Source organism: Aquarana catesbeiana, linkage group LG13 (genome assembly GCF_042186555.1).
Source record: "Aquarana catesbeiana isolate 2022-GZ linkage group LG13, ASM4218655v1, whole genome shotgun sequence".
Classification (NCBI taxonomy): Eukaryota; Metazoa; Chordata; class Amphibia; order Anura; family Ranidae; genus Aquarana; species Aquarana catesbeiana.
Genome location: NC_133336.1, coordinates 190689511 through 190828073, shown reverse-complemented (window position 1 = coordinate 190828073; position 138563 = coordinate 190689511). Strand labels below are relative to the sequence as shown.

Sequence of the window (138563 nt, the reverse complement as noted above, 5' to 3'; positions counted from 1 at the left end):
TCCCAGTCTTAAGGCTCGTACACACGATCGGGAATTGTGCGATGACAGGCTGTTGGTGGAAAATCCGACCGTGTGTACGCTCCATCGGACTTTTGTTGTCGGATTTTCCGCGGACAAATGTTGGATAGCAGGCTTTAAAATTTTCCCTGGACAAATACCTGTTGTCGGATTTTCCGATCGTGTGTACACAAGTCCGTCGGACAAAAGTCCAAAGTACAAACACGCATGCTCGGAAGCAAGGACGAGCCGGAAGCGGTCGGTCTTGTAAACTAGCGTTCGTAATGGAGAATTAACATTCGTGACGTGGCAAACTATGAAATCTCGATATGCAGCGCACAATTCTCTTCTTCTTTAAGGGGATAATAATGAAGCTGCTTTGCTGGTGATACTGATGGAGTTCTGCCAAACGTATTTTCAAAGGCTTTTTTTTCTAGTGATATCAAGAATTATATTACGGTATATTTTTTTTTTGGGCAAGTTACCACAACACCATTATCCCGTCATTTTTAAGAACAAAGATATAACTATGTTGGTGTCCCTTGTCAATTTTACATTGTATTTTTTAAAATGTAACTGCCAAGTATTATTCTACACAATTTTTTTATTGGGAAAACTAATAAAATTAGACATGCTATCTGCCAATAGAACATGACCAAAAACTGCATTCTATGCATCCAAAAATATAGAAAATATACCAAATCAAATCATTATTTAACCAAAAAATAAAATAAAAGCCTCATGCATGTGTCCTGCTTCTTAATATAAGGGGTCAACAATGCCAAGAGTTGGTGAAAGCAGGGGTCCGAAATAATTCCGAAAATCATCCGGATTATTCTCCTGGAGCTCCCGCAGCAAAGGCATATGACATAATTGATCATGATTAATAAAGCAACCAATTTTTGGTCCAAGAAATCCTCCTTCTCCTGTTCCTGGACTGGACTTGGGTCAAAGCAATAACTTCAAGGCCAATAATAAATAACACGTTATCTCTTCCCATTCCGCAAGATGTCTGGTTGATGAATGGCCGTTCAGAAACTAACTGAAAAGCGCAAAATGAAAAGCACGAAATGAAAAGCGCGAATCAACACTCACCAAACTTCTACTAACACAAGATTAGCAGAAGGAGCCCAAGGGGTGGCGCATGACAATTGAACTTGCTCTTTGTAGTCCCATAGTACATCTAATACGTCACTACGTTCGTGTTTGTTGGCCGACAATTCCTTGCCATTTGTATGCAAGACAAGTTCCTGGCCAATGCCCTTCAGGCAAAAGTCTGATGTTTTGTCTGTGGAAAGTCCGATCGTGTGTACGAAGCATTAGTCTGTAGGGTTCAATATTGAGTCTGCGCTCTAATTCATCCCAAATGTGTTCTTTAGGGTTGAGGTCAGGACTCTGTGCAGTCAAGTTCCTCCATCCCAAACTCACTTATCCATGTCTTTATGGACCTTGCTTTTAGCACTGGTCCAAATCATTTGGTGGAGGGGGGATTATGGTGTGGGGTTGTTTTTAGGGGTTGGGCATGGCTCCTTAGTTCCAGTGAAAGGAACTCTTAAGCCCCGTACACATGATCAGACATTCTGGCAACAAAACCATGGAATTTTGGCCGAAGGGTGTTGGCTCAAACTTGTCTTGCATAAACATGGTCACACAAATGTTGGCCAACAATTACGAACGTAGTGACGTACTATGTGGTTTTTCAGCTCTTTAGCGCCACCCTTTGGGCTCCTTCTGCTAATTTTGTGTTAGTAGAAGTTTGGTGTTGATTCGCACTTTTCTTTTCGCATTTTTCATTTAGCGCTTTTCATTTCGTGCTTTTCAGTTCGCTTCTGAACGGCCGTTCGTCAACCAGACTTGTTGGGGAATCGGAGGAAATGTTATTTATTATTGGGCTTGGAGTTATTGCTTTTACAATTTTTTTTTGGTTGAATAATGATTTGATTTGGTATTTGTTCTTTATTTTTGGATGCATAGAATGCACTTTTTGGTTAAGTTGTATTGGCAGATAGCATGTCTATTTTTTTTTTTTTAATGCACAATAAAAAAATTGTGTAGAATAATACTTGGCTATGTGTTTTACTTCAAATGGCAGTTTGGGAGTAGGCAGTTACATTAAAAAAAATACAATGTAAAATTGACAAGGGAAACCAACATAGTTGTATCTTTGATCTTAAAAACTACGGGATAATGGTATTGTGGTAACTTGCACAAATTAAAAAAACAAAACATAATATTATTCTTGATATCACTAGAAGAAAAAAGCCTTTGGAAATTCGTTATTTGAAAACTTCATCACTATCACCAGCAAAGCAGCTTCATTATTATCCCATTAAAGAAGAAGAGAATTGTGCGCTGCTTTTGGAGACTTCATAATTTGCTACGTCACGAATGTTAATTCTCCATTACGAACGCTAGAGTGCAGTTGCGGCCTACAGTATATAGGCCGCACCAAAAGACCCCTCAGGGTAAGGATCAAGGAACATGTGAAAAACATCCTGAATGGGTACGATAAACACAGTGTATCCAAGCATTTCTTGTTGTGTCACAACAAAGACCCCACACAGTTAAGATTCTGGGGAATAGAACCGTATGTTAGGCACTGGCGAGGGGGCCACAAAGTTAGGACCCTCAGCCAGTTGGAATCCAAATGGATATTCACATTAGACACATTCTCGCCCAGAGGTTTGAATATAGAATTTGATTTGAACTGCTTTTTTAGCGATTTCTAATCCGAGTATAAGCGTATATGTCGACCTTTCCCACTTTTTTATCATCTACCCCTATCACAATTCCCCCCCCCCCCTTGTGTGAAGGGATATTGATTTATTTAAGGAAAAGAGATAAACTGTTGTAACAGAGATGCGTGGACATCCACATGGTTTGTTGGCAGTGGATATACACGCATCATACCCACTGATTTTATGTATTTAGATGATCACTTCCAGTATGTAACATCCCCCCTCTCTGTATTCATTTATGTTTTTATTCGTGTATAATGCCAGGTGTGATATTTATGTGAGTGTATATGCACAGACCAGTGTTGAGGCCCATTCTGTCCCATCTACACTGAGAATGCTTTTAATGACATAGTTTCAATTATTATTTTTATTATAAACATAGATCAATTAAAGTTTTGAATTTTTTATATATATATTTTTTTATATTTTTAATTTTTAATTATATATTTTCCTTTTGTAGTTTTTATCATATTCAGACATCTGTTCTGATGCTAATTCTTCTAAAACGGTTTGTCTGTCTGGAGCAGATTGATCAATCTCAAAGCATGTATGTTGTGCCGACAGACCAGTTTCTTCCGTACACTTAGGCTGGGCCTCCGTTTGCTGTGCACTGTAGGCACGGAGATGCGCAGTGAGCCTTTTTTCTACTTGTCGTCATGTAAACAGAGAATTTACTGACCAAAAAAATGGCCGCGCACACGGTCTTTCAAAAAATGGCGGGCGCGGCTACAAGAAAATGGCCGCCCATTAGAAACAATGGTTTAGACTATTTAAAGACAGCAAAGTGCCTTTTCGCTTATCCCCTGATGAAGTCACGTGATTGGTGACGTCACGCGTAGGGACGGAATGGGCACTTTATACTGACTGAGGCTAACGAGCTCGCCGCTCGTAGGAGATAGGTATCGCTCTTTTACATCTAATGTGAGTACATCTTGATGATTTTGAATAAAGCTCTATTCTGCTTAAAAACATACTACACTATCTGGTACCCCCTTGTCCTTTATTATCGGTTTGAGCCACATTGAGGCATGGAGGCAGAGACAGGACTCGTGCTGGTCCAGGACCCCAAGTAAAGACCACAGCCACCTGTATTTACTTCTTTGCGGTTTACCTAATACCGCTAGGTAAGGGGCCACTGCTTACTTTAGTGTGATTTATGCACGAAGAGGACACAGATTTATTTTATTCCAGGCACTTCACTTCATTTGGTTTGAGCACATTGGACTTTTTGTATTGCATTTTAGTGGACATTATCACATTGCATTTTGTGCTTTTTCACGTATGCACACAGTTGCATGTTATCCGGACCTTCCCTGCTACTAGACCATATTGGATCATTTACTGTTGTGACACTGTGTGATTTTATTGGAGTATTTATGTCACAAATCACTATGCACTTTCTATGCGTTTTTTGCACGTCCACACAGGAAGCTTTTTACAAAATTGTGGTTGCACACTGATTCTGTGTTTTTGCATATTTTAAATCCATTGCTAAATTTCTTTGCAATATTTATTTTAGTTTTGCTAAATGTTTTTGTTGGATTTGGCACATGCATCTATTTATATTTATATTTGCACAAGATTACACCTATTGAATTTTTCATTGTATATTTATTGTAAGATTTTGCACATAATATATGCGTTCACTTCTTAATTGGGTATTAGCATGTTATTAAGTTGAGATCTACCTAGTGGCTTGCACCACTTTTTAGCAGCCCTCTATTTATATTATTTGTAGCAGCCATTTTTGTGGATAGCGCACCCCCCCTGTCTCATTACGAGCGCTAGTTTACAAGACCGACCGCTTCTGCTTCCGAGCATTTGTACTTTGGACTTTTGTCCGACAGACTTGTGTACACACGATCGGAAAGTCTGACAACATACATTTGTTGGCGGAAAATTTGAGAACATGCTAGCCAACATTTGTTGGCGGAAAGTCCGACAACAATTGTCCGATGGAGCATACACACGGTCAGACCTACCACCAAAAAACCTCACATCCAACATTTCCCATCGGAAAATCCGATCGTGTGTACGTGGCATTCGGGCGTCTGCATACCAAGACATGTTGGACAATTTCATGCTCCTAACTTTGTATGAACAGTTTGGGGATGGCCCCTTCCTGTACCAACATGACTGCGCACCTGTCAGGAGAGTTAGTAGACCAGACTATGTGGACTGCATAGAGATAACCAAAAACGCATGAAAGGTGAATAGTAATATTTATTAAAGATAGGTGACAAATAAGAAATACAAACAGTGCACAACCAACCCAACAAACCCACCAACAACAGTATATACAGCAAGGGGCAGTACCAAAATCACAGATGTCAGCCAGGCCAGGGTCATACACAGCAGATCAGCAGGAAGACAAAGGATGTTCCAGAAACGTAAACATTAGCCAGGCCAAGGTCATACACGGGAGATCAGTAGATGAGGGACTGGGAACCAACAGGACAGGGAGGGGATGGATTGGGCTGAAGGGTAAAGGAAAGGGTACAGGAACACAGGAGGGACCGGGTCAGGATAAGCACGGAACAAGGTCAGATGCAGGCTCAGAATCGGGTAACAGGCGAACAAGGTCAGGGCTCAAGGGGAGAGATACCAAGGCAAGCATGTGAGGACCTGCCGGGTATTTATGGGACTGACAATAATTGTCTTCATGTAACACCTGAGCGCAGGGAGTGTTGTCTGCTCCATACTGCCAGGATCCATCCACTGGTGGACATCAGTACTGCGGCCAAAAGATGAAATAACACCAGCAGGGAAAGATTCCCCTGACAGTTCCAAACTGCCAGGAGACACCTGCTGGTGGACCCCAGTACTGCACGCCAAATGATATATCTTACCAGCGGACGGACCCTTTCCTGACAGTACCCCCCCTAAAGGAGCGGCCTCCGGACGCTCCAACTAGTCTTAATTGTCCATAGTCTATGGCATCAGGCAGAACGGTGGAAGAGAGTATTTCAGGCTGGTCGTCAGGCACATCCGGGCAGACAGCTGGCACATCCAGGTCATTGAGCTGGGCAGCGGGCATCAAGACATCAGGCTGAATGGCAGGCATCGAGACATCAGGCTGAAAGGCAGGCATTGAGACAACAGGCTGGAAAACTGGCAAATCAGGCTGGAAAGCTGGCACATCAGGCTGGAAAGCAGGCACCAAGACATCAGGCTGGAAGGCAGACACTGAGACATCAGGCTGGAAGGCAGACACTGAGATATCAGGCTGGAAGGCAGACACTGAGATATCAGGCTGGAAGGCAGACACCAAGACATCAGGCTGGAAGGCAGACACCGAGACATAAGGCTGAAAGGCAAGCTTCAAGGCAACAGGCTGGAAGGCGGGCACTTCAGACTGGAAAGCGAGCACATCAGACTGGAAAGCGGGCACCGAGACTTCAGGCTGGAAGGCAGGCATCAAGACATCCGACTGGAAAGCGGACACATCAGACTGGAAGGTAGGCACATCAGGCTGCAAGGCAGCCACTGAGACAACAGGTTGGAAGGCAGGCACCGAGACATCAGGCTGGAAAGCTGGCACATCAGGCTGGAAAGTGGAGACATCAGACTGGAAGGCAGGCACCAAGACATCAGGCTGGAAGGCAGGCACCAAGACATCAGGCTAAAAGGCAAGCTTCGAGACATCAGGCTGAAAGGCAAGCTTTGTGACATCAGGCTGAAAGGCAAGCTTCGAGACATCAGGCTGAAAGGCAAGCTTCGAGACATCAGGCCAAAAGGCAAGCTTCGAGACATCAGGCCGAAAGGCAAGCTTCGAGACATCAGGCTGGAAGGCAGGCACTGAGACAACAGGCTGGAAAGGGGGCACATCAGACTGGGAAGCTGGCACATCAGACTGGGAAGCTGGCACATCAGGCTGGGATGCTGGCACATCAGGCTGGGAGGCAGAGACATCAAGCTGGAAGGCAGGCACTGAGACAACAGGCTGGAAAGGGGGCACATCAGACTGGGAAGCTGGCACATCAGACTGGGAAGCTGGCACATCAGGCTGGGATGCTGGCACATCAGGCTGGGAGGCAGAGACATCAAGCTGGAAGGCAGGCACTGAGAAAACAGGCTGGAAAGGGGGCACATCAGACTGGGAAGAGGGCACATCAGACTGGAAAGCGGGCACATCAGACTGGAAGGCAGGCACATCAGGCTGGAAGGCAGGCATGAAGACATCAGACTGAAAAGCGGGCACAGAGACTTCAGGCTGGAAGGCAGACATCAGGACATCAGACTGGAAAGCAGGCACATTAGACTGGAAAGTGGGCACATCAGACTGGAAGGCGGGCACATCAGACTGGAAGGCAGAGACATCAAGCTGGAAGACAGGCACAGAGACATCCAGCTGGAAGGCAGGCATCAAGACATCAGACTGGGAAGCGGGCACATCGGGACTGAAAAGTGGGCTCCGAGACTTCAGGCTGGAAGGCAGGCATCAGGACATCAGACTGGAAAGCAGGCACATTAGCCTGGGAAGCGGGCACATCAGACTGGAAGGCGGGCACATCAGACTGGAAGGCAGGCACCGAAACATCCGGCTGGAAGGCAAGCATCGAGACATCTGGCTGGAAGGCGGGCACCGAGACATCAGGCTGGAAGGTAGGCATCAGGACATCAGACTGGGAGGCAGGCACATCAGACTGGATAGCAGGCACATCAGACTGGAAGGCAGAGACATCAGACTGGAAGGCAGGCACCAAGACATCCGGCTGGAAGGCTGGACTTCCGGCTGGAAGGCGGGCCCCGAGACATCAGGCTGGAAGGTAGGCATCAGGACATCAGACTGGGAGGCAGGCACATCAAACTGGATAGTAGGCACATCAGACTGGAGTGAGTTGGTTGGTGTGGAAGCAAGTTGGGTTACTGGCAGGATCGTGTGGGTAGGAAAGAACTTTTGTTTCTTTTTTGGTTTAGCAGCGCAGCCTTGTAGGTAATTGCAGGGCTGTAAGGAAGGAATGTAACTGGGCAAAAGGAAGACCAGGGAACAGTGGCTGGAGGAGGGGTCTGTGGGATTGTTACAGGTGGAAGAGAAGAGGCAGGTGGATTGAAAGCAGGATAGGTGCAGTGAGTAGAGACTGGGTAATAGTACTTAGTGGGAAGCTGTGTATACTGGACTGTAGCTGAGGTTGCCATGGGCGACTGAGAGAAAGATTCTTGGGAAGGTAGATGACTAATGGCGGGGCTGGATTACTGTGGCTTAGCTAAATGCAGGAGATCTGACCATGCTTGTAACACAGGTTGAACAAAAGTTGGTTCACATACAGCCTGTCTAATCAGAGATGGTACTGAACAAATGCAATCAGATAACACCTGCTGGGAACAAGAGGAATCATTTTCTTAAAAAAAAAGCCGGATCATCCTCTAACAACCATACCAGGGATTCAACCTGGTCACAACTGAAAGGAGGGGAGAAATCGTCACTTCCTTCGGGAAAGCATGAAAAGGCTGGCTTTGCACATAATTGGATCAAAGGCTGAACATCCTCAAATAACATATGATCTACTAGAAAATGGGCTGATCGGATCGTTTCCAGCAGTTGGTCACTGGTCCAATCTTTAAGAGTCTGGCGGCAATATTCATTATCCTCTGCCACCAACAGAGAATAATAGATAATTTCATTAAAGTCCATCTTTTGCGCGCCCACCGTACCAGGATGGTTTCTCAGTACAGCCACGTCTGGTCAGGGATGGCCTTGGTATACTGTCAGGAGAGTTAGTAGACAAGACTATGTGGACTGCATAGAGATAATCAAAAACGCATGAAAGGTGAATAGTAATGATCTTTATTAAAGATAGGTGATAAATAAGAAATACAAACAGTGCACAACCAACCCAACAAACCCACCAACAACAACAGTATATACAGCAAGGGGCAGTACCAAAATCTTGGATGTCAGCCAGGCCAGGGTCATACACAGCAGATCAGCAGAAAGACAAAGGATGTTCCAGAAACGTAAACATGAGCCAGGCCAAGGTCATACACAGGAGATCAGTAGATGAGGAACTGGGAACCAACAGGACAGGGATGGATCGGGCTGAAGGGTAAAGGAAAGGGTACAGGAACACAGGAGAGACCGGTCAGGATAAGCATGGAACAAGGTCAGATGCAGGCTCAGGATCGGGTAACAGGCGAACAAGGTCAGGGCTCAAGGAGAGAGATACCAAGGCAAGCATGTGGGGGCCTGCCGGGTATTTATGGGACGGACAATAATTGTCTTCATGTAACACCTGAGCGCAGGGAGTGTTGTCTGCTCCATACTGCCAGGATCCATCCGCTGGTGGACATCAGTACTGCACGCCAAATGATATATCTTACCAGCAGACGGACCCTTTCCTGACAGCACCAGTGCACAAACAAGGTCCATAAAGAAATTGATGAGCGGGTTTGGGATGGAGGTATTTGACTTGAGTCCTGACCTCAACCTGATAGAACACCTTTGGGATGAATTAGAGCAGAGACTGTGATCCAGGCCTTCTCGTCCAACATCAGTGCCTGACCTCGCAAATGCACTTCTGGAAGAATAGTCAAACATTCCCATAGACACACTTCTAAAACTTGTGGACAGCCTTCCCAGAAGAGTTGAAGCTGTTACAGCTGCAAAGGGTGGGCCAACTCAATATTGAACCCTACGGACTAAGACTGGGATGCCATTAAAATTCATGTGCGTGTAAAGGCAGACGTCCCAATACTTTTTGTAATATAGTGTATATATTGGTCTTTTTTCTCTTTTGACTCAAAATACTGCACTTTGAAACGCAACGTCTCTTCCTAGTCACTCCAAGGCATTATATAATTCAGTATTCCCTTCTTGCCCTTTCCCAGAATTCTGTGCAGTCTTATGCCCCGTACACACGGTCGGATTTTCCGATGGAAAATGTCCGATGGGAGCGTGTTGTCGGAAATTCCGACCGTGTGTGGGCTCCATCGGACATTTTCTATCGGATTTTCCGACACACAAAGTTGGAGAGCAGGAGATAAAATTTTCCGACAACAAAATCTGTTGTCGGAAATTCCGATCGTGTGTACGCAAATCCGACGGACAAAGTGCCACGCATGCTCAGAATAAATAAAGAGATGAAAGCTATTGGCCACTGCCCCGTTTATAGTCCCGACGTACATGTTTTACGTCACCGCGTTTAAAAAGATCGGATTTTCCAACAACTTTGTGTGACCGTGTGTATGCAAGACAAGTTTGAGCCAACATCAGTCGGAAAAAATCCTAGGATTTTGTTGTCGGAATGTCCGAACAAAGTCCGACCGTGTGTACGCCCTATTATTCTTCTCCTTTTATAGTGACAGTGTACAAAGCTGTGCAGCCAATTCCACCCTGTAACCAAGTACTTTCTCTATCTTGTAGAGCAAACACTCCACAATATGCTTGAGTAACCTCAGAGCCTCTTCGTAGTTCCTATTTTTGTCCTCCTTTGTGGCTTTGGTCAGTAGATAAATGGTATTCTACAAGACACAAAGGAAATTCTGCAAGTTTATTATTTTTTTTGGTTTGCTGCTTGGAAGAAAAATATTGTAGCGCCAATTGTTCCATACCGTAAGAAACTAGATCCCTGGATAGTTACCCTGGATAGCTAAGAAATGTTAAGTATTAGTGGTCCATATTTTTAAAGCCTCTACACTGGGGGTCAGCAAACAGTAGATATCGATCTACCAGTAGATTGTGGACAGGTGACTGGTAGATCACGGTCTGGGCTTGCTGACCTGTCATTCCAGAGCATCAAACAGAGTGCAATGCAGAGGGACTACTTGTAAAGTTGGAGTTGTAGTAGCAAGAGCCACGTAAGCCCATGCCTCCTCTGTAGTGCTGGCTCCTGTCCCATGTGGAAGAGATCTTCAGGTCAGTGTGAAGCAGTACACTGGGCATAATAGTATAGGGCTGCTTTCACATTGATGTGCTGCGGTTTACTCAGATCGCAGGTGCAATGCAGTGTACCTGAAGCTTTCCCATTTAGGAGATTTGCCTTCACTTTCTGTCCTGGAGACACACCAGAATGTAGAGGAGGTCTCTTCAAATTGAGGGAATAAACTCTCTTAGGTGGCTGCCATCAGTGTACCCATTGGCAGACTTCCTATTACCTCCTGTTCTCGTGGCAAATGTTGGATTTCCCTCCCTTTTTGGAACAAAGTCAATGGTCACCAGGCCAAAAAGATGAAGATGAATCTCCCCCAGTGGGCATAAAGACAAGAAAAAGTCCAACAGAAGAGCTAACCCTTTCTACACTCCATCCAAAACTAAGAAGAAACATTTTGGCTTTACATATGTAGCAAGGTTTCCGGCTTCCTTCAGTCTAATGAGAACCTCCAGGGCCAGAGATAGCTGACATCCTTCTTTATATGGTGGGTTGTGAGGTATAATGGGTGCAAGGTGGATAAAGTGATTGGGCACCAGCCACTTCTTGAATGCAAAAGAGAGGTTTATTTCTCTTACAAACTTTTGTGGGGGAAAGAGGGTTAGGGCCAGGACACCCTTAAGTAGTTGCAATTTCAATTGGCAGACTCAGAGACTTCAATAGGAGGACAGCCATGCAGGGAAAGGCTTCCAGCAAGACACCACATCTGCATGTGCAGGAATGCTGTCTCCTATGGCAACAGTCTTTAACACTTCCTAACACAAAGTGTAACAGTTCCTTCCCCTTCACTACAACTACTCCTTGTAGTTCTTCAATACACTGAGCTCCCGGTCTCTCACTAGACCCTCTGATTCACTGCCCCTGAATCCCTTGAGCTCCTCCAATCTTCACAGTGGTATCTTCCTCAAGCGTCACCCCCGCCTCTCTGCTGGGTCCCTAGATTGGCACTCCAGATACCTCTCAAGCTTCACCCCACTGGCCTGTTCGGTCCCTAGCTTGACACACAAGGCTGCTCTGCAAGCGTCACCTCCACTGGCTGGATCCCTGACTTGATCACCGCCTGAAGTTTCATGATTCTCCACTGTGCCCGTTCGGTGAGAATACTGCTCCTGGACTTGCTTCAGTTACTCACTGTGGTCCCCTGGTGATAAGGCGGATAGTCCCTTACTGGCGACAGCTACCCCTCTACCTCCGACCACAACAGGTTCTCTTGCTGACAGAACCGTCACTTTTGATTAGACTGTAAGCTGCAGTTCCAACCCTGTGCTGCTCTCTTGCTTCTGGATCGGCCCTCAGACAGCCTAGCATCCAGATGCCCCCAGGATAGGCCCCATCACCAGCCTAGATCCCGGGGCAATACGAAACACGTCCACCCAGACAGCCGTCCAGGTGGCACAGAACATAGATCACCTGACGTCACCCAAATATATAGGCTCTCCCAGCAGGCAAACGGATCCAAGAAAACCCCTGCCCATTGGCCAAGACACCCCACATACCCATAACCTGACCTTGATTTGCCCTTCCCATACCTAGTACCACCAAATTACCCGGCCACCTAGTGGTTGAAGAAAAAAGTGCAACAAGGCTAGACTTAGGGAGAAATAGATCTCTAGCAATCAACCAGGATAACTACTCCTGGAAAGTAAATTTGTGAGGAGCAACCCTGACCAAACTCCAGGGTGCTACACGTACACTTTAAGCCAACTGATAGCTACCACCTTGTAGTAGATCTTTAAAGCCTCTGGTGGATCAATTTTTATGAGTTCATACAGTAGATGATATCAAAATGTGGTATGTACTGATTTATAAGAAGCATCACTTCCCCATGATCCGAAAAACCACCAGAGAGTTTATTATAAAACAGAAAGCTAATTGGGGTATTGTCACATAGAGCTTTAGGATCGTCTACTGTAAAAAAAAAGCTGTTCCTTGGACTAAAAAGGATCCAGTAATTACCAATATTTATACATCTCAATGACAAGAAGAGCTGAAGGATATTCCCAACATTTTATTACATCAAGAGGTATGATGATATGCATTGCAATAGTAGAATTTTGATTGCTTAGATGAGTAAGTTGTGTATACTGTATATAGTCACAGATTATTTTTTGAAAGTCCTGAGTAAGCAGTACTATCTGTATTTTAGAATTATATACAGTATAAATACACAATATATATATATATATATATATATATATATATATATATATATATATATATATATATATACTACTGTATATATTCTATAGTTATTGCAAATTTTAGTTCCTCTCTTAGTTTGAGCATGAGAGTATAATGGTCAAAATAATAATAAAGTAAATGCATTACATTGTTAACTTGTTTACATGTAGAGAAAACTTGTGGCCGATAAAGTCAAAATTCTTACTTACAGAAGCAATTTTTTAAAAATGTTTACCACCTAACCAACCTCTTTTTCTGGGTTCTGTAGCAATGTCAGGCAGCAGTCACAACAAAGCTATCCTTAGGAATGCACCCATATCTCCGACTGTTGATGGCTAATGTTGTTAATTTGTATCTTTTTTAAGCAATCATTATTTTGGAACCCAATTTTATCATTTCTGGTCTCCAGCTCCAGAATTAATTTAGTGATCTGATTGTAATTAGCTTGGTAAAAAGCAGAGATGCCTGAAACATTGCTGTATGCTTTTGCTTCTTAATGAGCAATACTATACCATATGTTTTCGCACACACAACAGTCCAAAAAGTTGCAGCTGATGACATTTTACTGTCATAGTGGGGGATAGTAAAAAGCACTTCATTAGAGGGGTGCCATGGGTGTTTCCCAAGCAGGATGGGGTGAAAGTCAACCCCATCGCCGTCCCTCTGTACTGCATGTAAGATAAAAACTTCAAAAGGAAATAGTTATATACTAAGGTAAACCCCAGCATATATATTTTAATTTTGATGTAAAAAAAAGATATTAAAACTTCAAAGTGTTTAAAGTGAGAGTAACTTCAAACGGTAGGGCTGTGCTTAACTGATAAACACCTACTTATTATACATGTGTTATAGTATCAAAGTCCAATAAATAAAAATTATACTGTTTAGATTCCAGCGAAAAAATATATATTGCTCAGATTCCAGGGAAAAAATAAAACAGAAAACAGAAAAAAGAAAATGTGTGTATCTCCATATGAAAGTCCACCAACAAAGTGAAAGAAAGTGTCCAAATCTTCCAATAAGTGATTCAATTCAGTCACACATCTCTTCACATCTGTCTAGTGATTCCACTCCCCAATGGAGTATGCACTCACCAAAAACAATTGCTTTCCACTCTCATGGTTGGCACAACTAGCATGAACCAATATCCTGCTGTTAGGTTCAGAGATGTTCAATAGTGGCTCCATATTATTGCATGACAGCAAATAGCATATGAAAAAGAAAGCACAGATAGACTCCCAGGCCCCCTGTGACGAAGTTGGAAGTGACATAACGCATCCGGGCGTGGTTACGCGGCAACAGCTGAGTGCATCGGGAAGTAGGGAAGGAGAACGGATGCAAACACAGAGACGTCTAAGCACAGATTTTCGTTCTTGGAGGTGGTGAGATATCCAACCTAGTACCATACACCTGATGCCACAGCGTGAATTTTAATACATGCAAGTTTTTTATTATGTATCATGGGAGTAGCTTGGAGTCGGGGATTTAATAGAATTGTGGACTTTGTTTAGTTATTGCACCATTAGAGTCTATCTGTGTTTCCTTTTCATATGCCATTTTTTTCTGTCATGCAATAATATGGAGCCATTATTGAACATCTTCTGAACCTAACAGTAGGAAATTAGTTCATGCTAGTCATGCCAACTACAAGAGTGGAAGGCAATTGTTTTTGGTGAGTGCGTACTCTGTTGGGGAGTGAAATCACTAGACACATGTGAAGAGATGTGTGACGGAATTTAATCACTTATTGGAAGATTTGGATACTTTCTTTCACTTCATCTGTGGACTTTCATATGGAGATATACACATTTTCTCTTTTCTGTTTCCTATTTTATTTTTTCACTGGAATCTGAGCAATATATATTTTTTCACTGGAATCTGAGCAGTATAATTTTTGTTTATTGGACTTTGATACTATAACAAATGTATAATAAGTAGGTGTTTACTAGTTAAGCACAGCGCTACCGTTTCAAGTCACTCTCACTTTAAACACTTTGAAGTTTTAATATATTTTGTTTTTAGGTGGCAGCAATTTTGATAGCTTTTTATGCCCATAGCGCTGGGATTTTTCACTGTAATAAAAAAAGGTATTGATCTATATCTTATCTAGTAAAAACTGTTTTACTTATTTTCTGCACAACTATGGTTATTATCAATGTGACTTCTCAATTTTGCTTCTTAAATTGATAACAAATACACTCTGCACACTTAAAGCTGGAGGAAATGCATGTGCAATTCGTTTTGTTCCGAATTCGTTCTTTAACAAATTTTTAGAAATTTGGTAATTCGTAAATATCAGAATAATTGAAAACATGTTTAACGAATATTTCCGAATATTCGTAAATTTGTAAATTCGAAAATTTGTAAATTTGTAAATTTGAAAAATCCGAAAATCAGAAAATTTGAAAATCTGAAATAATAACTAACTAATAATAACTTAACTATTAATAACTATTACATTATAGGTATTGGAATTTCCTTTCACATTTGTCTGTTAGTGAAGGTAACAAATACGAATTTATCCAAAGTTACGAATTTGTCAGAAACCGTGAATCAGACTAAGACAGAAGTACAGTTAAATCACACTTGTTTAATAAAAATAAAAAAGGTAAACAGAGTAAACATAGTCAAAACATAGCCAGAGTTCAGGAACCGGAACGGATCAAGCAGGATCTGGAGCCAGAAGGAATGTCAGCCAAGCAAGTCTTTAGCAAGAACACAGGAGAGCGTCTCTAGAGATGTGACCAAGGCGAAGGCATAGATCATCTGGACTGGACAGCTTAAGTAGGCAGGACTGACGAGCAGGATATCATCAACAGGTGAGTCACTGTGGAGAGATAGGAGCTGGCAATTAGCTGACAGCTGAGTGGCCAGCTTTGAGAAGGAAGGGCTGAGCCCAGCAATGACAGTACCCCCTCCTCAATGACCCCTCCCCCTCCCCCTCGGAGGACCACAAGGCGATGAAGGGAAAACGTCTATGAAAATTATGGAGGAGGACAGGGGCATGTACGTCTGAGGATGAGATCCAAGAGTGTTCCTCTGGACTGTACCTTTTCCAATGCACCAGGTACTGTATGCGCCCATGGAACCTACGGGAGTCAACAATGGACTGTACTTCATACTCCTCATGGTTCTCAACCTGTACAGGCTAAGGACGAGGCACCGAGGTGGTAAAGCGGTTGCAGACCAAAGGTTTTAATAAGGCGACATGAAATACATTTGAAAATCACATATTAGAAGGAAGGTCTAATGTGTAAGCCACTGGGTTAATCCTGCGAAGAATATGGAAAGGCCCAATAAACCGAGGTGGGAACTTCAGAGAGGGAACACGAAGTCGGAGGTTGCAGGATGACAGCCAGACCCTGTCCCCAACCTGGTAGGAAGGTGCAGGCAGGAGTCTGTGGTCAGCATGGAGTCTGTACCTATCATTAGCATGTCGCAAAGCCTCCTGGACAAGTGGAACGAAGACCATGGAGATGCTCCTCTAACGCAGGAATACTCGGCGGTACAAATGAGTCAGGCAACATTTCTCGTACTCTGTTTGATGGACATGAGGCAATCGGGCAGAGAAGCGGAGTGTGCGGGAACGTCTAATACCCTTTTTAAAAGAAGTCACAAACTCAAGAGTAACTCAAGACAACAGGTTTTTGCGTCTCCCATAGAGGGTTTGCCCAGGCCCAGGCTCTCTCAGAAAGCAAAGATATCATGAAACCTACTTTGCTTCTGTCTGTGGGAAAAGCCTGGGGCAGCATCTCAAAGTAATTTCAACCTGGTTGAGAAACCCTCTGCATTGGACTGGATCGCCCCCAAATCACTGGGGAAGCGGATGCCCGATGTGGAAACGCATCAGGTAGCACATACAAAACATCAAAAAAGGATTTCCTAAGCACAGTGTTTCATACCATTTTTCTCTATGCCATGACAAAAACCCAACGTTTCTGAAATTTTGGGCTATAGAAGAATACAATCATTGGCGGTGTAGCAACAGGGTGAAAGAATTAAGTAAAAAAGAATCTAAATGGGTATATAACATGTGTACTCTCACGCCGATGGGCCTAAACATAGACTTTGATCTTAATTGCTTTATATCGGATTTTTAACCTCTTATAATTTTAAATTTTAATCTTAAGCTTTTAATTTCTATATATAAATTTTTTTATATATATTTTTTAATTTCTTCCATAATTTTATATTTATCCATGTTTAATTGTTTCTGTCCAATTGGGCATGGTAGGATGTAATTTCAATTATCACCTTCTGAGGGAGCTCTCTGTTCTGTTTGTATTTTATAATATAGGTGTTTAGTTTATAATTAATGACTCAGGACATTATCGTTGTTTTTCATTCCAATTTTTAAACCTTTTATTATATATATATCTAGTGTCAGGTTTTATATGGATTGAAATGATTTCATGTATGCTATTTTAAAAGTAAATAAAGATTGTTTAAATGATATGATGATGCATTGACTTCTGGGTTACTGTGGCAACCATTACACACACTATAAGTATCGTTCAGGTCTGTCACATGGGCACCCTTGAAAAAGTCACGTGTCTGGTGACGCAATGCATTGGGAGGAGGAGCCTGTGACGTTTCCAGCAATGTGTGTTTGTGCACTGGTGGTGGATGAGGAGTCTCCAGCGTTACGCTGTATGCAGCTGATCATTGTATATGCGATCTTACCTACGGGAAAATGTGAGTGAAGTTACCCTAATCACATAAGGATCATTCTGCCACGTTACCTGCACAATGGTTTTTGTTTCCCTTTTTGTTTTATATGTCTTTATATGTCTTGGAAGTCCGCTGATAGCTGGAAATTTCATCTATAACAAGCAGCAGTGGAATGGCTTAATAGGAACAGTTGTCACGCATTTAAGCTCGATTATCTGGTCCCGCAAATCTATTGTTGAATTTTTTCTGGTGTGTGCTAAGTGGATGATTTATTTGTGGGCACTAATTCAATCAGCAATTTTTTCACTGGAGGACTTTTTTTCACAATTTTTATTTTGTTGAAAAAATTTTTTTTCAGTTCACTTATTTATGTATTTGATGGCACCCGGTGCAATATTATTAGATTAATATCAGCGCAATTATCCATTTATATATTAGTGTATTTGATATATATATATATATATATATATATATATATATATATACATACATATATATATATATATAAAATAAGTCTAATATATATACAGATATATATATCAGTCTAATATATATATATATATATATATATATATATATATATATATATATATATTCTGCATCCAGATCCAGTGTACCCTATATCTACAGTGCATTTGGTGGTGTACTGTTTCTAATACACTTCAGGCGGTGTACACAGTATCTAATACAGTGTGTACAGTTTCTACTACACTTCTGGTGGTGTACACAGTATACAATACAGTGCAGCCATTGTACAATTGCTAATACAGTGCAGGAGGTGTACACAGTATCCAATACAGTGTGTACAGTTTTGAATACACTTCAGGCGGTGTACACAGTATCTAATACAGTGTGTACAGTTTCTACTACACTTCTGGTGGTGTACACAGTATGCAATACAGTGCAGCCATTGTACAGTTGCTAATACGGTGCAGGAGGTTTACACAGTATCTAATACAGTGTGTACAGTTTCTAATAGACGTCAGGCAGTGTATTAATATATATATGCAGTCTAGTATATGTAGCACTAACTCACGGTGGAGCTGCTGATTTAAGCGGGTCTGTTACCTTCACCCTGCTTCCCTTGGTTTTACCGGCACAGAGTCTAGGGGTTCCGTTGAGTTTACCTCTGGACGACACACGCACCAAGACTGGAGTACGTTTTCAATGCTTTATTGAACAAACAAACTTTAGGAAGTAGCAGGATAGAGGCGGAAAAGGAAACTTTCAGGAGAAACTCAAATATCTTCTTATAGAATCTTAGTAACTAATGTCCCGGTAGAATTCAGATAATTAGGTGGAATGCGCTCCCCTCGTGGGACACACTCCTTGCTCGTCTGGATAGGCCTCTCTCACCGGTCTAGCATCCAGTACGCAGCACAAATCAAAAGTCTCTGCCACAGACTTGTTTGGGGGGTAAATCCGTACGATCCTCTGCCACAAGATGTATCAGATTTTCTCTGCAGTGAAAGTCAGTCACAGTGCTTGAACCTTTAAGCCGAACCGGCAACACTATGCTGTATGGTTACTTCTTTTGGATACGTCCTTCGACCGAGTCACCAGGCCCCTCTATAGACCAGCACGCTGCGTGATCCCTCCAAGACGGGTCCTCCCCTGGGCTCTCCCCGGTCATCTAGCTTCGTCACACAGGACCGACAGCTCAGGACCATTCCTCAGCCGCGGTGGTAGGCCCCAGACAAGCCTCTGGGCCCACCCCTGCACCGCAGCATTGTGGGCCTCCCGATCGGTGGACCTCGAGGTAGCTCCTTAACGCATACCTGTCGGCCAGGAGGCCCAGCAGGTGGCTGTAAAACGAACCCTAGAACATGGCGTCTGTCCCATAAATACCCTCTTCCCAGAATGCAACTCGAAGGACCACCTCCACCGAGCTTGTCTCCGAGACAGAGGAGCATCTATACGCTTCGACACGTTGCCTTTCCAACACCAACCAGGGATAACAGCGACACCCACCGGTCAGCACGGAAGCACACACAACGTCAGCCAAGCTGGAACAGAGGCAAACTTTTAACCTTCCTATCACACAATTTACAATTTGTGGTAGATTGTAAATCTACCAGTGCTGCATATATATATATATATATATATATATATATATATATATATATATATATATATATATATATATAGATTCTGCATTCAGTGTAACCTATATATACAGTGAATTTGGTGGTGTATACTTTCTAATACACTTCAGGCGGTGTACACAGTATCTAATACAGTGTGTACAGTTTCTACTACACGTCTGGTGGTGAACACAGTATGCAATACAGTGCAACCGTAGTACAGTTTCTAATACAGTGCAGGCAGTGTACACAGTATCTAATACAGTGTGTACAGTTTCTACTTTACTTCCAGTGGTGTACACAGTATACAATACAGTGCAGCCATTGTACACTTTCTAATACACTTCAGGTGGTGTACACAGTATCTAATACAATAAAGTGTGGTGTTGCAAAACAAAAAATACATCATGTCCGGAAGGCCACCAAGGAGAGGCAGATGCTCACAGGCCACTAAAAGAGGACAACCAGCCTCTTTGTCTACAGTCAACAGTGGTGGTCGTGGACATGGTGCAAACTCTGCAGGTGGCCATGGGGCACGCTTGTCCTTTTATTCTGCTGCTGGCTGTGTTATTGAGCCACAACATGCAGAAGAGTTGGTGGAGTGGATAACAAAGCCGTCCTCATCCTCCTCTGTCACCCAGGCTCAGAGTAGTTTGCCTTCAAACACAGCTGCCAAAGCGGCCGATTCCACCGGCTCCTTATCCACAGTCACTTCTTCCGTAGCCCCACCATCATGCACGGAGGAGTCCCCAGAATTATTCGACCACAGTGTCGGTTATATGCTGCTGGAGGATGCACAGCGATTTAAAGGCTCCGATGTTGGTTCCAAGGTTGAGGAAGGGGGTAATGTTAGCCTAGAGAGAGGGGGTGCCACAGAAGGACAAGAAACTGGCACCCACGTTCCCCCAGCTGCAGCATACTGCCAAGTTTCCTCCAGTGACGGGGATGGAGGAGATGATGTCACTGACTGTACTTGGGTGCCTTAGAGAAGAGAGGAGGAAACTGAGGAGGAGGAGGCACAACTCCAACGGGGCAGGATGTCCTCTAGGAGGCAGCTCCTATTGCATCACACTGCAGAGCTCCACAAGGGCAGGGCGCTGCTGACTGCTGACTCCCCCAAGTTCCTTGGTGTGGGCCTTTTTCAACACATGTGCAGCAGATCGCACCATTGCTGTTTGCAATCTATGTCTGAAGCAGATGAAGTGTGGTCAGAACAGCAGCCACTTGGGCACCACATGCTTGACCAGACATACAGTATGATGACCTGTCATGCAGTCCGTTGGCAACAGCACTTGAAATACCCACATCAAAGAAAAAGGTGGACTTCTTCTTCCTCCTCATCTGGGACCTCCAACCCTACTATACCTCCAGTCCGCTCAAAAACCTGCACTGAGAGGAATTAAGGGGTAGCAATAGGTGTCCCAAGTACTTGCAGACAATCTGCTAGCAGTACACCACCAATTGATTTTAGCAGGCAAATTTCCCTACCCTAGTTGCTGAACCGTTAAGAAGAAATTTGGTCCCAGCCATCCACATGCTCAGCATCTAAATGCTAGCTTGGCCAAATTGCTAGCACTGCAACTGCTGCCTTTTTAGCTGGTAGACTCTGCCCCCTTTCGTGAATTTGTGGAATGTGCTGTACCTCAGTGGCAGGTTTCAAAAGACCATTTCTTTTCAGGGAAGGCCATTCCAGCTCTCTACTGGCATGTTGAAGGCAATGTTTTGGCCTCGTTGGACAGGGTGGTCAGCAGTAAGGTTCATCTTACCGCTGACTCATGGTCCAGCAGGCATGGACAGGGATGTTACTTTTCCTTTATGGTGCACTGGGTAACTCTGCTGGCAGCTGGGAAGGATGCAGGACAGGGTTCAGTGTTGTTGGAGCTTGTTCTACCACCACGCCTTGCCAAAATGCTAGTGGTGATTCTGCCACAGCTCTCTCCTCCACCTCTTCTTCTTCCTCTATGGCCTCTTCTGCAGATTTGTCCTCTGAACCAGTGGTGATCCGTAAGCGATCAAGGGGCTACACAAGCAGTCAGGCTAAAAGATGCCATGTGGTGCTTGATTTGGTCTGCCTGGGGGATAGGAGCCACACTGGAGCAGAGATTCTGTCAGCTCTAGAGGGACATGCTCAGTGGTGGCTGACACCATGCCAGCTTCAGCCAGGAATGGTTGTATGCGACAATGGCACCAACCTTCTCTCCGCCCTCCAACAGGGATACTTGACCCATGTTCCATGTTTGGCACACATCCTGAATTTGGTGGTGCAGCGGTTCTTGAGCAAGTACCCAGGCTTACAAGATTTCCTGAGGCAAGCCAGAAAAGTCTGTGGTCATTTCATACAATGCCAGTGCTCGACTGGCTGACATTCAAAGGGAAAGCAACCTGCCCACAAACCGCCTCATTTGTGACATACCCACCAGGTGGAACTCAACGTTGGCAATGCTGCAGTGCCTGCACACACAGCAGAGGGCCATCAATGAGTACCTGTGCGAGTATGGCACCAGGACAGGGTCAGGGGAGCTTGGCTTCTTTTCGTCACGCCTGTGGCTACTGATCAAGGATGCATGCACTGTCCTGTCACCATTTGAGGAGGCCACAAGGATGGTGAGGAGCGACAATGCATGCATCAGTGACACTGTCCCACTAGTCTTCCTGCTGGAGCACACGCTTTGTGGAATCATGAACAGGGCACTGGAGGCAGAACAGCGGGAGGAAGAGGAGGACTTCCTTTCCTCTCAAGGCCCCCTTTATCCAGATAGCATTCCTGCGGGTCCGTCAAACACACAGGAGGAAGAGGAGGAGGATTGTGTCAGCATGGATGTAGAGGATAACACTCAGCAGCAATCTTCAAGGGATAGTTTTTCAGTCCCCAGAATCCCAAGGAGTTGTACGTGGCTGGGAGGAGGTAGTTACAGATAATGTGATCCTTAGTGACCCAGATCCATGTTACAAGGTTAAGGTTGCAGAATTCATCCTGCCTTCACAGAGGGAGCAGAGGATGAAACTTCTTCAGGAGGCCCTGAAGAAACATTTGTGCAACGCATTTCCAGACCCTTTGAGGTTACCATTTCCTGGTGCTGGACAACATGTTGCTGAGGCTTCGTTCAGTCAGAGGAAGAGCGGTGGAGAAGGTGGCCGGCATGAACAATTTTTCAGTCTTCAGCACCAAGGTCTGATTGGTTCAAGCAACCATCGCCAGCATCTGCATTATATGGTGCAGGAATATCTAGGGGCAAGAGCAGACTTGGAGACCTTTCCAACAGAGCATCCACTGGTTTACTGGGTCTTGAGGATGGACCACTGGCCAGAACTTGCTCAATATGCAATTGAGCTACTGGTCTGTCCTGCATCCAGCTGCTTTCTGAATGCACATTCAGTGCTGCTGGAGGGTTTTTAACGGATCAAAGAGTGCACCTGTCCACAGACTCTGTTGATAGGCTCACATTCCTAAAAATAATTCAGTCTTGTATCAGCAGCTATCAAGCACCTGATGCTGATGTAACTGATTGAATTTGCTGTGCATCTGGGATCCCTTGAAGACTGCCTATGCTGACTATCCTGTTCCTCCTCAATCTTGATGATGCTAGCTTTCAACAATATTTTTGGTTTAGGGCACCACCACCACCACCCAAGGCCCAATTTTTCTGCCCCTATTTAACAGGGGCATGTACCGTATTTATCGGCGTATAACACGCACTTTTTTCCCTTAAAAATCAGGGGGAAATCGCGGGTGCGTGTTATACGCCGATCCCTTACGATCCCCCCACTGATTGTGAGCGGAGTGATCGCCGGCCTCTGACATACATTGATAGCCGAGTGTACTCGGCTAGGTTCGGCTAGCTCCGCTCACAGTCACGCCCAGTCCCGCCCTATGATGTACACAGGGACTGGGCGTGACTGTGAGCGGAGCTAGCCGAACCTAGCTGAGTACACTCGGCTATCTGTATATGGGCGGCGCTCGGCTCTGCTCACAGTCACGCCCATTCCGGGCGGGACTACGAGAGGAGCCAAAAGTGGCCGAGAGCCCTCTGAGAAGAACCGAGGACCGGCTCTGTGTGTCTCGGCGCCGGCGGCGCCATTTTCAAAGTGCAGTGACACTGACAAGTCACTGCAGTTTAACTGCAGCCTGGGCAAGGCTGCAAATGGACACTTACAAAGCTGCAAATGGACACTGAAAACAGGAGATGGGCACTGACAAGGCTGCAAGGCTGCAAACGGACACTAATAAGGCTGTAAGGCTGCAAATGACTGCAAGGCTGCAAATCACACCAAGGCTGCAAATCATACCAAGGCTGCAAATCACACTGGACAAGCATGCAGATGGACGCTGTGCAAGGCTGCAGATGGACACTGATAAGGCTGCATTGATGGGCATTTAAATGTAAGTTTTTTCTTTAAAACATTTTTTCCCTAAAATTCCTCCTAAACTTGGGGTGCGTGTTATACGCCAGCGCGTGTTATACGCCAATAAATACGGTAATTACAATTTTTGATGTAACATTTCACAGCAGGGCCCGTTCCTGCGCTCAACAAGAGTATCTGTGAGCGGTTAGAGTGTTGTGGCACCACCACCACCCAAGGCCCAATTTTTCTGCCCCTGTTTAACAGGGGCGTGTAATTACAATTTTTGATATAATATTTCAATGCAGGGCCCCTTCCTGCGCCCAACAAGAGCAACTGCGAGGGCTTACAGTGTTCTTGTGCCACCAAGACCAAAAGCCCAATTTTTCTGCCCCTGTTTAACAGGGGCATGTAGGTACAATTTTTAATATATTTCAACGCAGGGCCCTGTTTAAGAGGTGCATGTAATTACAATTTTTGATACAATATTTCAACGCAGGGCCCTTTCCTGCACCCAACAAGAGTAACTGTGAGGGCTTACAGTGTTCTGACGCCACCAAAACCAAAGGCCCAATTTTTTTGCCCATTTAACAGTGCCATGTAATTAAAATTTTTGATATAATATTTCACAGCAGGGCCCATTCCTGCCCCCAACAAGAGTAACTGTGAGGGCTTACAGTTTTCTGGTACCACCAACGCCTAAGGCCCAGTTTTTCTGCAGATTATATAGGGAAGGCCATATAGTATATGTAGCGCTGAGAGATTTTTTATCAGACGCTTATATGTAAATTTAGTGGGTCATTTGTTCTGTACATAGTTCAGATTTAATCTATGGCTAAATTAGCCTCTGTTCCAGCATTGGCTGTGTTGTGTGCAGTTCCACACTGTCGTCTGTAGGTGTCATTGTCACCATAGGTCAGTGTTGGAAAGCAACAAGCTGAAGTATATTGAGTGCTCTTCTTTCCCAGAGGTAACTCGGCGGAGGTGGTCCACTGCTATGCATTCTGGGGGAGAGTATTTATGGGACAGATGCCATGTGCTAAGAGTCAGTTCTACCTTGTGGCCCTCCAGGCCGGAGGGCTGCGTTGCTGCAGCCGTGCAAGTAGGCCCAGAAGCCTGTCCGGGGCCTGCTATTACAGAGATGGTCCTGTGCTGCGGGAAGAAGCCAAACAATTGAAAAGACTCAGGGGAGGACCCATCTTGGAGAGGACCGTACGGAATGCTGGTGTCTCGAGAGGGGCCTGGTGACTCAATTGGAGGATGCATCCTAATCTAATCTACTGCACAAGTACGGCTTAAAGGTTCTGGTACTATGTTGCTGTTCATATAAAACTACTACGTCCTGTGGCAGAGGATCGTACAGTTATATTGTTCTCCTCAAGTCTGTGGCAGAGACTTTTTGTTCGTGCTACGCTCCGTCTGCTAGGTCAGTGAGAGAGATCTATCCGGGCAGGCAAAAATTCAATCCTGGACTGAAGGTATATTCGTCCCCAAGATTTCAATTCCTTAATGATCTAAAGAAAAGGTATTTGAACTTTCCTGCAACTCCTCTTCTACCTCTTTCCTGCTACTTCTTCAAGTTATTTCTCATTAAAGCATTGGAAAAGTACAAAAGTGACTGGTGCTTACATTGTCGGATACAAAGCACAACATGGACTCTAAGTTCTGGTATTGGTGAAACTACGGGTAAAGGGGTGACGGTAACAATCCAATATAAATCAGCAGCTCCTTCGGGGTAAGTGCTACATATACATACTGCTGTTCAGAGTATATAGTGCCTGGGGGACCCCCACGCCATTTAAAAAAAAAATGGTGCGGGGTTCCCCTTAATATCCATACCAGACCTGAAGGGCCTGGTTTGGATTTTGGGGGGACATCCACGATATTTTTTTTTTGGTATTTTTATCTAAATTGCCGGGATCCGGACAATACATTACAGCCGTGAGCAGTTTTAAATGCCATTTTTTCCTTTAGAAATGTCATTTTGCTGTGGCACTGTTATAAATATGAGAAAGATGCGCTACTTTACAGGCATAATAAGAACACCCCACAGGCATGATATTTAAAAGAATATTTTTATTGTTTAATTTTAAGCATTATTAAAATCATTGCTCCCGAAAAAACACAGTTTTTAAAACTTTTTTTGCATTGGTACATGTTCCCTGGGGCAGAACCCGGGTCCCCAAACACTTTTTACCACAATACCAAGCCAATAATAAGCATTTAAAATGAGCACTTTTGATTTTTCATGTTCGCGTCCCATAGACTTTAACGATGTTTGCACAAATTTTTTGCCCGTTCACATGTTCTGCTGCGAACTGAACCGGGGGGTGTTCGGCTCATCCCTCATCCAATCACAACAAAACAAACTGAATGAACCATTTTCATTCAGAAAATGCTTGCATATAGCAATGAAATTCATTGCTATATGCAAACATAATGTGTAAAGAAAAAAAATAGAGATTACTTCCCCAGAGTAGTAGATTGTTACCATAGTAACATTATATTGCTCTGGTCAAAGTGTGTTTAACCACCTCAATACAGGGCACTTACACCCCCATCCTGCCCAGGCCATTTTTCAGCTTTTAGCGCTGTCACATTTTGAATGACAATTGCGCAGTCATGTTACACTGTAACCATGTGAAATTTTTTATCATTTTCTTCACACAAATATAGCTTTCTTTTGGTGGTATTTAATCACTGCTGTTTTTTTTTATTTTTTACAAAAAAAGACCAAAATTTTGAAAAAAAAATAGTTTTTCTTAGTTTCTGTCAGTAAGTTTTGTAAATAAGTAATTTTTCTCCTTCACTGATGTGTGCTGATAAAGCAGCACTGATAGGCTGCAGTGATGAGGTGACACTTATGGGCACTGATGAGGCGGCACTTATGGGTACTGATTAGGTGGTACTGATGAGGAGGGACTAATATGCCGCACTTATGGACACTGATATGTGGCACTGATGAGCACTGATATATGGCACTGATGGGCACTGATAGGTGGCACTGGTGGGTATAGAAAAGTGGCACTGGTGGGCACTGATAGGCGGCACTGGTGGGCACTGATAGGTGGCACTAATAGGCGGAACTGATGGCCACGGATAGATGCCACTGATGGGCATTGATGGGTGGCACTGATGAGTGACAATGATGGGCATTGATGGGCAGCAGTAATGGGCATTGATGGGCAGCACTGATAGGCAGCACTGATGGCCAGCACTGACTGGCATCACTAATGGGCACTGATTGGTGGCACTTGTGGGCACTGGTTGTTGGCACTGGTGGGCACTGATTGCTGGCACTGGTGGGTACTGGTGGGCACTGATTGCTGGTACTGAAAGCTGGCACTTTTGGCGCTATATTGTAATCAGCGCACTGATGATCAGTGCCCCGATTACATGTGTACATGTCCCACTGCGAGCTGAACTCCCTCTGTCAGTGAGAGGAGAGGTGAGCAATTACCAGCATCTCCGTGTTTACATGTGACCAGCTGTGATTGGACACAGCCAATCACATGGTTAAAGAGCTCTTTACAGAGATCGGTGTCGCACCGTGTCGGGCGGCGCTCAAGAGCGTCATCCCAGAACGAGAGCCGCACCGCCTCTCCGTCATTTGATGGTGGGCCGGCGGCATGTGGTTAAAAAAAAAAATCTGAAAAAAATAAAAAATATATATTATTAAAAAAAATAATTGTATTCTTTTTTTTGTACTGTGACCAGTCAGTGTCCCTGATCACTGCTACGCCAATTATATGATGACACTATACTGCACTGGTGACAGTATGTAAAAAAAAAAAAAAAAAAATTTTCTTAATTTCTCAAAAAAAATGACAAAAAATGACAACTTCAAAAAACTCGTCATACCTCTTACTAAATATTAAGAAAAAAGGATAGAGGATGGGATTTTAACCACTTCAGCCTTGGAAGGATTTGCCCCCTTCCTTACCAGAGCACTTTTTGCGATTCGACACTGCGTCGATTTAACTGACAATTGTGCGGTCATGCGATGTTGTACCCAAACTAAGTTGACGTCATTTTTTTTCCCACAAATAGAAATTTCTTTTGGTGGTATTTGATCACCTCTACGGTTTTTATTTTTTGCGTTATAAACAAAAATAGAGCGACAAATTTTGAAAAAAAAGCAATATTTTTTACTTTTTGTTATAATAAATATCCCCCAAAAATATATAAAAACAATTTCTTTCCTCAGTTTAAGCTGATATGACTGTTTTATTTAAATACTGCATAGATAATAGCTAAAAATGTAAAGAACAATGTGTTAGTACAAATTTACAAAGAACATATTGTATATGAAAAGAAGAGAAAACTAAAATGGTAGTTTAAGCAATGCATTAGGGTACATAATAATCACACGTGAAGGAAAATACCTTGGACTGTCTACATTACAAAAAAGGTTCATTTGGGGGATATCTGTACTGTCCTGACATTTCTGGGCCTCAGGAAATGATCAGGATTTATCAATTTTCACATATATATCCCATAGTTTGTGGAATTGTATACATTTCCTACAGACTAAATAATATATACACTGATTTGGGTTATTTTCACCAAAGCAATGTGGCAGAATACATTTTGACCTAAATTCACGAAGAACGATTATTTATTTGCAAAACTTTATAACAGAAACAAAGAAAAACATTTGCGGACTTTTTTTCGTTTATTTATCAAAAAATAAAAACCCCACTGGTGATTAAATACCACCAAAACAAAGCTCTAGTTGTGTGAACAAAATGACAAAAATTTAGTTTGGGTACAGTGTTGCATGACCGCGATTGTCATTCAAAGTGTGACAGCGATGAAAGCTGAAAATTGGCCTGGGCAGGAAGGGGGTGAAAGTGGCCAGTATTGAAGTGGTTAAGAAATTCAGTATATAAACTTGTGGATTTAAAATTAAAATAAAAAATTAAAATAAAATTGACCAGAAATCGTTATTTATTTTTTTTTTTTTTCTTTAAGTCAATATGTACATGGTCACCATGTGGAAGATCTGTAAACTCACTAGAAGATCAGTACTGTAGATAACGTCAGAATGTGGTTTATTTTACCTAAGAATCATCACTTCCCCATTAGTGCAAAAAACCCCCACATGATAATGTATCATAAAATGGGAAGGCTATAGGTCATTGGCACATAGTCTCTCATCTCACTCGGTTTTGCTGAGATGCTGTTACTCGGGATAACAGGTTTCAGTCTCTATTAATATTTATTCATCTTTAAAGGAGATCAACATTAAGAAGATCTGTAGGATTTCCAGACATCTTATTACATGACCAGGTATGATATTTGTATATGATATTTGTATGATATTTGTATGTGCATTGTTTACTCTGCTCACCCTAGATTCTGAGTATTTTGAGAATGGTATAGGATAGTATAGTATAGAATAGTATTAGTACAGTGTAGTAGTGCCGTAAACTTCTAATAAATCCTGCAGGTGTGGCATACTTTCTGAAGGCGCAACAAACCCGCAGGTAATAACAGAAGTCTGTGGCTCAATGCAGGTAACCTGCAGCTGCACTGCATCTGCGGATCAGTTTAAAAGCAGCCAAGTAACCACTGCAAAACAGATATATCCATATATACTGTGAATTTAGTAGTAAACTTACCTTTAATAACCGTCTTCCATTCTGGTATCGCTGGCTGTTGCTGTCCCAGGCGGAGTGCATTTGGTATCACTCCGCCTGTGACAGGAGCGGGCACTATACAGGAAGCATTGGCTTATGTAGCTCTGCTTCGCAGCCACTTGCTTCTACTACCAGCAGCTTCATTCACAAAACTGCTGCTCTGGGATAGTGGGTCAGCAAACCGTGATCTGGGCTTGCCAACCTGCCATCTTAGAGCAGGAGGTCGAGGGCCACATCAGAGTGCTCCGTGGGCCACTGGTTGGGCACCCCTGATCTAGCCCATGCTTAGGTACTACCAAAACGAACAATCACATGATTTGGGAATGGGTGGGAAAATATTGCCCAACTACTCGGCCATCATCAGTGCCTGACCTCACAAATGTGCTTTTAGAAGAATGGTCAAACATTCCCATAGACACACTCCTAATCCTTGTGGAAAGTCTTCCCAGAAGAGATGAAGCTGTTATAGCTGCAAAGGGTGGGCCAACTCAATATTGAACCCTATGGACTAAGACTGGGATGTCATTAAAGTTTATGTGCTTGGGGGCGTGGCCAAGACCGGCATGTGAGAGGACGCACTTCTCACAGCTCCTGCCTGATCCGTGCATTGATCCTTCCCCGGCATCGTTGATCCTGCTTTCTTCGGCCCCCCAGCTGTCTACCGAGTCCCAGTACCCTCCGGACCCACCGCCGGCCCTCTGTATGAGGGGGAAAACCTGCCGAGGCCTGTTGGAGATGGCGGGGCCGGATTCCCAAGATGGCACCGCCGCGCCTGCAGCCCTGGCTCAACGCGTTCCCCGGACGGTGGACAAGCTGAAAGACAGCAGCAGCAAGAAAGCTCTGAAGCCTCCGGGTAAGGAACAGTACAGGGATATCCTTTATTATGCCCAAAAAATACAGGGCCCCGGGACAGCGGATGAGGGGGGGGTCAGCTTACAAGGGGGGAGAGGCTGACAAGACATTACAAGCAGACTGGGATATGGACACAGTGAGCACACCTAACCTCTTCATGGAGGAAGACACTCGCCCTCCCTCCCCCGCCTTCAGAAGACACCCCAGAGACTCTGGAGCAACCTACATTGGCTGAAATTCTGAAAGCAGTCCATATGTGTACAGCTGCAGTTAATGTCATGAAAGACCAGTTGGGGGGTGTCAGAGAGGAGATGTCATTTCTCAGACAGGACCTGCAAAAGGTCAGGGAACGAGCTACAGCAGTGGAAAGCAGAGTGAGTGACATAGAGGACAGAATCCCTCCACTTGCACAAGAAGCCAGAGCAGCACACCGCATGGCCCAAGACACATATAACAGGGCTGAGGACACAGAAAACTGTTTATGCAGGAACAACGTTCGCATAGTGGGGCTCCCCGAAAAATCTGAGGGTAAGGACCCCACTACCTTTGTGGAGAACTGGTTTATTGATATCTTTGGCCTGGGATGCTTTTTCCCCTTTCTTCACAGTGGAGAGAGCTCATCGAGTCCCAGGCCGACCCCCCCCACAGGGAGCCCCTCCCAGGTCCATGCTGGCAAAGTTATTACACTACCGGGACAGGGAAGCTATATTACGTTGTGCACGTGAGAAGGCAAATATAAAATTCAATGGTGTCAGAGTGTCCTTTTACCCAGATTTCTCGGCTGAGGTGCAGAGAAGTAGAGCGAAGGAAGAAGTAAAGATACGTCTGAGAGCCCTGCAACTACCATACGCTATGCTCTACCCGGCTAAACTGCGGGTGACGGCGGACGGGCATGCACAGTTTTTCGAGTCACCCAGAGATGCAATGATATGGTTAGATCACAATGAACAAGCCCTGCGACACCATCGGGCAGAGGCAGAAGATGACTGACCCTGACACTCAGCTAAGGATATTTAATAAAACGGATTATGCTGCTGCTGTAGTTTTTCTTATGGCCAGGTAGATGTTCATACCTACACCTTTATGGCCATCCCTCAGTTTATTTAGCTGTTCTTCTCCTTGTCTAGATGCCGGGGACACATTTCATGAAATGCTGGAGATAAAAGAACTGTGACTTTTCTATTTTTTCTTTGTCTACGTGAACCTGTTCTGATCTGTTGGCAATGCGAGTTCTCACAGGCGGCCAGTTTTTAGGCTGTACTGCCAGGCTATGTTTGGCCTGGCTGACAAAGTTGTTTTGGTTGATCCTACTATCTTGCTCCACACTGGCGGGCATTGACTTCAGTGAGGGGTACCGGTCGTGGATCCACCATACTACAGTAGAAATAAAGTTTGTTGGCACAGTTGTGCCTGGTTGTGGTTTACAGTATGCACTACCTTATAGTCCAGAGACTTACCCGAACCCGCTTACTAGCCTCTTTGACAACTCGACATTCATATGCAAATATGCTTATCAATGCTTCCATAGACTCACCGTACAGATGAACACTGATAGTACTTGCCCGTTGATGTCTACACTTCTAATATGGCGGGATCTTCATCGTTGATTTCTTGGAATGTTAGGGGCATGAACTCCCCCCTTAAGCGTACTATGATATTCACCTGTCTAAAAAAGTTTTTTCCTGCTATTATATGCCTACAGGAAACGCATTTGACTGCAGAGACCAGGAGTTGCTTGAAGTACATATGGATAGGATGGGCCTATCACTCCACTCACACCTCTTTTTCTCGGGGTGTGAGCGTAGTGATACACAGATCCCTGGATTATCAGGAATATGCTTCTAAAATAGATTCAGAGGGGAGATTTGTATTTTTGCATTGTCGCATTGGTATCCTGCATTGTGTTTTGGCCTGTGTGTATATACCCCCCCCATTTGATGCACGGGTGCTTCGGCCTCTCCTGGAATTTTTGACAGATAAGCCGAACCTCCCTATGCTCATTGTAGGGGATTTCAATAGCTGGCTAGACCCAGTTTTGGACAAACACCCACCCCCGGGAATACAAGCCCCATGCAGGGCAACACCACTTGCTAGGCTGTTACAGGAACTGGGATGGTTAGACCTATGGAGACACAGAAACCCGGCAATTAAGCAATTCTCTTGCTTTTCCAAAACACATGGGTCGCTATCCAGGATAGATCTAGCTGTGGGAAACTCGCTTATGCTTCCCTCGGTTTCTGACGTTTCTTACAAACCCAGGTGTGTATCAGATCATTCCTATATGGTACTAAACCTTGTTATAACACAGGGGTCCACGCTCCCTAAAGCACCCTGGAAATTCAATGCCTTTTGGCTTCAGCTGTTCACATCTCCCGAGAGACTAGAGGGAAGCATCCGTAAGTTTTTCAAAAACCAGTCTAATCCAGCCGCTGTTCTGGCAGAGTGGGAGAAATTTAAACTGTATTTACGAAGATTGCTAAGCAATGAGGTTACCAAGGTTAAACAGCGCTCTGAAGCTCTCAGAGAGACACTAGAGGTACAGGTTCACTCCCTGGAGGAGAAGTATGTGCAGGATCCCACTGATTCCGCAAGGGAGGCCTGGCAGGCGGCTCAATCTGCTTATGGGCACCTCCTGGCCTCCTCGGCGGAAAAGAAGAGATTTTTTTCTAAAACTGCTTTCTTTGAGGAGGGGGAAACAACGGGCCGCCTTCTGGCTAGAATTGCTAATTCAGAAATCTCCAGTAATTGGAACCATAAAAACCAAAGGGGGACAGTTGGTACACTCTCCTGATTTAATATTAAAAGCACTAGCTGAGTTCTACGTAACACTATATCGCCCGACCTCGACACATGATTCGGGGGAGTTGGGTAATTATTTAGATGACATTGTTTTCCCACAGCTCTCTGCGTCGCAATGCCAGGAGTTAGACTCCCCGTTGTCTCTGGAGGAGCTGCAGGTGGCTGTGGCTGCGTTTCCCAATTGTAAGGCTCCAGGGGGGGATGGTATCCCTATGGAGATATACAAAAGCTACTCTGAAGTATTGTTACCCAAGTTATTGACAATGTTTAACGCAGCCAGAGACCAGTCTGCCCTTCCACCATCTATGTCTCAAGCCCATATTGTGTTGATTTTAAAACAGGGGAAGGATCCCGTAGATCCAGCATCCTATAGGCCGATATCGTTACTCCAGTCAGATATTAAAATCTTGGCCAAAGTACTAGCCCTTAGATTAAATAAGGTAATCACCTCAGTTATACACCCAGATCAAGCGGGATTTATTCCAAATAAATCCACGGCGATAAACCTAAGAAGGCTATTCCTTAACATGCAGACACAGGCTGACAATATGGGAACCAGGGCTCTCCTGTCATTAGATACCATGAAAGCCTTTGATAGCGTGGAATGGCCCTATCTTTGGGAGGTGCTGAGGCGATTTGGCTTCGGGGCTGCATACACTACCTGGGTGCGCTTGTTATATCACTCCCCACGGGCTTTTATTAGAGAAGCTGGCAGATTGTCACTTTTATTTACCTTAGGCCGGGGCACGCGGCAGCGGTGCCCTTTGTCCCCCCTGTTGTTTGCCCTGGCAATAGAACCTTTGGCAATTAAGATTAGAGATCATGGGGGTATCACAGGCTTCTGCTACAGAGATAGACAGGAGAAGGTGATGCTCTATGCAGATGACACAATGATACTATTGGGGGATATGGAGCAATCCCTGAGGAACACGATGGACACGGTGATTCGGTTTGGAGAATTTTCAGGCCTGAAAATAAATTGGGCCAAGTCTGCTTTGATGCCCCTAGATGATGCCACACTACAAGACGGTGAGCGGGTAGGAGATATTCCTGTTGCCACTTCCTTTAAATATCTGGGGATATGGGTATCACCCCGAATTAGGGAATACGGCCAACTAAACATTTCCCCACTTCTGGCCAGGTTTCGACAACGGGTCAAGACATGGAACACCCTGTGTATGTCAGTTGCGGGCAGAGTGAATCTAATTAAAATGATTCTGATGCCCCAAATGTTATACATGTTACACAATTCTCCAGTAGTGATCCCACTAAAGACCTTTAGGATAGTTAATACCATATTCCGTGAACTAATCTGGAAAAATAAACCCCCTAGGATAAAATTAGAGCACCTGCAGTGCCCTAAAGATGACGGTGGATTTATCTCCCAGTGTTACAGTACACTATCTAGCAAGTACCTCTCAAAACACCCTCTTACAGTTAAAAGAAAATGGGAAACAGACATAGGGCCCTTGGATGAAGATCAGTGGGAGGAAGCCCTACAATCAGTGGCTATTTGCTCCCTGAATGTGACGCAAAGGTTGACTCAACTATATACACTTCTGAGAGTATATTACACGGACCATAGATTGCATGCCATGGGACTGACACCTACCCCGTTGTGTACTAGATGCAAAAGGGATCATGGTGAGTTGATACATATGCTTTGGCGCTGCCCCAAACTGCATGTCTATTGGAGGGGAGTGATAGAAGTCCTGTCTGCCGTGTTTGGGGTGCAGATTCCTCTGGACCCTAGACAGTGCATTCTGAACTTGCTGGACGAATTAGAATGGGAACCACACACTAGAGAGGCTCTTACTAGGGCCCTGTTCATGGCCCGCAAGTTGATTATGTTACATTGGAAATCTGAATCGCCCCCTTTGGTTAAAGAGTGGATTACAGCAGTAGGTAACACGCTAAGGATGGAGAAAATCATATACCAACATAGAGGCTGTGCGGCTAAGTTTGAAAAATTGTTGGAGCCGTGGCTAGGTACTCCGGGATTGGCCCCGGAGGAACTAGTCGTGGATAGACTTCTAAGACTAAACGCGGGCTGAGGGATCCCGCGCCCATACAATCTGTTAGAGCAAGTATTTAAGTACAGAAGCAATGGATTTTGTGTAGGGTACTTTATCTGTAAGGTGTTAAAATGTGAAATGAGTGCCATATTATCTTATATATTTGAGGCATGGTTCTCAGGGAACTGGGGATGGTATGCCTTGATGTAAATGCCTGGTTTATGGATCTCTGGACTGTATGCTTGTAATTTTCAATAAAAAAATTTTCTGGATAAAAAAAAAAGTTTATGTGCTTATAAAGGCAGGTATCCCAATACTTTTGGTAATATAGTGTGAATTTCCTGGATATGGTCAAATCTAAATTTCCCTTTTGTGGGTCGGATTTCTGAGAGGCTTCTGGGGGAAAATTATTAAATTCTTTTTTTTTCCCATACATCTGCTTCTGCTTTTGCCTGAGTCCAGTAAGCTTAAATGCCAGTGTCGTCAGGTCCCAGTAGTCTATCTTAACGTCCCTCCCTGGTTGAATGTTCAAAGGGAATTGTTTTGGCCGTTCTCTTTTTGACCTTTCATCTCATCTGGTTGCCAGGAGCTTCCCAAACCATTCTGCACAACTTTGTATCATTTGCTGCTTTGTAATACAGAGTTTTTTGGCTATGCGATGTGGAAGCATACCTGCCAACTTTTTGAGATATGAACGGGGGACACTTATTAGCAAAAGTATTACCACTACTATTCTACTATTATTTTATATTGGCTCTTGGAATTTACAAATGCAGCAATTTAGAAATTGGATGAAAGGTTTTGCACTGGGAGAACACATTTTTAAAGATAAAAAGTGCATTTTCATACCTCCCAACTTTCTGAGATGGTAACGAGGCACACCTATTAGCAAAAGTATATAAGCATAAGATACACCCCTTGCCACGCCTCCTTTAAAAGGAGAATTATACAAAAAAATGATTGGTTAAACCCACAAGTGCCATTTTTTTTACCACTACTATTCCTTTATACTGGCTTTTAAAATGAGCAATTTAGAAGTTGATGAAAGGTTTAGCACAATAAAACACCTTTTGATAGATAAATAGTGCATTTTATATACAACTATATAGATCATTCCAAAATGAGGGACAAATGAGGAGGAATGAGGGACAGAGGGACTTTGTTCAAAATCTGCGACAGTCCCTCAAAATCAGGGACAGTTAGGAGCTGTGGAAGGACTGTCATGAGTTGCAGTTGGTTTTTTAAATGTTGCAATTCTTCTTTATGAGTTAAAGATTGTAAAAACTGATCAGAATGATCTCAGCCCTTTTCTGAAGCCATTTTTACTTCCTTCCTCTTTTAAGTTGGCTGCAGCTGAGCTCTCCATGCAACCTGCTTCATCATATCTATGACAGGGAGTACGCCCTGAAGTCGGAGCGACTTCAGTAGTGTCTATTAAGACGCTAGCGTTCACTCCCATTGAATCTATTTCTGGGGCGACTTGAGGGCGTACAAGTCGGATCCCAAGTCGTCCCAGTGTGAACCGACCCTTAGGACCTGGTGGGCTCTGGCATTTATTCACCTCAAAACTGCTTTTCTTAGTCCTTGTAAATACAAAACAGCTCAATACAGCTTGACTTAATGTAAAGGTAGGTAGGTCAGGTTCAGAAGGTGATCAGATGTGAAGGACCTCAGGAGCATCTGAAAATTATTTTAAATGCAAACTGAAAGCACCCGAATGCATAATACATTTGTCTATATACAAAAACACTGGTGGTATTTTTTTTCAGCACAGAACCAGCATTGTGTAATATGGGTGGAACGATGTATGGACTGCAACTTCCATTTCAGATCATCCTCATCTGTAAGTATACAATTTCTCAATGCTCTCTCTGTAGTTTCCTACGTAGGTATTTTAATATATATTAATTGTATACGCTAAAGTATAATTGTTTAGAATCATTAGAATATTTTTTTCATTATGAATTAAAGTATACATTTTTTCCCCAAAGTAGCATTAACTTTAAAAATGATCTTCAGTCTATTGACAACTTGAGAACACTCTTTTATTACTTGAACTCTTCAGGTCATTGGACTTTACATTAATAAAATAAAATAAAAAATTAATTCTCAGTAATTACAGATTTGCTGATATGGGGACATTCCAAACCACATGTCCTGTAGTTCTTCCTAGGGTTTCTATTTTCTTTGACCTTATGGTAAAGCTCTTCTCATAAGAGGTAGATAGAGTTGGGTTCTGGCAGTTGTGCCGGCCAGTCCATCAAAGGCCATACTCCGTCTTCCTTCACTCATAGTTTGTCATAGCTGAGAAGTATATTTAACCACTTCATTCCTGGCGTATAGTCAAATGACATCCGCAGGTGGGATCTCCCATCCTGGGCGGGCATCATATGATGTCCACCGCTTCCCGCCGGTATAGGGGGTGCGCAGGCCCGGGGCATCACTGAGGAGCCAATGCACGTGCCCGGCGGCCACGGTGTCTGCTGGGCACCCGCAATCGCTCCTGCCTGAGCAGGAACGTGGATCTGTGTGTGCAAACACACAAATCCACATTCTGTCAGGGGAGAGGAGACAGATTGTGTGTTCCTAGTATATAGGAACACCGATTAGTCCCATCCCCCCACAGTTAGAACACACAGTGAGGGAACACATTTAACCCCTTGATCGCCCCCTGGTGTTAACCCCTTCCCTGCCAGTGACATTTATACAGTGATCAGTGGCTATTTATAGCTCTGATCCCTGTATAAATGTCAATGGTTTTCAAAAAAGTGTCAAAAGTGTGCAATCTGTCCGCCGCAATGTTGCAGTCCTGATAAAAATCGCAGATCGCCGCTATTACTAGTAAAAATAAAAATAATAAAATTGCCATAAATCAATAACCTATTTTGTAGGCGCTATAACTTTTGCACAAATCAATCAATATATGCTTATTACGATTTTTTTTTACCAAAGAAGATTACATATCGGCCTAAACTTAGTTTAGAAAAAAAAATTGGGATATTTATTATAGCAAAAAGTAAAAAATATTGTATTTTTTTCAAAATTTTCGCTCTTTTTATGTTTATAGCGCAAAAAAGGTTACCAGTTTTGAGTAACAAAATAGGTCTTTTACTAGAATTATTGCTCTTGCGCCAACGATCGTGGGGAAACCTCACATGTGTGGTTGAACACCGTTTTCAAATGCGGGCATGACTTACGTATGCGTTCACTTCTGCGGGCGAGCTCGGCGGGACGTGGCGCTTTTAATTATTATTTTTTTTTTCTTATTTATTTTACTTTTTATTTTTACACTGTCCTTTTAAAAAAAAATTAGGGTTAAAAAAAAAAGACCTCAGATCTCACATGTACACTTACATGCAATAAATAAATAAATAAATGTGTTTAAAAACAAAAAAAAAAGATTAAAAAAAAAATGTTAAGATCATTGGGCGGAAGTGACGTTTGAGGTCACTTCCACCATCCAATATTATGGAGCCAAGTGGGGGCCATCTTTCCCTCACTCGGGTGAGGACCCGATCGGCTCCGCCCCTAACAACAGCTCTGGTAAGCGGCGGAAACGAGCAGAGCGAGGCGGGGGGGGGGCCCTCCCCGGCCCCCCCTGATAAAAGTGATCTTGCAGTGAATCCGCCATGGAAACCACTTTTATCAGAAAGAGGACCGTCCGCCGTTTAAGAATATACCACGGTTATGACAGCTATCTGCTGCCATAACCCTGATATTCTACACCAAAGTATCGACATATATCGACGGCGGGCAGTCTGCAAGTTGATATAAAAAAAATTGGATGAATAATTTTTATCTGTAAAATAAGAGAAATGCATTTTTGAAACCATTTTTGTCAATTTGTAAGCTTCCCCATTAGATAAAGAGGCAATTTATCATATAAGGATTGAGATGAAGACAAGGGAGGCAGGTTTGGGGAATTTGGATCTTTTTTTATCATATGCTCAGTTTTGAATTGGCCAGGTTTGTGAAACATTTATTTTAAATAAACCACAGGCCTCATTTATAACACTTTTTTCCCTGTTCCCTTTAACAGCTCTGATCGGACAGCTAGGTAAGTTCACATCTTTCATACATATATTGTTAGAAAATGATGTATAACAACCTTATGTTTTTTCAGTGTTGGGGCGATACAATTGTATACATACAAAAGTTTTATAAAACAAAATTCTTAATGATTTCCATTAGCCTTGCCTATCCACCTCTCGGTGGATGTCTTTCTATGTGCAGGTGGCCATCTTGTAGACAGGTGCAGTTAGCTACTTTGCCACTAGGTGACTCTGTACCAAAATAGTGTCTGGTACAGCAGGCAGTGAAAGTAGGTGTTAGGACCCTTTTAAGCAGAGATCTCCCATAAGTGATGTCAGGGGTGAGTTAGCACCCTCATATAGGCTAGGTGGGGAGGAGACACAGATGCATGGGAGCTAAACACCCCATACCTGTGAGCATGTAACTAACACACATAGGCCCTGTACTGGGCAGGAGGCTGGGTGGAGTGGACCTATACGCAGGAGGAGTTGGCTGTAGACATTCTGATCCTTAAAGTGGTGGGGGCTAGGGCAGATTCCAAAAGACCTTTTGGGCCAGGTTGGAGATCCATGTATGAGGCTGCTTCCATGGAAGGTTCCTGGGAGAGGTGTATCCAGCTAGGAGATGTAAAGAATAAAAAGCTGCTCTTACCCCGAAATAAGTCAATGCAATCCCCGTGTTAGAAATCAACACACTAATTCATAAAGCTTATACAAACAATTGATACATATTAACAATACTTAGAAGTGTAAATGTCCATAAAGTGCAGTACTCAGTATTAAAGTGCAATGGTGCAAATAAATGTGCAATACACTTGTGTTGCAATTCCTTTAAAATAATGCGACTTGCGCTCTGTGTGTGCTCCACAAACCCACTGTGCCGATTATGCCGTCAACCAGGGCAACTCCATACGTTCATCCCATGCACCAATAGGAAAGAATTCTCATAGCATAAAACTGTTTATTAAAATCTCTCAAAATAAAACATAAAATGCACTCACAAATAAAGTGCCTCTCCTGGCAACTGAAAAGATCCACCAAATGCTTTTACTAGGATGCCACCCAACCGCTCCGCATAGAGCTAAAGTGCGTTCCAAATAGCAGAAATTACATAACAGGAAGATCCCACCGCTACGTGTTTCATCATTTGATGTCATCAGGAGGCGTGGCTATGGCCATCCATTCCACTCAATATATATACCACCAATTAAATTAAGCAAAATTATTCAGAATGTAACCCCTCTTGTTGCTTTATATATATGCTATCAGCAGATGGTTCTTCTTACACAGTAAAAAACATTAGAAAGAAAACATCTTCATTGTAATTTACTGGTGTTTATCCCATTACCCCATCTTGTGGTAAAACGCCATATTGCATATATTCATAATATACACCAGGGGCGTTGCTAGGTCTACAAAAGATCTGGGGCTAGAGCCCATAGCAGCGTAGTAAAGAAAGTCATATGCTTGGGTGGGCATACACATGTATATACAGTAATATACGTGTGTGTGTATATATCCCCAGAGAAATGTTTCATATTCCCATCGCACACGTTCCTGGTATAAGCTCTTAAAGGTCGGGTGCTGCAGCAACAACCAGCTGGATACTGGTTCAAGTCACAATGTAGATACTTGCCAGCACACCAAGGATCAGCACACGGTGGCGTCCAAACGGTTTAATTTATTGCGTGATCACAATACAAAAGGTGCAACGTTTCGGAGTCGCGCAGGACCCCTTCGTCAGGCATGTGATAAATGTGAAGATTTCAGTGAAGAGAATTTAAATAACCATCAACCAATCAGAAATCAAGGAAAAGTAAAGAAACAATAAAACCTATATCGACCACTGTTCATCCACACATTCAACCGCGAATCCGATAATATCAGATAAGCCATTAGGAAAAATCTACGTATTCTACAGGCCGACAACTCATTGGCATATGAACTGAAAATGGGACCCATAATTGCACATAGACGGAATAAGACACTCCGTGACGTTCTTGTACAAGCTGACCCTAGACATAAATATGCTAAGATTATACCTAAAATTTCACAGAAGACTGGCTGCTACAAATGCCACAATTGCAATGTATGTAATTCCCTCATATGTGGTGAACACTTCAATCACCCACACAGGGGTAACCAATACCGCATAAAAGAGTACCTGAACTGCAACACTGACTACTGTGTTTACATTTTAAAATGCCCATGCGCACTCACCTATGTCGGCAAAACAACCGGCCCCTTCAAAAGGAGGTTTCAGAAACACAGAAGCGACATTAGACTCGCTCTATCAAAAACAGAAGAGGACAAACAGATTGACCTCAATAAACCAGTGGCGGTGCATTTTGCCAAACACAGACATCAAACACACGAACTAAGGGGTATGGTTATTGAGCATGTCCAACAACCCATTAGAGGAGGTGACCATGACCGTCGACTACTACAACGTGAAGCCTATTGGATCCACACCCTGGGCACGGTCCACCCTGGAGGACTTAACGCCAACCTATCATTTACTTGCTTTTTGGATGAGAGATAGCTGACCTGTGTCCTTTATTTGAATGATGATTGGACCAATTCCCTTTGACCTTGGAGTTTTCTTTCTTTCTTTTTTCTGTGTTTATTCCCCTCTCTCTTCTCATGACGGTTACTCAGATCCCCAGAGAGCCCCCCTACTTACATCAGGGTCCCCAGAGAGACCCCTACTTACATCAGGGTCCCCAGAGAGCCCCCCTTTACATCAGGGTCCCCAGAGAGCCCTCCCTTTACATCAGGGTCTCCAGAGAGCCCCCCTTTAATCAGGGTCCCCAGACAGCCCCCCTTACATCAGGGTCCCCAGAGAGCCCCCCCTTACATCAGGGTCCCTAGAGAGCCCCCCTTTATATCAGGGTCCCCAGAGAGCCTCCCCCTTACATCAGGGTCCCCAGAGAGCCTCCCCCTTACATCAGGGTCCCCAGAGAGCCTCCCCCTTACATCAGGGTCCCCAGTGAGCCTCCCCCTTAAAATCAGGGTCCCCAGAGAGCCTCCTCCTTAGCATCAGGGTCCCCAGAGAGCCTCCGCCCCCTTGGGGACCCCTGCAGAGACTCGGGGCTATGGGCCCCAGATTTGGGGCTATAGCCCCAAAAGCCACCCCCTAGCAACGCCACTGATATACACCATCTTCTCTTTATCTGATACTAATTTTCAATGAAAAATTATATTTAAAAAATCTAAACAAAAATTTAAATAAAATAGATTCTGTAGGGTCTTAATTTTGTCAGAAACCATGAATCAGACTGAGGCAGAAGTACAGTTAAATCACACTTTATTAATAATAATAAAAAAAGGTAAACAGAGTAAACATAGTCAAAACATAGCCAGAGTTCAGGAACCGGAACGGATAGTCAGACAAGGCAAATGTCAGGGAGCCGGAGATGAGCGTAGTAGAACAGCAAGCAGGATCTGGAGCCAGAAGGAATGTCAGCCAAGCAAGTCTTTAACAGGAACACAAGAGAGCGTCTCTAGAGATGTGACCAAGGCAAAGGCAGAGATCATCTGGACTGGACGGCTTATGTAGGCAGGACCGACGAGCAGGATATCATCAACAGGTGAGTCACTGTGGAGAGATAGGAGCTGGCAATTAGCCAACAGCTGAGCGGCCAGCTCAGAGAAGGAAGGGCTGGGCCCAGCTCTGACAAATTTATAAGATTACAAATCTGTGATGAAACAATTTAGATTGATATCTACATTTATTCCATGACGAGTAAATGTATCCAATTAGTAAATCCAGTGCATCTCATTTTGTGAGACTGCTTTCTTCAAACTGGACCCCCTCCAGTGGTTTTTAACCCTATCTATACCATAAAAGGTAAGTAGGCTAGAAACTTTATTAGAGAATGAACATACAGTCTCTCATCAGAATAGGTCAATGCCTTTTGAAAATTCTTTTTACTTCCTTATGCTGTCTATTAAACCCAGTATCAAAAGTTAATTCTGGGATTTTAATTTCCCCACCCCCAGTATTTGTCCTCTATCCATTTCCCTCACTATTTTTCTAGTATTTTCCAGATCTTTTTGGTCATATCCTTTAACTAGGAACCTTTGGGTTAATATTGTGATGGACCATCTGGCACCCTGCTTGGGTGCCTAGGCCAAACAGTGCCTCCTGCCCTCCAAACCCTTCCAACAGCCTAATAGCTAATACTAGTCCTTTCCCCCAAGTGTCTTACACAGACAGATATTGAGGAAAAAAAACAAAGGAACCACACTTTATTAAATCACACAAGCTTTAATACCCCGCAGGAGGACATTCCCCTTTTGGGGATGTATTAGCATAGATTAGATAAGATGTACAACTAGTAAAAACATGGCAATGCAAACTTCAAATAGCAATCCAATTAACAGTGATCTAATTAAACAGTAATCTAATTAACAGCTAACTACTTCACCATTAAGCTAATTAACAGCTAGGCACCTAGAGAAGCCTTGGTTAGTCAAGGAGTGCCAACCGCAGACAGTCCAGTATTCAAGAAGACACAGGGCTGTCCAAATCTTATTAAATTAACCAGCTTTCTTTTCCTATCCATCTTCTCACTGAGTTTCAAGTTGGCAGAGACCATCATGGCTTCCTTGACTGTTAATGTCATCTTGCATTATATAGCAGGACATCTTCCTGAATGCTTGTAGCTCCCTCACATGCCAGGGCCCATAGTCAGTAGGCAGAAGGCTACCATGGGGGTCCATATGGGGGGGCAAGGCCCCCCTCCGGAGCAAGGTGTCCACACACGGACTCTCTGGGCTGATCCATGTCCAGGCGCCGCAAACTGCTAATTGCTAATCAGTCAATGGCAGCTTGATCCTTCTATTAAGCTTTTGCATCAGGTTTCTCAAACCTTTGCATGCCTGCGCTTTATGTGATAATGACTAAGCCCCTCCCTTTATGATATTGTCGAAAAGGAGCAGAGCTTGGGTGACCTTAAAATGCTGCCCCTCCCCCTGAAAAAAAAAAAGTTCTGCAGACGCCCATGGAAGATACCCTCCAAAAGCCCCTGTCCGAGGTGGGTCTGTGTCAGTTACACCTAATTCTCATATACTGTCCTTTTGGTATGCCCTTCACCCATTTTATGTTTTATTTTGCGGGGTTTTACGCTATAAGAATTGTTTCTTGGCTCCTTTCCTATTGGTGCATGGGATGAACATTTGGAGTTTCCCTGGGTGGCCGTAGCTGCGACTCTTGATGATGTCCTATGATGAAACGCGTAGGGGTGGGATCTTCCTGTTACATCATTTCTGCTGTTTGGAATGTACTTTAGCTCCTGTGCGGATCAGGATGGGTGGCGTCTCGGTGAAAGCATTTGGTGGATCGTTTGCAGGTGCCAGGAGAGGCACTTTATTTGTTAGTGCATTTTATGATTTATTTTGGGAGATTTTAATAAACAGTTTTACGCTGTGAGAATTGTTTCTCGGCTTCTTTCCTATTGGTGCATGGGATGAACATATGGAGTTTCCCTGGTTGACAGCATAATCGGCACAGTGGGTCTGTGACAAAAAGCCTGTATTCACCTTCCTAAGCATATGTTCAGGGGTCAACAACCATCGGTGAGTTCAGTCCCTGGAGGGGATACTGGTGATGACACAAGTGGATCAGTTGGAGTGAAGCACACACAGAGCGCAAATCATGTTATTTTAAAGGAATTAATTTCAGGGTAAGCGCAGCTTTTTATTCTTTACATCAATTCATAGTGGTAAAGTGGCAGCCACCCCATTTTTATTATTAACTTTTTCACTGTAATCTCCACAGAGGATATACACTCACCGGGCACTTTATTAGGTACACCTTGCTAGTACCGGGTTGGACCGCCTTTTGCCTTCAGAACTGCTTTAATTCTTCATGTCAGAGATTCAACAAGGTGTTGGAAACGTTCCTCAGAGATTTTGGTCCATAGTGACAAAATAGCATCACGCAGTTGCTGCAGATTTGTTGGCTGCACATTCATGATACGAATCTTCCGTTCCACCACATCCCAAAGGTGCTCTATTGGCTTGAAATTTGGTGACTGTGGAGGCCATTGGAGTACAGTGACCTCATTGTCATGTTCAAGAAACCAGTGGTGAGATGATTTGAGCTTTGTGACATGGTGCATTATCCTGCTGGAAAGAGCAATCAGAAGATGGGTACACTGTAGTCATAAAGGGATGGACATGGTCAGCAACAATACTCAGGTAGGCTGTGGTGTATAAACGATGCTCAATTGGTACTAAGGGGCCCAAAGTGTGCCAAGAAAATACCCCCCCACACCATTACACCACCACCACCAGCCAGCACCGTTGATATATGGCAGGATGGATCCATGTTTTCATGTTGTTTACGCCGAATTCTGACCCTACCATCTGAATGTCGCAGCTGAAATCGAGACTCATCAGACAAGGCAATGTTTTTTCAATCTTCTATTGTCCAATTTTGGTGAGCTTGTGAGAATTGTAGCCTCCGTTTCCTGTTCTTAGCTGACATAAGTGGCACCCAATGTGGTCTTTTGCTGCTGTAGCCCACCTTCTTCGAGGTCCAATGTGTTGTGAGTTCAGAGATGGTATTCCTTGGTTGTAACGAGTGGTTATTTGACTTACTGTTGCCTTTCTATCATCTCCAACCAGTCTGTCCATTCTCCTCTGACCTCAACAAGGCATTTTCCTGCACACCACTGCCGCTCACTGGATATTTTCTCTTTTTCAGACCATTCTCTGTAAACCCGAGAGATAGCTGTGTGTGAAAATCCCAGGAGATCAGCAGTTTTTGAAATACTCAGACAAGCCCATCTGGCACCAACAACCATGCAAACGTTCAAATCACTTAAATCCTCTTTCTTCCCCATTCTGATGCTAAGCAAGTCATCTTCACCTCGTCTAGATGCCTAAATACATTGAGTTGCTGCCATGTGATTGGCTGATTAGCAATTTGTGTTACCAAGCCATTGAACAGGTGTATCTAATAAAGTGGTCAGTGAGTGTAAACCACTGTTGCGTGGAGTATTTAGACATATAATGTATCCAGCTAAGAGGTGTCTACAGAGAACACAGTCCTGTGAGTACTAATCACCCTGGGCAGGGCAGAGACTGCAGGAGATGGCTGTTGAGGTGCTTGCCATGCTTTCACCTGTGACTACTGCAGAGTGTCTACTTTACGTGAGTATCGCAGTAGTAATATCACCAAATCTCACTCCAGCTCTCTAAGTCTAGCAGTCAGAGGCAGCAGTGCCTTAGATCTCACCTTGTAGCTATAATAAGAGTGTAGGCACAGGAGTGCCTAGGCACCCTCACATACCAGTAAATGTACTGTTATTTTCCAGGAGCGATTCAAGATACAAATAAAATTTTCATTGCAATTTTTAGGAACGATTAACATTTCTAATTATTCCTTAGAATACAACACAGTTTAAATTTTTGAGTTCAGGCCCACTTAAAGTGTCTGAAAGCAAAGAGATACCCATGCCCATTTTATTCACCCTGAAGTAGTGGGTGAGCACTGGACTCCCAATGCATTCACTATATATTCCTGTGGTTAATCCTGCTATATTTGACAAAAAATTGCAGGTAGTCACAGAAACAATGGATGAATGTAATTGTGTTGAGATGACTGATATGGGGGTGAGATAATATATTTACCTGTCATGGTTACAGAGACTTTTCATGAGTCCGTAAGTCGAATTACTTGTAAATATCTGGCTTTGAGCAGCTTACAATTTCAAGATCTAGAATATAAAGGATTATGCCTTGTACACACGACCGGTTTTCCCGTCGGAATAAACTCTGAAGGTTTTTCCGACGGAGTTCTTGCGTACACACCATCACAACAAAGTCCGACCATCAAGAACACGGTGACGTACACCACGTACGATGGGACTAGAACAAGGAGGTGCAATAGCCAGTAGCCAAAAGCTTCCGTCTTGTACTTGCTTCAGAACATACGTTGTTTTTGGTCCATCGGAACAGCATACAGACGAGCAGTTTTCCCGATAGGAATTGGTTCTGTCGGAAATATTTAGAACATGTTCTATTTCTAGGTCCGTCAGAATTTTCAAAAAAAAAAGTCAGATGAAGCATACACATGATCAGAATAGACAATGAAAAGCTTCCATCTGACTTTTTCTGTCGGACATTCTGCTCAGGTGTGCTTAAGTCCATAAAAAACATTGGAATAAATATCCTCTCTCTTGCCTTCTGTACCTTTTTGAATTAAAAAAAAAAAAAAAATGTGTACCTTACTCTGCAAAAGCCAGTACATGCCATTCTGGAAATCAGCAAACAGGTTTCCATAGAAAAATGTCTACTGTAGACCAGGGGTAGGCAACCTTAGAGAGATAGAGGTCTACTTGAACAACACTTATGAAGTCAAAGATCATCGTGCACAGTGTCCTGTTGTTAGGGTCGGTTCACATCACAACGCAATGCCAGAAAGGCAGGTGATGATACATTGTTAACCCCATATAGATCACAAACTCAGTGAACATAAAAAAAGGATTAAAGAGAGTGCAGGGTTTGGGAGTGCATTACGCTTAGAATGCAGGGTTCAAGAGTGCACTACTCCTTAACCCTCAGAATGTAGGGTTAAGGAGTGGGTTATGCTCAGAATGCGGGAATAAAGAGTGCGTTATGATCAGAATGCAGGGATAAGCAGTGCATTATGCTCAGAATGCAGGGATCAGGAGTGCGTTATGCTCAGAATGCAGGAATCAGGAGTGTGTTATCCTCAGAATGTAGGGTGAAGGAGTGGGTTACGCTCAGAATGCAGGATTTAGAGGTGCAATACGCCCAGAATGCAGGGTTTAGGAGTGCATTGCGCTCAGAATGCAGGGTTCAGAAGCGCGTTACTGTGCGATGCAGCACAATGTACAGATGTAAATACTGTGCGATGCAGCACAATGTACTGATGTAAATACTGTGTGCTGCAGCCAACGCTGTATCCTGGCCTAGGCCAAAAAGGCCCAGGCCTAGGGCAGCACGGAAAGAGTCCCCGTCGGCTTGCGCTACACTGTTAGTGTAGCGCCAGTCTAATGGGGTGGACTGGGCTGAGAGGCAAATTAGTCTAGCACCCCCATAAAGCGGCCGCATTGCTTCCGGTATGCGGGTGGCTGGCATTCGGCAACTGTGGGGGGGGGGCACTGCTTCTAATTTTGACTGTCCTCTCATCCTGGACCACAAACCTTCCTCACTGTGCTATATGTTTTCTGCTGCACCATTGGCATGGTTTTATCTTCTTAGCCCTCTCCATAAAATTACCAGAAATTTGTGCTTAAAGTAGAACTATAGGCAACACTTTTTGTTCCCGTTTTGGATAGAGTAAGGGAGGGTTATAACCCCTGTCAGTTTATTTTTTACCATCCCTGTCCCATTGCAGAGATTTCCCTTCACTTCCTGCCCCATAGCCAAACAGGAAATGAGAGGAAATCTATGCAAATTAAGGGAATCCATTGCCCCCCCAGGCCCTCAGAACAGGGTCTTAAACAGCAAGGGGTGTGGTCTTAACAGGAAGGGGTGGGTCATATTTAAATTAGGGGGTGCACGAGATTAGTCAGGCCTAGGGCAGCACAAAACCTAAATACACTACTGGATGCAATGTACAATGTACAGATGTAAATACTGTGCAATGCAGCACAATGTACAGATGTAAATACTGTGCGATGCAGCACAATGTACAGATGTAAATACTGTGCGATGCAGCACAATGTACTGATGTAAATACTGTGCGATGCAGCACAATGTACAGAGGTAAATACTGTGCGATGCAGCACAATGTACTGAGGTAAATACTGTGCGATGCAGCACAATGTACTGATGTAAATACTGTGCAATGCAGAACAATGTACTGATGTAAATACTGTGCGATGCAGCACAATGTACTGATGTAAAAACTGTGCGATGCAGCACAATGCACAGAGGTAAATACTGTGCAATGCAGCACAATGTACAGATGTAAATACTGTGCGATGCAGCACAATGTACTGATGTAAATAGTGTATGATGCAGCAAAATGTACAGATGCAAATACTGTGCGATGCAGCACAATGTACTGATGTAAATACTGTGCGATGCAGCACAATGCACAGAGGTAAATACTGTGCAATGCAACACAATGTACAGATGTAAATACTGTGCGATGCAGCACAATGTACTGATGTAAATAGTGTATGATGCAGCAAAATGTACAGATGCAAATACTGTTTGATGCAGCACAACGTACAGATGTAAATACTGTGCGATGCAGCACAATGAACTGATGTAAATACTGTGCGATGCAGCACAATGTACTGATGTAAATACTGTGCGATGCAGCACAATGTACTGATGTAAATACTGTGCGATGCAGCACAATGTACTGATGTAAATACTGTGGGATGCAGCACAATGTACAGATGTAAATAGTGTGCGATGCAGCACAATGTACTGATGTAAATACTGTGCGATGTAGCACAAGGTACTGATGTAAATACTGTGCGATGCAGCACAATGTACAGATGTAAATAGTGTGCGATGCAGTACGGTGCATAGGTATGAGTACTTTGTGAAGGGGCACTCTGTGCTGTGAAAATTCACACAGATGCGCTGCAGTGCATTGTAAGCACACTCACAATACATGGAGTGGCTGTCTGCAAAAAAACACCTACAATACCACACACAGCTGTGCACATGGCTTGTGAACTCCTATAGAGAACTTGTAATGAGAGGCAGAAGATGAGTAAACTTCATAGAGCAATCCATGGAGATGTCTGCAGAGATCCAGGCTGTGACCTCTTACAGCCCCCCATATGACAGGTCACAGATCAGACCATACCAAGGACAAGTCTGGGCAGAGGAGACCTGGATGGTGACATTAGAGGACAGCCCAGAGCCCCCTACCCCTGAGCAGGACACATGTCCACACTACTCCTGACACCTGGAGAGCATGAAATAAAGAGGAGCCCCTCCTCCACCCCAGGCACACTACTACGGACAACTGTCCGATTCATTGACGCACCGAGCCACACACTACGCTGATCCACTATCAGATGCAATTAGTAACACCCTCTGACCTCTCCCCTACCTCCAGAGCTGATGCTTTTCCAGGCAGCACAACCGCCTGTGTCCGGTGTTCTGCCGAATAAGTTCCGCTCGGCGGATAAGGACCCCCCTCTACTGCGCAGACGCTGCGCCTGCGCAGTAGGAACCGGCGGAAATAGCCGAAGGGGAATAGGTCCAAATCAGCTGTAGACGGCGCCTGTAAGAGGGCCCCTCGCGGGCTCGCTCTGCTCGCCACGCTTCGGGCACGGCCTCGCTGCGCTCGGCTCTTTTAGATTCCCCCTCTAGGTCCACTTGAATGGTAGGGAAGGAACCTGGACCCAGAGTGCAGGCGCCGTGTACAGCTGATTGTGGATTTTGAGCTTCGGCTATCTCCGGCGGCTGTTAGTAGTTCGTACTGTGCAGGCGCTGCGCCTGCGCAGTACAGGGGGGGAACTTATCCGCCGAGGGAACTTATTCGGCAAGACACCGGCTGCATTCACACCTCAGCGTTTTGAGTTGCGCGCAGATTTGCGACGATTCTGCCCACAATTTGAAAGCGCCGATGTGAGAACGACAAATCGCGGGACTCACATTTGAAATGCCATTTATTTGAATGACACCTGAAATCGTGGTGCGGGTCTGCCGAGATATATGGCGCTGCAATCACGGCAACCCGCATCCCTGGAAGCATGTCGCTCAGAAGTAGCTCACAAACTTTTTTTGGAGCAACATACTTCCCGTAATGCAGGTCACGGCGATTGCAGTGCGATTTTTTTTCGCGGCAGAACCGCACCGCGAGTTCAGGTGTCATTCAAATAAATGGCATCTCAATTCTGCGATTTATCGTTCGCACATTAACACTTTCAAATCGTGGGCAGAATTGCGGCAAATATGCCCGCAATTCAAAACACGGAAGTGTGAATGCAGCCTGATTAAGGAAGCAGAGTGTATTCTGAACCGGACAGCCCTAGGGGTGTCCTCTGTTATCAGACTCTGTCCTCACTGGAGCCCAGGCGTCCATCCTATCAGAGACACAGCCCTGTCTCCGCTCTCAACTGGGGGCGCCACATCCTCTACTCCTCATTATGATGAGAGCTGCAATCCAGTTTTAATGTATCCTGACTGAAAACCAGACACATGATTCAAAACTCTACTTGGAAGGTGAACATTTTTTTTTTTCTTATTAAAAGTCACAGTCAGCTGTCAGGGACGATATTTATTGTCCATCGGTAAACATCTTTCTGGATATTAAAGCGGAGTTCCACCCAAAAGTGGAACTTCCGATTGTTCATCTCCTCCCCACTCTGGTGCCACATTTGGCACCTTTCAGGGGGGTGGGGGGTACCGGGACCTATTTTTGACATATCCCCTTCCGCCCCGTCTCTCGGACGTTAGGCCCCCCTCCTTCTTCCTCCGCCACCAGGCCAATTAAAAAGCGCAGCGTGCTTCGCGCATGCGCAGTAGGGAACCGTCTGTAAAGCCAAAAGGCTTCCCTGCCGGGTTCCCTTACCGGCAATGGCGGCGGCAGCCCTCGAAAGTCGATCGGAAGATCGGCTGTGGTGCCGACATCGCAAGCTCCCTGGACAGGTAAGTGTCCATAAATTAAAAGTCAGCAGCTACAGGATTTGTAGGTGCTGACTTTTAATTTATCTTTATCTAGGTGTGGGCAGACCTCCACTTTAACCATTTCAACTCCAGAAGATTTACCCCCCTTCATAACCAGGCCATTGTTTGTGATACGGCACTGCTTTACTTTAACTGACAATTGTGCGGTCGTGCAATGTTGCACCCAAATATTATTGACGTCCTTTTTTCCCACAAATAGAGCTTTCTTTTGGTGGTATTTGATCACTTCTGCGGTTTTTATTTTTTTCGCTATGAACAAAGAAAGACCGACAATTTCGAAAAAAAAAACAATATTTTTTACTTTCTGCTTTTATACAAATCTAATAAAAGAATTGAAAAAAAAATGTCTTCATCAGTTTAGGCCAATAGGTATTCTACTACATTTTTGCGGCCAAAAAACAAACAATAGGCGTATATTGATTGGTTATAACGTCTACAAGCTATGGGATATATTTATGGAATTTTTATCAATTTATTATTTTTTTTTATTAGTAATGGCGGCGATTGGCAACTTATAGCGGGACTGCGATATTGCCACAAATCAGTTACTAAGTGACACTTTTGACACTTTTTTTGGGAACCAGTGACACTAATACAGTGATCAGTGCTAAAAATATGCACTGTCACTGTACTAATGACACTGGCTGGGAAGGGGTTAACATCAAAGGGGATTAAAGGGTTAAATGTGTGCCTAAAATGTGCATAGTTACTGTGAGAGGTGTTTGTACTGTGGGAAAGCAGAGATCCCTGATTTTGGTTTTCAGGATCACTACCTTCCCTACTGACAGAACGGCAATCTGCTTTGTTTACATAGGCAGTTCGCCCTTCTGCTTGTGTCCCGAATGATCGGTGGGTCCCGGTGGACTTTGAGTCCGCCAGACACCGCTGATTGGCTCCCGCTGTGTCCAATCACGTGCGCGCCCCAGACCTGGAAGTGGAGGATCGTGTACTAGGTACGTGATCCTGCACAGGAGAGCTGCCTTGCCTTATGTACAGTATAAGCTTTCATTTTTGCACATGTATAATAACTACAGTTCCTTTTGCCTAACCGGCAGGTAGATGTTTCCATTTTTTATAGTTACTATTATTATCTTACAGGATCTGCAGCAAGACCAGTGGTGACCTTCACTCCAAACTGGAAAAAGATCCACATAGGACAAACTATAACAATGACCTGTAATGTGGAGCCTCCTGCATCTTTCTATCACTGGTACCGTAATAACAAGGAGATATCTACAGGGAAGAACTATGTGACTTTTTTTGCTGGGTCAGGAGACAGTGGGGATTATAAGTGTCGGACCAGCACTGGCGGTACAAGTGAGATCGTCACACTGACCGTTATCTCTGGTAAGATAATATGAACATTCATTATGTTCTCTTCATTTGTCACTATCATTAACATATTGTAGCCATTAGCATTCACACTTTCTGCATGGAGTTTGTATTTTTCTGTGTGCTCTAGTAGGTTTAACTCTTGCTTGTCAAGTGAATTTCATGGTGTTACCCCTGGAGGAGCCCCTGGATTGTTTGGCTCCTTCTGCCCTGTACCTGTGAAGTCCGGCTCTGGATTTGATTGACACCAAAACACCTGTACATTTTAGAATGGACTTCATTAAACAGGAAAGCCCTGGAAGGAAAGGGTGCAGTTCTATGGTAACAGCGCTATTAGAAATGATGTACATACACTGAAGCTCTACAGAACAGACGGTGCACAATCCACATGTGCTTTTGCTGCTTAATTGCAGACAGGAAAAGGAACTTTATTCAGGGGAAAAGACATATAGCACACTATAGATGCAGCTACAAACGTATAAACACTGCCATCTACTGGTTGAACAATATAATGTATATACACTAAATACTAATGTACAGTAGCTGTTGCACACAATACAATTCTGTATTCCAACAGGCACAAATACAGTTCATCAGTTCATACCCCTCATTCATACGTCGGCACCTTTCAGGACACCGGATGCAGGAATTCCAATGCGGGATGGATGTTTTTTTTGAAGAACGCCAGAGGCTCTAATCGGCTTCAAAATAGGGTGGGCTTGGGGCGAAGAGAATGCGAATGGAGCCCATCCAGGTGTGTGAGAATAGCGAATTAATATTCACTATTCTCACACTGAATCTCCCTCTGCCAATCAGGAAGTCTGATACCCGTTTCCTGATTGGCTGAAAGAAAAAGAGTTCTGATTGGCCACCGAGGAGGAGGGAGGAGACGGAAGCTGCCAAGCAGGGAAAGGGGAAGCTGCTTGTGATGCCTGCTGCCCTGATGCCTAGGGAGGAGAGCAGGGGAAGCCGCCCGTGATGCCTGCCATGGATGGGGTAAGGGCACCAACTGATCGGCCGACCGACCAACCAGCCCCACTGCAGTTCATTTTCCACTTCCGCAAAATCACATACTTGTATGTCATTCTGCTTCATTTTTTAGAGTGGACGGTCAGCTTTCTTTTGATAACAACCGTTGCGGCTAAGAAGCCGCTCGATTGTTATCACAAGCGGCAAGAGGGGATCCTTCCGCGGCTCCACCCGGGCTCTCCAGTCTCACTGGGAGGACTGAGCGACCAGCCGGCACGTCCGCTGGCTGGCCGGAGACCTGAAAAAAGCCAAAATCGACTTAGCTTGGCTCTCGGATCTAGTAACCCAGAAGCGATGTCATGACATTACTTCCGGATTACTGGAGCCGTAAAGATGCCAGATTTTAAAAAAAATGGCACTTGGCGTTTTGAATGCTTTTTAGTGCAAAGGAGGGATTTGGGGTCTTATTTACACCAGATCCCTCCATAAAGAGTACCTGACACATAACTATTGCTGTCACAAAGGATGTTTACATTGTGACAGCAATAAAAGTATATAAGCTTTTAAAAAATTGTTTTTAAAAGGACAGTGTAAAAATGAAATAATTAAGAAAAAAAAAATTGAAAGGACCCCATCCCTCCGTGTTTACGCACAGAAATGAATGCATACCTAAGTCGTTCCCGCAAATGTAAACAGTGTTCAAACCACACATGTGAGGTATTTGCTGTGATCGTTAGAGTGAGAGAAATAATTCTAGCGCTAGACCTCCTCTGTAACTCTAAACTGATAAACGTTAAGACATTTTTAAGTGTGGCCTATGGAGATTTTTAAGTACCGTAGTTGGTTGCCCTTCCACAAGTGTACGCAATTTTAAAGCATGACATGTTAGGTATCTATTTACTCAGCGTAACATCATCTGTTATCTGTGCAAATACGGTGTGATATAAAATATTGCAACGACCGACATTTTATTCTCTAGGGTCTCTGCTAAAAATATAGATATACATACATATATATATATATATATATATATATATATATATATATATATATATATATATATATATATATATATATATATATATATATATATTATATAATGTTTGGGAGTTCTAAGTCATTTTCTAGCAAAAAATACTGATTTTAACTTGTAAGCAGCAAGTGTCTGAAAAAAAGGCCTGGTCTTCAAGTGGTTATGCAAAACAGTTTAACATGGTAACACTTGTTTCTTCCCCATGTGTGGAAATAACTGGTCCAGAAAACACTAGACCTAAAGAATGACGCTGACCCATTAAGCATAACACAATTAAAGGGGTTGTAAACCTTTGTGTTTTTTCACTTTAATGCATCCTATGCTTTCATTTTTCACCTTAATGCTAGTATGCATCGCAAACTAGCACATTATGACAGACTTACCTGAAAAACAAACCCTCCTGGGTGCGCTGTTACCGCTGAAGATGCGTCCATCTTCACCTGGACTTCCTCCCGGATTTGTGGGCTTTGGCGGTATGAATGGATGAGCCGCGGTGACATCACTCCTGCAAATGCGCTCAGAAGTCACTGTTTACAGCACAGGGCCCTGAAGAAACGGCACAGGTATGCGGCTCCTTCAGGACACTTGTGTCAGTCATGTCACCGGCTGTTTCTAAACTAAACATCTCCTAAAAGGCACATGTTTAGAAAATATTTACTTGTCCTATAGGTAAGCTTTATAGACTTACCTATAGGTAAAAATCAACTATGGGAGTTTACTCCTACTTTAAAAGCTGTTTACTATTATACAGTATACACTAAGGGTCGGTTCACACTAGGGGCGGCACGACTTGCAGGTCACCTCACCGAGGCGACCTGCACACGACATGCACGGCGACTTGCAAAACGACTTCTGTATAGAAGTCTATGCAAGTCACCTCAAGTCGCCCCAAAAGAAGTACAGGAACCTTTTTCTAAGTCGGAGCGACTTGCGTCGCTCCTATTAGAAAGGTTCCATTGTACAGAACGGGAGGCGACTTGTCAGGCGACTAGGTTGCCTGACAAGTCGTCCCTGTGTGAACCGGGGCTAAATGTAATCATTTTATTAAACCAAATGTATAAAAGGTAACACTTTAATATAATCAATTATTTCAACAGAGCTGCCCCCAAAGCAATGTGTGTTTAAACAAATCAAGGTAAACTAAAATGCCAAATTGCAACTTCGAAGCACCAAAGACTAGGAGTACAGATACATACAGACTATAAGGTATAAATACGACTTCTCTGGATTGTCAGATTACTGTGCACATCCTTCTGAAAATCAAATGCACATTACAGTTGTATTTTCAGATTTGTTATATTGGAGATCATACACTATTGTTATTAATGTCTTGACAGGCGCATCCAATTCAATAGAAGTTGTAGTTTTTCCCAACACAAAATTATATGTTTCCATCAATGGTGGATCATCACATCCTCAGATATAACAAATCTCATGTTGTGTTTCAGGTCCGGTCATCCTTCAGGCTCCTCTCTATGTCTATGAAGGTGACAACATATCTCTCCGATGTTCCAGTCCTTCTGGCTCAGTGGCAACACAGACAATATTCTACAGGAACAATCAGACAATCTCGAAATCCACCACCAATGATACTTTACAATTAAAATATACAGACCTGAAAGATACCTACAGTTGCTCGAGACAAGTCCTGACTCCTATCACTCATACTTACAGTGCTGAAACCACAATTTCCTATACAGGTAAATCCTGCTGAGTGAATTTAGATTTGTAATTTGCAAAATGCTAATCAGTACATGAAAATGATCTGATTACAAATCAAATGTAAAGCCGGCCATAGATAGAGCGATTGTCTTTCCTGCAACCACGATTTGCAGAAAATTGCTTGATTCCCTATTGTGCTCTCCCTGCGGATGGTGACACATGGGAAGCATCCAGCTGAGAGAACACATAGTGATGCTATCGATAATTGCATGAAAAATCCAACATGCTGATTGTACCCAAGTTGATTGATCGATCAACTAGGGCACAATCAGCCTGCCAATACATGGTTCAAATCTCGGCCAGCCCCTGCTGAACCAGCCAAGATTCAAACGGTCTATGGCGGGCTTAAAGGTGAAGTTCACCCTTTTTAATTTTTTTTCTGAAACCCAGCTCTCCTATGTACCAATATACCATTAATGTAGCTCTGTTGCACAAAAATACATTAAAGAAGAAGTCCGCATTGAAGAGGGGTCCTGTGTGTCTTTTGCTCCAAATCAGGTGTGAATTCAGGCAGAAATTCTGACCTGATTTTCACCTGAATCGGTGTACAAGGACGCATCGAACCCCCTGCTGTAAACCACGGCCGCAGCAAGTGTGAACCCAGCCTTAGAGGGGATGTTCTGAGAAGGGAGGAGATGAAAGTAGAACTATAGAATTGTACTTGTGAAGATGGAGGAGGTTAGGGAATTGGGCTCTGATTATCTCCAATATATAACTTTAGCAAAAATAACCTTACCTTACCACTGAATGACTTAGCTTGTTTCGGCAACTTATGTTGTAGAAATTTCTTGTATTATCAGGTTAACATTAATCAATAATTCATAAATTGGTATTGTTTGTTTATATTTCTGTATAACTCTTGCAGAAAATGCTGGGACTATTCCAGTGACCTTCACACCAGACTGGAACAAGTTACTTACCGGAGACAATATAACAATGACCTGCAATGGAGGAAATGACTGGACTTATCAGTGGTTTCAGAATGATATGTTTGTGGCAGAAGGACAGATCTACACAATCACATCTGCCCAGGTTGGGCACAGCGGGATCTATCAGTGCCGGACAAGTCACGGTCTTAGTTTACCATTCAGGCTGGAAGTCAGCAATGGTGAGCCGATCAGTTCATTTCCTTAGAGCGCTTTATTTCATTAAAAGAAATGTATTAGGGCCAGTTCACACCACATGCATTCCAGTGTGTTTTTTCTCTGCATCAAAAACGCATGGAAAGTAGGTTCTATGGTTTTCAATGGCATAGTTCACACCAGTGCTTGCAGTTCCAGTTCCAGAAAAAAAAATAGAACATGCTGCATTTTTTCTGCACTGGACTGTACTGGAACGCTGTAAAACGCATCAAAAACACACTGGCACGCACCGGAACGCACCTAAATGCACCAAAAATGCACTGCAACACACTTGTCCTTATTTAAGGTTAAGAAAAAAGAGGAGGGGGAAGCACTGGCCTGCCTCAAAAATACACCAAAAAACGCACTGGAACGCATCAAAAACGTGCATGCAGAAAAGCACCTGGAACGCATCCGGACTGCGTTTCTATGGTGTGAACTGGCCCTTGCACATTCATTCTATACTGTAGCAAAAAAATAGTAAAAACAATCATTATTATACAAAGCATTTTATTTAATGTTCTATAAGTTACATTGTAAGTAGAGAACATTATAAGCATTTACAGAAAGGTAAAAAGCTTACAATATACCAGTCTGTGGGGCAGGGTCGGTGTGATAGGCTTGTCGTTACGTCCTCCATGTTTCTATCCTCGGTGGGCACCAAGCAATGGTCACACCTACCACAGGGGTGGGTTCTTCTGGGCTATACTAGGCACCATAAAAAGGTCGCTTGCCTTGTTTATTGGGTACCTTTACTTCTGTGCCATTTTCACCAATGCCCTGAGACAAGACTGAGCCTGATGTGGGGGAATATTTGACCGTAAGGCAGGCCTCTACTTTTAGAGATGAACATGCACTGTGTACACTTGCACCATAACTGTTCTCCATTTAAATCTTGGGTCCCCCTGTAAATGTACACCTTAGGAGGGACACGCTGAGCCTTGTCCATATGTACCTGTCCAGCATAGAAAAGCTATTTCACTCCCTGTAACAGTATGGGGTCCCGCTATGCAGTTAGAGCAGAATCCATGCGTGCAATTTATATAACTCTTCCGTACTTGTGTACAGGTTGAGGGCTCAAATAGCAAATAAAGTACCCCCAAAAATAGTGAGACTTTAGGGGCAACTAAGGAGTCATCATGTTAGGATAAATTAATTCCAATACTTTATTACAACATATAAAAACCATAGACAAAAGTTACAACAATTGCGAAAAAATGTGATCAACAATGACTGAGTACTCTATACAAAGACAGAATTTTGGTGTAGATGAATATCCTCTTCAACCCGACATGTTTCAGGAATGATTAATTCCTTTGATCAGGATCACAGAGTTTCTTCTATAATTGGTTGTAATTAAGTATTGGAATTAATTTATCCAAACATGATGACTCCTTAGTTGCCCTTAAAATCTCACTATTTGGGGGTACTTTCTTTTCTATTCATACCCTTTGGGATATTGTTCCCAGGCAGGAACAAGGTTTCAGACGCTTTACTTAAAGCGGAGTTCCACCCAAAAATGGAACTTCCGCTTTTCGTAATCCTCCCCCCCTAAAAATGGAACTTCCGCTTTTCGTAATCCTCCCCCCCTCCGGTGTCACATTTGGCACCTTTCTGGCGGGAGGCGTGTACCCACGGGTACCCGCGGATATCTATGCCATATCCGGTGCCTCCACCGCCCCCCCTCTGTCTTCTGGGAGACACACAGGTCCCAGAAGACAGCAGGGACCTGTGGGATCGCGAGTAGGGAACCAGGCTGTGAAGCCGCAAGGCTTCACTTCCTGATTCCCTTACCAAAGATGGCAGCACCTCCACCCGAGAGCCAAGGGACAGATCGGCTTCGGGTGCTGACATCGCGGGCACCCTGCACAGGTAAGTGTCCATATTTTAAAAGTCAGCAGCTGCAGTATTTGCAGCTTCTGACTTTTGAAAAAAAAAAAATCGGCAGGACCTCCACTTTAAATAAGTGCAAAATTAACGTCTCAAAGTCCAGCATACAAGAACAGGATTTTACCTACATCCCTACTCTTAACTCATGATATGTGCTGCCCTGGCATACCTGCAAGCTTATAGTACATATATAGACAGAGGTCTATAAGTAGCATTTCCCAGTGGCTGGTATCTTTGGGGATGAGCCCATCACTCTTTCTACCCCCCCCCCATTCTCTCGGGTCTGGACCACTGTCCTTCCTTTTTATCACAGGATCGGTGGGATCTGCTAATCCCTTCACTGGCTTCCCCTACCCCACCGTGTAAAATTCAAAATGCTAACCATAACATACAAGGCCATTCACAACATCGCCCCCAGCTACATCACCAACCTCATCTGCAGATATCGCCCAAATCGCCCCCTCCGCTGCTCCCAGGACCTCCTGCTCTCTAGCTCCCTTATTACCTCCTCCCATGCTCACCTTCAGGACTTCTCCAGAGCCTCTCCCATCCTCTGGAACTCCCTGCCCCAGTATGTCCGATCAGCCCCTACCCTGTCCACCTTTAGGAGATCCCTGAAAACTCATTTATTCAGGGAAGCCTATCCCACACCCACATAACTGTGCCTGAGCCACCCCCATCAAATCATTCCCCGCAGCTATTACCTTTTGTACCACCACCCCCTCCCTTTAGAATGTAAGCTCTACGAGCAGGGCCCTCCTGTACCTTTTGTAATAAACTGTAATTGTATTGTCCCCCTTATACATTGTAAAGCGCTGCGTAAACTGTTAGCGCTATATAAATCTTGTATAGTAATAATAATAATACCCACCAAAAAACAGAGATCCGGGAAAGGAATTATCCTTACCCTAGGTCAGCATCAAACTCGCATATTTTCAATCTGCTTACAAGTGAATAAACAGCTATTCGAAAAAAACAAAATAGAAATTTTAAAAGAATACTATATTTATACTGAAAGATCTCTAAGCATTCCATAAAGGGACTGGTATGAATTATGGTGGGAATCCCCACATCATTTTTTTTTGTGTGGGTGTTCTCATTAACATTTATAGCAGACCCTCATCTAGGATAAGGGTCTGGAATAGATGAAGGGAATGCCCGGCTGCTTTGTTTACAAACAGAACAAAGAGGATGGGGACTGTCATTTGCCGGTAATTTAACCACTTCACCTCCGGAACATTTACCCCCTTCATGACCAGGCCATTTTGTGCTAAACGGCACTGTGTTATTTTAACTGTCAACTGTGCGGTCATGTAAGGCTATACATAAATGAAATGAATTTATGTAATTTTTCCCCCCACAAATAGAGCTTTCTTTTGGTTTTATTCGATCATCACTGGGTTTTTAATGTTTTTCACTATAAACAAAACAAAACAATAATTTTAAAAATAAAAAAACAATATTTTTTTGTGGGGAATCCCACTGACATATGATGACTTATGGTTGTTAACCATTTACGGACCGCAGAAACCATTTACGGACTGCCCGCCGTCATTGTACGGCGATACTTTGAAGTGGAATATCGTTGATATGGCAGCAGCTAGCTGCCATAACCCCAGTATCCTCTTCTTCAGCGGGCGGTCCGCTTTCAGATAAAAGTGGTCTCTGCGGCGGATTGGCCATGAGCTCACTTTTATCAGTGGTGGGAGAGAGCCACCCCTTCCGCCGCTCTCCGGTGCCCTCCGCCGCTTACCGGAGCCGCTAGCAACTGCGGAGGCGATCGCGTCCTCTCCCATCTGTGGTATGGAGTGAGGGGAAGATGGCACCCGCTTGGCTCCATACAATTGCTGGGCGGAAGCATCATTTCCACCCATAGCTCTTAAAGGGACATTTTTTTTTTTTTTGCATTTTAGTGTAAATATGAGATGTGAGGTCTTTTTGACCCCAGATGTCATATTTAAGAGATCCTGTCATGTTTTTTTCCTATTACAAGTGATGTTTACATTCCTTGTAATAGGATTTAAAGTGACACAATTATTTTTTTCAAACAACAGTGTAAAAATAAAAAATAAAAAGTAAAATAAATAAGAAAAAAAAAAACGCGCCCCGTCCCGCCGAGCTCGCGCGCAGAAGCGAACGCATATGTGAGTAACGCCCGCATATAAAAACGGTGTTGAAACCACACATGTGAGCATTAGAGCGAGAGCAATAATTCTAGCCCTAGACCTCCTCTTTAATTCAAAACTGGTAACCTGCAGAATTTTTTAAACATCGCATATGGAGATTTTTAAGGTTAAATGTTTGTCGCCATTCCACGAGCGGGTGCAATTTTGAAGCGTGACATGTTGGGTATCAATTTACTCGGCGTAACATCATCTTTCACAATATAAAAAAAAAATTAACTTTACTGTTGCCTTATTTTTAATTAAAAAAAGTGTATTTTTTTTTTAAAAGTGCGCTTGTAAGACCGCTGCGCAAATACAATGTGACAGAAAGTATTGCAACGACCGCCATTTTATTCTCTAGGGTGTTAGAAAAAAATATATATAATGTTTGGGGGTTCTAAGTAATTTTCTAGCAAAAAAATGATTTTTAACTTAACGTAAACAACAAGTCTGAAAAATAGGCCCGTTCTTAACTACTTCAGCCCCGGAAGGTTTTACCCCGTTCCTGACCAGAGCACTTTTTACAATTTGGCACTGCGTCGCTTTAACTGGTAATTGCGTGGTCATGCAATGCTGTACCTTTACATTTGCATCCACTTTTTCCCCCAAATAGAGCTTTCTTTTGGTGGTATTTGATCGCCTCTGCGGTTTTTATTCTTTGCACTATAAACAAAAAAAAGAGCGACAATTTTGAAAAAAAAAATATATTTTTGACTTTTTGCTATGATAAATATCCCCAAACATGTTTTTAAAAAACACATTTCTTCGTCAGCTTAGGCCAATATATATTCTTCTACATATTATTGGTAAAAAAAAAAAAAAATCGCAATAGGCGTATATTAATTGGTTTGCGCAAAAGTTATAGCGTCTACAAACTATGGGAAAGATTTATGCAATTTTTATGGCATTTCTATTATTTTTATTTTTTACTAGTAATGGCAGTGATCTGCATTTATACAGTGATCAGTGCTATCAAAATGCACTGATTACTGTGTAAATGTCACTGGTAGGGAAGGGGTTAAGACTCGGGGAGCGATCAAGGGGTTAAATGTGTGTTCCCTCACTGTGTTCTAAGTGTAGGGGGAGGGGACTGAGTAGGAGAGGAGACATATTGCTATTCCTACTTACTAGGAACAAACGACATGTCTCCTCCCCTCTGACAGCACAGGGATTTGTGTGTTTACACACATAAATCCCCCTGCTGGCACTCGTGCACTGCCGGCCACACGCATCGGGTCTCCTGCTGTGCAGCGCCCTCTGGCAGCTCTTAAAGAAAACCCCGCACGGGTATGGTGTTTCGCACAGAGGAGCCATTCTGCCCCCGTAAATAAACGTGAGCTGGTCGGGAACCGGTTAAAGTGGTTAAAGACGTGGTCAGCTGGCTTCCCCGCCCACTGCTTAACAACTAGCTATTTCCTCACACAGAATACGAATTGGATTTTTGACCGATCCAAATTCTAATCGTTCTGAAACAAACGAATAAACAATTCGAATTTTAAAGGATTTCAATTAAATTTGTTACTATTCAATACCTTTTTATTTGGAGATTTGGATTCATCCGAATAACCAAACATTTGTCTGAATTTGTATTTGGACTGAAACAAATTGCACATGTCTAGTACCTAGTACGTAATCCAGTGCAGAAGAGCTGCTTTGCTGCCATATACAGTATCTCACAAACCCCTCACATTTTTGTAAATATTTATATCCCCTCAAAATAACTCAATACACAGCCATTAATGTCTAAACCGCTGGCAACAAAAGTGAGTACACCCCTAAGTGAAAATGTCCAAATTGGGCCCAAAGTGTCAATATTTTGTGTGGCCACCATTATTTTCCAGCACTGCCTTAACCCTCTTGGGCATGGAGTTCACCAGAGCTTCACAGGTTGTCACTGGAGTCCTCTTCCACTCCTCCATGACGACATCACGGAGCTGGTGGATGTTAGAGACCTTGCGCTCCTCCACCTTCTGTTTGAGGATGCCCCACAGATGCTTAATAGGGTTTAGGTCTGGAGACATGCTTTACCCTTTACCCTCAGCTTCTTTAGCAAGGCAGTGGTCATCTTGGAGGTGTGTTTGGGCTTGTTATCATGTTGGAATACTGCCCTGCGGCCCAGTCTCCAAAGGGAGGAGATCATTCTCTGCTTCAGTATGTCACAGTACATGTTGGCATTCATGGTTCCCTCAATGAACTGTAGCTCCCCAGTGCCGGCAGCACTCATGCAGCCCCAGACCATGACACTCCCACCACCATGCTTGACTGTAGGCAAGACACACTTGTCTTTGTACTCCTCACCTCGTTGCTGCCCCAAAAATAGTGAGACTTTAGGGGCAACTAAGGAGTCATCATGTTAGGATAAATTAATTCCAATACTTTATTACAACATATAAAAACCATAGACAAAAGTTACAACAATTGCGAAAAAATGTGATCAACAATGACTGAGTACTCTATACAAAGACAGAATTTTGGTGTAGATGAATATCCTCTTCAACCCGACATGTTTCAGGAATGATTAATTCCTTTGATCAGGATCACAGAGTTTCTTCTATAATTGGTTGTAATTAAGTATTGGAATTAATTTATCCAAACATGATGACTCCTTAGTTGCCCTTAAAATCTCACTATTTGGGGGTACTTTCTTTTCTATTCATACCCTTTGGGATATTGTTCCCAGGCAGGAACAAGGTTTCAGACGCTTTACTTAAAGCGGAGTTCCACCCAAAAATGGAACTTCCGCTTTTCGTAATCCTCCCCCCCTAAAAATGGAACTTCCGCTTTTCGTAATCCTCCCCCCCTCCGGTGTCACATTTGGCACCTTTCTGGCGGGAGGCGTGTACCCACGGGTACCCGCGGATATCTATGCCATATCCGGTGCCTCCACCGCCCCCCCTCTGTCTTCTGGGAGACACACAGGTCCCAGAAGACAGCAGGGACCTGTGGGATCGCGAGTAGGGAACCAGGCTGTGAAGCCGCAAGGCTTCACTTCCTGATTCCCTTACCAAAGATGGCAGCACCTCCACCCGAGAGCCAAGGGACAGATCGGCTTCGGGTGCTGACATCGCGGGCACCCTGCACAGGTAAGTGTCCATATTTTAAAAGTCAGCAGCTGCAGTATTTGCAGCTTCTGACTTTTGAAAAAAAAAAAATCGGCAGGACCTCCACTTTAAATAAGTGCAAAATTAACGTCTCAAAGTCCAGCATACAAGAACAGGATTTTACCTACATCCCTACTCTTAACTCATGATATGTGCTGCCCTGGCATACCTGCAAGCTTATAGTACATATATAGACAGAGGTCTATAAGTAGCATTTCCCAGTGGCTGGTATCTTTGGGGATGAGCCCATCACTCTTTCTACCCCCCCCCCATTCTCTCGGGTCTGGACCACTGTCCTTCCTTTTTATCACAGGATCGGTGGGATCTGCTAATCCCTTCACTGGCTTCCCCTACCCCACCGTGTAAAATTCAAAATGCTAACCATAACATACAAGGCCATTCACAACATCGCCCCCAGCTACATCACCAACCTCATCTGCAGATATCGCCCAAATCGCCCCCTCCGCTGCTCCCAGGACCTCCTGCTCTCTAGCTCCCTTATTACCTCCTCCCATGCTCACCTTCAGGACTTCTCCAGAGCCTCTCCCATCCTCTGGAACTCCCTGCCCCAGTATGTCCGATCAGCCCCTACCCTGTCCACCTTTAGGAGATCCCTGAAAACTCATTTATTCAGGGAAGCCTATCCCACACCCACATAACTGTGCCTGAGCCACCCCCATCAAATCATTCCCCGCAGCTATTACCTTTTGTACCACCACCCCCTCCCTTTAGAATGTAAGCTCTACGAGCAGGGCCCTCCTGTACCTTTTGTAATAAACTGTAATTGTGTTGTCCCCCTTATACATTGTAAAGCGCTGCGTAAACTGTTAGCGCTATATAAATCTTGTATAGTAATAATAATAATACCCACCAAAAAACAGAGATCCGGGAAAGGAATTATCCTTACCCTAGGTCAGCATCAAACTCGCATATTTTCAATCTGCTTACAAGTGAATAAACAGCTATTCGAAAAAAACAAAATAGAAATTTTAAAAGAATACTATATTTATACTGAAAGATCTCTAAGCATTCCATAAAGGGACTGGTATGAATTATGGTGGGAATCCCCACATCATTTTTTTTTGTGTGGGTGTTCTCATTAACATTTATAGCAGACCCTCATCTAGGATAAGGGTCTGGAATAGATGAAGGGAATGCCCGGCTGCTTTGTTTACAAACAGAACAAAGAGGATGGGGACTGTCATTTGCCGGTAATTTAACCACTTCACCTCCGGAACATTTACCCCCTTCATGACCAGGCCATTTTGTGCTAAACGGCACTGTGTTATTTTAACTGTCAACTGTGCGGTCATGTAAGGCTATACATAAATGAAATGAATTTATGTAATTTTTCCCCCCACAAATAGAGCTTTCTTTTGGTTTTATTCGATCATCACTGGGTTTTTAATGTTTTTCACTATAAACAAAACAAAACAATAATTTTAAAAATAAAAAAACAATATTTTTTTGTGGGGAATCCCACTGACATATGATGACTTATGGTTGTTAACCATTTACGGACCGCAGAAACCATTTACGGACTGCCCGCCGTCATTGTACGGCGATACTTTGAAGTGGAATATCGTTGATATGGCAGCAGCTAGCTGCCATAACCCCAGTATCCTCTTCTTCAGCGGGCGGTCCGCTTTCAGATAAAAGTGGTCTCTGCGGCGGATTGGCCATGAGCTCACTTTTATCAGTGGTGGGAGAGAGCCACCCCTTCCGCCGCTCTCCGGTGCCCTCCGCCGCTTACCGGAGCCGCTAGCAACTGCGGAGGCGATCGCGTCCTCTCCCATCTGTGGTATGGAGTGAGGGGAAGATGGCACCCGCTTGGCTCCATACAATTGCTGGGCGGAAGCATCATTTCCACCCATAGCTCTTAAAGGGACATTTTTTTTTTTTTTGCATTTTAGTGTAAATATGAGATGTGAGGTCTTTTTGACCCCAGATGTCATATTTAAGAGATCCTGTCATGTTTTTTTCCTATTACAAGTGATGTTTACATTCCTTGTAATAGGATTTAAAGTGACACAATTATTTTTTTCAAACAACAGTGTAAAAATAAAAAATAAAAAGTAAAATAAATAAGAAAAAAAAAAACGCGCCCCGTCCCGCCGAGCTCGCGCGCAGAAGCGAACGCATATGTGAGTAACGCCCGCATATAAAAACGGTGTTGAAACCACACATGTGAGCATTAGAGCGAGAGCAATAATTCTAGCCCTAGACCTCCTCTTTAATTCAAAACTGGTAACCTGCAGAATTTTTTAAACATCGCATATGGAGATTTTTAAGGTTAAATGTTTGTCGCCATTCCACGAGCGGGTGCAATTTTGAAGCGTGACATGTTGGGTATCAATTTACTCGGCGTAACATCATCTTTCACAATATAAAAAAAAAATTAACTTTACTGTTGCCTTATTTTTAATTAAAAAAAGTGTATTTTTTTTTTAAAAGTGCGCTTGTAAGACCGCTGCGCAAATACAATGTGACAGAAAGTATTGCAACGACCGCCATTTTATTCTCTAGGGTGTTAGAAAAAAATATATATAATGTTTGGGGGTTCTAAGTAATTTTCTAGCAAAAAAATGATTTTTAACTTAACGTAAACAACAAGTCTGAAAAATAGGCCCGTTCTTAACTACTTCAGCCCCGGAAGGTTTTACCCCGTTCCTGACCAGAGCACTTTTTACAATTTGGCACTGCGTCGCTTTAACTGGTAATTGCGTGGTCATGCAATGCTGTACCTTTACATTTGCATCCACTTTTTCCCCCAAATAGAGCTTTCTTTTGGTGGTATTTGATCGCCTCTGCGGTTTTTATTCTTTGCACTATAAACAAAAAAAAGAGCGACAATTTTGAAAAAAAAAATATATTTTTGACTTTTTGCTATGATAAATATCCCCAAACATGTTTTTAAAAAACACATTTCTTCGTCAGCTTAGGCCAATATATATTCTTCTACATATTATTGGTAAAAAAAAAAAAAAATCGCAATAGGCGTATATTAATTGGTTTGCGCAAAAGTTATAGCGTCTACAAACTATGGGAAAGATTTATGCAATTTTTATGGCATTTCTATTATTTTTATTTTTTACTAGTAATGGCAGTGATCTGCATTTATACAGTGATCAGTGCTATCAAAATGCACTGATTACTGTGTAAATGTCACTGGTAGGGAAGGGGTTAAGACTCGGGGAGCGATCAAGGGGTTAAATGTGTGTTCCCTCACTGTGTTCTAAGTGTAGGGGGAGGGGACTGAGTAGGAGAGGAGACATATTGCTATTCCTACTTACTAGGAACAAACGACATGTCTCCTCCCCTCTGACAGCACAGGGATTTGTGTGTTTACACACATAAATCCCCCTGCTGGCACTCGTGCACTGCCGGCCACACGCATCGGGTCTCCTGCTGTGCAGCGCCCTCTGGCAGCTCTTAAAGAAAACCCCGCACGGGTATGGTGTTTCGCACAGAGGAGCCATTCTGCCCCCGTAAATAAACGTGAGCTGGTCGGGAACCGGTTAAAGTGGTTAAAGACGTGGTCAGCTGGCTTCCCCGCCCACTGCTTAACAACTAGCTATTTCCTCACACAGAATACGAATTGGATTTTTGACCGATCCAAATTCTAATCGTTCTGAAACAAACGAATAAACAATTCGAATTTTAAAGGATTTCAATTAAATTTGTTACTATTCAATACCTTTTTATTTGGAGATTTGGATTCATCCGAATAACCAAACATTTGTCTGAATTTGTATTTGGACTGAAACAAATTGCACATGTCTAGTACCTAGTACGTAATCCAGTGCAGAAGAGCTGCTTTGCTGCCATATACAGTATCTCACAAACCCCTCACATTTTTGTAAATATTTATATCCCCTCAAAATAACTCAATACACAGCCATTAATGTCTAAACCGCTGGCAACAAAAGTGAGTACACCCCTAAGTGAAAATGTCCAAATTGGGCCCAAAGTGTCAATATTTTGTGTGGCCACCATTATTTTCCAGCACTGCCTTAACCCTCTTGGGCATGGAGTTCACCAGAGCTTCACAGGTTGTCACTGGAGTCCTCTTCCACTCCTCCATGACGACATCACGGAGCTGGTGGATGTTAGAGACCTTGCGCTCCTCCACCTTCTGTTTGAGGATGCCCCACAGATGCTTAATAGGGTTTAGGTCTGGAGACATGCTTTACCCTTTACCCTCAGCTTCTTTAGCAAGGCAGTGGTCATCTTGGAGGTGTGTTTGGGCTTGTTATCATGTTGGAATACTGCCCTGCGGCCCAGTCTCCAAAGGGAGGAGATCATTCTCTGCTTCAGTATGTCACAGTACATGTTGGCATTCATGGTTCCCTCAATGAACTGTAGCTCCCCAGTGCCGGCAGCACTCATGCAGCCCCAGACCATGACACTCCCACCACCATGCTTGACTGTAGGCAAGACACACTTGTCTTTGTACTCCTCACCTCGTTGCTGCCCCAAAAATAGTGAGACTTTAGGGGCAACTAAGGAGTCATCATGTTAGGATAAATTAATTCCAATACTTTATTACAACATATAAAAACCATAGACAAAAGTTACAACAATTGCGAAAAAATGTGATCAACAATGACTGAGTACTCTATACAAAGACAGAATTTTGGTGTAGATGAATATCCTCTTCAACCCGACATGTTTCAGGAATGATTAATTCCTTTGATCAGGATCACAGAGTTTCTTCTATAATTGGTTGTAATTAAGTATTGGAATTAATTTATCCAAACATGATGACTCCTTAGTTGCCCTTAAAATCTCACTATTTGGGGGTACTTTCTTTTCTATTCATACCCTTTGGGATATTGTTCCCAGGCAGGAACAAGGTTTCAGACGCTTTACTTAAAGCGGAGTTCCACCCAAAAATGGAACTTCCGCTTTTCGTAATCCTCCCCCCCTAAAAATGGAACTTCCGCTTTTCGTAATCCTCCCCCCCTCCGGTGTCACATTTGGCACCTTTCTGGCGGGAGGCGTGTACCCACGGGTACCCGCGGATATCTATGCCATATCCGGTGCCTCCACCGCCCCCCCTCTGTCTTCTGGGAGACACACAGGTCCCAGAAGACAGCAGGGACCTGTGGGATCGCGAGTAGGGAACCAGGCTGTGAAGCCGCAAGGCTTCACTTCCTGATTCCCTTACCAAAGATGGCAGCACCTCCACCCGAGAGCCAAGGGACAGATCGGCTTCGGGTGCTGACATCGCGGGCACCCTGCACAGGTAAGTGTCCATATTTTAAAAGTCAGCAGCTGCAGTATTTGCAGCTTCTGACTTTTGAAAAAAAAAAAATCGGCAGGACCTCCACTTTAAATAAGTGCAAAATTAACGTCTCAAAGTCCAGCATACAAGAACAGGATTTTACCTACATCCCTACTCTTAACTCATGATATGTGCTGCCCTGGCATACCTGCAAGCTTATAGTACATATATAGACAGAGGTCTATAAGTAGCATTTCCCAGTGGCTGGTATCTTTGGGGATGAGCCCATCACTCTTTCTACCCCCCCCCCATTCTCTCGGGTCTGGACCACTGTCCTTCCTTTTTATCACAGGATCGGTGGGATCTGCTAATCCCTTCACTGGCTTCCCCTACCCCACCGTGTAAAATTCAAAATGCTAACCATAACATACAAGGCCATTCACAACATCGCCCCCAGCTACATCACCAACCTCATCTGCAGATATCGCCCAAATCGCCCCCTCCGCTGCTCCCAGGACCTCCTGCTCTCTAGCTCCCTTATTACCTCCTCCCATGCTCACCTTCAGGACTTCTCCAGAGCCTCTCCCATCCTCTGGAACTCCCTGCCCCAGTATGTCCGATCAGCCCCTACCCTGTCCACCTTTAGGAGATCCCTGAAAACTCATTTATTCAGGGAAGCCTATCCCACACCCACATAACTGTGCCTGAGCCACCCCCATCAAATCATTCCCCGCAGCTATTACCTTTTGTACCACCACCCCCTCCCTTTAGAATGTAAGCTCTACGAGCAGGGCCCTCCTGTACCTTTTGTAATAAACTGTAATTGTGTTGTCCCCCTTATACATTGTAAAGCGCTGCGTAAACTGTTAGCGCTATATAAATCTTGTATAGTAATAATAATAATACCCACCAAAAAACAGAGATCCGGGAAAGGAATTATCCTTACCCTAGGTCAGCATCAAACTCGCATATTTTCAATCTGCTTACAAGTGAATAAACAGCTATTCGAAAAAAACAAAATAGAAATTTTAAAAGAATACTATATTTATACTGAAAGATCTCTAAGCATTCCATAAAGGGACTGGTATGAATTATGGTGGGAATCCCCACATCATTTTTTTTTGTGTGGGTGTTCTCATTAACATTTATAGCAGACCCTCATCTAGGATAAGGGTCTGGAATAGATGAAGGGAATGCCCGGCTGCTTTGTTTACAAACAGAACAAAGAGGATGGGGACTGTCATTTGCCGGTAATTTAACCACTTCACCTCCGGAACATTTACCCCCTTCATGACCAGGCCATTTTGTGCTAAACGGCACTGTGTTATTTTAACTGTCAACTGTGCGGTCATGTAAGGCTATACATAAATGAAATGAATTTATGTAATTTTTCCCCCCACAAATAGAGCTTTCTTTTGGTTTTATTCGATCATCACTGGGTTTTTAATGTTTTTCACTATAAACAAAACAAAACAATAATTTTAAAAATAAAAAAACAATATTTTTTTGTGGGGAATCCCACTGACATATGATGACTTATGGTTGTTAACCATTTACGGACCGCAGAAACCATTTACGGACTGCCCGCCGTCATTGTACGGCGATACTTTGAAGTGGAATATCGTTGATATGGCAGCAGCTAGCTGCCATAACCCCAGTATCCTCTTCTTCAGCGGGCGGTCCGCTTTCAGATAAAAGTGGTCTCTGCGGCGGATTGGCCATGAGCTCACTTTTATCAGTGGTGGGAGAGAGCCACCCCTTCCGCCGCTCTCCGGTGCCCTCCGCCGCTTACCGGAGCCGCTAGCAACTGCGGAGGCGATCGCGTCCTCTCCCATCTGTGGTATGGAGTGAGGGGAAGATGGCACCCGCTTGGCTCCATACAATTGCTGGGCGGAAGCATCATTTCCACCCATAGCTCTTAAAGGGACATTTTTTTTTTTTTTGCATTTTAGTGTAAATATGAGATGTGAGGTCTTTTTGACCCCAGATGTCATATTTAAGAGATCCTGTCATGTTTTTTTCCTATTACAAGTGATGTTTACATTCCTTGTAATAGGATTTAAAGTGACACAATTATTTTTTTCAAACAACAGTGTAAAAATAAAAAATAAAAAGTAAAATAAATAAGAAAAAAAAAAACGCGCCCCGTCCCGCCGAGCTCGCGCGCAGAAGCGAACGCATATGTGAGTAACGCCCGCATATAAAAACGGTGTTGAAACCACACATGTGAGCATTAGAGCGAGAGCAATAATTCTAGCCCTAGACCTCCTCTTTAATTCAAAACTGGTAACCTGCAGAATTTTTTAAACATCGCATATGGAGATTTTTAAGGTTAAATGTTTGTCGCCATTCCACGAGCGGGTGCAATTTTGAAGCGTGACATGTTGGGTATCAATTTACTCGGCGTAACATCATCTTTCACAATATAAAAAAAAAATTAACTTTACTGTTGCCTTATTTTTAATTAAAAAAAGTGTATTTTTTTTTTAAAAGTGCGCTTGTAAGACCGCTGCGCAAATACAATGTGACAGAAAGTATTGCAACGACCGCCATTTTATTCTCTAGGGTGTTAGAAAAAAATATATATAATGTTTGGGGGTTCTAAGTAATTTTCTAGCAAAAAAATGATTTTTAACTTAACGTAAACAACAAGTCTGAAAAATAGGCCCGTTCTTAACTACTTCAGCCCCGGAAGGTTTTACCCCGTTCCTGACCAGAGCACTTTTTACAATTTGGCACTGCGTCGCTTTAACTGGTAATTGCGTGGTCATGCAATGCTGTACCTTTACATTTGCATCCACTTTTTCCCCCAAATAGAGCTTTCTTTTGGTGGTATTTGATCGCCTCTGCGGTTTTTATTCTTTGCACTATAAACAAAAAAAAGAGCGACAATTTTGAAAAAAAAAATATATTTTTGACTTTTTGCTATGATAAATATCCCCAAACATGTTTTTAAAAAACACATTTCTTCGTCAGCTTAGGCCAATATATATTCTTCTACATATTATTGGTAAAAAAAAAAAAAAATCGCAATAGGCGTATATTAATTGGTTTGCGCAAAAGTTATAGCGTCTACAAACTATGGGAAAGATTTATGCAATTTTTATGGCATTTCTATTATTTTTATTTTTTACTAGTAATGGCAGTGATCTGCATTTATACAGTGATCAGTGCTATCAAAATGCACTGATTACTGTGTAAATGTCACTGGTAGGGAAGGGGTTAAGACTCGGGGAGCGATCAAGGGGTTAAATGTGTGTTCCCTCACTGTGTTCTAAGTGTAGGGGGAGGGGACTGAGTAGGAGAGGAGACATATTGCTATTCCTACTTACTAGGAACAAACGACATGTCTCCTCCCCTCTGACAGCACAGGGATTTGTGTGTTTACACACATAAATCCCCCTGCTGGCACTCGTGCACTGCCGGCCACACGCATCGGGTCTCCTGCTGTGCAGCGCCCTCTGGCAGCTCTTAAAGAAAACCCCGCACGGGTATGGTGTTTCGCACAGAGGAGCCATTCTGCCCCCGTAAATAAACGTGAGCTGGTCGGGAACCGGTTAAAGTGGTTAAAGACGTGGTCAGCTGGCTTCCCCGCCCACTGCTTAACAACTAGCTATTTCCTCACACAGAATACGAATTGGATTTTTGACCGATCCAAATTCTAATCGTTCTGAAACAAACGAATAAACAATTCGAATTTTAAAGGATTTCAATTAAATTTGTTACTATTCAATACCTTTTTATTTGGAGATTTGGATTCATCCGAATAACCAAACATTTGTCTGAATTTGTATTTGGACTGAAACAAATTGCACATGTCTAGTACCTAGTACGTAATCCAGTGCAGAAGAGCTGCTTTGCTGCCATATACAGTATCTCACAAACCCCTCACATTTTTGTAAATATTTATATCCCCTCAAAATAACTCAATACACAGCCATTAATGTCTAAACCGCTGGCAACAAAAGTGAGTACACCCCTAAGTGAAAATGTCCAAATTGGGCCCAAAGTGTCAATATTTTGTGTGGCCACCATTATTTTCCAGCACTGCCTTAACCCTCTTGGGCATGGAGTTCACCAGAGCTTCACAGGTTGTCACTGGAGTCCTCTTCCACTCCTCCATGACGACATCACGGAGCTGGTGGATGTTAGAGACCTTGCGCTCCTCCACCTTCTGTTTGAGGATGCCCCACAGATGCTTAATAGGGTTTAGGTCTGGAGACATGCTTTACCCTTTACCCTCAGCTTCTTTAGCAAGGCAGTGGTCATCTTGGAGGTGTGTTTGGGCTTGTTATCATGTTGGAATACTGCCCTGCGGCCCAGTCTCCAAAGGGAGGAGATCATTCTCTGCTTCAGTATGTCACAGTACATGTTGGCATTCATGGTTCCCTCAATGAACTGTAGCTCCCCAGTGCCGGCAGCACTCATGCAGCCCCAGACCATGACACTCCCACCACCATGCTTGACTGTAGGCAAGACACACTTGTCTTTGTACTCCTCACCTCGTTGCTGCCACACACACTTGACACCACCTGAACCAAATAAGTTTATCTGGGTCTCATCAGACCACAGGACATGGTTCCAGTAATCCATGTCTTTAGTCTGCTTGTCTTCAGCAAACTGTTTGCGGGCTTTCTTGTGCATCATCTTTAGAAGAGGCTTCCTTCTGGGACGACAGCCATGCAGACCAATTTGATGCAGTGTGTATGGTGTGAGCACTGACAGGCTGACCCCCCCCCCACCCCTTCAACCTCTGCAGCAATGCTGCCAGCACTCATAGTCTATTTCCCAAAGACCACCAATGGATATGACGCTGAGCATGTGCACTCAACTTCTTTGGTGGACCATGGTGAGGCCTATTCTGAGTGGAACCTGTCCTGTTAAACCGCTCTATGGTCTTGGCCACCATGCTGCAGCTCAGTTTCAGGGTCTTTGCAATCTTCTTACAGCCTAGGCCATCTTTATGTAGAGCAACAATTATTTTCTTTTTTTAGATCCTCAGAGAGTTCTTTGCCATGAGGTGCCATGTTGAACTTCCAGTGACCAGTATGAGAGAGTGAGAGCGATGACACCAAATTTAACACATCTGCTCCCCATTCACACCTGAGACCTTGTAACACTAATGAGTCACATGACACCGGGAAGGGAAATGGCTAATTGGGGGTGTACTCAATTTTGTTGCCAGTGGTTTAGACATTAATGGCTGTGTGTTGAGTTACAGTGGGGCAAACAAGTATTTAGTCAACCACCAATTGTGCAAGTTCTCCCACTTAAAAAGATGAGAGAGGCCTGTAATTGTCATCATAGGTATACCTCAACTATGAGAGACAAAATGTGGAAACAAATCCAGAAAATCACATTGTCTGATTTGGAAAGAATTTATTTGCAAATTATGGTGGAAAATAAGTATTTTGTCAATATCAAAAGTTCATCTCAGTACTCTGTTATATATCCTTTGTTGGCAATGACAGAGGTCAAACGTTTTCTGTAAGTCTTCACAAAGTTGTCACACACTGTTGCTGGTATGTTGGCCCATTCCTCCATGCAGATCTCCTCTAGAGCAGTAATAATTTGGGGCTGTCGCTGGGCAACACGGACTTTCAACTCCCTCCAAAGGTTTTCTATAGGGTTGGGATCTGGAGACTGGCCAGGCCACTCCAGGACCTTGAATTGCTTATTTCGAAGCCACTCCTTCGTTGCCCGGGCGGTGTATTTGGGATCATTGTCATGCTGAAAGACCCAGCCACGTTTCATCTTCAATGCCCTTGCTGATGGGAGGAGGTTTGCACTCAAAATCTCACGATACATGGCCCCATTCATTCTTTCATGTACACGGATCAGTCGTCCTGTTCCCTTTGCAGAGAAAGAGCCCCAAAGCAAGATGTTGCCACCCCCCATGCTTCACAGTAGGTATGGTGTTCTTTGGTTGCAACTCAGCATTCTCTCTCCTCCAAACACGATGAGTTGTGTTTCTACCAAACAGTTCTACTTTGGTTTCATCTGACCATATGACATTCTCCCAATCCTCTTCTGGATCATCCAATTGCTCTCTAGCAAACCTCAGACGGGCCCGGACATGTACTGCCTTAAGCAGGGGGGCACGTCTGGCACTGCAGGATCTGAGTCCCTGGCGGCGTAGTGTGTTACTAATGGTAGCCTTTGTTAGGTTGGTCCCAGCTCTCTGCAGGTCATTCACTAGGTCCCCCCCCCCCGTGTGATTCTGGGATTTTTGCTCACCGTTCTTGTGATCATTTTGACCCCCACGGGGTGAGATCTTGCGTGGAGCCCCAGATCGAGGGAGATTATCAGTGGTCTTATATGTCTTCCATTTTCCAATTATTGCTCCCACAGTTGATTTCTTCACACCAAGCTGCTTGCCTATTGCAGATTCAGTCTTTCCAGCCTGGTGCAGGTCTACAATTTTGTTTCTGGTGTCCTTCAACAGCTCTTTGGTCTTCACCATAGTGGAGTTTGGAGTGTGACTGTTTGAGGTTGTGGACAGGTGTCTTTTATACTGATAACAAGTTCAAACAGGTGCCATTAATACAGGTAATGAGTGGAGGACAGAGGAGCCTCTTAAAGAAGAAGATACAGGTCTGTGAGAGCCAGAAATCTTGCTTGTTTGTAGGTGACCAAATACTTATTTTCCACAATAATTTGCAAATAAATTCTTTCAAAAATCAGACAATGTGATTGTCTGGATTTGTTTCCACATTTTGTCTCTCATAGTTGAGGTATACCTATGATGACAATTACAGGCCTCTCTCATCTTTTTAAGTGGGAGAACTTGCACAATTGGTGGCTGACTAAATACTTTTTTGCCCCACTGTATTTTGAGGGGACAGCAAATTTACACTGTTATACAAGCTGTACACTCACTACTTTACATTGTAGCAAAGTGTCATTTCTTCAGTGTTGTCACATGAAAAGAATAAAATGTTTACAAAAATGTGAGGGGTGTACTCACTTTTGTGAGATATTGTATGTATGTTATATGGTCAGCAAGCGGTTAAATACACTTATTTCTCTGTAAATATCAGTTTTGCTGTAGTAGGCTGTATACAGTACATTGCATGAATGCACCACCTAATGGGCAGGGTTAGGGCATCCCCCTGGCATGTTATTTATTGGAGTTTTTCATGTTTCACTTGAAGTGAAGTGCTAAATGTGCTGCTACCAGACAAAATAATTTTTAATTTTTTTTTTTTGCTTTGGTACACATCCACTAGGGCAGTGGCCAGCACCCATGTGCCGTTTGTCTGTCTATCCCTTGCTTTTTAGCCTATAAAACAGCTAGGACAGGCATGTCCAAAGTCCGGCCTTCGGTCCGGTTTTATATGGCCCCCACTTGCAATATGCTTTTATCACTTTTGTGGCCCCCAAGTTCCGCACAGGGTAAGGATGAGCTCCTTTTTTTTAAATAAATATATATTCTCTTATCCCCTGACAAATCCCCCAGCGCCTCTCACTGTAAGGTTGAGCTGGGGTATGTTGAGCTGGGGTATGTTGCTGGGGCGTGTTGCTGGGATGTGTTCCAAAGCCCGTTGGAAAGCTGACAGCGCGGGGCGCCAATAACAGGGACTAAGTCATTTCCCGGTCCACATCTGCAGAGCTCTCAGTATCTCAGTGCCTGTGATTGGCGGCGGTGATTGGCGGCGCCTTAGCAGGCTCGGGCACATAGACTTGCGAACACGCCCGAGGTCATCCTTGCAGTGAGAGGTGCTCTGGGATTTCTCAGGGAATAATAAAATAAGTCACCTAGTCAACTAGCATTTCACCTAGTTTTATCAAACCTTTCAGAATCCAGTAGTCTCTGCAAGTGTCTTGGTGGTACTGCCAATGCTGTATCCTGGCCTAGGCCGACAAGGCCCAGGCCTAGGGCAGCACTTTGCAGGGGGGCAGCACGGAAAGAGTCCCCGCCGGCTTGCACTACACTGTTAGTGTAGCGCAGAGCTGTGTCTTGGCCTAGGCCGACAAGGCCTAGGCCTAGGGAGGCACTTTGCGGGGGGGCGGCGGCTTCATGCCGCCCCCCCCGCACGAAACCCCCCCCCACCCGTACTCCTCAAGTCCCGCACATATACAGCCTACCGCGGCCGGCTCCCGCACATATACAGCCTCCCGTCCCGCAGCTTGCCTTGCTATGTCATGTGCAGTTGTGCACTTGCCGGGCGTGTACTTGGCGGGGGGGGGGGAGCGACTGCCGCCCCCATACACCGGACCGTGAGTGACCGTCAGTGTCACTGGCTGGCCAATACCTGTGGTGCACAATGCACTGCCACTTACTGGTAGCTTAAATCACAGAGGGCGAGGCGGAGCCTAATGCTCCGCCTACCCACCTCCGTACGGCATTACACGTTCTCGGGAGACGGACGGGGCTCTCTGTAACCACTGCCAGAGAGCCCAGAGGAGGAGGAGCGAGAGAGAGGAGGACAGCGGCGGGAACGGCTCAGGTAAGGACGAGTGAATTATCCCCGGCCCAGGTCCTGGATATATAAAAAAGAATTGAGTGTGTGTCAGGAGGCAAATTTATCTGGTATACCCAGTCAGCTTTAGTAATGCAGGCAGTCACTGTGCCCATCAATTGCCACCATTGTGCCATCAAACGCAGCACTGTGCCCATCAATTGCCACCATTGTGCCATCAAACGCAGCACTGTGCCCATCAATTGCCACCACTGTGCTATCACTGTGCCATCAAACGCAGCACTGTGCCCATCAATTGCCACCACTGTGCCATCAAACGCAGCACTGTGCCCATCAATTGCCACCACTGTGCCCTCAAACGCAGCACTGTGCCCATTAATTGCCACCACTGTGCCATCAAACGCAGCACTGTGCCCATCAATTGCCACCACTGTGCCATCAAACGCAGCACTGTGCCCATCAATTGCCACCACTGTGCCATCAAACGCAGCACTGTGCCCATTAATTGCCACCATTGTGCCATCAAACGCAGCACTGTACCCATCAATTGTCACCATTGTGCCATCAAACGCAGCACTGTACCCATCAATTGCCACCATTGTGCCATCAAACGCAGCACTGTGCCCATCAATTGTCACCATTGTGCCATCAAACGCAGCACTGTACCCATCAATTGCCACCACTGTGCCATCAAACGCAGCACTGTACCCATCAATTGCCACCATTGTGCCATCAAACGCAGCACTGTGCCCATCAATTGTCACCATTGTGCCATCAAACGCAGCACTGTACCCATCAATTGCCACCACTGTGCTATCACTGTGCCATCAAACGCAGCACTGTGCCCATCAATTGCCACCACTGTGCCATCAAACGCAGCACTGTGCCCATCAATTGCCACCACTGTGCCATCAAACGCAGCACTGTGCCCATCAATTGCCACCACTGTGCCATCAAACGCAGCACTGTGCCCATTAATTGCCACCACTGTGCCATCAAACGCAGCACTGTACTCATCAATTGCCACCACTGTGCTATCACTGTGCCATCAAACGCAGCACTGTGCCCATCAATTGCCACCACTGTGCCATCAAACGCAGCACCGTGCCCATCAATTGCCACCACTGTGCCATCAAACGCAGCACTGTGCCCATCAATTGCCACCATTGTGCCATCAAACGCAGCACTGTGCCCATCAATTGCCACCACTGTGCTATCACTGTGCCATCAAACGCAGCACTATGCCCATCAATTGCCACCACTGTGCCATCAAACGCAGCACTGTGCCCATCAATTGCCACCACTGTGCCCTCAAACGCAGCACTGTGCCCATTAATTGCCACCACTGTGCCATCAAACGCAGCACTGTGCCCATCAATTGCCACCACTGTGCCATCAAACGCAGCACTGTGCCCATCAATTGCCACCACTGTGCCATCAAACGCAGCACTGTGCCCATCAATTGCCACCACTGTGCCCATCAATTGCCACCACTGTGCCCTCAAACGCAGCCACTGTGCCCCCAAACGCATCCACTGTGCCCCCAAACGCAGCCACTGTGCCCCCAAACGCATCCACTGTGCCCCCAAATGCAGATACTGTGCCCATCAAACCCTGCCACTGTGCCCCCAAACCCTGCCACTGTGCCCTCAAACGCAGCTACTGTGCCCCCAAATGCAGCTACTGTGCCCCCAAACGCAGCCACTGTGCCCCCAAACACAGCCACTGTGCCCATCAATAGCTGCCACTGTGCACATCAAACGCAGCACTGTGCCCATCAATTGCCACCACTGTGCCATCAAACGCAGCACTGTGCCCATCAATTGCCACCACTGTGCCATCAAACGCAGCACTGTGCCCATTAATTGCCACCACTGTGCCATCAAACGCAGCACTGTACTCATCAATTGCCACCACTGTGCTATCACTGTGCCATCAAACGCAGCACTGTGCCCATCAATTGCCACCACTGTGCCATCAAACGCAGCACTGTGCCCATCAATTGCCACCACTGTGCCATCAAACGCAGCACTGTGCCCATCAATTGCCACCATTGTGCCATCAAACGCAGCACTGTGCCCATTAATTGCCACCACTGTGCTATCACTGTGCCATCAAACACAGCACTGTGCCCATCAATTGCCACCACTGTGCCATCAAACGCAGCACTGTGCCCATCAATTGCCACCACTGTGCCCTCAAACGCAGCACTGTGCCCATCAATTGCCACCACTGTGCCATCAAACGCAGCACTGTACCCATCAATTGCCACCACTGTGCCATCAAACGCAGCACTGTGCCCATCAATTGCCACCACTGTGCCATCAAACGCAGCACTGTGCCCATCAATTGCCACCACTGTGCCATCAAACGCATGCGTTTGTGCCAAACGCATTAATTGCCACCACTGTGCCATCAAACACAGCACTGTGCCCATCAATTGCCACCACTGTGCCCATCAATTGCCACCACTGTGCCCTCAAACGCATCCACTGTGCCCCCAAACGCATCCACTGTGCCCCCAAACGCAGCCACTGTGCCCCCAAACGCAGCCACTGTGCCCCCAAACGCATCCACTGTGCCCCGAAATGCAGATACTGTGCCCATCAAACCCTGCCACTGTGCCCCCAAACCCTGCCACTGTGCCCCCAAACGCAGCCACAGTGCCCCCAAACGCAGCTGTGCCCCCAAACACAGCCACTGTGCCCCCAAACACAGCCACTGTGCCCCCAAACGCAGCTACTGTGCCCCCAAACGCAGCCACTGTGCCCCCAAACACAGCCACTGTGCCCATCAATAGCTGCCACTGTGCACATCAAACGCACCACTATGCCTATCAATTGCCACCACTGTGCCATCAAATGCAGCCACTGTGCCCATCAAATGCAGCCATTGTGCCCATCAAATGCAGCCACTGTGCCCATCAAATGCACCACTGTGCCATCAAACGCGGCCACTGTGACCATCAATTACCACCACTGTGCCCATCAAACGCAGCCACTGTGCCCATCAAACGCAGCCACTGTGCCCATCAATTGCCACCACTGTGCCATCAAACGCAGCCACTGTTCCCATAAAACGCAGCCACTGTTCCCATCAAATGCCGCCACTGTGCCCATCAAACACAACCACTGTGCCCATCAATTGAAAGAGGAAGGGGTGTGGTTTACAGGGCGTGTCTTAAATAGGAAGGGGTGTGGCCTTGACAGGAAGGGGTGGGTCATATTTAAATGAGGGGGCGTGAGTTACGTCAGGCCTAGGGCAGCACAAAACCTAAATACACCACTGGTGTAGCGCCAGTCTTATGGGGCGGACTGGGCTGAGAGGCAAATAAAGCAGCCGCACTGCTTCTGGTATGCGGGCGGCTGGCATTCCGCAACTGTGGGGTGGGGGGGGGGTGCTGCTTCTAATTTTGACTGTCCTATCATCCTGGACCACAAACCTTCCTCACTGTGCTATATGTTTTCTTCTGCACCATTGGCATGGTTATATCTTCTTAGTCCTCTCCATAAAATTATCAGAAATTTGTGCTTAAAGTAGAACTATAAGCAACACTTTTTTTTTCATTTTGGATAGAGTAAGGGAGGGTTATAGCCCCTGTCAGTTTATTTTTTACCATCCCTGTCCCATTGCAGAGATTTCCCTTCACTTCCTGCCCCATAGATAAACAGGAAGTGAGAGGAAATCTATGCAAATTAAGGGAATCAATTGCCTCCCCCCCCAGGCCCTTTAGAACCCCACTCGAAAATTTCAGGGCGGGTCTTAAACAGCAAGGGGTGTGGCCTTGACAGGAAGGGGTGGGTCATATTTAAATTAGAGGGTGCAGGAGTTTAGTCAGGCCTAGGGCAGCACAAAACCTAAATACACTACTGGGTACTGCATTACCCTGTGTGTGGATGGAGCTGCTTGGAACTTGTGAACTTATTGCCTTGAAATTTTCAGGTTCAGATATGGATACTGACAAGCATGGAACTGCCCACAGTGCCAGCAGTGTTTAAAAATTCAAACCAACTTTTAATGAAGTTTTTTTTTTTTAAACCGCTTCAGCCCCGGAAGAATTTACCCCCTTCCTGACCAGAGCACTTTTTGCGATTCGGCACTGCGTCACTTTAACTGACAATTGCGTGGTCGTGCGACGTTGTACCCAAACAAAATTGACGTCCTTTTTTTCCCCACAAATAGAGCTTTCTTTTGGTGGTATTTGATCACCTCTGCGGTTTTTATTTTTTGCGCTATAAACAAAAAAAGAGCGACAACTTTGAAAAAAAACGCATTAATTTTTACTTTTTGCTATAATAAATATCCCCCAAAAATATAATTAAAAAAAAATATTTTTTTTCCTCAGTTTAGGCCGATAAGTATTCTTCTACATATTTTTGGTAAAAAAATCGCAATAAACGTATATTGATTGGTTTGCGCAAAAGTTATAGCGTCTACAAAATAGGGGATAGTTTTATGGCATTTTTATTTTTTATTTTTTTTATTAGTAATGGCGTCGATCTGTGATTTTTTTATCGGGACTGCGACATTATGGCGACTCATCGGACATTTTTGACAATATTTTGGGACCATTGTCATTTATACAGCGATCAGTGCTATAAAAATGCACTGATTACTGTGTAAATGACACTGGCAGGGAAGGGGTTAACCACTAGGGGGCAGTGAAGGGGTTAAGTGTGTCCTAGGGAGTGATTCTAACTGTGAGGGGGAGGGGCTACAACACACATGACAGCAATCACTGCTCTCGATGTCAGAGAGCAGTGATTTCTGTCCTGTCACTAGGCAGAACGGGGAAATGCTTTGTTTACAAAAGCATCTCCTCGTTCTATCACTCCGTGACACGATCGCGGGCACACAGTGGACATTGAGTCCGGTGACGAAGACCGCCGGCAGCACCGCATCTTAAAGAGGATGTACCTGTACGCCCTTTTGCCCACCAGTGCCATTCTGCCGACAAAAATCGGCGTGCGCTGGTCCGCAAGCGGTTAACATGTCTACATACTCAATCCAAGGGACAACTTTTAGACACATTTTTCAGGTTAACGAGATCTTATGGACATACATTGAGAGGCCAGTAAATGACCTTCTCAACTCTGACAGTCTTGCAGTACAGCCAATAGCCCGGTACACACTGCTAGGTTTTTATATATTTAATTTGCATTTAATTTTAAGAATGTCAGGCAAAATGGTCGGCCCTCACGCATGTTCACTACATCAAATCTGGCCCTCTTTGAAAAAAGTTTGGACACCCCTGAGCGAGGACAAATTTTTAACATTCGGTTCTCATTGAATTCAATGGGGTTCGGATTCAGCACCCAACCTTTACTCATGTTCACCCAACCCACATTAAACCAAACCCAGGTATGTTTGAGTCATCATTAATCAGGAGCATTGTGATACAAACAGGGCTGCTGTTAGAAACCATGGAGCCCCATACTGACAACCTGACACAGGACCACATACTTACAACCTGACACATGGCCCCATACAGCCAATGCTTCAGTTATAAATGAACACAGTAAGTGATCAGTATCATTCACTCATTGTGTTCATTCAGGAACAAAAGTTGCTGCTAAATATGACATTCACTAGACCCCTCTCCCACTCTCCATCTTGAAGGATCCCATTGTGGTCAGGGGGGACACAGGGGGGCCTGCATAGCAAGAGGATGTGTATAGTGCACAGGGAGGGTGATCAGTGTCATGGGGGCAATTACTGGAACCGATCCCCTGTATGGCTCTCTCTGCAGCAGCTGAAAGCCAATGGTAGGAAGAGGAAAATAATCCAGCTTTCAGCTGCTGCAGAGAGAGCCATACAGGTGATTGGCTCGAGTAATTCCCCTCCCCCAACAGCGCTGATCACCCTCCCTGCCCACATCCAATTCACCCTGCTGCCTGGGCCCCCTGCTGGTCTGGGCCCCATACAGGAGGACCGGTGGTACCCCCTTATCCACGTCCTTGGGTACAAATAAGGAAAGAGAAAAGTTGAAAACATTATTTTCTTAGAGAAAAAAGATGGGAACTACTTCATAGTGCTTTAGCAAAGTGAATGTCATCCACTTAGGATCTAATTTAACCATTGACTTTGTAATGTGAAATCTATATGACAGATCTAGTATGAGTTACTGCAATATGTATATTCATTTTTTTCTTTAGGATTTTTTATCGTAATCATTTAATAACCATTTTGTATTGTAGGTCCTCTTATCCTGCAGACTCCAATCTTTGTGTCTCGGGGAAGAGATATAAATATAAAGTGTCACAGCCGTCCTGAATATTCTGTACACAGGACAACACTCTACAGGAATAATTATCTCATGTATGAACTATTCGGTGATCTCCCTATCATCATTCTTGAAGGAAACTACGACCAGTCTGCAATATACAGATGTGTGAAAGAATTATCCCGGGATGAATATGTAACGCACACAGATGAAGTGTCCCTACATGTCAGAGGTAACTCATTGTGTGTCTATGGTGTTGTCTGTAACCAAAAAAGAATAACCATGGCTCCGGTCATCTGTTCCCATACCAGTGTGAGCTGGACCTCCTTCTCCACAAAGATCACAGCTTCTACAGGTCAGTTGTGTTTTTAGATGACCACCTGGACCATGGAGAGTTAAGAATTTGGCTATCCTGCTGCAAATCATTCCATAGTATGTAGCCATGAGCAGCTACATGAACTGTTATGTAATGAAGTGAAGAGAGGGGCTGTGGAGCTGGGCCAGCACAGACAGTCATTAAACACTCCTAGAAGAGTAGAGGGCTATGATGTGCAAGGAGGGAGGGGGCTGTGCTAGGGAACTGACCTTTCTGGAGAAAGTTCAAAGGCAAATTGCAAATATATAACAATTTGTTTGTGGAAAGGAAAAACCCTGAAAGTAAGCATTTAAAAAAAAAAAAAAAAAACGTATTTAGTTTTTTTGTGCAGTTTTTTACAGTTTTATATTCAATGAGAAATGTTCCTTATGCTGGCTCTGGCTGTGTTAGTTGAAATCTTCAGACCTCTGCCCTCCCCCATACCCCCTGCAGTGAATTCCAATGCTGTGGGGGTTAATACAGCAGCTGGAGTGCCAAATGTGCCCATCCCCCACCTTTCTGCCCCTCCAACATTCATTGAAGCTGTGCTATAGCTTCCATCAATAAAAAGCACTCTATGAATGGAGGAGGAGAACTTGTTTTTCATCCACCCATCCTCCCAAAGAGGGCAGAAGATTTCAACAAAGACAGCACAAGGGACACTTCTCATCAAATGTAAGTAACATTCCTTGTTTTGATTTAAAAAGAAAATTGATGACAGGGTCTCTTTAATATCAGGGAATAAAAAACACTTCGAATTCTAGAACAAAGTGAGATGTATCACCAGGGCTTTATTTTTCTCAGAGAATAGGTTTTAGGAACTCCCCCGTTGAGAGTCACCCCTTGTCTCAGTCCCCTACCCACCTTAAAGCACTGTACCTTGGTTCCAACTCCTACCTACCTCCCAGTACCGCCCCTTTTAGAGAATACAGAACAAGTAACATTTGTGGTGCTAAGTAATTTTCATGGAATTTGTCAATGATAACAAGAAAAGCAGTGAAAAAGATCCCATGCAGTCAGCAACAATACACCCCCCATCAACAACAGATCCCCAAGCAACAAGGGACCTCTTCCAAGAACATACCCCCCCAGCAACAATAGACCCATCCCCCAACAGTAGATCCCTCCTAACAACAATTGACCCCCCAACAACATAAGATCCACCCTCAGCAACAATAGATCCCCCAGCAGCCAGTATAAATAGACCCTGAAGCACACCCCAGCACCCCTTGCCATTACATACATTTAGTGTTGGAGGTTCCAGAACTGCGTTCCCCCACATCTCCACTGAAAAAAAGCCTAGGTGTATCATACATACTGCTTGATTGAGGGTGAGCCCAGAGCCTCATCCAGACAGAAGGCCGTCCAATGCCTTAAACCCTAGTAAAAGTCCAGTTTATATGGATTCAGACTGGAGTCATGGAGTCAGAAGGTAAAGTGGACTCCCTTTCATTCCTTTTTTATTTAAAAAATATTGATCCTTCAATCTGCCCCCCCCCCACCCCCCCAAAGAAGCCATTGACCAACATCTTTTTTTTGGACGGGAAATTTGAGAAGCACAGCCCACTCACAGTTTGTTGGGAGCAAAGTTCCTCTTTAATAACTAGGTCTACCTATCCCACCCCCAAAAATCCAAGGTAAAAAGATAGAAGGGATTCTTATCTCAGCAAAGCCTAATGCCCTGTACACATAATCGGACTTTCCAATGGAAAATGTGCGATCGGAGCTTGTTGTCGGAAATTCCAACTGTGTGTGGGCTCCATCGGACTTTTTCCATCGGAATTTCTGACACACAAAGTTTGAGAGCTGGCTCTAAAATTTTCCAACAACAAAATCCGTTCGTGTAAATTTCGATCGTGTGTAGACAATTCCGACACACAAAGTGCCACGCATGCTCGAAATCAAGCAGAAGAGCAGCACTGGCTATTCAACTTCATTTTTCTCGGCTTGTCGTAACGCGTTGTTCGTCACCACGTTCTCGACGTTCGGAATTTCTGACCAACTTTTTGTGACCGTGTGTATGCAGCCAACAGATCCATCCTGAAGAAGGCACGTGATCCCTGTGCCGAAGACGCGTAGGGGAGGGGCCAGGACGGAGCTGTCAGCAAGGATAGTGAGGCGAAGCAGACACACCACACCGCACGCCGTACCAACAATCTGGTTTTCGCATACAGAGCCCTGATTAGGATGGTGCACTCACGCACCTAGATTATGTGAGTACCCCTATGAAGGGAATATTTACTTTTAATAAAAGTCTTTACAATATCACACTATGGAGCTTTTCTCTTTTATCTATGATCTGGGATGCTATTGATCGAGCAAGTTGGATTTCATCACCTGCATATCGTTAGAGCCCAGGAGTGGCTCCCAAGCATGTTTTGGCATAGTTTAATTACTGTGTCACACGCTCTGAGGTGAGCGCATAGGCTTTTGGGGAACACTGGAAAAGCACTGAAGCATGATATAAGTTCTGCACGGGTTTTGGATGAGCATGATGATAAGCACTTCTTGATGAACACTGAATCTGTGCACCTTTGATATCATTTTGATGAACGTTTATGGTTTTGAGATCCATTTGGTGAAGGAGTGGATACTCTCTAGCCAGAGTTTACACCTGCATTTTCAATATATCTTTTGCATGTTGCACTTTATTTGTTGTATCACAATATTAATACTGCACGGTTTATAATAGATTTCTGAAAAAAAATTTTCTTGATAGCTATGCACTTTATATTATCATTTATCTTTTTAATATTTTTTTTGGATAGCTATGCACTTTATATACATGCACATTTTTATACTGTTTATTTTCCTAGCGCAAATGCAATTTTATTTTAATCTTTGAGTGTTATCTGCACGAGTATGAAACGTGTTTAGCGTTTGCAGCTTGGTTACGCTACTTGCTTATTTTATTATTATCATTGTTGGCTCGCAAGATCCATTTCATTATTGAGCCAACATCCGTTGGAAAAAATCAGATGGATATTGTTGTCAGCATGTGCGATCGTGTGTACAGGGCATAATTCTGTAAATGTAGAATGTAAAAACACTCAGAATCAGTAAGGCGCCTTTCACACATGCGGACCTTTCGTTCCATCAGTTTAGTCACATTTTTTCAAATAAGAAAAATGGATGAAGTTTACATTATGCCGCGTATACACGAGCGGACTTTACGGCAGACTTTGACGGACTTTCTGAATGAATGGACTTGCCTACACACAATCAACCAAAGTCCGTCGAATTCGTACGTGATGACGTACGACCGGACTAAAACAAGGAAGTTCATAGCCAGTAGCCAATAGCTGCCCTAGCGTGGCTTTTTGTCCGTCGAACTAGCATACAGACGAGCGGACTTTTCAACCAGACTCGAGTCTGTCGGATAGATTTGAAACATGTTTGAAATCTAAGTCCATCCAACTTTTGAGAAAACAAAGTCCGCTGGAGCCCACACACGATCGAATTGTCCGACGAAATCCCGTCCACCGGGCAAAGTCTGCCGTAAAGTCCACTCGTGTGTATGTGGCATTAGTTTTTCATCTGTTGAGTTTTTTTTACAACCACCAGCTAGAGTAGAGATAATCATCCATTAATATCTATTTTTCCATAGGGATGCATTGATGCCCGTGTTTCATCCGTCAATGGATGGATGAAAAATAGACAAATTGTCCCTTATGTGTGAAAGGGGCCTGACAAAAACAATTGTCAATTTATTCAACTGAAGGAAGTGGCACAATTTTCTACCCCTCTGTTTTGCTTTCGTCTATCTAGCAAGTTTACTCTGTGGTATAAGCAAGGAAGCTGAGATTTCTGCAATGTGTAAATTGTGCTTTTACTATACAAAGATGCTGTACATACAAAACTATTACAATCTTAGGAATACAATACAAGACTGACAGATCTCTATAACAAGGAAAATGCCTATCAAATGAACAGCATATAGTCTATATCAGTACAAATACACTTAAAAGTTACTTATTTTCTGTTACTGTATGTTCGTGATCTCCATTGGCAACGATTTTTTGGGAGCATCAGGCACTGTTCTTCTATCATGGGTGGCTTGCTTCTGATGTTACAGCATGATGGTGTGTGTGTGTGTCTGTGTCCCTACTCACCCCTTTTATGTGTCAGGCTGTTTACCATAGTTACCAAACAACAGAAAACATACCTGTTTACTGTAGCTGTGTAGACAATGGACTGTTGAAAACTGTATCTACGTACCCATTGTCTAATCAGGCCAACACCTGACAGTAATCTAACAGTCATTCTTTCAGTTTGAGAGCTGAAAAAAACCCTCAAATGAGTAAATCTCTTTCTTGTGTACTATAGCTATAGAGACAATAGCCTAGCCTGTTAATTGAACTGTCAATTAAATACAACAATGATATTTACCCCCATTGTATAAAACAGCATTTGTTTGAGAAATCTACTCAAGCCAAAAACTGACAATATCTCTATGACCAACCACTATTGTGTAATGTTATGTCCCATGTGTCGTAAGCCTGATTAATAAAAAAAAATCATATTGTAACAAACGCAACACATTCCGCCCTAGATTTTATTTTTCTCAGACTACACACAACATCTCTTCATTACTAAACTCATTCTAAACATTAATTTTCCTTGAGTGCAACACCTCCCATTTCTGTCACTGAGAAGGTGTTTCAGTCTTTAACTAAAAAGTTCATTAGAAAGTCCATTCTAAAGTTCTTTAGAAACAAGTCCAGGCTTGTAATAAATCAAAGGCCTTGCTCTCCACAGCTCTTGCGATCCTCCTTCATTCTTTCCATCATGTAACCACTTTTCTCTTGTCTTCCTATGGATCAAATCGGAGACAACCTGTGGAGTGGAAAACAAAGCAGATTATCTGTTCCTTCTAATAATACATAAACAGTAGATCCAGGCCCTTCAGCTAAAATCTCTCCTCTAAATGGCTTCTTGCCTGGATATCTGACTAACACTTTGCCCCCTGCCTGTACCCACTTCTGACCCTCCCAAAGAACATCAATAGGGAGGAGAGGAAATATACTGATATTTCCCAGAAGATCACTGCTGTTTATTTTGGAAGGTTTGCTGTTATGTAGCCTCACTTTCCACTCTTGCTGAGAAGTATCCATTAACCAGTCAGAGTCCCAGCCACTGTCTTGAAGCTCATCTGTCAATGCAAATGTAACTTCAAACCTTCCTGCCAGATTCCCTCTCATTCCTAGATAGGCTTCAGCTTCAGATACGTCACTCTTGGTTTCTATGTCATGGGAAGCAGTAACATGGTATCTGTTAAGCCCTGTTCTTTCAGGAACCTTACATAAATACTGAACTCTGCACTTCAGCTGTGGAATCTGTGCCCCAGCCCCTACCATCCTCTCATATGGTGTGCTTTTGGCTATTGGCCTAGAATTTAACAACATGACTGCCTGTGTGAGGACCCGATCCCACCCCCTTAGTGTATGTGTGGGTGTAAGTTTGCGTATCTGGTTCTTCAATAGCCCGTTGTATCTTTCAATCAAACCAGCTGCCTGTGGATGGTATGGGATGTGGCACAACCAGTACATTCCAGAATCTTTGTCCCACTGCTGTACTGTTGATCCGGTGAAGTGTGAGCCGTTATCACTTTGGACTTATTTGGGACAACCATAAGCAATGACAAGTTTCTGGAGCAGTTGAAGCGTTGCAGCTTGATCTGCAAGTTTGCAAGGATGAACAAGCATAAGTCCTGAATAGGTGTCCACTGCAGTGCAACAATATCTCAGTCCATTGTTTCCCCGGGGCAGGGGACTGATGAAGTAGATCTGCCAGATCTCTGCAGGCCTCTCACCCCTCTTAATCGACCAGGTGAAGTACTTTTGCAATGGTCATTGTCGCACTTCTCCACACACTGTACAGTTCCCTATTACAATCTTTATCATGTCCATGGATATAGGAAATCCTCTCTGCTGTGCTCATTCATATGTTGATTTCTGCCCCAAATGTCCAGATTGCTTGTGGGCCCAGTTTGCCAAGTTCATCAAGACAGGATCCATTGGCACAACTGCCTTCACTTTGGCAATTTCATCTGCAACTCTGTTATAGTTCTCAAAGTCTGGGACTAGGGGCACATATGCATCAACATGCCCCACTTTTATGGTGCATGAGTGAGCTTCCTTCCAGATGTAGTCCCAGACTTCCTTGCCTCCCCACACCACCTTTCCATGAATCATACATTCATTGGACTTCCATGTGGGCATCCAAGTTGTCAGTCCTTTAAAAACCGCCCAGCTGTCAGTGTAGATAGTGACATGGGAAGAAGGATCCTCCTGAAGAGTCATCACCACAGCTTTCAACTCCGCATACTGACTGGACCCTCCAATTCCCATCTCCTGCAGGACTGTGTCTGTACTTGGGTTGTAGGCTGCTGCTGTCCATTTATGTCCAGACGAGGGGACTATGGCTGAACCATCAGCAAACCACGCTGACTCCTTCATGTCTTCTGGACCTTGAAGTACATCCATCCCAAGAATATTTTCGGGTAACTCTGATACCAAAACATTTGTCATAAATCCTGATCCCTTGCCAATAGCCAATTTCACCCGTATCCTAACTGCTGATGTGGTTTGCCCTCCCAAACCTTCTACATAAATCAATTCTCCTTTGTGATGGGAAGGATTTCCTTGCAAAAGTGTAACTTCAGCTCCGCTATCAACTAAAGCCATTACATGTGTAGGAGAAAATGACTTCCTCCACCATACAGTGACAGGTGCATATCATATGGGCGTCGGTCTCCTGCTGTCACTGCCCTCACGGCTATTACAGGAGACTCACCTTCCCTTCATAAAGGATAAGGAACCTCCCAATCCCCTTTTCTGATTCTCTCTAATTCCTCCCCAGGATAAACGGATTTGGGTTTGGGTTCATGTTCAGTTTTGGGAATTGGTTTGGGGCTAACAGGACAGGTCTGTTCTGTTTCCTCTAAGTCTAGGCTGATGTTATCTTCACTAGGAGTAGTGTTTCTAACCCTGACAGTTTTCCCTACTAAATGTTTCCACCTCTTCAGCATTTCTGCAGTAGAAATCATATCTATCTCATCTTTCGGTACTCCTGCCTTTAATAGGTCCACCCACATTTGTTTCCTAGAAATAGCTAGCCTGGTTTTCTTTTCACCTCCTGTCTTCTCTACCCTATTCCCTTTCTTCTCTGTTCTTTTCTGCTTGTATTCTTCTTGTTTGGCCTTGACCTTATCTACTGCCCTGACAGGTTTTGTTTTAATCTCCTCTAGCTCCCCCAACTGGCTTAAAAGGGTTGTGGCTTCATGAATCTTGCTATTTAATCCCAGGCCTCCCAACAAGGACAATAATGGAGCCCTGAAATTAAATGGCGCAGACTTCATCAGCTAAGAGCACAGAGCAGACGTAAAGGGTTCCATATCTGGACCCATCCATTCTGGAAACTTATTTAATCCGGTTATACAACCCATCTCATGTAACCTGGAAATACCCTCTCCTATTGCTCTCCATGAGTAGGTATTTTCCAGGTCAGTAGGACTAGCGTATACTCGGACTATTCCATCTCTCACGAGGTCTAATGCCCCGTACACACGGTCGGATTTTCCAACGGAAAATGTGTGATAGGACCTTGTTGTCGGAAATTCCGACCGTGTGTAGGCTCCAGCACACATTTTCCATCGGATTTTCCGACACACAAAGTTTGAGAGCAGGATATAAAATTTTCCGACAACAAAATCCGTTGTCGGAAATTCCGATCGTGTGTACACAAATCCAACGGACAAAGTGCCACGCATGCTCAGAATAAATAAAGAGATGAAAGCTATTGGCCACTGCCCCGTTTATAGTCCCGACGTACGTGTTTTACGTCACTGCGTTCAGAACGATAGGATTTTCTGACAACTTTGTGTGACCGTGTGTATGCAAGACAAGTTTGAGCCAACATCCGTCGGAAATAATCCTAGGATTTTGTTGTCGGAATGTCCAAACAAAGTCCGACCGTGTATACGGGGCATAACAGTGAAAAATTCACGCTAAACTCTCGGGCTTTTAGCATTGCCTGACGCAATTGTGGATCATGGGTTAACACTCCCATTGTCACTGCTTCCTTACCTGACAAAACAACACTGTCCGCCCCTTCATCACATAAGCGTAGGAGCCAGGTCAATAGGGGCTCCCCAGACCTTTGTTTGTATTGTTTTGCCAGCTCATGGAGTTCAGTTTGTGTAAACTCCCGTACTTCTTCAAATTCAACATCTCTGGGGTTGCGATAATGCACCTCCCCATCTGCCATATCCTCTCTATCATGTTGCCGTTTCCTATGCTTATTAATGAGAGGTCTGGCATACTTTTTCTTTCGCACTAGCAGATCATAATGAAAAATATCAAACTCTATCTCCTCATCCTCACTATCATTTGAGGAGAGCACATCCTTACAATCCCAATTTTGGGATGTGACAATGGCACGTACCCTGGCTTTACTAACAGGTTTATGGCCCTTCCTTTTCCTTAAGGCATTAATTGATTTGGTCATGAGGGCTGCACACCGCTCTTGTAAACCATTAGCCCGACTAGCAGTTGAACGCACACACTCTGAAGCAACTGCTAGCTGGTCTTTTAATACCTTAACTTTTGCCTCTGCCTTCTCCCTTCTCTGTGATTCAGTGTAAATAGCATTAAGGAAATACCTGCCCACTGTGGACACTGTCCTCTTCTTTTTTTTACTTAAATCCAACCCCTTAAGGCTAAAATCTACAAAATGATCTGAGACTTTATCACCCCAAGTCAGCTTCAAGGGAGAAGAATACTTCACAAATTCTTTAGCAAGATGCTCCCACTCATTGTCTCTGGCGCCGATAGGTAAGCTACACACTTCCTTCTGGCCACCAGAACCCTCTGCAGCCCTGCTTTTCCTAAACAGATTACGCAGCATTTTACCTAGCACAAGCTACACAACACACTACAGAAAAACAGGTCTGCTTCAGTTGAATTATAGCACAGATCGCGGCACGAGCCCCCAAATGTTTTGCTTTCGTCTATCTAGCAAGGTTACTCTGTGGTATAAGCAGGGAAGCTGAGATTTCTGCAGTGTGTAAATTGTGCTTTTACTATACAAAGATGCTGTACATACAAAACTATTACAATCTTAGGAATACAATACAAGACTGACAGATCTCTATAACAAGCAAAATGCCTATCAAATGAACAGCCTATAGTCTATATCAGTACAAATACACTTAAAAGTTACTTATCTTCTGTTACTGTATGTTCGTGATCTCCATTGGCAACAATTTTTCGGGAGCATCAGGCACTGTTCTTCTATCATGGGTGGCTTGCTTCTGATGTTACAGCATGATGGTGTGTGTGTGTGTCTGTGTCCCTACTCACCCTTTTTATGTGTCAGGCTGTTTACCATAGTTACCAAACAACAGAAAACATACCTGTTTACTGTAGCTGTGTAGACAATGGACTGTTGAAAACTGTATCTACGTACCCATTGTCTAATCAGGCCAACACCTGACAGTAATCTAACGGTCATTCTTTCAGTTTGAGAGCTGAAAAAAACCCTCAAACGAGTAAATCTCTTTTTTGTGTACTGTAGCTATAGGGACAATAGCCTAGCCTGTTAATTGAACTGTCAATTAAATACAACAATGATATCTACCCCCATTGTATAAAACAGCATTTGTTTGAGAAATCTACTCAAGCCAAAAATTGACTATCTCTATGATCAACCACTATTGTGTAATGTTATGTCCCATGTATGGTAATTCTGATTAATTAAAAAAAAATCATATTTCCTCACCTAATTTCCCTGCATGTAACTCTCTTGGTTCCTCTCTTAGAGAGATCTAATATAGGCCTATTTTCTACATAGTCACCAGATGAAACATAATTCACAACATGGTCTTGCTATGTAACTCTTTTGTTATACACTGAATTCTCTTTTTTTGTTTCTAAACATTACATCAGACGAGTAACTAGAATCTTCAGGGCCCTGGAGCAAAAAACCATGAAAGGCCCCCAGCAGGGGCGTTGCTGGGTCTACAAAAGATTTTGGGCTAGAGTCCATAGCAGCCAAGTAAAGAGAGTCATACTCTTGGGTGGGCATACACATGTGTGTTGGTTTTTGGCTGAGCTGTAAACAGCTCAGATTTGATTGTATAGTTTATTTGGTTCTGCTCTAAACTTAACTGAGTTGTACATTTCTCACTATTGCCAGTAGGTGTCACTGGTACCACAGGCCAGTATGAGAATTACAACTAGGTTGAGCTGTAATGAATATTCTTTTTCCAGAACAGCCCAGTAGGAGGTTCCTGGCCACTGTGTATTCTGGCAAGGAGGTATTTATTGGGCAGAGCCATGTGCTCCCATGCTATTACCTCTGGGCCCTCCTAGCCTGAGGACGTGTTGCTGCAAGTTCTGTAAGTAGGCCCAGAAGCCTATCTGGGGCCTACTAATACTGAGGTGGTCCTTAGGCTGTCTTGCCTGTGTGGAAGAAGCTGAGCCAAGCTGAGGACATGCTTGGGTCAGAGGCCCCTCCCCTCTCCACTGTATACACTCGGGAAGAGAACTACTAGCCCCAGGGGGGATCCCGCGGCCCATGCTGCCGATCGCCGACTCCCACCTCCCCCACTGCATACTAAACTGATAGCTAGAGGTGCAGGGGGAGATGCTGGGTCTTGATCCCCCCCCCACAGTGGCAGAACGCCAGGGCCCAGTTGCAAGTGCGACTGCTGCAACCCTGATAGTTCCGCCACTGCATAGCATCGCTTCCCGACTTCTGTATACTGGGCAGGGCTTTTTTTCTCAGAGAATAGGTGCAGGAACTCACCCTCTCCACCCAACTTCCCGCCCCCAACCACACCCAAACTCCGCCCCCAACCACGCCTTGTTTAGAGGGGAGAAGTACTGCGGCATCAAATAACTGTAATAAGTTAAGGAATAGAACTGCATATCACGCAAGGCACGTGGTTCAGGAATGTATATTGTGCAGTGGTGAGAAGTGAGTATCATACAAGGCACAGAAAAAAAATCAACAAAAAGGACAGTGCTTACATTCAATCCAAAGCATCCCTTGTGCTCAGGTATATGCAGGGCTGCTGTTAGAAATCACGGGGCCCCGTACAGCTTACCTGACAGGGCCTCCCTAAAAATTATCAAAACAATGTTTTCGCTAAAAATACACAAAAATCATCATTAGTGGACACAAACACAACATAACTTACAAACTTATGTGGGGGAACAGGAGGGTACAGTCGGGGGGGGGTGGCATGGTACAGCAGTTAGGAGGGTACAGTACAGGGAGCCACAGAAGAAGGGGGACAGGAAGGTACAGTAGGGGGGGCAGGAGGGCACAGTATGGGTGGGGAGGAGGGCACAGTACAGTGGTTAGGAGGGTACAGTACAGGGGGAGGGTAAGTGGACACAGTAAAGGGGTCAGGAGGGTACAATATAGGGTACAGTGTAGGGGCAGTAACGTATTATAAAGATATGGTCTCCCGAAGAAGAGCTGTGCAGGGAAGCTGAAATCACAGATTCTGGCAGGCTGCCAGTGCCACCGGGCTAAATCTACAAATGGAAGAACAACTACCCCTCTACCTTCCCCTCCAGAGTTTCTGTCTTTCTTTTGGTGCTTTGCAGGGGTTAAGGAAGAGCCCCAAGGTGGAGCATCTTACTACTACTGCTGCTGCTCGTGTGGGTGGGATGTGTACTGTGCCAATCACATGGGATGATTAGGAGAGGAAAGTCAGCAAGGATTGGCGCAATACACATCCCACCCACACAAGCAGCAGCAGTAATAGGATACTCCACTTCAGGGTTCTTCCTTAACCCTGAAAAAAAGGGGGTGGGGATTGGAACCATGGGGTAAGGGAGGAGGAGGGGGGGTGGAGGTGGGTAGGAGATGGGGGATGGGTAGAGAAGAACTGGAGTGAGACTGGGGGAATTGTGGTCTGTATAGCTGTATGAGCAGTATGTATCTACTGTATCAGTGGGACCCGCGCTACTGAGAAGATTGCTGGTTTACGCCAGATTTTTGGAGAGTCAGGCACGCTGATTGCACAGCTGTGTCTGTGCAGGGAGTCAGGTGGACCCCCAACCTCTCCAGGAGTTACAGAGGATTCATGGGGCAGCCAGAGCATGCATGTCTGCAGGAGGCAGACTTATGCCGCGTACACACGATCGGACATTCCGACAACAAAACCGTGGATTTTTTTCCGACGCGGTGACGTACGACGAACCGAGAAAAATTAAGTTCAATAGCCAGTGCGGCTCTTCTGCTTGATTTTGAGCATGCGTAGACTTTTGTGCTTCGGAATTGTGTACACAAGATCGGAATTTCCAACAACAAGTTTTGTTGTCTGAAAATTTGAGAACCAGCTCTCAAACAGTTGTTGTCGGAAAATCCGACAGCAAATGTTCGATGGAGCATACACACGGTCGGATTTTCCAACAACAAACTCACATTGAACATTTGTTTCGGAAATTCTGATCGCGTGTACATGGCATAAGTCTATGACAAAGCAGCAAGGTGCTGCTTATGAGTAAACTATGAGAGAGCTTGACTCTAAGGAAGTCTTTTGGTCTGGGGAGCAGGCCTAAGGCCTCCACTTGAGGCCTGAAGCAGCTGTGTAGCAAGAGAATAAGCCAGGAGGCTGAAGAATTCTGATTGTGCAAGTTACAGTAATAGTGGAACCCCCTGCGTGGACTACTGATGGCTTTTGTGAACTTTTCTGTTCTTTTAAATAAAAGTGGGCTACCATGCCCTTAAAAATACAGTTTTGGACTGGCGCAATCATTGAAAACTCACCTACCGCTTGAGTCTGATCACCCCAATATTACATATGGTGGAGGTATTGCTTTGGGCAGAGATGGAAGAGAACCAGATTCTCCCATACCAAAAGCAGTGAGTAGCAAGAGACTGTGTGTTTTGCAGCAATGCTATGAGGAGCAGCTAAAGTGAATGCAGTGGAGTCTGCATGGAAAAGTGTGTTGCTTGCAAGTCTTAAAGAGACAGCATGCCATATTTCCTGAGGGAAAAGGAACTGTGTTGTGTGCCTGACTGAAGAGATGGGGTGGTCAAAACGCAAAAAGAAAGCAAGATGAGAGACAGAACCCTGTGGCTGGAGGGGTTGTTACTGACAGAACAAGCCCCAGACTAGTGCAAGATGCATTTGGCTGCACTAGAACAAGGGAAAAAGGGAAGCAAGCCATCTCTCAGTGCAAGGAGTGAGCAGATGGGTGCAGTTGCTTGTGGCAACAAAGGGGAAATCAGTGCTGCTGACTTCATATGGCCTATGTTGCCTTCTGAACATGTGGAGGACTTTTTGGATGAGTTTGCGATGATTGCTTCCTACAGAGGGTGGCCCAGAGGTTACTGAGTTGAATTGGTGCAGCCTCTTCTGACAGAGGAGCACCAAGGGGTGTACCGCTGGATGGGTCATAACTGAGATGACTACGACAATTGCCAAGAAGCAGTCCAATCTAGAGAGCGCTGGAAAATTCAGCGGGGAGAACGTGGTATCCCATAGCAACTGGAGAAGGTCTGTTTGCAGAAAGGAAGTGCTACAGCAGAGATGTGGCTCAAATCTTGAGTGAAGATGTTTGTGCAAAAGTGTCTATTGTTACCCCTGGCAACCGTGGAGAAAATTTGGTTCAGCCTGCAGGGGGTGACAGAGAGCGCAAGAAACCGGTGGTTTCACATTATGGCTTCTTGTGTGAAGTGGTCAGCCCAGAGAAGAGGGCACAGTATCCAGCATCCTGCAAGTGGTCTGACCATGTGTGTGGGTCTGCTGTTACCCCTGACAAAAGGAAATTCTGTTTGGCCTACAGTGAATGTTGGAGAGACCAAGAAAAAGGGAGAGGGGCCTCTAAATGTAGGATTAAAAGCAATTTATTGGAAACATGCAGTTGGCAACTCACATGTATATAGAAATAGGCACATCTGTATATGGAAGATAACAAAGATTGTCATCAGTGGGGAGTCAAACTTCTTCACTCCTGTATCCACAAGACACTGAGGTCTCCGCTGCTCACTGCTGTGGTGGAAAACGTCCATACGGTGAAGGGAACCAAAGCGAGGCTTGGTGTGCAGGTGGTTGGGTGGCGTGGAAGGATGACATCACCGAGTGCGACGCATTTCCGAGCATGCACGCTGCATTTGTTGTGGCAGCGGCACTGCTTTCTCAGGCATGACAAATGGGATACGGGACTCACAATATATGGCACATCAGGGGGGAGGGGCAGGACAATGATATGATTACAGATGAATTAGAGACAATATATGCAAGCAAATATAGGGAAAAAAAGGCTAAGGACACATACAGTGAAAAATATATGAGTAACGGAATAAATCCAGAGGAAGAGAGTAATTCGGCAGCAGTATAAACTAATGCTTAAAGTTCTATGCAATAATAGAGGTGTACATTAAACTGCAAGAATGTATGAATAGATTTTAAAAAAGGGGCACAAAAGACATATCTTTCTTGGAGGGTCTGTTGGTTAAGAGCAATGGAAAAATATATGTGTTTTATTATATGCATTACATTTATAAGAGAGCCTATTAAATAAATGGCTAAAAAGAAATGACTAAAAAACAAATGGCTAAAAACAAACACAGATGCTGTCAAGGAGTACCTGACATAGCCTAGCACCATTACCCTTAATGAAGATTCAACAGGGAAAGGAGGGGTGGGGGGGGGGAAGTAAGGATGAAATAAAAATAAAAATAATAACAAAAAAGTACTAAATAAAAATAATAAGTAAAATAAATATAAAAATAAGAATAAACATAATGATAAAAACAATAATAATAATAATAAAATAAACAAAAATAGGGAAGGGGGAGGGAAAAGAAGGAGCAGATAGAATAGATATCTGGTAAGAAAACATAACTAAGGAGGTTATTAATTGAGAGTAGAAAGGAATATATAGAGACATAATAATGATAGCCTGCACCAAAGGAGAATTAGAGAATGGTGGCAATTTCAATTCCCTCATTCATACCTCCTGACGAGAGGGCGTCAAGGTTGTAGATCCAAAAAGTTTCCCTGGCACATCATTTCTTAAAACGCTTAGCCTAAGGGAGGGATCTGGTATCTGTTCCATTACCCACACTTGAAGTCCACAGTGGACCATTCCTCTTTAAGTCTTTAAGACCTAAGTCCATTTTTTATCTGGCTCACGCAAAGGGTCCATATTTAGGGAGCTTTTATAGGGTTGTTTATGCTGACCTGTTAAACCTCTGCCAGTCATCCTCCACCACTACCCCTAAGAACAATAATCTTACACCATCTGAAATCAAAGCCTTAGACTCATTGACACAAGCACAAGATATCATTATTAAATCTACAGATAAGGGGGAGGGATAGTTTTACAAAATAGAGTGGATTATGTAGCAGAAGCCATCAGACTCCTTTCTGATGACATATATTAAATTTAAGAAAGATCCCACAGCTGAATTTACACATGAAGCCAATATTCTAGTTAAATCAGCACTTGAGGATGGAGTCATCAATAAAACAGAGGCTTCGTTCTTTCAGAAGGAATTTTATCAGATTCCATATTTCTATCACCTCCTAAAGGTACATACAAATCAGAAGACTCCCCCAGGCAGGCCAATAGTGTCTGCGGTGGATAGTGTGGCCACGGGTTTTAGTCAATATATAGACTAGTATTTACAGCCATTGATCCACCAGCTACAATTCTACATTAGGGATGGTACACATCCCCTGGAAACTTCTGTCCCCATACAGATGGGAGTCCACCTATGTGTGGCTCTCACTGGATGTCAATTCTTTATACACCTCTATTCCCCATAGCTTTGGTTTGGTAGCCTTAGAACATTTTCTTGCCCAAGACCCACTAATAAATCGTAGACAGGCTGCCTAATTCTTGGAAGCGACAAATTTCTGTTTAACCCATAATAATTTTAACTTTGGTGATTTTTATTTACAGCAACAGGGCACCACTATGGGGGCAAATATTGCACCATCTTATGCTAATTTGGCTATGGGGTTCTGGAAAACCAACTTTGTTGGTTAGAGAATCCCTTTTCAGCGCATATTGTCTTCTTCGGAAGATATAATGATGATATTATTGTCATCTGGGATGGATCTCCAGACCTCATTAGCCAATTTGACAATTACTGCAATTACAACCTCTATGGTTTATCCTTTACATTTGTTACAGACCCTAACATCTTGGCCTTCCTGGATTTAGAGAGTTGCCATTATCCCAAATGGATTCAAAACATCCCCAAAGGGCAGTTGTGCCGCTTGCGACAGAACTGCACGTGGGACATTAAGTATGTGGAACAGAGTGTAGCCTTAAAAAAGAAATTCCTAGATAAAAAATATGCAGAAAAGTTGATAGATCAAGCCTTTGAATTCCTTTCTAAAGGGAAAACCTTCCAAAACAGTTTGCAAATCTGATCATTCCACCAGATTCACAACTACCTTCCATTTCCAATATAAAAAAATGAAAAGAATTCTCACCAACCATTGGATATATATTACTACAAGACCCCCATTTGAAAACGATTCTTCCGGACTACCCTGGAGTCACCTACCATAGGGCTTCCAATCTGAAAAATACAATTATCTCCTCTACAAAACCCATGGATTTCCCCCTCCCCCCATTTCTTTTCCCTCCCCTTTCCCCATTTTTGTTTATTTTATTATTATTATTTTTATTTTTATCATTATGTTTATTCTTATTTTTATATTTATTTTTATTCATATTTTATTTATTATTTTTATTTCATCCTTACTTTATTTTTTTTTTGTCTGAACTGTCTGCTGTTACCTTACAATTCTGAGATTCACAACCAGACATTTTAAGAGTTTCGGCTTCAGTGAGAGCATTCTGTTGCTTTTTGGTAATGCAGATAATCAAGGACCGGTTCACACCAGATGCAGTCCTGTGCTTTTTTATTCTGCATCAAAAATGCATGGACACTATGTTACATTGATTTCAATGGTCCAAGTTCCCACCAGTGCAGCCAACAAAAGTAGAACATACTGCATTTTTTTTTCAAAAAGAAAAAAACTGAAACTTTGGCGAAAAAAGCAAGAGGAAAAAAACACACTGGAACACATTGAAAACACATGTGCATTCAGAAATGCATCTGGATCACAAAAAAGTGTGGTGTGAACCAGCCCTCAATCTATAACACAAAACACTTACAGTACCGGCAAAACTGTAAAATCTAACAAGGGAACAGCCTGTAGTAAGCCTGCTTTGTACGTTTCTCCCCCTCTGAACTGGATTTCTTTTTCCAATAACTCTATGTGACAATTCAAAGCATGTGAAGTACATTGAAATGCATTGAAGTGTTGCACTGTTAAGAAATGTTTTGATTTTTTTTTCATTTTCACCTTCATATAGTTTCTGATCAGACTTATGAAGCACAAAATAAAAAGAGGGGGAGGGAGAACAAGTGAGAGATTTGGGAGACAGAAGGTAGGGTGGAGGAGGGGGGAGAGCTCGGTCACAGTGTTTACTCACAGGCTTATCCCCAGAGGCTCCGGCAGAGTGCTCATGTAGAGGAGATAACTGCTGTTTCAAAGTTCCCGCACACGCATTCTCTTCACATGCATAGTACAGCCACAAGAATTGGAGTGAGGGGGAGGGGCGGGAGCAGGAGTAGATTGAGGCTTCCTGATCTTTTGTTTGTGCAGAAGGGTTGGGGGAGGGATTGCACTGGCTGGGCTCTGTGAGAATGTCAGACTCATGCAGCCATGACACCCGTTAAGAGACTCTAGGCTATGGTCCCCAGATTCTGGGCTATAGCCCCAGTAGCCACCCCCTAGTGATGCCACTGCCACTATGATTAAGCCCTACATTGGTGAAATGCATTAGGAGGGGTTCTTATATCAGTGGAGGACCAAGCTGAAGCAAGCTCTCACTATCTTTCACTATTTTAACTTTACAGTCTGCCAAATATGTGGGCAGCTGGGTGCCATTTTCTTATGGACAACCTGAATCATGCAGCGGTGGGCAGACCCAGGCTACGTCAACAACAATCTTTTCATGAGATTATATGTACATTTAACATATTTTAGACATAATCTCACAAAAGTGAGTACACCCCTCACATTTTTGTAAATATTTTATTCTACCTTTTCATGTGACAACACTGAAGAAATTACACTTTGCTATAATGTAAAGTAGTGAGTGTACAGCTTGTATAACAGTGTAAATTTGCTGTCCCCTCAAAATAACTCAACACACAGCCATTAATGTCTAAACCGCTGACAACAAAAGTGAGTACACCCCTAAGTGAAAATGTCCAAATTGTGCCCAAAGTGTCAATATTTTGTGTGTGGCCACCATTATTTTCCAGCACTGCCTTGGGCATGGAGTTCACCAGAGCTTCACAGGTTGCCACTGGAGTCCTTTTCCACTCCTACATGACGACATCACGGAGCCGGTGAACATTAGAGACCTTGCGGTCCTCCATATTCCGTTTGAGGATGCCACACAGATGCTCAATAGGGTTTAGGTCTGGAGACATGCTTGTCCAGTCCATCACCTTTACCCTCAGCTTCTTTAGCAAGGCAATGGTCGTCTTGGAGGTGTGTTTGGGGTTGTTATCATGATGGAATACTGCCCTGCGGCCCAGTCTCTGAAGGGAGGGGATCATGCTCTCCTTCAGTATGTCACAGTACATGTTGGCATTCATGGTTCCCTCAATGAACTGTAGCTCACCAGTGCCACCATCACGGTCATCAGACCTCAGGACATGGTTCCAGTAATCCATGTCCTTAGTCTGCTTGTCTTCAGCAAACTGTTTGTGGGCTTTCTTGTGCATCACCTTTAGAAGAGGCTTCCTTCTGGGTTGACAGCCATGCAGACCAATTTGATGCAGTGTGCGGTGTATGATCTGAGCACTGACAGGCTGACCGCCCACCCCTTCAACCTCTGCAGCAATGCTGGCAGCACTCATGCGTCTATTTCCCAAAGACAACCTTTAGATATTATGCTGAGCACGTGCACTCAACTTCTTTGGTCGACCATGGCGAGGCCTGTTCTGAGTGGAACCTGTCCTGTTAAACCACTGTATGGTCTTGACCACTGTGCTGCAGCTCATTTTCAGGGTTTTGGCAATCTTCTTATAGCCTAGGCCATCTTTGTGTAGAGCAACAGTTCTTTTTTTCAAATCCTCAGAGAGTTATTTGCCATGAGGTGCCATGTTGAACTTCCAGTGACCAGTATGAGAGAGTGGGAGTGATAACATCAAATTTAACACACCTGCTCCCCATTCAAACCTGAGACCTTGTAAAACTAACGAGTCACATGACACCAGGGAGGGAAAATGGGTAATTGGGCCCAATTTGGACATTTTCACTTTTGTGAGATAATATATATATATATATATATTGCTCTGGTGAACTCCATGCCCAAGGCAGTGCTGGAAGATAATGGTGGCCACACAAAATATTGACACTCTGGGCCCAATTTGGACATTTTCACTTAGGGGTGTACTCACCTTTGTTGCCAGCGGTTTAGACATTATTGGCTGTGTGTTGAGTTATTTTGAGGGGACAGCAAATTTACACTGTTATACAAACTGTACACTCACTACTTTACATTGTAGCAAAGTGTCATTTCTTCAGTGTTGTCACATGAAAAGATATAATAAAATATTTACAAAAATGTGAGGGGGTGTACTCACTTTTGTGAGATACTGTATGATTTAGTTGTAAAAGTCTCCCTTGTGTAGACATCCAAAAGCTGTGAGACTGCTGCTGGGTGCCGCCATCTTGGATGTAATGAAGAAGATGTGGTGGTAGGCCGCTGGACATGCATTTTCACAGAACATCAAAAGGCAGACTAAATCATTATTTGAGCCTGATGGCTTGTGTTTGTTAGCTTACCACAAATTAAATAAGTCAATGAGAGTGTCCAACAAAAATGCTTGAGAGTTCAAAATCTTTAATTGCTCATATGGTTCTTGTCATTTCTGCTGGTAACATCAACACTGATTGTGATTTATAATATCCTCTTCAGCAGATCAGTCTTTTTAGGAGCATTTTGGGTCCAGCTCTGCCCTAATGAAGGGAGGGGTGTATGGTCCTTAAAACAAATTGGCTGTCCTTTGCTCTTCCAGTTGTAATCAGTTAAATATTTAAATTTTCTGGACTCCCAAGGATTTTTGTTTGGCGCTCTATTTGACCTATTACATCTTGGATGGGATGTCAGCAGAACCAGCAAACTCAAGTGACACCACAGTTTGCTTACTGCAGAGATGGGCGGAATGTTAAAAGATTCAATTCATCCAATTAAAATGGCGTCCAATCCATTGAGCTGGAGGATTTGGGGAATTATTCCTGTGAAATTACTCATATTACAAAGTAAATCAAAATATGACTTCTTCAGACGCAAAGTGAACCAATGTCAGGAGTCAACCATGCTTGCTAGTAGCTTAGTTGGACATTTTTATCTTGTAGTTTGTGTTCCATTTTATTATTACATCTAACAATTATCTTTTTCGTAGACCTGTTCTCAAAGCCAAATATTACCGCCATGTTGTATCCAATGACAGAAGGTGACAATATGACCCTGTATGTGACACAAGTCTCAGTCCACTCAGACAGGGGACAGAACTGCAGTTTGCTTTCTACAGAGATGGACGAGAGGTTCAGAAATTTAGTTCATCTCATCAATATGAAGTCCAGTCTGCTCATCCAAAGGATTCTGGGAAATATTCCTGTGAAGTGAGAACTCCGACCAACAGTGTCATCAAAAGAAGTGAAGAATTATATATGCAGATACAAGGTGAGAATGTGTAATAGTTGGGGCACTGGGATCTCAGAATGAGAGAGGGCTTACAAATAACATTGAATAGGGTGTAAGGGGGGCTCATATGAGGACCGTGAGGTCCAATATAACAGTGCAATATGATTTAAATATTTCTATAAAGCAATACCTCTAAGTTCATATGAAAGTGCAATGTGCTATATTAAGCAAAATATACAATCAACATACATAATAAATGTGAACAAAAAGTGAAAAATTGATAATAAAAGTCCTAGTGTATATGATTCTTCTGTGCTGGTTATCTTCTCTGTGGCATCAATAGTGAACAATCCATCACCAACTGGAATTAATACACCTAATGTGCTCCATATGTGGGTTCAGTTTACCAGATATAAGTGACCTCTTTAATTAAAAAGCAGGTCAAGTAGCGCTTTTAGCAAGATAAACTTGCTCAATGTAGGAGATTGTTGAGGCAAAAATCCCTCCTCCGCCAGACCATGGATGGGGTATGTGAAAAAAATGTAAAGGAAAACCAATAGTTAATCCTGTTTATTTAAAACACTAGATAAAAGACAGCCGAATGACTGCTTACATATATCGTGCCTTAGCCCGGCACTGAGTTGTACTCGCGTGTGTCTGGATCAAATGGTGCCTCCCGGCTCGAACTCGCTGCTGGCATGCGTTCCACCATCCAGCGCGATCAACCAAAGGGACCGGAAGTAACGTGACCAAGAAGAGCCTCCACGTATGTTTCGTACTGCTGCGTCATCAGAAAGCATTCTTGGTCACTGCATTGCATAGAACTATATAGTGTGGATCCGCACCACACTCGGGAAAGAGTTTTTACAGTTAACCCCTTCAATACCAATATAACACTACTCTTGGGCTAACACACAGATCAATTTGAATCCGAGTGTCTCCAATCCTGGCTGTCTTTCCTGGGATGTTTCTCATCATGGGGTGTGATCCACAGATCAGTGTGAGAGGAGGAAATGTATGGTGCAGTGAACTCACAGGACGGCCAGCAGAAGATAAACAGACAAGTGATTTCATTTAAGGGAGCTGTATCTAGTCAGAGCTGGGCAGAGGAGAAGCTCTAGTGATGTGATGATTGTTATGGTGCAGTGTGTGTGTCTGAGGTCACCTAATCACAGTTGCAACAATCCTTTTAATCACCAGGATGTGTTATGTGGGGGAGGGGTGGATGTCTCACTTTTTATCGATTACATTCAGAAAGGCTGAATGAGCTCAAAGCTTACAGCCTACACATGTCACCTGACTGCTCCCACCAAGTCCCTACTCGTGTCACCTGGCTGCTCCCACCAAGTCCCTACTCGAGTCACCTGACTGCTTCCACCAAGTCCCTACTCGAATCACCTGACTGATCCCACCAAGTCCATACTTCTGTCACCTGACTGCTCCCACCAAATCCCTACTCGTGTCACCTGACTGCTCCCACCAAGTCCCTACTCGTGTCACCTGACTGCTCCCACCAAGTCCCTACTCGTGTCACCTGACTGCTCCCACCAAGTCCCTAACCGTGTCACCTGACTGCTTCTACCAAGTCCCTACTCGTGTCACCTGTTTGCTCCCACCAAGTCCCTACTCATGTCACCTGACTGCTCCCACCAAGTCCCTACACGTGTCACCTGACTGCTCCCACCAAGTCCCTACCCGTGTCACCTGACTGCTCCCACCAAGTCCCTAACCGTGTCACCTGACTGCTCCCACCAAGTCCCTAACCGTGTCACCTGACTGCTCCTACCAAGTCCCTACTCGTGTCACCTGTCTGCTCCCACCAAGTCCCTACTCGTGTCACCTGACTGCTCCCACCAAGTCCCTACCCGTGTCACCTGACTGCTCCCACCAAGTCCCTACCCGTGTCACCTGACTGCTCCCACCAAGTCCCTAACCGTGTCACCTGACTGCTCCTACCAAGTCCCTACTCGTGTCACCTGACTGCTCCCACCAAGTCCCTACACGTGTCACCTGACTGCTCCTACCAACTGCTCCTACACTCAGAGAGTGTGCGGACATTATACAGGAGTTGATCAGAGAGCGTGCGGACATTATACAGGAGTTGATCAGAGAGTGTGCGGACATGATGCGGGAGTTGGTCAGAGAGTGTGCGGACAATATACGGGAGTTGATCAGAGAGTGTGCGGACAATATACGGGAGTTGGTCAGAGAGTGTGCGAACATTATACGGGAGTTGATCAGAGAGTGTGCGGACATTATACAGGAGTTGATCAGAGAGTGTGTGGACATTATACAGGAGTTGATCAGAGAGTGTGCGGACATTATACAGGAGTTGATCAGAGAGTGTGCGGACATTATACAGGAGTTGATCAGAGAGTGTGCGGACATTATACAGGAGTTGATCAGAGAGTGTGCGGACATTATACAGGAGTTGATCAGAGAGTGTGCGGACATTATACAGGAGTTGATCAGAGAGTGTGCGGACATTATACAGGAGTTGATCAGAGAGTGTGCGGACATTATACAGGAGTTGATCAGAGAGTGTGCGGACATTATACAGGAGTTGATCAGAGAGTGTGCGGACATTATACAGGAGTTGATCAGAGAGTGTGTGGACATGATGCGGGAGTTGGTCAGAGAGCGTGCGGACATTATGCGGGAGTTGATCAGAGAGTGTGCGGACATTATACGGGAGTTGATCAGAGAGTGTGCGGACATTATACGGGAGTTGATCAGAGAGCGTGCGGACATTATACGGGAGTTGATCAGAGAGCGTGCGGACATTATACGGGAGTTGATCAGAGAGTGTGCGGACATTATACGGGAGTTGATCAGAGAGTGTGTGGACATTATACGGGAGTTGATCAGAGAGTGTGCGGACATTATACGGGAGTTGATCAGAGAGTGTGTGGACATTATACGGGAGTTGGTCAGAGAGCGTGCGGACATTATGCGGGAGTTGATCAGAGAGTGTGCGGACATTATACGGGAGTTGATCAGAGAGTGTGTGGACATTATACAGGAGTTGGTCAGAGAGCGTGCGGACATTATGCGGGAGTTGATCAGAGAGTGTGCGGACATTATACGGGAGTTGATCAGAGAGTGTGTGGACATTATACGGGAGTTGGTCAGAGAGCGTGCGGACATTATGCGGGAGTTGATCAGAGAGCGTGCGGACATTATGCGGGAGTTGATCAGAGAGTGTGTGGACATGATGCGGGAGTTGATCAGAGAGTGTGCGGACATTATACGGGAGTTGATCAGAGAGTTTGCGGACATGATGCGGGAGTTGATCAGAGAGTGTGTGGACATTATACGGGAGTTGATCAGAGAGTTTGCGGACATGATGCGGGAGTTGATCAGAGAGTGTGCGGACATTATACGGGAGTTGATCAGAGAGTGTGCGGACATGATGCTTAAGTTGGTCAGAGAATGTGCGGACATGATACAGCAGCTGCGAAATGTGGGCGTGGCTTAAATTGTGTAGCGTTACCCCTATAGGGGCTGCTGAGTATAATGGTCCGTCTGTCACGCTGCCCAGCCAGGCACACACTTTTTCATTCCTCAGAGACAATAAAGCAGTCCTTGCATTTTGTTTTATTGAGGGGATATTAAACTTGGATAGGGATGGGGACTCATGAGATGTCCAGGTGGTCAAACATTGGAACATGGGACTCTATATACATCCTGTATATACTCCATTTCTCCTCCTGTACATCATTTCCTCTCTTCTAAGTATCGCTCCGTACTCCTCCTGCACATCGCTTCCTCTCTTCTGAGTATCACTCCATACTCCTCCTGCACATCGCTTCCTCTCTTCTGAGTATCGATCATACTCCTCCTGTAAAGATATATGTGGATAGGGGCAAGTGGCGCTACCTGTGTAGGATACGTACCAGTTATGTGTTAGCTATATAGCTCTAAATTAACTGTGTGCTCTGCTAGTAGTGAACTATAAGTGTGCTTAGACAAACCCGTGTAATAAAGTGTATATGTGCCCAATGGGATAAATATCCCGTACCAAAAGATGCATCCAAATTGTACCGGTATAGCAGCAAAGTGTATATATATATACAAGTGTAACAGAAAATATCATCAGTGGTATTGACAATAATTATAAATAATAAGTATATCAGCACACAGCCCCCTACTAGTGTATAAGGGGTTACCCATATATTGACAATTCGTTCTTGCAGCTGCTGCACTCGCTAATAAAAAGTCTCTAATCAATCCACATCCAGTGCCATGCACTAGTTACATATTACCACTAAATCTCCACTGTGCACAAGTAGCGTGACAAAAAGATATATATAAATATATAACACATTACAAATAAAAATAAAAAATGTATATAAGGTGACCGATTGTTTCAGAAATATACCAATTGTGACAAAAATATAAAATATAAAAAATTGTAGATAAAGATCAATATTGTGAAAGTCCTATCTTGAAGACAATTCATTCAAAAATTCCTGCGTGAAGTGACTGTAGTGATGACAGTTGAAATCCAGTGACTTAGGTGCTCCCCCTCAAGGGTCCCCACTTACCAGCTCCCTGCACCCCTGCAGGGGTAAAAGGCATCTAGTATCCTCGATGTTTTCTTGGAATCCGATGTAGTTGTCCAATGGGGTTGTCCCTAGGGGGCTTCCGCTCCAGGTGTAACTATCCTTCAGGTTTAGGCTTTATCCTCATATAAAAGAAAACAGGGCTCCCATAATGTGATAACGTAGTGTATTTATTCAAAAGTTATTAGGTCCAATTTATATTTACTTTCATTACTGGTCATTGGACCTAATAACTTTTGAATAAATACACTACGTTATCACACTATGGGAGCCCTGTTTTCTTTTATATGAGGATAAAGCCTAAACCTAAAGTGAACAGTGTCAGTGGTTGGTGTCAGTTGGGCAGTGGTCGGTGTCAGTGGGGCAGTGGATTGGGGCACTGGTCAGTGTTGGTGGGGCAGTGGACGGTGTCAGTAGATGGTGTCAGTGGTGCAGAGGATGGTGTCAGTAGTTTTTTGGGTTTTTTTTACATTTAAATTTGTAAATTTTTTTTTTTCACAATCCTTTTTGCTGGACCATGTCAGTGGGGGGGGGGGGGTTGGGTTGTGGTGTCAGTAGTTTTAAAAACTGCTGAGGAAGACCATTCAGAGGTCGATACATCTACAGAGGAGAGGATCCAAGCCTGTGACATTGCGCAGCTACGGTGGTGAGCGAGCGGACGCTCTCAATACGTGTAACAAGCACATTTTTGTTTTTAGATCTAGTAAGTGTTCTCTTTTAGCGGGGTTTATAGCAGAGAGCACTATGTCTGCTGCGTTTTTGATTACATGATACATGAGTCCCTTGAAGTGGAGGAACAGTCGAATAATCTTGGAGATCAACCCCCTATCTGTGAGGAATACATTGGGTGGAGTGGAGATCGTGAAAGGGAAAAATTGAACAGCTGAGAAAATACGTTTGGGGAGTGAAAATAAAAAGTTAATTTGAGTCTTCTTGACTCATCCTTGAGATGAACAGATTAAATAGCTGGTGGTGGTTTGCACAAGCAATAAGAATTACTGAGAAGCACGGTGGTATGATAATAACACCGGAGCACTACTATCAAGATTGATATTGATTTAGACCCCATTCACACAGGGACGACTTGTCAGGCGACCTAGTCGCCTGACAAGTCGCCTCCCGTTCTGTGCTACGGAACCATAGTTGCCAACATTGAAAAAAAAATATGTGGGACACTTTTTTTTGCTGTAGGCGGAGACAATCAATAATTAGGAGGCGGGGCATTCGTTTGTAGGCGTGGCCTAGTAAAAAATAATAGTTGCGGCGCGCGAAGCGCGCCGCGGCGAAAAATGGGCGTGGTTTACGCGGAAAGTGGGCGTGGCTTACGCGGAAAGTGGGCGTGGCTTACGCGGAAAGTGGGCGTGGCTCAAGAGGGTATGGTTAGAGTCTGAGATGAATGGGGGAGGGAAAGGGGGAGAGGGAAAGGGGGAGAGGGAAAGGGGGAGAGGGGAATGACGGGACAGCAGCCCCAGGTCCTACACAACAATAGAAATATGTGTATTCTAGAAAGTTTAACAATCAGCAGATAAAGATACTCCAAACACCTGGTGTTAACGCTTCAATCATCCCGGCACCATGGTTGTTATGGTGTCAGGATGATTGAAGCGCATTATTTCTATTATTACATTGTAATATAAAATTAAATCATTCAACTCACCATAATGCAGAATCAGTGGGATCCCTGAGCGTGTCACTAGCCACGTCGCCTGCCACCAGCAGAGTCTGTCCTTGCATCAGGTGCCCCCGCCAGAGTCTGTCCTTGCATCAGGTGCCCCCGCCAATGCAGCCCCCCCTCAGTTAGTGCAGCCCCCCCTCAGTGCAGCCCCCCCTCAGTGAAGCCCCCCCTCAGTTAATGCAGCCCCCCCCTCAGTTAATGCAGCCCCCCCCTCAGTGCAGCCCCCCTTCAGTTAGTGCAGCCCACCCTCAGTGCAGCCCCACTCAGTTAGTGCAGCCTCCCCCCCTTAGTGCAGCCCCCCCAGTTAGTGCAGCCTCCCCTCAGTGCAGCCCCCCCCAGTTAGTACAGCCTCCCCCCTCAGTGCAGCCCCCCCCTCAGTTAGTGCAGCCCCCCTCAGTGCAGCCTCCCCTCAGTGCAGCCCCCCCCTCAGTTAGTGCAGCCCCCCCCTCAGTTATTGCAGCCCCCCCTCAGTTAGTGCAGCCCCACTCACTGCAGCCCTCCCTCAGTTAGTGCAGCCCCCCTCACTGCAGCCCCCCCCTCAGTTAGTGCAGCCCCCCCCTCAGTTATTGCAGCCCCCCCTCAGTTAGTGCAGCCTCCCCCCCTCAATGCAGCCCGGCCCCCGCTCAGTGGAGGAGCGGCCGGTGTTCTGCCGAGAAAGTTCCCCTCGGCAATGGCGGACCCCCTGTACTGCGCAGGCGCAGCGCTTGCGCAGTACGGGGCTGGGGAACTTTCAGGAAGACACGGCGCCGGCGCCGTGTCTTCTGCTCGCTTCAGTGGAGAGGGGAGGGGCCGTGCAGCAAAGAAGCCGCTTCATTGGCTGCACGGATCGAGCCCCCTTCCCCTCTCCACTAGAGGCAGCTAGAGCGGCAGCGCCGGCCGCCATTTTGCTGGAGCCCGCTGCTCCAAAAAAAAAAAAAAAAAAAAAAAAAAAAAAAAAAAACCAACATTCCCGATTTTCCTTATGGAAAATCCCGATTCGGGACACTCTCCAATCGGGACGAGGGTCCCAAAATCGGGATTGTCCCGGGAAAATCGGGACTGTTGGCAACTATGCGGAACCGTTCTAAGGGGAGCGACGCAAGTCGCTCCGACTTAGAAAAAGGTTCCTGTACGACTTCGGGGGCGACTTGGGGCGACTTGCATAGACTTCTATACAGAAGTCGTTCTGCAAGTCGCCCGGGCAGTCGTTTGCAGGTCGCCTCGCTGAGGCGACCTGCAAGTCGTGTTGCCCCTGTGTGAATGGGGTCTTATGGGACATTTATTATGAATTTTTTATTAATTTGAATTTTATTGCATGTATACATAGCACTAAGTATAGCATTAAATTATCACTGTAGTAGTGCTGCACTGTGTGTGTGTATGTGCGTCTTTTGGTATATATATATATATATGTATATATATATATATATATATTTTTTTTTTTAAAGTGTAGTGATTTCACTTAACATGTATAGCGACTGCAACTTTGCACTTGAGTAATTTAGGGTGGCGCTGATTGTTTCACACATTTGAATAAAAATATATAACATCTAAAGCAACTCTCTCCTTTATGATATAAACCAAATAAATAAAACTCCAATCCAGCTCAGATTGAATATTATAGAATATTAAGGTGTCCGTTTATGAAGCAGTGAAATCTATTCACTGCTTCGTTCTCCAGCATTCACAGTGAAGATTTTTCTCCTCTGTGTGCCAGTTTATGAAGCTTTGTAGATCGCTTCACCTTTGGAGGAGTGAAGAGATCTACAAATGCTTCAAACAGTGGAGAACGGCCCCTGATACTGGAATCTCGTGAGACTTTACCAGATTACAGCACCAGAAATACAGAGATGTCAGTTTATTAAGCGGTGATAAATTATCACCGCTCAATACACGGATGATTAATGTTAATAAAATAATGAGTCCCCCTACATTATATACATATGTATACACACACACACATTATATATACATGTATATACACACACATTATATATATATACATATACACATTATATGTATATATGTATATATATGTATACACATAAATATGACAGGGGGACATGCTTACAGTGTTGGGGGGTCTGAACGAGGCATAAGGAAGTTAAAAATCTTCCTCCTTCCCCCCTCAGATCCCCCGAGATTTCCTCTTCACTCCCCGATTCACCACCTCTGAGCTGGTGAACCTGGGAGTGTGAATTCCGACTCAGATCGCCAGTGAATCGGTGAGATCACCGCTTCATAAACTGGCCGTTACTGTCGTTCAATGAGGATTCTCCGAGTGAAGAGATAATCGGCGGGAGAACAAGTTCAAACATGTTCTCCCCGATTATCACTGTTTCATAAACTGTTTATGGACTGTGATCAGCGGCGATCCTCGGGATCACCGCTGATCACTGCTTCATAAACGGACACCTCTGTCTCTCCAATTGATTCATGTAATTTTACAGTTATTATTGTCCCGTTTTTCATTCATTTTTTTTATATAAATTGTGTTTTTAAAAAAAATGTATTGAAAGTACTGTTTTTTTTTGTCTTTTAACCTCATAGCCAAATATATATGTAGGATTGGAGACACTCGGATTCTAATGGATCTGTGTGTTAGCCCAAGAGTAGTGATATATTGGTATTAAAGGGGTTAAATGTAAAAACTCGAAGGGTTAGTTGACTCCTGCTTGTAATCCATTAACCCCAAACTTTGAGGCTTTCCTCAATGAAGTCTATAAATCTCGATACAAAATTCTGACATTTTTTATTTTGAAAATGCCATAGTTACATAGGCTGAAAAAGGACACAAGATATAGTGGGGGGTAGTTAATTTAATGCAAATTTTAAGGGGGACAAGTTAAAAAACCCCAATCCTGTAAATTATATTCTTGGGAGATGCCTTTAAAGTGGTTGTAAACCCACTAAAAAAACCCCAAAAAACTGCAAGACAAAGGCATAATGAGCTAGTAAGAATAGCATACTAGCTTTATTATGAAATACACACCTTAGATCGAATCCCCCGCAGCAGTCCCAGTTCACAGCTCCAGCCGGCGACATCGCTCCTGAAGTTACTTCCAGGTATCCGGTGCTGTGATTGGCCGGAGCCGCGATGACGTCACTCCCGCACATCAGCGCGGGACCCACCGGTAAGGGCACACTAGCTGAAGCAATGGCACGAATGTGCCGTTACTTCAGTGCACATGTGCCCATGATGTTGGCAAATGCTGATACAGGGGATATCTCCTAAACCGTGCAGGTTTAGTGGGATCGCAGTGTTAGTGGGATCAGCCCAGATACCTGCTAGCACCTGCGTTTTGCCCCTCCGCCCGGCCCAGCCCAGCCCAGCCCTCCCAAGTGCAGTATCGATCTATCACTGTCACTTACAAAACACTAAACGCATAACTGCAGCGTTCGCAAAGTCAGGCCTGAACCCTGCGAACAGTTTTTTTGGTAGCGTTTTGATGAACTGGCAAGCACCAGCGGCCTAGTACACCCCGGTCGTAGTCAAACCAGCACTGCAGTAACACTTGGTGACATGGTGAGTCCCATAAGTGCAGTTCAAGCTGGTGAGGTGGCAAGCACAAGTAGTGTCCCGCTGCCACCAAGAAGATGACAAACACAGGCCCGTCGTGCCCATAATGCCCTTCCTGCTGCATTCGCCAATCCTAATTGGGAACCCACCACTTCTGCAGCGCCCGTACTTCCCCCATTTACATCCCCAACCAAATACAGTCGGCTGCATGAGAGGCATTTTCTTTATGTCCTCCCGAGTACCCCTACCCAACGAACCCCCCCAAAAAAGATGTCGTGTCTGCAGCAAGCGCGGATATAGGCGTGACACCCGCTATTATTGTCCCTCCTGTCCTGACAATCCTGGTCTTTGCATTGGTGAATGTTTTGAACGCTACCATTCACTAGTTGAGTATTAGCGTAGGGTACAGCATTGCACAGACTAGGCACACTTTCACAGGGTCTCCCAAGATGCCATCGCATTTTGAGAGACCCGAACATGGAACCGTTTAGTTATAAAAGTTACAGTTACAAAAAAAAAGTGTAAAAAAAAAACACAAAAAAAATATATAAAATGAAAAAAAATAGTTGGCGTTTCATTGTTCTCTCTCTCTCTATTCTCTCTCTATTGTTCTGCTCTTTTTTACTGTATTCTATTCTGCAATGTTTTATTGTTATTATGTTTTATCATGTTTGCTTTTCAGGTATGCAATTTTTTATACTTTACCGTTTACGGTGTTTTATTGTTAACCATTTTTTTTGTCTTCAGGTACGCAATTCACGACTTTGAGTGGTTATACCAGAATGATGCCTGCAGGTTTAGGTATCATCTTGGTATCATTCTTTTCAGCCAGCGGTCGGCTTTCATTTAAAAGCAATCCTAGCGGCTAATTAGCCTCTAGACTGCTTTTACAAGCAGTGGGAGGGAATGCCCCACCACCGTCTTCCGTGTTTTTCTCTGGCTCTCCTGTCTCAACAGGGAACCTGAGAATGCAGCCGGTGATTCAGCCAGCTGACCATAGAGCTGATCAGAGACCAGAGTGGCTTCAAACATCTCTATGGCCTAAGAACCTGGAAGCTATGAGCATTTTATGACTTAGATTTCGCCGGATGTAAACAGCCCCATTGAGAAATTGGGAAAGCATTTTATCACACCGATCTTGGTGTGGTCAGATGCTTTGAGGGCAGAGGAGAGATCTAGGGTCTAATAGACCCCAATTTTTTTCAAAAAAGAGTACCTGTCACTACCTATTGCTATCATAGGGGATATTTACATTCCCTGGGATAACAATAAAAATGATTACAAAAAAAAAAAAATGAAAGGAACAGTTTAAAAATAGGATAAAAAAGCAAAAAAATAATAAAGGAAAAAAAAAAAAAAAGCACCCCTGTCCCCCCCTGCTCAAATGTCAAGCGGCGGTCTGTCGTCAAACGTAAACAGCAATTGCACCATGCATGTGAGGTATCACCGCGAAGGACAGATCGAGGGTAGTAATTTTAGCAGTAGAACTCCTCTGTAAATCTAAAGTGGTAACCTGTAAAGGCTTTTAAAGGCTTTTAAAAATGTATTTATTTTGTTGCCACTACACGTTTGTGCGCAATTTTAAAGCATGTCATGTTTGGTATCCATGTACTCGGCCTAAGATCATCTTTTTTATTTCATCAAACATTTGGGCAATATAGTGTGTTTTAGTGCATTAAAATTTTAAAAAGTGTGTTTTTTCCCAAAAAAATGCGTTTGAAAAATCGCTGCGCAAATACTGTGTGAAAAAAAAAAAATGAAACACCCACCATTTTAATCTGTAGGGCATTTGCTTTAAAAAAAATATATAATGTTTGGGGGTTCAAAGTAATTTTCTTGCAAAAAAAAATAATTTTTTCATGTAAACAAAAAGTGTCAGAAAGGGCTTTGTCTTCAAGTGGTTAGAAGAGTGGGTGATGTGTGACATAAGCTTCTAAATGTTGTGCATAAAATGCCAGGACAGTTCAAACCCCCCCAAATGACCCCATTTTGGAAAGTAGACACCCCAAGCTATTTGCTGAGAGGCATGTCGAGTCCATGGAATATTTTATATTGTGACACAAGTTGTGGGAAAAAGACACATTTTTTTTTTTTTTGCACAAAGTTGTCACTAAATGATATATTGCTCAAACATGCCATGGGAATATGTGAAATTACACCCCAAAATACATTCTGTTGCTTCTCCTGAGTACGGGGATACCACATGTGTGAGACTTTTTGGGAACTTAGCCGCGTACGGGACCCTGAAAACCAAGCACCGCCTTCAGGCTTTCTAAGGGCGTAAATTTTTGATTTCACTCTTCACTGCCTGTCACAGTTTCGGAGGCCATGGAATGCCCAGGTGGCACAAAACCCCCCAAATGACCCTATTTTGGAAAGTAGACACCCCAAGCTATTTGCTGAGAGGTATAGTGAGTATTTTGCAGACTTCACTTTTTGTCACAAAGTTTTGAAAACTGAAAAAAGAAAAAAAAATTTTTTTTTTTGTCTGTCTTCATTTTCAAAAGCAAATGAGAGCTGCAAAATACTCATCATGCCTCTCAGCAAATAGCTTGGGGTGTCTACTTTCCAAAATGGGGTCATTTGGGGGGGGGGGGGGGTTGTGCCGCCTGGGCATTCCATTGCCTCCGAAACTGTGATAGGCAGTGAAGAGTGAAGTCAAAAATTTACACCCTTAGAAATCCTGAAGGCGGTGCTTGGTTTTCGAGGCCCCGTACGCGGCTAGGCTCCCAAAAAGTCCCACACATGTGGTATCCCCGTACTCAGGATTTATTTAGTGACATCTTTGTGCAAAAAAAAAAAAAGTGTCACTTTCCCGCAACTTGTGTCAAAATATAAAATATTCCATGGACTCAACATGCCTCTCAGCAAATAGCTTGGGGTGTCTACTTTCCAAAATGGGGTCATTTGGGGGGGGGGGGGGTTGTGCCGCCTGGGCATTCCATTGCCTCCGAAACTGTGATAGGCAGTGAAGAGTGAAGTCAAAAATTTACACCCTTAGAAATCCTGAAGGCGGTGATTGGTTTTCGAGGCCCCGTACGCGGCTAGGCTCCCAAAAAGTCCCACACATGTGGTATCCCCGTACTCAGGATTTATTTAGTGACATCTTTGTGCAAAAAAAAAAAAAAAGTGTCACTTTCCCGCAACTTGTGTCAAAATATAAAATATTCCATGGACTCAACATGCCTCTCAGCAAATAGCTTGGGGTGTCTACTTTCCAAAATGGGGTCATTTGGGGGGGGGGGGGGTTGTGCCATCTGGGCATTTTATGGCCTTCAAAACTGTGATAGGTAGTGAGGAGTGAAATCAAAAATTTACGCCCTTAGAAATCCGGCGGTGATTGGTTTTCGGGGCCCCGTACGTGGCTAGGCTCCCAAAAAGTCCCACACATGTGGTATCCCCGTACTCAGGAGAAGCAGCCGAATGTATTTTGGGGTGCAATTCCACATATGCCCATGGCCTGTGTGAGCAATATATCATTTAGTGACAACTTTTTGTAATTTTTTTTTTTTTGTCATTATTCAATCACTTGGGACAAAAAAATTAATATTCAATGGGCTCAACATGCCTCTTAGCAATTTCCTTGGGGTGTCTACTTTCCAAAATGGGGTCATTTGGGGGGGGGGGGGGTTGTACTGCCCTGCCATTTTAGCACCTCGAGAATCGACATAGGCAGTCATAAACTAAAAGCTGTGTAAATTCCAGAAAATGTACCCTAGTTTGTAGACGCTATAACTTTTGCGCAAACCAATAAATATACGCTTATTGACATTTTTTTTTACCAAAGACATGTGGCCGAATACATTTTGGGGGGTCTCCTTAGTCTGCCTGTAAAGTAGCACATCTTTCTCGTGTTTATAACAGTGCCACAGCAAAAATTACATTTCTAAAGTGCTCGTAATGTATTGTCGGAACCTGGCAATATAGATAAAAATCATTGAAAAAAACAGCATGGGTCCCCCCCCGTCCATTACCAGGCCCTTTGGGTCTGATATGGATATTAAGGGGAAGCCCGCACCAAAATTTTTGAAAAAAATGAAGTTGGCCCCCCCGAAATCCATACCAGGCCCTTCAGGTCTTTTATGGGTATTAGAGTTAACCCCGCGCCAAAATTTAAAAAATAATGGCGTGGGGGTCCCCCCCAAAATCCATACCAGGTCCTTATCCGAGCATGCAACCTGTCAGCCCCCCCCCCCGAACTGTACCAGGCCACATGCCCTCAACATGGGGAGGGTGCTTTGTCACGTGACGTCAGAGAGGGGCGGGGTCACCCATTTACATCACTGGGTGGCCCTACCCTCAGCTATATAAGAGCTGTTATTGTGAAAAGACGGCAGTCGCTGGGATGCCTCCCATGGGGGCGGAGTTTTTTCATTTTTTTTTCTGGGGTTGTCGGTGCTGTGATGGACGAATGGACATTGTGGGACACTTTTATTAGAAAAAAAAAAAGGAATTATCCAAAACTGTCTCTTGTCATTTTAACTCCTTGGACACTTTTTTTGGTGAATGTGTACAATGTACCCGATACCCATTCACATACAGGGGGGCGGGATGTGGGGCCCCCTTGTTAAAGGGGGCTTCCAGATTCCAATAAGCATCCTGCCCGCAGACCCCCACAACCACCGGGCAAGGGTTGTGGGGGGAAGAGTCTCTTGTCCCCATCAACATCAAAGCACCCTACCCATGATGAGTGCATGTGGCCTGGTACGGTTCATGAGTGGGGCGCTCTGTCCCCCCCCTTTTTCCTGAGGCCTGCCAGGTTGCGTGCTTGGATAAGGGTCTGGTATGGATTTTGGGGAGGACCCGCTTGCCATTTTTTTTATTTTTGGTTCCCCTTAATATCCATACCAGACCCAAAGGACCAGGTAATGGACTGGGGGGGACTCACATTGCTTTTTTTACATTACAGCCGCGAGCGGTTTGAAATGACATTTTTTCCTTTAGAAATGTAATTTTGCTGCTCTCATTCATTTCACTATATATGCCTGCTATGTAAGCAGCCTCACATAGTTGTGGGGTGTAGACTTAGCCCCCTGAGCCATGATTGGCTGAAGGCACCCTGCCTTTGGCACATCATGGCTCTCACAGCAGAGCGCGCTGTGATTGGCCAAAGCATGCAGGTCAGGTGTATGCTTTGGCCAATCAGCAGCCGTCAATGCACTGTGATCTCGCAGTGCATTGACGGTCTCACAGTGCATTGTGGGGCGTTCCGCGGGTGCTCAAATTTTCCACGAACGCCCCATAATGTTCTAGATTCGAATTTTACAATCGACTCGAACATTGGGCTCATCCCTAGTGGTGTTACAGAACAAAACAATTCTCGCGGACAGCGTCAGTAAAAATGTATTTTGGCATCACATATTGTGGGTATTTAATAGATTTTTTTTCATTGTACCACACTGCATTGTCTTAAAATGTTATTAAAGTATGGTTCCACCCAAAAAAACAAACATACCTGAAAAATTCAAAAAACAAAACAAAAAAAATGTGGATATTTTTTTTTTTTTTCTACTTACCTCTAAATGCTTGTTGCTAGGTGGTCCCTTTTAGTCTGCCCCTTCCTTTGCCTGGGCTGGTGACATCACTTCTGCCTCGGCACAGGAAGGGCTCCGCTCTGTTCCCTCCCTCCTGTCAATCATCTGGGACCCATTACAGGTCCCAGGTGATTGAGCGGCCAATCACGGCGCGCGGCGTCGCTCGCGCATGCGCAGTGGGTGCCAGGCTGTGAAGCCCAGCCCAGCGCCCACAGTTGAAATGCCGGCGCCGACGAGCGGAGGGGGGGGGACGAGCGGGGCTTCGATCCCCCGCATCGCTGGACCCAGGGACAGGTAAGTGTCCAATTAAAAGTCAGCAGCTGCAGTATTTGTAGCTGCTGACTTTTAATTTTTTTTTTTTTAATGTACCCCCTGGGTGGAACCCCACTTTAAAATGTGAAAACTTACTGCACAAAAACTACAACCTCTCATTCCCTGAACCGCCTTTCTGTAATCCCGATTATTCCCAAAATATTAAAAATGTAGACTTTAAAGTGTTACTAAACCCAGGACCCTGCATTCACAATATCTGGTCTTCCACAGTGCACAGAACATGGAAATGCAATTATTTTAGTCAATATAAACTGCTAAATATCTTTACTCATCAGCAGTATATAGTAGTCTTGTCACTCCTATCAGTTTCCAGCTGAGCATCGGTTAAAGCTTGTAGGAGGAGTTTTTTATTCTGCTCTGACTGTCCTATAAGGGTGCATGACTCCTGACCCTCTGTCTTGACAGTGCTGATTGGCCCTGTGCTGATTACATGCACCCTCCCAGAAAAAAAAACCTCTCTAGCAATAGTGCCTCCAAGACTCTGTTCTATCAGCAGATGGATTGGGGACAGTAAAAGAAGGGGAGAATCAGAGAGGACAGGATCAAACAGCCTTTTTGCACAATGGGGAGGATTAAGATTCCTCAGATTCCCCTCTGAGGAAGAGGGCTCTGAGGAAGAGGGGATCTCCCCTCAAAATGCGTCAGCCATCTGGAAGGTTCTCCGGCGTGCTGTACACAGTCCTGGTGACCTGGTCGCTTTGTCTCCATTGTGGACTTTGATATGTTTTTATGATGTACTTGTTTGTGAGTATGTTTTCTTTCTTTCTATATACCAATAAACACTACTTGGATAATGCGCAAGGCTGGTGCGCCCTCTTTTCAGATTTCAAGTAGCCAGGGCTCTCATTGAGATCTATTGTAATGACAATAACAGAACTGAGACCTTACTAAAGTAAATTGTAATAGATTGGCACATCCCATATATGTGAATGGAAATAACACGAGTGCTCCTATATAGTGAATACAAAGTATTGAACGTATTGTACATTATTAGTAATTAGTTATTAGTAATTCCCAGATACCCCCATACTGTACTATGTACCATGTTTTAATTTCAGGAGAAAACCACAAAGCGGATCATACAACGGTGAATATAATACATCTGGCACTATCAGGTTGTGTGGTGTTGCTCGCATGTGTTTTCCTCATCCATCACATCAAGACAGAAGTGATCACACCCTCTAAGGAATGAATGGAGACTCTATGTTGTGGGTCGCGGCTTATACCTGCCTGTTGTAGAAGTGAAATCTGGATTTCTTCACCAGGAACACCATAAACTGGAGCTTTGACTTAAGACCCATCATCTGGTTTTGTTCTTCAAAAGACAGTTTTTGGTTACAATAAAAATGATTTGTACTTACCTAAGAATGAACCAAACAGGAGGTTAATGTTTGCCCAAAATTTCAGTTCAGAAGGTTATCACTTTGGCCCTGATTCCAGGCTTCATGGACTCTCATGCATGGATGTCTATTACATTCAGTACTCATTACTGAGATTTTGTTTTGGCACAACATAGGACCAACCAATGCATTAAGGTCAAGAAATAAAAGACTGGTCATCTAAAGCTGGCCATACACTAGTAGATTTTTGAATGAAAGTTCGTACAAACACTCATAAGAGCATTCATATGAACATTCACAGTATATTAAATGACTTGACAAATGTAATTTACAAGTACTTCAAAATTTCATTTGCTTTGGACAATTGATTTTGGAATGATTGACTTGTCCAAATGAAACTCACATACACTGTAAGAAATTTGTTTGTTTCAGAATAATTTTCCATCCTATTCAAATTTTCTTGAAAATTTTAGAATGACTGGTGTGTGGCCAGCGTTAGACGTTTTGCCTTGAGTAGTCACCAAGGGTTTTCACCAATGCAGGTTGAATGTCTCTTTTAGAGTAAACTGGCCTTGCAGTCTTCCTTAGGATTGGCAAATCTAGATATAGGTTCTGGAGCCCAGGAACTTTGTAGAATATTGGGTGGGATAAAGCTTCCAACCCCGGGTCCACATTTTGATGGATGTCAGCTTCCTGATTTTGCTGGTGTGTACAGCCCTTCTAGTATGAGTGCTTACTATTCCTCAGGGCTCCAATCTCTCCAAGGATCTGTGTGACTAAAAGGGATCAGCTAGGAGTGTGTGTATGAACCCTGACTAGGCCGATGCCTGTGAGTTTTGGGTTGGTGTGAAAACAGACTAAGGGCCTAAGCCTGAAGTGCTGCAAGAGGAAACCAAGAGGCTAAAAGTGGAAGTTTAAAGAGGGAGTCCACCTAAACCGCCTAAAAAAAAAAAAAATTAAAAGCCAGCAGCTACAAATACTGCAGCTGCTGACTTTTAATACATGGCCACTTACCTGTCCCAGGGTCCAGCGATGTCGGCAGCCGACGCCGAGAACCTGTACAGTTCTCGGCAGCTGCCGCCGCCATCCTAGGTGATGGAATCAGGAAGTGAAGTGTTGCGGCTTCACTTCCCGGTTCCCTACTGCGCATGCGTGAGTCGCGCTGCACATCGTAACTGGTCCCCGTTCTCTCCTGGGAGCTGTGTGTTTCCCAGGAGACAGCGCGGAGGGACAGGAAGAGGCATAGACTCCCATGGGAGTCTATGCCGGAAGTGGGTGCAAATACCTGTCTTAGACTGGTATCTGCACCCCCCTCCCCCCTGAAAGGTGCCAAATGTGACACCGGAGGGGGGGAGGGTTCCGAAAAGCGGAAGTTCCATTTTTGTGTGGAACTCCGCTTTAAGCTACATATAAGTCTGCTTAAAAACACTGCTACCCCCTCCTCCTATCTATGCTGTATTTAGTCCTACTCCCCAAAGAGCCACGATTTTTACAAGGTCCCGGTTCCCAGAGCCCACGACTCTGTAGGCAGCACCACACTCTCCGACACAACCGGACTGAAAAGGGGATATTTATTATGACAATATACAGTATTGTGCAAAGGTTTTAGGCAGGTGTAAAAAAATGCTGTAAATTTAGAATGCTTTCCGAAATAGAAGTGTTAATAGTTTATTTTTATAAATTAACAAAATAGAAAGTAAATGAGCAGAAGAGAAATCCAAATCCAATCAATATTTGGTGTTATTGCCCTGCATCCACTTACAATTTTTATTAACAAAACAAAAACAAAAACAGAATTATAATTTTCCTGGTGATTTTTTTTTTTTTTTTTTTTTTTTTACTTTATTAACTAATATTTAAACTTTTTTTCTGTTTGTTTGCTTTGTTCATTGATATTTTTACACTTTTTACATATATTTACACGTATCACACTGAAAAAAGCACAAAATTGAAAAAAACTACTTTACTTCATTTGTAAAAAAAACTGGCAATGCTTTGTACCAAAATCATAATTTTAGTGTTTTTTTTAAATAGGACAAATTACAGAATAAAATGTAAACTTTTTATGTGCAGTAACACTGTTTATTTTTAAACTAACAGTGCTCAAAAAACACAAAAAGTGCCTTTTTATTTTAGTTTTATTATGTTTAATTTTCTAAGGATTGCGAGAAAAAAAAAATCATTGTTGCAGGACAATATTCACAAAAAGAAAGCCTTGTTTGTACTTTAAAAACAATTTATGTATTAACTTGTTATTTTACATAATGACACAATTATTGCTGAATAAACAGGCTCCATAGCAGAAATGTGAAAATTGCTCTGGTCCATAAGGGGTGAACAGGTGTGAGAACCAACGTGGATAGAGTTTAGTCACATAGCCTTTTTTCCATATCGGCGGTATAGGTTTTAAGTCACAATTCTTCCATGAAGACCGCTTCTGGCCAGACTTCTCCAGACAGTAGATGGGTGTACCTGGGTCCCACATGTTTCCACCAGTTCTGTGCTAAAGGCACTGATGGACATCTTCCAATGTCAAAGGTCAGTAAGCATGATGTGTCTTTCATCTGCTGCATTAAAGTGGTTGTAAACTCAGAAAAAAAACAAAAACCTGCAAGACAAAGGCATAATGAGCTTGTATGCACCACACACTAGCTCATTACAAAATACTTGCCTTAAATCAAAGCTGTTGCAGTGGACCCCCCACACTGCTGTGACCGGTGACATGTCTCCCGGAGTTATTTCCTGGTTTTGCGGGCTCTGGCGCTGTGATTGGCCGGAGCCACGATGACGTCACTCCTGCGCATGCGCGCGGGAGCCACCGTCGAGGCACAGCTACTGAAGAAAAGGCACAAACTGCCCTTTTCTTCAGTGCGTAAGTGCCGATGACGTAGGCACATGCGGATACAGTGAATATCTCCTAAACTGTGCAAGTTTAGGAGATATTCTCGGTACCTACAGGTAAGCCTTGTTATCGCTTGAAACCACCGATTTTTACATATTATATTATTAATATATGTAAATGTTTCTGGTAACAAAAGATGACATCAATACATATGTGATCAACCTTATCCTGGGTAAGATGTGGGATCTAAGGTGGAATGATTGTTGGTACTAGAGGTGGTAGTTGTAGCATCTCAGGCTGTGCAGGCTGTGGTCCCTAGGTTGCAATTTCAGGTTGCCATGGATAGCAGGAACCTGGCATCTTCTAAACCTTGCTGACCACAACCTGCAATGTCATTTCTTGTACTGATTAGACTGCTGTACTGTGGGTTGTATTATAACATGTGTTCATGTTAAATGTCTTGCGTGTTTTGTATTCCACTGAAATACACTTTTGTTTAGCAATTTTGTAACGAAAATGAAATGAAAAATTGAAAAGAGAAAATATAAGAATCCTTGTTTTTATTGTTTTTATTGTTGTTAAGATTCTAGGTAGGCATATACGATACAATTTCTGAAATTGTGTAATGTATAAGATATATACAATTTAAAATCACTTGATTTAACTTGCTGAACATGTATTATGTAAGTAAATATCAAAATATATTCATCAGAGTTTTCTTTTTTGACATTATTAAAATAAAAAGCGTATAAGAGGTTTTGATGGCTCATTTTTTAAGGGTACCAGATTTGGCCTGGAGATTCCAGAAAGAGATGGTGACTTTATAGCAGAGATTGGGGACTGCAGAGAGAAGACATCTTACTGCAGCCTGCCCTTGGCTAATTCAGGTTGGGATTTGTAATCTGCAGTTACAGGAAGATTTCAGCAGATAAACATCTTTACTCTTGAAGTGAAAGAACTATGGGGGTTCTCAGAATAAATTCACTGAGCAAGAATTGCTCTGTAGGTTCCCCGATAACTGACATAGATTGTTCCTTTGCTTATTAACAGAAGGTGTGCTCCATCTCTGCCGATGTCATTAAATGACTGGTTCTTCCTCGGCCTCTAAACAGGAGGAAGGACCTTAGGCGGTGACAGACAACTGCTTGGGAGGATCATCTGACTCACCTGTAGAGCCAAAACTTACATAGTGATGTCAAACTTCTGACAAAACCTTCTTCTTTCAGTAAAGAACCCCTACCCCAGTACAGATCCCCTCCCTCCCCACCAGTACAGAATCCCACTCCCATGGCAGGATAAATATGCAGTATATTACATGCAATGCAAATTATTAAATTTTTGTTCCTGAGCTTAAATACACTGTATGAGGTTTCAACAGGGTTGACAAACTGCCAACAAGCATGCAAGCAGTGCTGGGTGTATTTATTGAAAACCCAGCATGCTTTGCAAACAACATCTTTTTTTTTCAACTTAGCTCATAATATTCTCCCCAGAACATGCCCTCATCCCCTACGTTTCCATTAAGATTAATAATATAACTATCAGTCCCTCTCTTCATGCCAAGAGACTAGGTGTGATCCTGGACTTTGACCTGTCCTTTTGGCCCCAAATCCAATCACTGCCCAAATCTTGTAGACTTTATCTACATAACATCTCCAAAATCTGCCCTTCTTAACCAGTGAAACCATCAAGCTACTCATTCACTCACTGGTTATCTCTCATGTTGACTATTGCAACTTCCTTCTCATAGAACTACCTCCACACAGGCTATCCTAACCAACCAGTTTCCGCTACCCCTCTCTGCCAATCCCTCCACTGACTTCTGATCACCCAACAAATAAATAAAATTCTAAATACTAACAACAACATACAAAGCCATCCACAACTCTGCGCCCAACTACATAACCAATCTTGTCTCATTATATCACCCAAACCGTCTTCTCAACTCCTCCCATGACCTCCTGCTCTCGCTCCCTTGTCTCCTCCTCCCATATACACCTCCAAGACTTCTCCAGAGCCTAGCCCATCCTCTGGAAATCCCTACCTCAATCTGTCCGACTATCTCCTACTCTATCCACCTTTAGGTGATCCCTGAAAACATATCCCACCTACTCCTGACTTCTGAACTTTTAGTTCTTCCATCAGCAAACCCCTCACAGTTGTTATCTTTTGTATCACTTGTCCCTCCCTACTAGATTGTAAGCTCTCACAAGCAAGGACTTTTTAACCTTTTTGTTGTAGTCCAACTGTACTGTCTCTCTTATATTGTTAAGAGCTGCGCAACTGTTGGCGCCATATAAATCTTGTATAATAATAATAGATGCTATGAATGGACTCTATATTACCTTTTTTTGTAAAATAAAATAAGAATTATATTTTTATTCTTACTTAAAAAAAAAAAACAGTATATACACTTGCAAACCTAAAAATAAAATTCAGTTGACCAGAAACCAATATACTTTTTACTTTAAGCCAATATGTGTTTTGCACGTTGTGGAAGATTTGTAAACTTACCAGAGGGTCAATTTTCCAAAGTACATACAGTAGATGATGCCAGAACGTGGTTTAAAATGTGTTGGTTTTACCGAAGAAGCATAATTTCCCTATTTGCTGAAAAAAACACATCATAATGCAATCACAAAACAGGTAGGCTATAGGGTCATTGGCACATAGCATCTGAGGATCACCTTGCTCTCTCTGGATCTGTATTGCTGACATGTTATTACTCGGTATAAGAGGTTCCAGTCTTTATCAATATTCGTTCATCCATAAAGATCATCAACATTAAGAAGATTTATAGGATTTCCAGACATCCTATTCAATGAAAATAAAAAAAAAACCCACAAATACCGACACTAAATACAATCACAAATGGTACCGATGATGGTAAAAGTAAAAGCTGCTGGCACAATTCTCCTGGTACAGAAAATAATCACAATATCATAAATCATAAGTGCAGTGCTAAACACTAGTATAAATAGTCCAAATACTAGAAAGATAGCATCTTCATGTAAAAACAGTGCAATAAGTGCAGGACCACATAAATAGGTGCTGGGAAGGATCCGTCACCAAAGGGGAAAAATCACACTGACTCTTACCCCAACAAATGGACCACTTAACCAAAAGTAGTCAACAGCGCTTATAGGTAATCCACTTCAATCTGGTCATACACATGAAAAGATGACTTGTTGGAACTCCAGTAAGACTCTCCTTAGACAAGCTCTCATCGCATCAGATCATCATGAAAATAGGCATAAAAGAAACCTCATTGCGCAGTATTACTGACAAGTACATTTATTAAAAGCACAGCAGAAGCCAGAATATTTACACAGTAGTAAAAAAACGCATGTAAATCCAATTGACACAGTCAATGTTTCCAACCAGTAGAATGGCTGACTATCGAGCTTGGCAACGTCACGTGATCCTTTTTTTTTTACTCCTCCCACGAGTTTCATCTTGAACAGACGTCATCAGGGTCGTGGTAACGTCACCATATAAATATACTTCAAGTCGCAAATGGATTTAGAAAGAACAACAGCGTTTCGGAAACCGGAAGCAAAAAACCACCAGTGCCAGGTAGGAAATGACATATCTGCGTTCCACCCGGAGGAGGAAAGCAATCATTATAGTGGCACTGGAAGAGATAAAAAAAAATACAAGACAAAAAGGAATAGAGCTGGTTTTGGAGAATATATTTAATTTAACATGCTTATGTGCTGATATTATGAACCTATGATGGGTAAAGCTCATAGTGCCATCTAGTGGTTGGAAACATTAAGCTTAGGAAATACTTTTTTTATATTGGCTATGTGTTCTTTTATTCACACCTGAATGGTGCGAATGGTGCACCCAACATAATATAACCCACATGGACAGGTAATGATATATGCATGAGCAATGAAAACTCTACTCGTCCCAGATTCATACTAATAGTAACATTTTGAGTATAGTATAGCATACTGTAATACTTATGCCCCGTACACACGGTCGGACTTTGTTCGGACATTCCGACAACAAAATCCTCGGATTTTTTCCGACGGATGTTGGCTCAAGCTTGTTTTGCCTACACACGGTCGCACAAAGTTGTCGGAATTTCCGATCGCCAACAACGCGGTGACGTACACCACGTACGACGAGACTAGAAAAGGCCGGTTCAGAACCAAGCGCGGCACCCTTTGGGCTCCTTTTGCTAATCTCGTGTTAGTAAAAGTTTGGTGAGAGACGATTCGCGCTTTTTCAGACTCGTGGCTTTCAGATCGTTTTCTGCCGTTCAGTTTGTGCTTGTGGGTTTGTATCTGCTCTTCAGTGCGTGCAGTCAGTTCGTATCAGAGTTTTCTGTGTGATCTTGCCTGCTCGTTGCTGTTTTTCAGGTCGCTCTTCACAGGCCTTGCTGTTCTTCAGTGCGTTCTGTTACTTCGTTCTGAGCAGCCGACCGTTTTCTAGCCATGTTGCGTATGCGTACTCCTCGTAGAGTTCGTGCTGTGCGGGGGCTTGGTGTTGGGGTCCTGACCTTGACGCCAGTCCAGTCCATGAACAGGGCGAGGAGGAGTTCATGGACCAAGAATTGGTTGCTTCAGCGTGACCAGTTCTCTCATATGCCTTTGCTCCGTGAGATCCGTGAGAATAATCCTGATGATTTCAGGAACTTTCTCAGGATGACGGACCCCGTATTTCACCGTTTGTTGGCTTCGCTGACCCCCTATATCAGCAGGCAGGATACCTGCATGAGGCAAGCCATCACTGCGGAGCAGAGGTTGGTGGCTACCTTGCGGTATTTGGCCACAGGGAGAAGTCTGCAGGACTTGAAGTTCTTGACAGGCATCTCCCCCCAGGCTCTGGGTATCATTATCCCAGAGACCTGTTCTGCCATCATCCAGGTCCTGCAGAAGGAGTATATGAAGGTAAGATTTTTATCCTTTTATATCCCATTTTATTGTATTTAATGTTTGATAATATATTGTATTTCTTCCCTCATTCCCTAATTACCATGATTGTAATATGCTGTGAATGTCCCCTTTGTTCTCATGCATGCAGGATTTTTATGTAATTATTATTTTAGGTCCTTCATACATATTTGCCCTTCAATAACCTCCCCAGCATGGTGTCTCCTGCCCTATATTCACCTCATGTAGTCACTTAACAATGTATTTTATCAGCTCCATAGTAGTGCTTTACCCCAAACACCCCCTAAAATGTTTGGAAATGTTATTTTTGATTTAAATTCAGGCAGAGTGCCAGAGGCTTTTTTTTGTGGTGTCCCCAAATTTTTAGTAACCCTCCCTCCCCCCAACTGCTAAGTCAGCTGATCCCAATTCTCTATCCTCAATCATCTATCTGCTGACTTTGCCAAACCCATACACACTATACCCACCTCTTTACTGGTCAGATGTATGGATGAATTCCCCAAAGCATGTAGTGCAAGGGCCTGCCTGTATACTTTCCAATGGTACTGTTTAAAGTTTTTGTATCCTATTATTATCTTGATAGGTAATAGCAGAATGTCCAAATGTCCTGAAATGTGAACAGTGTGTATTTATATCTTTGTATTATGACACTTCTTACCTGTCCAGTGGTCTGCCAATAGTGTAACTAAGGAGGGGCTGTTCCAAGTAATACCCTGTATTTAGGCATTCATCTCTCAATGAAGTGAAGAGGGTTACCTGTCCAAGAGTTCCCCCCCCCCCCTATAATGTTAGAAATGGCCCATGAGGGGGGGAGGGGGAATATGATAGGTGTACCTTATACTTTGTTGTTGTTAAATTCCCCTTAATAAATGCTATCTGGAGGTTGACCCATAATGTTTCTGTCTAATCTGCTTGCCAGGTTTCTGTGAAAAAATAGTAATGTTTATTGTTTTTTCCTCAACAGTTTCCTTCCACGCCACAGGAATGGCAGACTGTGGCCTCCCACTTTGCCCAGCGGTGGGACTTTTCGAACTGCGGAGGGGCAATTGATGGGAAACACGTCCACATCGTCCCACCACCCAACTCGGGGTCATACTATTTCAACTATAAGGGGTTCAATAGTATAGTGATGTTGGCGGTGGTGTCGGCTAATTACGAGTTCTTGTATGTGGACGTGGGGAAGAATGGCCGGATGTCCGATGGTGGAGTGATCGCCCAGACGGAGTTCTACAGGCGTCTCCAGAATGGCAGCTTGGACTTGCCACCTCCAGAGGACAATGTTGAAGGTCTCCCATTTGTGTTCGTCGCTGATGAAGCGTTTGCGCTGGGGGACCACCTGATGCGGCCATTCCCAATGAGGACCCTCACCTCGGAACAGAGGGTTTTTAATTACCGGCTGGCCAGAGCCCGAAGAGTGGTGGAGAACACATTTGGAATCCTGGCCAGCCGGTTCCGATTATTTATGACACCCATCCATATGGCGGAGTATAAACTGAACCATATTATACTTTCCTGCTGTGTTCTCCATAATTTTCTACAAAAACATTCAGCCAACTATGCTGGCTCAGTTGGGCCTGAGGCCGGAATCCCAAATACATCCACAATGACGGCACTTGAAAGCGGCCGTCCTGGCTTGCCCTCCCTGAATGCCCGTGATGTCCGGTTACGATACCTGGAGTTCTTTGCGGGTAGGGGGGCTATCAATATGCCAGACAATATGTGACACCTTTTTCGAATAAAAAACAACCCAAAGAAATTATTGGTGGACATTTACTGCTTGTGTTTGTTTTAGCTGACCCTGACAGAAATGTGTTGAGTGCAGAAAATGTCGTGATTGGGTAACCATATAAAGAATAGTGTTGGCTGGTACTTCCTAAATGCAAAAACACATTTCACTACAAGTGCACTTGCAACTGCACTGAACCTGCACTTGTAGTGCAAAGAGGATTTGCCCTTAGGAAATAACCCCCATTTGTGCATAAAACAACAATTACATCACCCCAAAAGTGTTGTAGTGTTGAGACAATAATCCACACATTCTTGAGTAAGGCACTTTTTTATACCTGCACAATCACATGCGCATTTACCAAAGGTTTTTAAAACAAACCAACATGTTTGTTGTATAACAATGTTTGCAGTAGCATTATCAAAAATCGAAATATCCATTTCAGATAAAACAGGCCTGTGTAAAACCAACAAGAAAGCCAAAAAACTTGAACTTACAAAGTTCACATATGGTAAAGCCTGAAGGCTAGATCAGACATCAGTATTTAGGAACTGGGTTTGATCTAGCGTTCAGATGGGGGGAAATCACCCCTTGAAAAGCCAAATTTGGAAGATGCACACCAATTTACGAATGTCAACATGTGCTATCTGCCATCAGGGGGGATCAAGGGACGTGTTTTGGGGGAGCAAGCCTTTCCTCAATGCGACTTTATAATTGAGGAAGGTGTTGCACCCCCAAAACGCGTCCATTGATCTCCCGTGATGGCAGATAGCACATGTTGGCACACTGTGTGCATCCTCCAAATTTGGCTTTTCTAAACATTTTTAAAAATTTTGGAAGATTGGACCACATTAATAAAACAGGTGATTTTGTGGGGTTTAAATTCGCCCCAAAACATCAATGATGTTATTATTTTTTTTAATAACATCACTGATTTGGTTCTGGATGTTATGCAATTGGAGATTACACCCCATGATCTGCCCGATAAGTATCTGGGCACTTTCTGAAGTAAAGCGTTCAGGATCCCTCACATCACGATCACCTAAAAAGAGATAAAGAACAAAAAAAAAGGTCTCAAAAATCTGCCACCATCCATCTCGTTTACCTGAGCCTGTGGTCGCAGACACTCACCTGTTGTGGTGCCAATCTCCACCACGTCTTCTTCTTCCTCCTGCTCTTCTTCTTCGTTTGGGGGTATTTCACCTTCTTCCATAGGTGGGGTGTCTGTGGTCTCCTCGGATGAGGGCTGTCCTCCGAGTCTTTTCTCCCCTATGTAAAACAAAAATGGTATAATTAGCACACAGATATTTGATGGCAGAACTAGAAATAGGAAACATTGCTTGGAAGTGGGGTACAATTGTCTATTTTAGCAGAGTTCCAAGATGTATATTTTTTTTATTGCCCTTTGTCAAGCTGCAATACTTTACATGTTTGGTACAAGCTTCACAGATGGAGACCCCCCTATAGTATACACTGGAGCACCTGTGTGGCCCCCTAATAAAAATGGTGTTCTTGTGTCCCACACTAGAGCTCCAGTGTCCAGATGTGAAAACAGCTGCTCAGTGTCCTCTCCTTACACACAATCTAGTTGTCATTTCATTCTAGTAACAAACCCATCTACACAAACTAATCTTTGGCATCCAAGTAGGCCCAAAAAAATGTGTGAAAATGCATATGGCCTAAACAATGGTGTTCTAGAGGCCAAAATAAAAATGTTTGATACGAACGAATAATGGGCCCATGAACATTAAAGTTGCCCTTTTAAACGTTACAATTAATAAAAGCATATGGAGCAGAACGAACGAAATAAAGACAGAAAGAATATGAACACAGCACAACTACTTACTTTTTTGCAGCACTCTCCGGATCTTTCGGTACTGCTCTGGCTCTCTCAACTTCAGGTCCGACCACCGCTTCCTGAGCTGATCTTTAGACCTTCGTACCCCGAAATTCCGCTCTAGACTCCTGACCACTTTACCAATGATTTTGGCCTTTCGGATGTTGGGGTTGGGGTAAGGCCCATATTTTCTGTCATAGTCGGACTTCCTCATGATGTGTACCATCTCCAACATCTCCCCAAACGACATATTTGTGGCCTTAAAAAGTCTCCTTCTGGATCGGGACGTGCCTGGATCCGGCCTTTCCTCCTCCTCCTCCTCGTTGCTACAATTAGCCCGCACCTGTTGTAACTCCGCCATGTGCTCTTCACCCACTGCGCCGAACGAAAAGGGGCGGGGAATACACTAGAAAGAACGTCAGAGGCGGGCGGAGTTACACGCATGCGCAGTGTGTATAAAGCGTAACACGCGTGCGTATTACGTACGATCTGTGAGCGGAGGAAGGAGCATTGGACGCGCCGATCGTAAGAATGAAGGTAAGAGACAAACTTGTGCCTATACTGCTTCTAGATTGAGGCCTATATTGTAACAAGATTAGGAGAGTTTGGTCTGACATTAGGCTTTGTCTTGTGTTGTGTCTTGCAGTGAACATGGATATCTTAATGAGAGATACTGACTTCATGTCACTATTCATTGATATGCTAAGGGAGCTGCCCTGTCTGTGGGAGATTACCCACCCCCATTTCAAGAACCAAGCAAAGAGGAAGGCAGCACTGGAGCAATTGTGTGAAATTGTGAAGCAGGTGATCCCCACGGCAGACATCACCTATTTAAAGATTTTCATTGGTGGCCTGAGGAGCACATATCTGAGGGAGCGCAAGAAAGTCCTGGATTCACAGAGATCCGGAGCAGCAGGTGACATCTATGTCCCCAGGATGTTGTACTACGACAGGCTGCACTTTCTGGCAGGCCAGACTGAACCCAGGCCATCCCTCTCCAGTCTTCCTTCCACGCTTCCTTCCCCCCCGGCTGAGGCTTCTGACGCCCAACCTGGGCCTTCCAGGCCACATGTGGAGGAGCCCAGATTGAGCCAGGTATAGCATTCCTCTAAATATTGCTGGTTGTCCAATCAATGATGTTAACTAGATGTTAGTTGGGAGTACTAATTAAGGATTGTGATTGATGATGCAAAAACTAAAACCATGTCCCTTTTTCATACACAGGGAAGTCTCAGCCAGGAGGTGGCCGGGCCGAGCCGGCTGGCTGATCTGCAGGTCCCTCCACCCCCCCTGAAAACAGAAAGTGGCAGTAGGACGAGTGCCCTAGAGGAGGCGGCTATCAGATTCTTTTGGAGGGCTACAGAGGTCCTGGGAGCACCACACACCAGGCAGGAGAGCATTGCTGCATTCATAGCATATAAAATGCAGAGGATGGAGGAGGGCCAAAAAGCCTTGTGTCAGGCCCTCATATCAGAGGCTCTGGAGAAAGGTGTGAGGGGCCAAATTACACCTCACACACAGCTTTGGGATGGTCCTCCTCCTCCTCCTGCAGGTCCTCCTCCTCCTCCTCCCTCTCCTCCAGGTCCTCCCAGTCCTCCTCCAGGTCCCCCCAGTCCTCCTCCTCCTCCTCCAGGTCCTACTCCTCCTCCTGCCACATCTCCACCTGCACAGCCACAGCCCGGAAGGAAGCGTGAAAGGAAGACCAGAGAGTGATTACCCTGGATCCAGTCTGGTCGGCCAAAAGATGCAGCCTCTTGTGGTACCACAGCCTGGGGACACAGATGTCATCTGCTGCTATCCGAGTCTCTGTGAATCCCGGACCAGACTGCCCTCCCTTACATATGGACTCCTCAGGCCACCAATTTTGATGTTGAAGAATTGATGTCTGCCGTGGGGGTCCCAGGCTTCGCTAATTTCTCCTGTTGATCCAGTGTTGCCTTCCTCTTTGTTTGGTTCTGATCCCTTAATAAAGGATTTTTGTTTTGAATTATACTCTCCTATGTGTTTTACTTCAAAAATGACAGTTGGTTTGTGAGGATTCAGGTACATTTCAAATATACAATGTGAAATGAACAAGGGACACCAACAACAAACAATCTCCTGGAGATTAAATAATACAAGATATCAATGGTGTTGGGGTAACTTGACACACAAAACACAGACAAAAATATTCTGGAGTAAAAATAAAAATAACATTGAACAAAGATCAGCCTTGGAAAAAATCCAAACATTAAAAAAAAAAAAGGCTTAAAAACAAAAAAAAAAAAACCTAAAAAATATAAAACTGTCAGATGTGACAACTAATAACAATATATTGAGGGAATCCCACTAAAAAAACACAAATAAAAGTTTGTGAGAAGTGTGTGTGAATATGAGCAGCAAAACTACTTAATTCTTGTCACATTATAAAGAAGAAGAGAGTGCGCTGTATTAAACCATTTTTTACATTGCAGCGTGACGAAAGTGCTGTATCCATTGCGAACGCTAAGTTTACCAGAACGAGCTGTCCCGTGTCGGAATTTCTTCTGAGCATGCGTGGCACTTTGTGCGTCGGAACAGGCCACACACGGTCGGAATTGACGCGATCGGATTTTGTTGTCGGAAAATTTTATCTCCTGCTGTCCAACTTTGTGTGTCGGAAAATCCGATGGAAAATGTCCGATGGAGCCCACACACGGTCGGAATTTCCGACAACACGCTCCGATCGGACATTGTCCATCGGAAAATCCGACCGTGTGTACGGGGCATAAGAGGTCTTTCCTGATTTCTACATTCACACCGAGGAAAACCAAACTCTCTTTCCGGACTGAACTGCTGGCAGTAGGGTACATACAGTATGACCAAAGACACCTGGTCCAGTAAGCATGGACAGCAACACTATATAATAACCACTTGAAGACTAGTCTTTTTTTGGCACTTTTTGTTTATCAGTTTAAATCAGTATTTTCTCCTAGAAAATTACTTAGAACCCCCAAACATTATAAACTTCTTTAGCAGAGCCCTTAGGGAATAAAATGGCGATTGTTGCAATTTTTTTAATGTCACACGTTATTTATGGGAAAAAAATGTAGCACTAACAATAAAATATGTGAACATACATATGTGAAAAAATGTATATCATAAAGTGAAATATAAAAAATGATGTAGAAACATCTGACAAATGTCCCACAATCAACATATAAATAGAACAGTGACTCAATAATAAAGTGCAACAGTGCAGTAATCAGCAAAATGTGCAGTCACTAAATGCAAATGAATGCAAATAGAGAATGGTGGAAGTATTGTCACTAAAAGTTGGAGAGCCAGGTTAAATCACAGATCTGCTGGATTGTCCACACTCAGAATCAGACTAATGAAAGCAGAATCGAGTTCTAGGGCAAACAGCATCAAATGGAACAATAGCTGGTAGCAAATAACCCGGTATGGTGAGTCCTCCACCAGGGATAGGGGATGGGTACTCTTACCAGAAGCTGTGGACCCACATGCCAGCGCAGCCAGTCAACCAAGCATGAAAGGAGAGGGACCGGAACTCTGGAATGGGTCACCGGAAGGTCCAAGCGATGTCCTGGAGAATCTTATCCAATAGATATACTGGGAACCAGAACCATGGAACAGCTCACCGACAAATCGTGGCGATGCTCTTACAGGATCAGTAACAGTATTTCTACAAACCTTCCAGGATGCCACACCAAAGAGATGAGGGCTCCTCCTGTGTGCAGTCCCGTCCGCTCCTCATTTTTTTCCCATTTATTCACTCAATTTTGTCTATTGCAGTGTGGCTGCTTATTTTTTTTTTCACTTTATGGTAAGCGCAGTAATTTCACCCCATTCCAACGTGGTATTTATGCAGTGGTTTTTCAAAGGCAATTTTTTATGATCACAATTTTAATGAATTAAAAACAAAACACAATATATACCCCAATTTTTTTGTAAAATATGAAAGATGATGTTATGCCGAGTTTATAGATACCTAACATGTCATGCTTTAAAATTGCGCATGCTCGTGGAATGGGAACAAACTATGGTAGTTAAAAATCTCCATAGGCGACATTTTAAACGCCTTTACATGTTACCAGTTTAGAGTTACACCAAAGGTCTAGCGCTAAAAATGATTGCTCTTGCTCTTAAGTTCGTGGTGATACCTCACATGTGCGGTGCGAACACTGTTTACA

General features: G+C 43.9%; 1 protein-coding gene across 1 annotated transcript; it reads left to right on the top strand.

Moving 5' to 3' along the window:
* The first annotated feature begins 29021 nt into the window (after positions 1 to 29021).
* Positions 29022 to 123994, top strand: LOC141116859 (high affinity immunoglobulin gamma Fc receptor I-like). Its single transcript, XM_073609331.1, is given in 10 exon segments — positions 29022 to 29172; positions 36958 to 37031; positions 39228 to 39245; positions 52957 to 53205; positions 56641 to 56892; positions 57780 to 58022; positions 85039 to 85296; positions 105895 to 105960; positions 105963 to 106175; positions 122801 to 123994. Coding segments are annotated over 10 exon segments (1515 nt in total). The 5' UTR covers positions 29022 to 29164; the 3' UTR covers positions 122935 to 123994.
* Positions 123995 to 138563: the final 14569 nt, after the last annotated feature.